Genomic DNA, 101,883 nt, shown 5'->3' with positions numbered 1-101,883 from the left:
CAAAGCCAACTTGTAAGCCACTTCTCCAATGCGCTGAAGTACTTGGTATGGTCCGTAGAATTTTGGAGATAGCTTCTGACAACCCTTGTCTTTGAGTGATGTTTGCTTATATGGTTGCAGCCTCAAAAAGACTTGATCCCCTTCTTGAAATTGGTGCTTTGAGCGATGCTGGTCTACCTGTTGCTTCATGCGGTTCTGAGCTTGATGAAGATTCTCTCTAAGATGGGCGAGCATGGTTGCGCGGTGTTGTAGGAGTTGATCCACTACTTGTACTTTGGAGCACCCCTTGAGATAAGAGGTAGGGGAAGGCGGAAGTTGACCATATACTGCTTCATAGGGAGTCATTTTGGTGGTGGCATGATAGTTGGTGTTATACCACCATTCAGCCAGAGGTAACCACTGTACCCAAAGGTGTTGCTTTTCTGAAGTGAAACACCTAAGGTAGGTTTCTAGACATTTGTTGAGGGCTTCAGTTTGACCATCCATTTGCGGATGATAGGAAGTATTGAGTTTTAGTTGAGTGCCTTGTATCCTGAAGAGTTCCTGCCAAAAATTACTGGTGAAGATCGGGTCGCGATCGGACACAATAGAAGTGGGCATGCCATGCAATTTGAAAATCTGATCCATGAAATATTGAGCGACCAAAGTTGGTGTAAATGGGTGGGGTAGGGCGCATTCGATAGTCGGTCCACAACCACCATGATGACTGACTTGTTCCCGGACTTTGGAAGACCTGTAATGAAATCCATAGAAACTTCCATCCAAATTGATGTCGGAATGGGCAATGGTTGTAATGTGTCTGGTGTGTTGACGGTTTCCCCTTTGTGGCGTTGACAGACATCGCATTCTGCTACAAAAGTAAGGATGTCCTTTTTCATGCCTGTCCAAAAAAATGATCTTCTGGTGCGAGCATACGTCTTCTGAAAGCCCGAATGTCCTGCAATGGGCGATGAGTGCAATTCTGCCAAAATGCGACCTTTGAGGGTGGATGTTGGGGATATTACGACTCTGTCCTTGTAGCGAAGAATATCATCTTGCTACGAGTAGCCCTTGGTGGAATTTGGATCTACCTGCAATTGAGAAATGAGTTGGGATAGCCCGGGGTGTGAAAACCATTCCTTGCGAGCCTCTTCAATCCATTCTGGAATGGGGAGGGAAATTGCTAGCAGAGTACTTTCTTCCTCAAATTGGCGAGATAATGCATCTGCTACACTATTGTCTTTCCCTTTCTTGTAAATGATCTCATAATCATATCCCAGCATTTTGGCGAGCCATTTATTTTGTTGTGGGGAGGATAAGCGTTGCTCCAAAAAATATTTAAGACTGTGATGATCTGTGCGGATTTGGAAACGTCGCCCCAATAAGTAAGGTCGCCAGGTCTCGACTGCATGTAAGATGGCCATCATTTCTTTTTCGTAGGTAGATTGGCCCAGATTCCTCCCACTTAGTTGTTGGCTTGTGAAGGCCAAAGGTCGCCCTTCTTGCATTAAGACCGCCCCAATACCGGTCCCCGAAGCATCACATTCAATGACAAAGGATTTGGTGAAGTTAGGTAGCGCTAAGACTGGAGTGGAACACATGGCGTTTTTGAGAGCGGTAAATGCCTGTTGTGTTTCCTCATTCCAGAAGAAGGAATTTTTCTTTAGGAGTTGAGTGAGGGGCTTCGCTATGCGGCCATAGTTGCGGACAAATTTACGATAATAGCTTGTGAGACCCAAAAATCCTTTCAAGCTCTTCAAGGTCTTAGGTTGAGGCCATTCTTGCATTGCATGGATCTTTTTGGGGTCCACCTTGACACCTTCACGCCCCACAATGTGGCCCAAATACTCAACTTCTTCCATGCCAAACGAACACTTGGACATCTTGACAAATAATTTATGCTTGCGGAGCAGGTGTAAAAGTAGATCTACAAGCTGAAGATGTGCAGCCCAAGTGCCACTATAGATGAGGATGTCATCGAAGAAGACAAGGACAAATTTCTTGAGATATGGTTTGAGAATGTGATTTATAAGACTCTAAAAAGTAGAGGGGGCATTACAAAGACCAAATGGCATGACCAGGAACTCATAATGGCCTTCATGAGTTCGGAAAGCAGTCTTGGGAATGTCGACTTCCTTCATGCGAATTTGGTGGTAGCCTGAGCGAAGATCCAGCTTAGTGAAGAATTGAGCCCCATTGAGTTCGTCCAGCAAATCGTCAACCACCGGAATGGGAAATTTATCTTTGACTGTCAACTTATTGAGGGCCCTGAAGTCGGGACACATCCGCCACTCCCCATCTTTCTTGAGCACCATGACCACTGGGGATGAATAAGGACTAATGTTGGGACGAATGACACCTGCTTCCAAAAGTTCCTTGATGATTTTTTCTATTTCATTCTTTTGGGTGAACGGATATCTGTATGGCCGCACATTTGGGGGTTGGGCCCTTGGAACCAAGGTGATGCTATGATCATGTTCCCCTCGCGAGGGTGGAAGCTCATGAGGCTTGTCAAAGATCGGCAGATGGTTATTTAAAATATGTTGCATCTCAGGATGAATTGGCAGAGACTTGGTTTCGACGACCTGGATGGCATTAAATTGAGCTACCACTCCATGATTGCCCTTTTTTAACAACTTTTCCATGCGATGCGAGCTGATGATAGAGGGGGCTCCCGCCTGGAGTCCACGGAGGGTATGTGTGTAGTTGTTCTGCTTAAAACTCATATATAACTCCTGAAAATCCATTGTGATTGGCCCAAGAGTGCGGAGCCATTCAGAGCCGAGGACAATGTCGCAACCCCCCATGTGTATGGCAAACATGTGGGTTTTCAACTGATAATCCCCCATTTGAAGTTTGACATTTTCACAGTGGCCTTCACATTTCATTATGCCCCCATTCGCAATTTGACTTGGAAGTTAGAAACTGCTCGTACAAAACAATGCACTGCTTCTGCGATTTTCTGATGGATGAAATTATGGGTACTTCCACTATTAATCAAGACTACTACTAGGCGATGTTTAAGAAAACCCCTGATTTTGAGAGTTTGAGGGGAAGAAATCCCTGCCAACGCATGCAGCGAAATAACTGGTTCGTCAGAGACATTCTCCTTTGGGTTGTCTTCTTCTAGCGCCTCATGTTCCTCAAGTGGTGGATCTTCCTCTGTTGAGCTGTAGTCAGTGGCATCTATTTGAAAAAATTTGGGCTCCTTGCATTTATGACTTGGGGAGTATTTTTCATCACAGTAGTAACATAGTCCTTGCTTCCTTCTTTCGGCGATTTCCGCAGGTGACACCTTTTGGACCTTAAGTGTTTTAGTCGTGTTGTGAGCCTGTGGGGGACGACCTTTAGCGGGGAAATTTGGGTGACTGTATTGGGCTGCTAATGCACGTTCCACGTTACGGGCTACCTTGCAAGCCTCTGTCCAAGTGGGAGGGTGGTGCAGTAAGACTTGAGCTTTGATGGCTTCTTTAAGACCACTGATAAAACATTCCGTGTAAAACACATTTGAGAGACCCCAAGTGCGGAAGGCTAAGGCTTCAAAAGCTGTAATATATTCATCCACTGTACCTGTCTGTCGGAGCTTAGTAAGACGACCCAAAAAAGAGTCCTCCTGTTCAAAGCGGTCTCGAAGAGCTTTGGTAAATTGGGTCCAAGTCTTAAAAGGTCCATTGCAACGTTGATGCCATTCCCACCATTGCCACCGTTCATTGTCCAAGTACATGCTCCCCAACATAAGCTTAGTCGCATCAGCTAAGATATGATTCAGTTTGAAATACTGCTCCATTTGTGCTATCCATGCGGACGGGTGAGAACTGCCAAATTTATGCATATCCAACTTGGGAGGTCGCTGACTGGGTGGTGGGTGGGTGTGCCAAACGTGAGGAGAGTGGCTAGACTCACCCTCATTGTATTCATTATCATTATACTCCTCCTCGTGGGCTTGCTCCTTGCCCTTCGGGATTAATTGCTGGACCTGGAGACATAGTCCGGTAAGCTGCTTATTGATGGATTGGACGGATTCTTCAAGTTTGTCCATTTTTTCATTGGCCATTGCTTGAGCTCTAGTTTCTATCATACACCAACCTGATGAAAAATTGGGACCGCCTAAAAATTTTCACTAATAATTGAATGGTACCACCGTGCTCAGCGCGTCGTCCTGATTCTGATGGGCTAGATCACCAATAAGCGCCAATCCTCAAAATGTCAATGCGGCCAAAAGTCCTGTGAAAATTATACCTCGGTATAGGAACCCTTCACAACAACTCCGATCTGGTGGATCTGAGAGATCTGAATGGCGGATCGGATAGCTCTGGGTGGCGGAACAGACTGCTGCTGCGGATCAGCTGGCTCTAATAGATCGGAATGACTGATTTGTGAACTCGAGACTGTGGGACTGATGTCGGCTTCTGCTGCACCTCGTTGCACCAACGGATCTGGAATAGATGATGTGCGATCCCCTGATAGAAAAGGGAACTATGGTCTTGAGGAGTGTCAGGTGCTAGAGATCGCAATATACATAAGGGTCTGGCAGTAGTACTCGGCCCAATGTTCCAGGGCTCTAACTAAGGAGGATCGACCGTACCCTTAGCCGTACAACCCGACTACCCTATCGTACGGGCGAGTAATCTCTCCGAGTGCTGTTCTCGGTGTACTGTAGCCACAAGACGGCCGACGATTTATCTATGGCGAGGTTTCAAGGGAGCCTAGGGGCTTCCGATATACCCAGAGGGTACGTGGAAGACAGTCCGTGCGCGGTTCTGTCTAATGTGCTACTACTCGAAGGGGTACCCACAGGGGTTACAAGGGAGTCCAACAGACGTGACCACCTCTTGTATTTCCTGCGTGCATGCCTCCCCAAATCCGCAGGTTTATGTGCTCAATGACAAATCCCGTGGTTTAAAGACGTCGGAACACGTCTCTAGCCAAAATTTTTTTTTGCTAAGAATTGGAGATCCCACCGGCCCTGGAGAGTGCTCTGATACCACTTGTTATGCTCTTAACCTGCAAAATGATACCCAATACAGAATATGCGAAGAAAAGATACCCAGAACACATAATAGCAATGATTTTATTATTTTGAGAGTAATGTTCACTTGCCTCTTCGAGGGGGCAACCTCCAATAGAGCAGAGCTCGATTACAAAATAAGACACGATACTCCTCGCAGGGAGTCTCTATCCTTTATATATGACTCATACATGCAATACCACGGGCCAATACCGTGGGTTTTATTAATACCATCTATCTAATACTACGACCCATTTGCAACTAACTGTGGTCCCGTCATTAATTGCGGGTTAACCACTTACAAATATTAATATGGGCTTTATTGACTCTTGACTATGACGTGATCCCATGACATAAATAAGGGGGTTAGGGTGGCACCCTAACATTTTCACAAAGAAGGATCATTCCTTATAATGATACATAGACTGCAAATCTTTGGGAAAAGCCATATTTAACAAGAGGTACCTAGTACCTCGAATCAATAGTCTCTTCAATTAGATGAAAAGGGGCAACAATTTTCTTAGAGTGTGATCTATAATCAAGTTACCAACAAATGATGATTAAAGAATGTGACCTTGCAAAAAATGCATTTCAAATATGATTTAGGAATTACAAATTCATAGAAATGTTGTTTGGGTTAACTAATGCATTAAGAATGTTCATGAGTCATGGACAACATGTTCCAAAAATATATAGACGGCTTTGTGTAGGTTTTCTTAAACAATATCCCCATCTATTCGAAAAATGAAAGAGAGCACGAGGAGCAATTGGAGTGTTTAAGGGAACACAAGTTGTATTGAAATTTGTCAAAATTATCTTTCTTTTAGAAGGACACCTACTCTTAGGACATATTATTTTAAGAGGGAATAACTACTGTCCTAGAGAAGATGGAGGCCATCATGGATTGGTAGGTGTCAAAAAATGTTCATGAGGTGTGTAGTTTCATGGGATTAGTTGGATACTATCGAAGGTTTGTGGAAGGATTCTCTAAGATTGTAAACTCAATAACTACCATACAATGAAGGGAATCAAATATGAGTGGATTAATGAATATGACACACCAGTCTTTGGGCTTAAGATATTACTCACCAATGTACAAATCTTATGGGTGTTTGATGTGGATAAGGATTTTGTGGTATACATAGATACCTCGAAATATTTAGGGTTGGATATCATCTTAATTCCAAATTATGGTGTGATATATAATTCATCACACAAGTTGAGACATCATTGGAGAATCACATTGCACATGATTTGGGGATGTAAATTTCTAAAAATTTGGAGGCATTATTTGGTTAAGCAAAGCCTCTTGCTTAAAATTAATCACAAAAGCTTGTAGTATATCTTTATGCAAAGGTATCCAAATTTCAAGTACAGGTAGTGGAGTGAGTTCTTATGTGAATATGATTTTGAGATTTCATGCATCATGGAAAAAATAATGTAGTGGTTGATGCCTTGTGTAAAAGAATGATAATATTCTCCTTAGTACTCCTGAAGATCTATTTAAAGGAGTGAGTGTCAGAACAACATGGAGAAAATTGGTATTTAAAGGTTAGATCGATACTTTAGAATGGAAAGAATCTAAAGCTTAAGCCTCAAGGGTACATCCCAGAGGTAGATGGATTGCTTCTAGTTCAAGGGTGAATGTACAACATTGGAGGAGATATTCAGAGTACTATATTTTTTGTTGTTGTTGTTAAGTTTTTCTTTCTATTAACAAAAAATCATAAAGATCCTAGAGTTATTTTTGTTAATCTAAGCAGAGAGAAAATAAAAATGACTGGGAAATCCAAAAAATTCCCATGAGCATTTCCCATAGGTAAACTAGATGGGCAATTTGCAATAGTTTGATAGAGTAAACGATACATAATAAGTAACAAGGTTGATTTTCCATTAAGGAAACCAATTCCACCACATATTGTAATACTAACTTGTTTAGAAAATAAAGTAGGATGGAAAGGATTTGCACTAAGAGACAAAACATGAAACTTGTAGCTAGTTACTGATGGGAGATGCCTTGGGTTATGCGTAATAAGTTATTTCAATCAAGTAATCCTTTGAGATAATTGTAAAGGCAGATATAATGATGATTCCATGCTTCTTTACAAGCCACAAACAAAGGGTTACAAGGATCCTACTCTGCTTTTCAAGTTGACCTGAGTGAGTGTTGAGCTTAGAGCATTCTACCTCTTGTGGAAAAAGGGAACGAGTGAAAAAATAAATATGCCTTGAGTCTATCTCCTCACCATCATGATAATCCCACTTAACCTTCACAACGACCTACATGGCCTAAAGCTTCTTCCTGGTTGTCAGTGAGATTGAGTTTTAGAAGGCTCAAACAACATCCATTGCTATAGATGTCATGCTGGTTTGGTGAGCTAGATATTTGCCTCATCGACAAGTCATTAGAGAAATTTTGAGGTCTAAAATGGAACTCCTAAGGAATATTATAAAATAATAGTGGAAATAATGAAATAAGATTAGATTACCTCATAATATTTTGGAGGGAAGAAGAAAAAAAACTATATTTTCAACTTATCTCCTTATGAATTTACTCAAATTTCAAGTGAGAGCACTTGTTGAATGCAGAAGTAACTTTGCAGCCCATGTTTCATATTTTCGATGGACCCTACTACGTGAAAAATGTGAAATACATGAAAAAACGTGATTGCAATCACGTTTTTTCATGTATGTCACATTTTTCATGTTGTAGGGCCCATTGAAAGTATGCAACATGGGTACTCCTTGGATGCAAAATTAAATTTGCATCCAACAAGTGCTCTTGCTCAAAATTTGAGTAAAATCGTTGGAAGAAGCTGAAAATACAAGTTGTATATATATGTATATGTATATGTATATGTATATATATGCCTTTTTACTCCAAAAATGGTGAATCATCCCCATGGTTGACATCATCACATTGAATCATATTGGTTCTTATAAAGTTGTTTTTTGTTGTACATTTTTGTTTTAAGGCCCATTTTTTACCTTGAAATTTCTCTAATGCAAAGAGTGTTATGAAACCATCTCAAGAAAAAGATAGAAAATATAGATCAATGCCTTAAAATTCAGCCTCTTCGAGGGGGCAACCTCCTTTACATTACATAAATGAACAATTCTTGGATGATTCAAATGACAAAACCTCCTTTCTATATATAGGAGTCTAAGGAGTCACAATATAACCCAGAAGACCTAACAATAATAATATAAAGCCACAAAAATAACAATAGAGGAATTCTATATATGGGGACAATAGGGGCACAACAATATTAATAAGGGGTACAACTACAATAGTAATGGGGTAATCCCTAGTATTATAGGGACCCAACATGCCACTGTCCTTCAAAAAAGTGTTGTCCTCAACGCTTGAGTAGTTCTGGATGCTTCTGTATAAAATTCTCATCCTCCCATGTGGAATCTTCAGCAGATAAGTTCTTCCACTTGATAAGATACTCCGAAATTGATCGATTTCATAGCTATCGAGTTCTTGTTTCTGTGACTGCTTCCGGTTCCAATATAATTTTTCCTTCCTCGTCAAGTTCTTGCAATATTGTTTGAACTGGGAGCTTGTCGCCTATAACCTTCTTTAAACATGAAACATGGAAAACTGGGTGCAATCGAGAAGCTGCAGGAAGCTCCAATTTGTATGCCATAGTACCAATCTTTTGCAACACCTTGTACGGACCATAATACTTTGGTGATAATTTATTATCCTTCTTAGCTTGCTTGAGGGACATTTGCTTATATGGTTGTAGCTGTAGGAATACCCAATCACCTACATCAAAACTTCTTTTGTGTGATGTTGATCTGCCTGTTGTTTCATTCTATTCTGTGCCAACACGAGGTTATCCTTTAAGAGTTGGAGGACTTGTTGTTGATGTTCGATGTGATGTTCCACTGCTTGAACCTTAGAATTTTCTCTTAAATATGATGTGATGGATGGTGGCTGATACCCATAAAGTGCCATAAATGGGGTCATTTTTGTTGTTGTATGGAAGGAAGTGTTATACCACCATTCAGCCAGAGGCAACCATTTGACCCATTGTGTCTGTTTATCAGATACAAAGCAACGAAGATATCCTTCCAAACATTTGTTTACTATCTCAGTTTTCCCATCAGATTGAGGATGATAAGATGAGCTATGAGCTAACTGAGTACCAAGACAAGAAAATAATTCTGTCCAAAAATTTCCAGTGAAAATGGGATCTCTGTCACTTACAATAATCTTTGGGTTTCCATGTAGCTTTTGAATTGTTTCCATAAATGCAGTAGAAACTGTACTGGCTTTAAATGGATGTGATAATGCACAAAAGTGTGCATACTTGGTAAGTCTGTCTACCACCATGATGACACTCTTTCCCTCAGACTTGGGTAAACCTGTGATAAAATCCATTGAAACCTCCTCCCAACGTTGGCTTGGAATGGATAAAGGTTGTAATAGACCCAGTGTCTTAATTGTTTCAACTTTATTTTGTTGGCAAACCAAACATTCCGCCACAAACTTTTGAATATCTGATTTAAGGCCATCCCAAAAAAATTCCTTCTTAACCCTGTGGTAAGTTTTTAAAAATCCTGAGTGCCCTCCTAAGGGAGAAGTGTGCAATTCCATAAGAATCTTTTGTTTTAGTTGGGAATTCTTACAGAGGTATAAGCGATCTTTGTACCATAACGAATCATTTTGCCAGCTAAATGTATCAGACGTACTGGAATCTTGTTGTAACTTTTGAATAAGTGCCCACACTTCTTCGTCATTCTTCCATTCCTCCCTTGCTTTGTTTATCCAATCTGGTTGGATAATAGAAATGGCGCACAACAATGCTTCCACATCCTCATCCTTTCTTGAGAGTGCATCTGCCACCACATTTTGCTTCCCTTTTTTGTAGATGATTTCAAAGTCATAACCCAACATCTTTGTGACCCACTTTTGTTGCTCTTCAGAGGATAATCTTTGTTCTAAAAAGTATTTAAGGCTATCATGATCCGTTTTTACCTTGAAGTGTCTTCCCATTAGGTAGGGTCGCCATTTCTTAAGTGCATGGAGTATTGCCAACATTTCCTTCTCATAAATAGCTTTTTGTAAAAACTTTCCCTTGATTGGACGACTTTCAAAAGCAATGGGTCTTTCATCTTGCATTAAAACAACACCAATTCCATTTCCTGAAGCATCACATTCCACAATAAAGGTTTTTGTGAAGTCTGGTGTAGCTAAGACCGGTGCTTGGCACATTGCCTCTTTAAGATGTTCAAAGGCCTTTGTTGCTTCTGGAGTCCATGAAAATGCATCTTTCTTCAATAATGTTGTTAGAGGTGCTGCTATTCTCCCATAATTCTTAACAAACTTGCGATAATACCCTGTCAACCCGAGAAATCCTCGCAGATGCTTTATGGATGTGGGGATTTTCCATTCCTTAATGGCTTTAATTTTGCTAGGGTCTACCTTAACTCCTTCATGAGATACAATATGACCCTGATATTCCACCTCTTGTACTCCAAAGAAACATTTGGATCTTTTTGCATATAATTGTTTCTCCTCCAATAGTTGTAGCACCCTGTCAACATGTTCAACATGATCCTTCCAAGACTTGCTGTAGATTAGTATATCATCAAAAAATACTAACACAAATTTTCTAAGGAATGGTTTGAAAATTGAATTCATCAAACCTTGAAATGTTGAAGGTGCATTGGTAAGGCCAAAAGGCATGACCAAAAATTCATAATGACCCTCATGAGTTCTAAATGCTATTTTCAGAATGTCTTCAGTCTTCATTCTGATTTGATGATATCCTGAACGAAGATCCAACTTGGTGAAGTAAATTGATCCATGCAATTCATCCAGTAATTCATCAATGACAGGAATGGGAAACTTATCTTTAATAGTGAGCTTGTTGAGCTCCCTATAATCTGGACACATGCACCATGATCCATCCTTCTTGTGCACCAATACTACTGGAGCAGAGAAAGAACTTTGACTTAGTTGAATTATACCAGCCTCTAGCATTTCTGCAACCATACGTTCAATTTCACTCTTTTGGGCATAGGGATATCTGTACGGCCTGATGTTTGGAGGAACACTTCCTGGAATCAGATGAATAGCATGATCATGATCACGAATAGGTGGGAGACCTTTGGGAGTCTCAAATACCTTGGAATGATTGTCCAAGACTTTTTGGAGATCTGGAGAAATAGATGATTCCAATGTGGAAACATCTAGCGAACATAATTGTGCAATTACACCTCTTTGTTCCTTTTTTAGAAGCTTTGTCATACCGTTAGAGCTGATTATCTTTCCTGGTTTCCCTGCAATACCCCTTAATTCAACTTCCTTTCCTTCCACAGAAAATTTCATGAAAGTTCTTGAAAATTAAAAGCTATTGTACCCAAGGATTGTAGCCATTGGACTCCTAGTACAACATCAACACCTCCCATTGGAATGGAAAGCATTGGGCTAGTCAATACATATTCTCCCATGGATAGCTTGACACTCTGGTGCTGGATATAAGAAGCAATTTAATTCTTTTTCTACCTTACAATGAATAAAATTGTGGGTACTTCTTGAATCAATCAACACTATTACCTTTTTCTTCTTGATTTGTCCTTCTATCTTGATGGTTTGAGGAGTGGTAATTCCTGCCAATGCATTACAAGATATGGTCGGATTCATTTCTTCTTTATCTAGGCTTTGTTCTTGGAGTATATCCTCTTCTTTTGACCTTTCTTGCTCCTTTTCTTCTTCCTCTTCACAATCTATGTAGAATAATTTCTTCTCAGCACACTTATGACCTTTAGTGTATTTGCTATCACAACTGTAACAAAGCCCTTTTGCTCTTTTTTCTTCCAATTGTTGTGGTGTCAAATTTATAGGTTGTGGAAGACTAAGGGCAACAACACTTCCATCTTTATAGTTGTGAGTGGTATGCTTCCTGGTTGCCATAATTTTGCTTTCCATTTTTCTTGCTAACCTGAATGCCTTCTCTAATGAATCAGGTTCCCAAAGGCGAACATCATGTTGGATATTATCCTTTAAAGTACCTATGAACACATCAATCCTATGCTCCTCTGGAATATTTTTTACCCTTATGTTCAATTTTTGGAACTCCTCAATGTGCTCCATTATTGAACCCTTTTGTTTGAGACTTATCAATTGGCTAAAAAAAGTGTTGCTTTTTGTATCGTCATAATGTGCTGTCAATTCTTCCGTAAAAATTGCCCAAGTGATAATTTGTTTACAAGAGCAAAGCCATTGATACCATACAAACTGATTTGGTTCCAAATATAAAGTTGCAATACGTACCTTTTGTGTGTTTTGCACATTATTGAGATCAAAAGATTGCTCCATCTGTAATATCCATGTTGCGGGATCCTTGCCATCAAACTTCCTCATATCGATTTTTGGAATATGGTGGGTCTTCGATCCCACATTAGAGTCTATGAAATCATGATTAACATTTCTTTTGTTCGCATCATGAGTTTCCTTTACTACTTTTTCACCATTAGTAAGTATTTCTTGTAGAAAATTTGTCAAATCTGTCTACAAATCTGCCATGTCTCTCTTCAAATCTGTCTTCAAATCTATCCTCAAATCATCCATCTTAGCTTCCATGCCCTTTACCTTAGCTTCTATTAGCTTTTGTGAGAGTGACATTTGTTGCACTTGGTCTTGTAATTTTGATATATCATGTAGCATTTCTTCCTCTTCTTCATGAGTTATGCTAGAGCTTTCAGGTTGCTTATTAGGTGTTTGCATTTTCTTTCCTCGTGGCATCAGTTATCGATAATAATTCTCTACTATGCCCTTTGAATTCCTTCAAAATAAATTTTCAAACCAAGCTTAAGCAAAAATTTAAAAAAATCTACACACCTTTTTTTCACTTGGTAGAAGCTCGATATTTCCTCTGATGTATCTCTGTACTTTCGAATCATCCAATTCTGAAATTGCGACATGCAGTAGCCCTCTGTGTCCTCTTTCCAATGCCACCAGTGTGATCCAAATTGGATTCTCCAAGGAAGAGTTATGCGAAATCTCCCACAGTGACCTGATTATAGACTAGTTCAGTAGAGCGAACTTGTACGACGTGCCACGAGTCATTGTTTCGACCTTTGGCTCTGAAAAATATATACAAGAAACTACAGTCCATCCTCTTTCTGTACCTTCTTATTAAATTTCAATCCAATGCTCAGAGAGAAAGTTATGACGATTTTTCTCAGGTCACCTGTTTGGAATGTAATTTAGGAGTCTACAAAAACACCAACTTCCTCAGATAATATCTCGGCAAATATAACGCAAAAAGCTCTGAAATTTAGACCCAAGATTCAACGCGATGTCTTCTCAAATGGGTTTTTTTTTTAGCTTCTGAAATGTCGCAGAAAAAAAGTTATATCGAAAATTCCACAGTGACCTGTTTGGAGAACGAAACCCTAGAATCCAAAGCTCTGATTCCAAATGTTGTGAAACCAGCTCAAGAAAAAGATAGAAAAGATAGATCAACGCCTTAAAATTCAGCCTCTTCGAGGGGGAAACCTCCTTTACATTACATAAATGAACAATTCTTGGATGATTCAAATGACAAAACCTCCTTTCTATATATAGGAGTCTAAGGAGTCACAATATAACCCAACCGACCTAACAATAATAATATAAAGCCACAAAATAACAATAGAGGGATTCTATGGGGCACAGTAATAACAATATGGGGACAATAGGGGCACAACAATATTAATAAGGGGTACAACTACAATAGTAATGGGATAATCCCTAGTATTATAGGGACCCAACAAAGAGCCATGAGGTGTTGAACCAACTAAAGATGATATATGAGAGCCCAGAAGAATAACACCATATCAAAACCAAAGAGAGTTAAAGAAACTAGAAGAAAAATGCGAGAGAGCAGTGTAAATAACCATAGCTATATAAGGGCCCCAAATTCGTTGGACTGGTCACATGTTGGATCAATTAAAGTTTCCCTCCATAAATATGAATGTCTTTGATACTAATGGCATCATCCCAAGATCACATCATTGGTGGAAGTGTAGAACCATCAAAGAGGAATGATGTGCCATGAAAACTTGTAGAGGATTCTACAGGAAACGGAGGTAGCAAGGAATGACACATGTCCCATGATAGATTGTTTCTAGCTTATGGGCATGTAGCCTAGATTGTCATTCCATTACATAGACTACACAGGGAATATTCAAAATACTATATTACATGAATCCCATTAAGCACTTGAAAGTGAAGATGCATGTAAATGTAAAAACACTCTTTATGTAAGCATGAAACACCATGGTGTAAAATCATCATTAAATACCTAGAATGTTAGTGGCTGAAGGCTACACACCACAACCCTATTATACTTTTACAAAATCATGACATCCAAAAGTCAAAATGAGAAATCATTTCCATGGATTCAGACATGCTATAGATATCACCATATTAATAGTTGTCTATTAAATCCAATAAACAATAAATTATAGTCCACAAAAAATCTAGAAACTATGGTCATTCATTTCTATGGAAAATTTTCCACAAGTGGAAGAGACCATTTAAACAATAAATACAACATCAATTCCCAAGGAGATCCAAGTTGATATTTAAATGAATATCTTCCTAGTGGGAATAGAGGGTCTCATATCCTTTAAACTTCCTAAGCCTTAGCAATCCTTATTGAGAGTTAATTTCTCTTTAGGACAAAGCATCTACTTCAAGATTGTTCTCCCTATGGATATACTTGGATGTGTCTAAGAAACCTTGGTGGAGTTCTCTTACCTTTATAACTATTTCATGCAAATAAATGTTGATGGAAGAGGCTTTCCTTTTAATCCAATTAATCACAAATTTCAAGTCCCCAAAAATCTGAATATCATTGATGTGATTTTTAGTTGCCAACAATAGAATAATGTGTTGGAAATACTGAAAGGGGGGTGAATCTGTATTTCTTTTTACAATTGTTATTTTACCAGTTAAGATCACTTAGATATAACACAAAATGAACAATAATAAAACAAGTTTATTAATAAGAACTAACTAGGACTCCAATCCTCTTTACAACAAATCAAGTACAATAAATAGTTCAGAGCTCCAACCCTAGATGAAGACTCCAATATTCAAATCAACCAAGCTCCAACCTGTACTTCACCAAGCACCAACTTGATTGACTCCAATCCTCTAGGGCTCCAACCCTCTCAACTGGTCCAGGCTCCGACCTGGTCTTCTTAAGGACTCCAATACTCTAGGGCACCAACCCTCTCCTTCAATTATTTGATACATGTACAAATGATTCTTCAAGGCTTCCAATATCTTCTACAACAATCCTCGATAATCTTTAACAATTTCCTCAATTAATCTCCAATAACCCTTCGTTCATCAATGACAACTTTAGCTTCCACAAAAGGTGTCTCCAAGACTATCTTCATGATACCCAAACAACTTCCTCAAGGTTACTCCATGAGGGCCTTAGTCATGCATCAAGGTTTCCACTAATGCCTCCAAGATCAGTTGCTACAAGTCTTCAAGAGGTCTTCAAGATGTCTTCAACAATGTCATAATGCCCGGATTCCTTTACTACTATGCCTGAGTATTCATCATAATGTCTCCATTCCTTTACTACTAGATTTATTTACTCTTTATATGATATCCATTACCATTGAATTTGGATGGGGTGGTGTGTTTTCTATATGTCTTCATTGTCTATTTGGAGAAATATATGCATGCGATCCAAGGGGCTTCCCATGCCAATATATAATTAAAATATTCCAACTAGTCTATAAAATGTCCCATAATTGAATTAGTACAATAGTCTCAAACATATCTTCACACACACACACACGTAATGGGTTCATTAATAGGTAGTGATGAGGTTGAAAGTTTTCATTTGGGCCTTGGAGGGTTAGATGTACTTGTTTATGCCAATAAGTTTACTATGAATGCTGTCCAAGAATGTGGGGAAGCATCCCAAGTTTTCTTGGGGGCTTGATATATATATTCCATGGAAAACGTCTGAAAGGAAACCCATATATGTGCTTTCTCAAAATGATGCTCATAGTAAATGCCACTAGAGTACATGCACTCTTAATCCAAAGTGACTCAATCATACTTGAACCCATGACCTTTTAGTGATCTTTACCTCAAAAATTGGTTGAGATAACCAATCTCTCTCTCCCTCTCTCTCATGGCATTAATTCTTCATACAATAATATAGCCATAAAAGTTTGGGTTTAAATGTATTTTTGTATTTTCTTGCTAGTCTATTATATTCGTAACAATGAAATTACTTCATACTTCACATTATTGGAGAAACAACTAATATTTGAACTTTTTTGAGTATATTTACAATTTTACGTTTGATGGCATACTATATTGGAATGATCACATTTATACCTAGTTCTATTTTGGATAATTTGACTACTACAATAATTATCATATTCCATTTGGTACAATTTAACTACTACAACCATTATCATATTCCATTTCAGATAATTTGACTAGGTAACCCTTTCCTCCTCCTCTATATACATAATATTTCTCCATATACATACTAGTGATACCTGGCCTTGTATAACAATTTTTTTTATAGACTTAGCTTGCATTTCTACATATAAACTTGGTTCTTAGATTGCAATCACCATGTTTTCTAATGACACAGTATTAGAATTTGCAATTTTTGTTGGCTTCACAAATACTAGCATTAGCACTTTTACAATTTTCTCATGATTTAAAAATCATCATATATCTTAGTGTAAATGTCTTAGGTTTATGATGTAATTCCATCATTGTTATTGTTTGTACTTGCATGCATTGGCATCCTTTATTGATTTTAATTTAATCACCAAATTACAAATGCTCATGTAAAACCTTCACTAATCTCATTATTTTCCATAACATTTATCTTAACAAAACTTTTCCAACATCGACTATTTTCAATTGTAAGCCCTTTCACTTCCATCTTTATCTCATCAAGATCAATGATAAGCCCTTTCACTTTCATCTTTATCTCATCAAGATATATACTGAGAAATTTTATCTCCAAGATATATAGGTAGGGGAATAAGGGGTGTCTTTCTCTTAGACCTAAATTTAGGAGGGAATTTATTGACCTTTCATTTTCTGTATCAATTTTGATATCAATAACAATTTATCTTTCTTTTTTTAGTTTGATACTATGCATTTCTTTCTAAAGAAACATTATATTATGAAAATTTTCTCTACTTAGGATGGATTTACTATGTTCTGAAATCAATTTGATATGTTTGTTTTTGACCTTTCTTGCAATAGTTTAGAGATAATTTTACAAGAGGATTTGCAAAGTGAAATAAGAATGGTATTGGAAGGATGAGTTTCTTTTTGGATACCTAGTCTAAGTAACTTTAGTTGATACCGTTAATTTTTTATCATGTATAAGTATAATTAGAAAAAAATTATGTCCCAAGTAAACAAATAAAACAATTAGAGATGACCATCTCATCATTTTTTCCATGCTTAGAAGTTGTCCCCATTTTTTTGTTGCTTAAAGCTGTAATTTGAGTGGGAAGGCACATTCGGAAGTAACTAAATTTGAACATTTCCTACTGAAAGTGGAGACCTCTAATTGGGGTGCTAAGCTCAGAAATAAAATCTTATGAATGAACAAGCTTGGACTGATGCTCTAATACTAAGTGATGTAATTCTAAACCTCTCAACAATGCTACTTGAGGTGAAGTGCACAAGCTTGAAGATAAATTAATCCAAAAATGTGAAAAAATCAAGAACCTTAAGAAAAATGAACCAAAAACATGAAGATAAAATAAGAGCCTCAAGGCAAAATGATTTGTTAATTATGTTGGCCAAATGACCTTTATAAAGGAATACAACGGGTCCACATAAAATACACATAGTCCAAGGGCTGAGAAAGAAATAATAAATAACCTTTATATGTGGCTCAAAGGTTGTAAACATGTCACTACATACTTACACAATAATACACAAAATAAACAAGAAACCAGAAATGAGAAAGATCCCCTTAATGGATAGATGCTAAGCCAAACACATCTAGAATTATGAGTACACCCTCCTTGAGGAAGCCCTCTTTGTGAATCTCATGAAATGTATCAGGAATTGTTAAAGCGAATAGTTCAATCTCTCTAGAGAGGTTAAATTGAAATATCAACATTATATAGACATCAAGAAATTGCAATATCTAACATTAAAAATATCCTATCAAATTTAATAGTTTAATTAAAAGATAGTTTATTATTAAATGAATTCATATAAATAAAAATAATATAAACATTATAACAAAATAATGCTTTCCATTATAAAAAATTTAATAAGTAAATTTTGTGTTACCAATTGAGAGAGAGAACTGGAAAATAATAAAAATCAGAGAAAATATTATCACTACATACTTACACAATAATACACAAAATAAACAAGAAACCAGAAATGAGAAAGATCCCCTTAATGGATAGATGCTAAGCCAAACACATCTAGAATTATGAGTACACCCTCCTTGAGGAAGCCCTCTTTGTGAATCTCATGAAATGTATCAGGAATTGTTAAAGTGAATAGTTCAATCTCTCTAGAGAGGTTAAACTGAAATATCAACATTATATAGACCTCAAGAAATTGCAATATCTAACATTAAAAATATCCTATCAAATTTAATAGTTTAATTAAAAGATAGTTTATTATTAAATGAATTCATATAAATAAAAATAATTTAAACATTATAACAAAATAATGCTTTCCATTATAAAAAATTTAATAAGTAAATTTTGTGTTACCAATTGAGAGAGAGAAATGGAAAATAATAAAAATCAGAGAAAATATTATCACAACAGTAAAATGCGTGCATACGTGTTTCCTAAACATGCAAGACTACATTAAGGGTGTGTTAGAAAATGTAAAAATAATTTCAAACAACATAGATATTGAAAGATTTTGATGATACTGTATAGTATTTGTTCGTCTCTCATGTAGTGAATTTAAATGTAAAAGCAATACATCTAAATTGTGTTTTAATGTGAATGCACATACATATTATAAACCACTTTTCAAATAAGCACTGTAATGTGAATGATGGCCCCAACCATGCAGACCCAGGACGGATCTATCTGATACGAGCAAGGTTCAAGATTCTCAAGAACCCAGGCAGAAGATCGGAGGATATACGCATCGATTCAACAGAGGGATCGTAGACCGCGACATGCAAATGGAAGATCGTCCCAATAAGAGCCCAGATCTGGAAGACGGCTTACAGCCAGATCCCAAGGCAATCAGCAACGACACCGGCTCAGGGTTAGGAACTCAGCTAAAATGCAGACATCAGGTAAAAAAAGCTCGATTTCAGATTTTCATTAAAACCCCAGATAAGCAATCCTCTTTAGTATGGGTACATGCAGAAAGTACTGTTCTGCAGCTGAAGCAGCAAATTTGGGCACTGACTGGATATCCTGGTCAGATCCAACATTTAGTAAATGGCAGAAGGTCTCTCCAGGACAACAGAACTCTGGCAAGCTATGAGATTAGCCCTGGAGAAACCATCTTTTTGAACCTCAGACTGAGAGGAGGGGCCCTTCCTCAGGGCTAGCCTAGCAGCTCAGGAGGAGACAAGGGGAAAAAGACAGCTCCTCAGCATCAACCCAAGGGAGGTCCCTCCTACAAAAACATCCTTCAAGGTAGCAGAGATTCAGGGCCCCCTCCAGATCAAGGCGGATATACACCTAGGCCATACATAGTAGACCAGCTAGGGCAAACTCCAGCCCTTAATTTTGATTCCACAGGGCTGGATGACTATGTTAAGTCATATGAATCGCAGGCCCTAATATGCCGATTCAACAGTTTTTGGCCAACACCAACGAATCTATTTCACTGGATCTTCACCAATTGGACCATGGAATGCGATATACACTTATGTTCCAAAGGGTTCTTCATAGTCAGATTTGCATCCAGGGAAGCCAGAGATACAATCATCAATGCTGGGCCTTGGTTCTGGGGAACGGCGGGGCTGTTCATGACCCCATGGTTTATAGACTTCGATCCAAACAAAATGACAGTCACCAAAGTGCCGGTCTGGGTTCGTCTGTATAACCTCCCCCTACACTTCTGGAGTGAACGAGTCTTGGAAGGAATCGGGAACAGCATAGGGAAATACATCAAAACAGATATGGAAAGGATTGATGAAAGGATTTTCACTTTCGCACGAATTTGTGTGGAAGTGGATCTAAGTAAAGGGTTGCCTGACAACATAAGGCTGATCTACAAACAACAAAACTGGTTGCAAGCGCTAGAGTATGAAAATACTGCTTTCAGGTGCAGGCTCTACAGACAAACAGGACACTTGCAAAGCACATGTCCAGAAGCCAAAAAAGTAAATAGCAAAAGAAAGCAGAAAGGAAAGCAGAAAAAAGGATGGTTCTTTTCCCCTCCGGTCTTAGACGATGAAGAATCAGAAGCTGAAGAGGAAGATACCACCACAGAGAAAGCTGAGGTTTCCCAAGAAACGGGGAATCAGAAGGAAACCACATCAAACACCAAGGTCTCACAGCTTCACCCAAATAAGGCAGAGAAGACAAATGATGACCAGAACATGGGAGGGATAAAGCGGTACCACCAATCAGACACATCAGATTCAGACAAGGAAGTAGGCTCGCAGAAAGCAGAAACACAGTTAGTCATAGCCTAGATCGAGCCCACTCAAGGCGAGTGGCGCAAGGTCGAAAAGAAAAAAGGAAGAAAAACTTGAAGCGTGAGTCTTACTCACATATGTAATTCAGTTTTTTCTTGCCTTCACTTCTCTTCTCTCTCTCTTTCTCTCTTCTTTTCTCATCATTTTTGCACGTTAGTCATGTAACATAGCGAAGAGTGCCAAGGCACTCGAGCCCAATGGGCAGCTTATGGAAATGCATCATGCATCTGCAATTGTAACTTTTCATTTTTTAAATAAAAGGTTACAGATTTTTCCTCTGGAAAAAAGCACTGTAATGTGAATGCACATATACATATTATAAACCACTTTTCAAATAAGAACTGAACTACACAATTTAATGTGAATGCACATATACATATTATAAACCACTTTTCAATAAGAACGGAACTACTATGGAATTTAATGTGAATGCACATATACATATTATAAACCACTTTTCAATAAGAACTGAACTACTATGGAGAAGATACGGTCAAAATTATCACATTTAATATAGTTAACTATATTAAGCGTGTGTTAGAAAATATAAAAATAATTTAAACAACGTAGATATTGAAGGATTGAAAATATAAAAATAATTTTAAACAACTAGAGATTGAAGGATTTTGATGACATTGTAGACTATTTACTTGAAGGATTTTGATTTTGAAGGATTTTGATGACACTGTAGGCTATTTACTCATCTCTCGTGTAGAGAATTTAAATGTAAAAGCAATATATCTAAATTGTGTTTTAATGTGAATGTGCATACATATTATAGAACACTTTTCAATAAGAACTAAATTGTTGTGGAATTATCACATATAATACTTACTTGAAGGATTGTAGACTATTTACTCATCTCTCCTGTAGAGAATTTAAATGTAAAAGCAATATATCTAAATTGTGTTTTAATGTGAATGCACATACATATTATAGACCACTTTTTAATAAGAACTAAATTGTTGTGGAATTATCACATATAATACAGGAAATCTACTGTTATTCATTGTGTATAGTGTAGTGAGGAGATGTATGCATTGAAGGTTGAAAATTATCTACCATTGTAGTTGATTTCCATTTAAGACGATCCATGTTAACATACAACGAAATCTTTCGATCCACGTTAACATACAACGAAATCTTAATTTGCATGACAGTGATAAAGTTATGTACCCATTTACATGCATGTAGATAGAATGGTCTCTTTGGCATCATACCCATTTTCATGCATGTAGATAGAATGGTCTCTTTGGCATCATAAAAGTACATAACAATTCTAAGATTGGATTGCTAGATGTGGAATTAAATAAGTTACACATGTGATTAATTATAAGGACTTGTATTGGTATATAGGAAATTAAATAACAACGAAATCTTAATTTGCATGACAGTGATAAAGTAATGTACCCATTTGCATGCATGTAGATAGAATGGTCTATTTGGCATCGTAAAAGTACCCATTTGCATGCATGTAGATAGAATGGTCTCTTTGGCATCATAAAAGTACATAACAGTTCTAATATTGGATTGGTAGATGTGGAATTAAATAAGTCACATGTGATTAATTATAAGGACTTGTATTGGTATATAGGAAATTAAATAAGTCACACACTCAATTAATTAAGGACAAGTTAGGACATTTTTGAACACAATAATCTCTTTCTGTGTTTGTCAATGGTAATTTCTTACAAAAGAGAACTCTTTCATATTAACGTACAAGGAGACACTCTGAGGTGTCAAACTACAAATGATCAAATCTACTACAGCCCGCATTCTCTAGGACGGTGTGTAGATAGAGAGAAAATATTCATTGACAGTGTCAACATTAATACAAAATATATTCATTGACTGTGTCAACGTTGGTACAAAAGTTAAATAATTCAAATCTTTAAAGAATCATTAATAATAGGAGAGTCCTTTATCAGGAAAACAGGATCTCAAATTCACTAAGCCTTAGGTTTTGTTTGTCAGACCTTATGCATCCTGCCACATCAATGAAACTGCTTCTTCCACTACCTTTGCCTCTGCACAAACCATGGGTTTTTTTGGGCTCACCAAAACACAAAAGATAAACAAGAAAAAGGATACTTGCAATCAACAAATGTCATGTTTAAACCTATGAAATTGATGATTAATAATCCAAACATTGATATTCAACGAGTTATCTTATTTTGTACATCTTACCTTGACTCTGAGTTTTCTTGACAACTAGAAGCATTCACATGAGACGAGTACCGAGTTTTTAGTAGCTTTAGTATGTTTTGCTCCACTGAATTCTGAATGTACAACCTGAGTAACAAAAATGAAATCCTTCTGAATTCTAAATGAACAAATACAACGTAATAAACATAAATTATTTTGTATTAAAAGCTAGAAAAGGAGATAAAGTTCAGTATTAGGTGTTGGCAGGCACAAACAAACAATTTACTTCCCAAAAAACAAACAATTTACTTCCCAAAAAACAAATCCTTCTGAATTCTAAATGAACAAATAGAATGTAATAAACATAAATTATTTTGCATGAAAAGCTAGAAAAGGAGATGAAGTTCAGTACTTAGGTATTGGCACACACAAACAAACAATTTACTTCCCAACCACTCAGATGGAGATTACATTTGCATTTATTTTCAAACCAAAAATATGGAAAAGTACATTTGTATTTCCTATTATATAGCATTGACAATATGTTAATAAATTCAAATCTATTTAATTTCTTTTCAAAATTAATATTTAAAAAAACATTTATAATCTTCATATAAATTAAATTCTTATTTAAAATTGAGATTAAAATCTATACTTTAAAAAAAATAATTTTAAGCCCTACACATTACAATGCACCATATTACTTTAAGCTACATATTACAATGCACAATATAGCTCTACCATACATGACGGTATGCCTCAAGATCTTCCTTCACATTACTTTACCTCAGCATACACATAAGACTTCACTTATTTCAACACGTTATATGTTTTTGTCTTCGTTTTTCCAAAATTTAATTTAATTAATTAAATAATTGTGTTAATAATTTTTATATCATAATTCAAGATAAAATGAAAATAAAATTTAAAATTAACCAAAAAACTGATAATAGTTATATTTCAACTCCTTATGAAGAATTAGTTGTCTCTGCAGCCACACCTTTTAATAACAACGGGTCTTTCTTGACCCATTCTCCAGCATCTTCCAACTGCTTGCTCCTCCAGCTGTCAAGTAAACACTACCTGTTTTAGTATTTTAGGTAGCGGTTGTTACAGTGAGTCATATAGAAGCAAACATTCAAAGAAATACATTCAGAAAAGAAAAGATGTTTGAGAGCTTACAGCAGGATTGAGGCAAGGTTCCAACTGAAGCATATATTTTACATTGCAAGGGCCATATGCATTCAAGCAGATTGTTAGTCAATCTGATCGAGCAATAATTGTATCATCATCAATTGAGTGCACACCATCTTTTGTTATGTGTTAGAATTGGAGAAAACAGAAGAATTCATTACCATATATACATGGGATGCAGCTGTCAGGGTCAATCCAACGGCCCCTGTCCTGATTGATAGAAGGAAAACAGTCGTTGGTGGATCCTACAGCAAACAGAACTCCAATTGGGACCTCTTTAACAATTCATCAGATAACCAGGACCTTATTTTCCGTTATGAATGACTAATGCTGAACGTCTTAAACATTTTAGTATTGAGTCTGTAAAATTTACACTGGGCTCTTTGTAGTGATAGATAAGTATCTTCCTTGGAGAATTTAATACATCTTTAGATTTCCAATTTAGTGTTTCTTAAAAATTATATTTGTTAGGAAAATTCGTTAACCTTCTGAAATGCTTCAATTGCTTGTGCACGCTTCTTCATAGGCATGTCTCCGCTAATAAATCTATAATTGATGCCTTTCTTTTTAAACTCATTCTTAAGCCAAGCTATAGTTTGGGTAAATTGGCTAAATATAAGAACCTGTAAAGTTGTACATCAGATACAAGTGTATAGTCAAACAGACATTGGTTCTCTGATAACTGATCTGAGAGTGCACAAATATGAGACTTCCTAGAAAATCAAATGCACCTTAGCTCCCTCGTCCTCTTCTCTGCACTTGGACAGATCTGCAAGTAAGGTTTTGAATTTGGAATGCATATGAACCCCTCGCGCCATATGTGTACCCTCTTCACTATTTCCAAAGAAAGGAATTGTGCTTGCAGATGGTGGGTCAAAATATGGAACACCAGGTCCTTTTTGATAAGTGATCAGTTGGTCAGCAGTTATAGACCTTTTACAGATAGGGCACGCTTGAGAAACAGTCCCAATTGACATTACGCACTCCAAACAGAACCTGCAAACAGAACCAAATCTGAAGAAAAATACGAAAGGAATACGAGCAAGATCACAAAAGGAGTTGCGTCCTGGTAGGTTTGAAACAATGAAATAATTTACTTTCTACTCAAATGATTTCCTTACACTTTAAATACATAAAATTATGAATTTATCAATTATAGATTAGTTCTGATTCCTGAGGACATTATTTTAAGGCTAATTCCTGAGACGTTCAGAGACATTGAATGGTTCACAGATTTTACTTCTGAAATATTAGTTAGATTTTAAAGGTCAGCCCATTGTCAACCAAAGGCTCATTTATTTTCCCTCATTTAGACAGGGTTAAGGTAAAGATTATCACAAGGGGTGACACAGACAAAACACTTATAGACGGGCTTATTTCCGTTGAAAGCATTGCTGCCGCACTTCAATGGACTTCCAAGGCATGGGTTGGTTGCAGATAAATGACTCTTGCTCTAATAAGATAAAATCTCTGATGTTTAGGACGCCTCTTATAGCTGGAGGAGGGCAAATTGACTTAATAGGGGAGGGGGAATGGGTATGTAGTACTACGGGAGCACATTCTTCTCTATGCTTCTATTTTTGGCAGATAGCCCTGCTGAAAGAAGGGCACAGCACATGAAACTTCACACCCCTCCCTCTTTAATATGCAGCCCTGCAGCTACTACAATTGCTCAGCTGTCTCAGAAACTGAGAGGCCTCTCTCTATGGTACATCTTTCAGTTCTGTTCCATGCATGCTTGATCTGAATGTTGGACGAACAATCAAAAGAGAGATAAGCGGCAAAAAATTACGATCCTAAAATTGGACCCTGACAAGCTGCTAGATCTCTCAGAAATTAAATACTACTGATCGTAAAATAAGAGTTACCAGTGTTCACACGGGGTCTTCGTCGGGCACTCCATTAGCTCCAAACAGATGCCACATTCTCCCTCAGCTTCTTCTGCGTTTTTCTGATTTGACACTAATGGTTTTCCATCATCTGTACTTGATATATCTGACAAATTACTCATGTTGCAAGGTTCTCTTTTCACATACGTCTCCACAGCATTAAGCTCATAATTGGAAACAAACCCACCACTGCAGAGTCTGGGCATGAAAATGAAATGTTCACTAAGGGAGAGATAACTGTATGTATGTTTGTCCAAAACTCTTAAAGCATCGTTTAAGGTTGAAGCAATCTACCTTCGTAGAGGAAGAAGAAGGGACATAATTTGAAGAATGTTCTTGCTTACTATGGTTGGACCCCAGCTACGGAATTGTTCAAATTTTGTTAGCACTTTCTTGTATACAGCATTATAAGCATTCTGTTCTTCTGGTGAAAAAATCACAGAAATTTCTTGCTCTGTTTTGGGTGGCAGCTGCAGAAGCTCTCTTCCATTGAATTTTTGCAGTTTTGTGTGCCTCATCATCATCTGAAACAGAAATGTAGTAATACTGCATGTGAGATGAGGGGGACAGACTATTTAAACTGTAAGTGAGATGTAGACAGCTTTATTTTATTATTTTAAAACGTAGCATGGATAGAATTACTAGTCGACCAAAGCGAAGAAATTTGCCACTAGAAAGGTTATCATTAATCTATCTTTGTTTAGGATGCTTTAACATCAAATTGTTGCCTGTCTATTGAGTTCTACCATATCAAATTTTAATAGAAGTTTCTAGAAATGGAATCCTTTATCAAGGTAATCCTTAGAGGGAAGATAAGCAATAATTTTCCACACCACACTCTTTTACTATGTTCAAGTTTTATTTGGAGCTTATGTTTCTAACCACAAAATAGTCAACTTATTTAGAACAAAGCAAAGTTGTAGACAAATTACCTTTTTAAGTGTCCAGAAGAGCACAATCTGGTCTTCATTGTTAGAATGCCTTTCATACGGTTTGCCTATCCTTCTGCGAAAAACATTCTTGCAATCCAAGGGCTCCAGCCTTAGAAACCAAAACTGCACATGTATGCGATCAATTATTTTTCCTGCTTTTACAGCGTACTATGATTTTGAATTACAATTCTCTATTCTCGGCAAAAGAAGCTTGAAAATCTCCCATTGATCCTATTAGATTACTTACGATTGTTATAATTGATTTCTACATTCACTATTATTCAAGAGGTTGATGTTTTGGATCAACTATTTGCAATTGATCAGAAAAAATAAATATCTCAGAATGACAAAGATGGCAATATTAAAACATATATATTGTAAATTAAGATATCTTTCAAATAAATTACATAAAATTTATAACAATAATTTATAAATTGGTCTGCAACATCAACAGAATAAATTAGAAATCAATTAAAACAATGTCTTAAGCTTAGACTAGTTAGGCAAGAACTGGACCTAATTTTATCATGTCTAGATTATAGTAGAGCGGACATAAATTTCAAGGGCTTCATACTCTGACACTAAATAAAGAGCAAACACTCACCCCCAGGGTTTTCCCCTCCATCCTTTTACTACCGTAGAAATTGTATCAACACGCTTGATAAATAATGGCACGAAAAATATCCCTAATGAATATATTCGTATCAAGATAACAATGATTCTCTGTTCAAATTTCACTCACTTGCCCATACAAATCATAAATACTGGTATTTATTGGAGTGCCAGTGCAGCACCAACGCCTGTCAGCTTTGAGCTTTGCACATGCCCTTGAATGCAATGGGGCCGGGTCCTTCACCTATTTCACAACACAATTGTGTATTGAGTTAACAAATTTATCAGACACTAAGAACCATCACAGAGAGCCTTCATCTCAGGGTTGCATATGCCTAAGAGATCTTACAGTATGTGATTCATCCAGCACGACACGCCACCAGTTTACACTTAAAAGTGGGCAAAACTGCTCGGCAAAACCGGATCCATGCCGCGTTGCTTGGGTTGCCTTGCTGAAGTCACTTCCTAGAGTGGCATATGTAGTAATAACCTGGTCATAAAGTCTGAATGATGAATCACAAGTAGGCTAAATTGGAGTTATCAAGTATTTTCCACGATTGATGAAAATTTGATTTGGACGGGACAATCAAATTCAGCACTGCAAGAACTTACTATGTCAAACTTCGCCAACCTTTTGGGGTCCCTGATTCTGTGCAGGGGTGTACAAAATGAAAACAATATTCAGATGCGGAGAAAGAGTGTTGAAACCAACATTTGGAACTAAAAACTATCCATGAAAGGAAGCAGAAACAAGAAGTTACCTTTTTGAGCCATGGTACATGTAAATACTCAAGTTTGCAGCCAACTTGCCCTTCACTTCATTTGCCCACTGACCCACTATTGATACTGGGCACACAACTGTAGAACAATTTCCTTGTTAGCCAAGATTGCATGCGGGAATTACTTTCCTACATATTTAGAAGAATAAAATAATATTATGGTAAGATCAATTGAATAGCTACATTTTTTGAATGGCCGTACCATTTGAATAGTTATATTTTTAAAATGGCAGACTTAATTGCAGTTAGAGTGCACAGATTACCAAAAACTATTAATTGGAGTGCTGAAATTTTATCCCTGATAGAATGTCATTGCTACAGATTTTAAGTTTTGAGTCGAAAGTTAAAAACATTCTTGTATTAGAAAACCTGTGTTGGTTTAAGATATAGTCAGTGCATCAAAAAACCGTGTTAAAGTTAACGACCTGAGAGATATGAAATATCTACTGAGAGTGGAAACTTTAAACAACTAATAACACAATACAAAACATAAATATTAAATATTATACCATTTTTACTCTGGAAAATCTCAATTTTGGAGAAAGATATAGCTATTATACCATTTTTATTCTGGAAAATCTCAATTTTGGAGAAAGATCTAGCTAACAGAATTTCATTAGATTTTTTTTTAGCGAAATCCCTCATTGGTCAAGTGAGCCTTCACTGGCAAAGGGAGCCTTCACTGCTCACATCCTCTCACTGCTCACATCCCCTCACCCATTTTAAAGACTCTATTACATAGATTCCATATTAAGTGTGAAGCCAAACATCCTAAGCCAATCAACTCCACCGCCTGCCAATCAACTTCAGTGGAAATTTCACTATGCTCTATTACATGAATTCCATGCTAGGTGTGAAGCCAAACATCCTAAGCCAACCAACTCCGCCTGCCAATCAACTTCAGTGGAAATTTCACTATGCTCTATTACATGAATTCCATGTTAGGTGTGAAGCCAAACATCCTAAGCCAACCAACTCCACCGCCTGCCAATCAACTTCAGTGGAAATTTCACGATGCGGCTCATGAAAAACACAGAAAAATCTAAAACTATGTTCATCAGCTATAGATTTGTAATTTGCACCCTAAACATGTAAGCAAGGCCAACTTCAGTGGAAATTTCGCTATGCTCTATTACATGAATTACATGTTAGGTGTGAAGCCAAACATCCTAAGCCAACCAACTCCGCCGCCTGCCAATCAACTTCAGTGGAAATTTCACTATACAGCTCATGAAAAACACACAAAAAATCTAAAACTCTGTTCATCAGCTATAAATTTGTAATTTGCCTCACCCTAAACATGCAAGCAAGGCCAAGGGGAGGGCTAGTGTGATGTAAAGCATGTAATTTTTGTTCTATGTATTTGTGTTTCTGAGATCGGTCTCTGAGTTTAAATTCTGCTGCCTCTTGGATCTTTAATTTTACTTCCGTCTAGTTTGGCTTCTACTTGTGCTGTCTATAAGCTAATTTTGCTCCTCTGAATCCTACCAACTGGTATCAGAGCCAGGCAAAGGCCATCTAGCTGCTCTCGGCCTAGTAAAGAACATGCTAGGGATTCTCTTTACCGCCAGGACTTCCCCATGCCTCTGTACATGCTCCCGTAACGATCTCTGCTCAAAAGCCTATTGTTGCTGACAATGCCAGTTGCATATCTGTGGAAGTCTGACGACGTTCTAGCTTCTGGGGGCCTCTACGATTATGTCGAGGCACGGACGACTCGATTGTGAAGAAGAAGCTCAGATAGTATTCGTGTCCATCAGTCACAAGAGAAGAGAAGAATTGGGCGGGCGTGTTCTGAGGGCACGCTTCAGCACTCCACAGTGGCGCTTAAAATTCAATGTGCATTTTTTAGAAGGGCCAAGCCGTAAGCCATTTTTAGTGTTTGGAAAGAATATTGAAGTGTTCATTTTTATTTTTTTTTATCATAATCGTTGTTTTTTTAATTATACTGAAACATATATAATTAATTATACGTTAAATTTGGTCTACTTTTAATTAATTTGGTCATAGTTTGTTATATAAATTTTTAATTAAAAGGAGAATTATTTTTGTCTTTTTATAAAAGTGGGTAAGGTGTAATAATTAAAGTTTTATTTTGTAGGTGGAATCTTGTTTTTGGAAGTGTTAATTTTATTGAATGAAGAAATCAATATTAATTGATATGGAGAAGAAGTTGAGCGGGGTTAATTTTGTTTTATTTATGGAAATTACAAATAGAGGATATATTGATTTTAGTAGATCAATATTTGCCAATTAAGGGTATAGCAAAGAAATCCTCATCGATGAAGGATGAGGAATGAAATAAGTTAGATAGAAATGCGATTGCAAAATCCGCCAATATCTAGCATAGAATGTGTATTTCAATGTGTCTGGAGAAAAGACAACAAAAAGATTATGGAAGTCATGATCTATATGAGAAGAACACGACATCAAACAAAGCGTTCTTAATGAAGAAGCATTATAATCTCAAGATAAAGGAGGGTGCTTCAGTTGCTAAGCACTTGAATGAATTCAATATTATTACTAGTCAGTGTACCTTTGTTAAGATAATTCTAGATGATGATATTAGAGCTATCTTGTTGATGTGTTCTATGCCAGACAGTTGAGAAAATTTAATTGTAGCTATGAGCACTTCAGCATTTGTAGGGACCCTAAATTTTGATGATGTCAACAACAATTTAATGAATGAGGAGTTGTGATGCAAGTCAATCATGGAAAACCATGGAGAAGAGCTCTAGTTCTAGTTGATTGATTGAGTTCGACAAGGGTGTTCAATATCAAGAGGCTAATTGAAATCAAGGAGAGGCAGGCTCATTTTCTTTCATTGTGGTAAACCAAGGCACATGAAGAAAGAGTGTCAAGTCTTGAAGAAAGGACAACAGGATCAAACGCTGACTAGTACAAATCACAAGTTGTTCGGCACAAATGAAGGTGAGACTATTGTTGTAGTCATAAATGGTGATGTGTTATTTACTGTTTCAGTAGAGGATGCATGTTTATATACATCTAGCAATAGCTTTGATTGGATCCTTGACTCTAGGGCATCTTACTATGTAATGCCATGCAAAGATAGTTTTGTTGCATATAATCCTGGTGATTATGGTAGAGTGCATTTGGGTAACAATCATTTTTGTAGCGTTGTTGGAGTGGGAGATGTCCAGATCAAGATGAAGGATGTACAATATATATTGTTGAAACATGTTAGGCATGTACCAGAAATGCGCATGAGCTTGATCTTTGTGAGATGACTAGATGATGAAGACTATTTCACGAGCTTTGGAAAAGGATGCTGGAAAATTAGCAAAGGAGCATTGGCCATGGTCAAAGGAACCAAGACATGAACATTATATACATTGAAGGCAATGATAGGAAAATCAGACTTGGTTGTTGTCACAAAAGAAAGAAATTCAGCGAATTTGTGGCATAAGCGCTTGGGTCACTTGATCAAGAAGGGCTTAAAAATCCTTGTTAGTAAAAATTTACTGCTAGGTTTGAAATCCTATAATCTTGATCTTTGTGAGCATTGTATATATGGTAGACAAATAAGGGTTTCATTCCTTAGAGGTGGCAATGACAGAAAGAAAAAATTGTTAGAATTGATACACTCAGATGTGTTTGGGTCTGTTAACATTAAGTCATTAGGAGGAGCATCATATTTTGTAACATTTATAGATGATGCATCCATGAAGGTTTGGGCCTACCCTACGAAAATTAAAAGTGAAGTGTTAGAAATATTTCAAAAATTTCATGTTGTTGTTGAAAGAGAGACTAACAAATCGCTCAAGTGCTTGAGAACAGATAATGGTGGAGAATATTGCTCAAAAGCATCCAAGGAATACTGTAATAAGTTTGACACAAAGCATGAGAACACTGTGCCTAGTACTCTTCAATAGAATGGTGTTGCAGAAAGGATGAATCACACCATTATGGAGAAAGTGAGGAGTATGTTGTTGAATTCTGGTTTGGAGAAGCATTTTTGGGTGGAAGCAGTAAGGACAACTTGCTATCTTACAATCGATCTCCTACTATAGCCTTGGATGACGACATTTCTGAAGAAGTTTGGACTGACAAGAAGTTCAATTATTCTCATTTGAAAATCTTTGGATGTGAAGCATTTGTACATACTCCCAAAGAAAATAGAACTAAGCTAGATGATAAATCTATGAAATGCATTTTTTTGGGATATGCGGATGGAGAATTTGGTTATCGTTTATGGGATCCAGTGAAACATAAAGTTATTAGAAGCAGAGATGTTATATTTAATGAGTCATAAATGTTTAAGAGGTTCGTAGGGAGTTGGAGGTCAAGAAAGTTATTGACAGGTTTGAAGAACAACAAGAAAAACATCCCACCAATGCAAAAAAATGGACAACAAATTCAAGAGTAGGAAGGCTATCAAGTGGAAAGTGATGAACATCAAGAAGAAGGAACCTTTACAAGAGATTCAACTTGATAACGCACCACCACAATTGGTTCGCAAATCTTCTAGGCCTCATAAGCCTTCGCAAAGGTATTCTCCTTCAAACTATATCTTATTAATTGATGAAGGTGGGCCTAATTGCTTTTAAGAGGCTTGTAAAATTGAGCATAATAAAGAATGGAAAAAAGCAATAGAGGAAGAAATGAACTCTTTGTTGGAAAATAAAACTCGGGAATTGGTAAAGCTCCCAAAAGGTAGAAAGGCCTTGAAAAACAAATGGGTATACATAAGTTACGAAAAGAAGGAGAGGTATAAAGCAAGGCTGGTGGTGAAGGAATTTTCCCAAAAGGAAGGTATTGACTTCACTGAGATTTTCTCACTTGTCGTCAAAATGTCATCCATCAAAGTCATTCTTGGTCTTGTTGCTGCTTTAGATTTAAAATGTAAACAATTAGATGTAAAAATTGATTTCCTTCATGGTGAATTAGAGGAAGAAATCTATATGGAGCATCCAGAAGGCTTCATAGAAAGACGTAAGGAAGACCTAGTTTGCAGGTTGAAGAAGAGCATCTATGGGTCGAAACAGGGACCTTGACAATGGTATAAGAAATTTGATTCATTCATGTTGGAACATGGTTTTCACAGGTTGGAAGCTGACCATTGTGTATATATCAAGAGGTATGATCAAGGAAAGTATATCATATTACTGTTGTATGTGGATGACACGCTGATTGTTGGACATTATAAGAATATGATCAATAGGTTGAAGAAAGATTTAGGCAACAAATTTGCAATGAAGGATTTGGGTCCAACACAACAAATATTGGGCATGTGGATTATGCGTGATAAGAAAAACCAGTGTTGCGGTGGAGCACCCCCCCCCCCCGATCCCGCTCCCGCTCCCAATCTGTGCTCTGGGCGGGAGCGCGCTCCCAGAGTTTTTTTTTGCTCCCTGCCATTTGCCGGATCGAATTCGAGAGCGTTGCCCCCATCACTCCCGGAGTGATTTTGATAGCCTGGGAGCAGTTGGGGAGCGATCGCTCCCGAGCTATAAAAAACACTCCCGGTGGCCAAAAAATTGAGCAGAAAAAATAGTCGCCTTTGGGAAAAAAAAGGGAGGGAAGGTAGGGAGAGAGGGAATATAAACCCTCCCTCCAATGAATTCATTGTTTTAGAAATTGTGCAAGTGAGAGTGAGAGTGAGAGCAAGAGAGAGTAAGAGAGAGTGAGGAGCAAGAGAAAGTGAGGGGAAAGAAAGAGCAAGGAGCAAGAGAGAGTGAGGGGCAAGAGAGAGCGAGAGTAAGAGCAAGGAGCAAGGAGCAAGGAGAGATTGGAGGCGAAAGAGGTAGGCTCTATTCTAGCAATTTTTTTTTAATGTTCATTACTAAATAAATAAATAATGTTTTTTCTCCCAAGGACCCATTCCCATTCCCATTCCATTTTTTGGAGATTCAAAACTTCAAATTTCAAACATCATGGTTATATTTCTTGGCATTTTCTTCTTCTTGGTTTCTTTTTTGGTTATTATGGTGTTGGAGATTAGAAAAAGGAGAGTTGAAAATGAAGAAGGGGATGAAGAAGTGGGTCATAGTGGATTTGATGAAAAGTCCAAAGAGGAGGAGCTAGAGGAGAGTGAACATGAGTCTCAAAAAAATAAACAAGACCAAACTCCATTGTGGAAATATGTTAATAGGCCTGAAGCAGGGAAAGGGGGTGGAACCACTAAATTTCATTTCCCCCATTGCAACAATAATTACACAGGTTCATACACTCGTGCCAGAAAGCACCTCTGTGGGAAAGGACCATGGGATGGAGATAAAAAAATAGGAATCAAAACTTGTATAGGTGTGTTAGCAGCAGATAGAGCCAATACATAAGGGAAGAGGAGGAAGCCCAATACAAATCTAAAAAATCAAAGGGTTTCTTTGAACCAAGCTCACAATCACATGCACAAAGAATTTCTTCAGCATCCTCCCAAGGCAGTGGATATGGAGGCACAGGGTCACCAAGTTTAAGGCGTAGAAACATATCAGATTTCCTTGATGAAGGTGTAGGAATGATGTGGATTCAAAAGTTTACAGGTTTCTCTATGCATGTGGGATACCATTCAATGTTTTTCGCTCATCTTATTGGCACGAAATGGTTTTTGCCATAAATTATGCCCCTAAAGGATACAAGAGCCCTGGGTATGACAAGGCTAGAACCGTTGGACTTGATCATGGAAAAGCAAAAATATCACATTCTTTGAGTAGAATGACAAGTTCTTGGACTGACCATGGGGTGTCCATTGTATTTGATGGATGGACAAATGTAAAAGGCAAGCCATTGATAAGTGTTCTTGTTGTGTCCGTTAGTGGTGCCATCTTTCTTTCAGCATATGATTACTCAGACAAGTTCAAGACCAGCATCAACATTGTAGAACCATTACTTGAAACAATTGACCATATTGGACCATACAATGTCATCCAAGTCATCACTGATAATGTTCCTAATTGTAAGGCAGCGGGAGAAATTATTGAGGATAAATACCCCAACATTTTTTGGTCTGGGTGTTTGGTTCACACAATGAACTTTTTGATGCATGATATTGTTAAGAACAAAAACGAACAATACAAATGGATTGGTGATTTGTACAAGAGAGGCAAAGAAATGATTAAATTTATTCCAAATCATAGCAATACCCATGGCCTTTTCCGCAGTCACTCAAGATTGGAGTTGTTGAAGATTGCGAGGACTAGATTTGGTAGCTATTACCTCACCTTCAGGCGCCTTTTGAAGGTAAAAGAGTCATTGGCTAGCATGGTATCAAATCCACACTGGTAGGTATTAAAGAAAAGGGCTACAAATGTAGCTGACAGGCAGGGTTTTGAACAGGTGGAGGAGACTGCTCTTGATGGTATGTTTTGGGCACGTGTGAGGCAAGTATTGGATTTCACCAAGCCCATTTATCACATGATTCGGTTTGTAGATACAGATAAACCAGTGATTGGCGAGGTGTATGAGTAGATGGATACCATGTTGGGGCAAATAAAATATATTGTTCATAAAAATGATCCCAACTTGTATAAACTGATTCATGGTTGTGTGTGTATACGGTGGGATAGATTTTTTGTTCCACTACATTGCTTGGCATATATCCTTACGCCAAAATACTACTCTGCATCTTGGTTGGGCCAACCTGCACCACGGGGTGGGGTTAGGGTCAAACCCCATATAGATGAAGAGGTATTTACAGGATATTTGCAAGGATTAGACAAGTCGATACCTGACAGGGAAGAATGTGCTAGTCTGTGTCTTGAATTAGACAAATATTTCAGTTGCATTGGTTTGTTCGGTACCTTTCATGCAATGAAAGATAAAGACATATTTGATGCTCTCACATGGTGGGAAGCATATGGTGGCCAAGGACTTTTGCCAAAATTGGAAAAAATGTTCTCTCACAGGTTGTAAATACTTCTTCTGCAGAGAGGTGTTGGAGCACCTACAACTTTATACATAATGTGAAAAGAAACAGACTCAATGAAAACTGGGCAGAAAGCTTGGTTTATGTGCACTACAACTTGAGGTTGTTGAGTCATTACTGTGATCGGGCTTATGAGGATCCAACATATAAAATTTGGGACAACCACCCAGAGGATGATAATTTGGAGGATGGCACTATACATCTTGAAGAACTGGAAGTGGAACTTATGAGAAAGGAAGATGAAGCAACAACCATGCCACCTCCACCATCCGATAGCAGTGCTCGAGTTCCGAGTCTTGTTCCTTCACTGTCGCCGCCTCCATCTACACCCTCACGTGGAGGGCATGTGCCTTCTGGTTCTGGTCGTCGGTTTATGTGGGATGAGACTCCTAGAAGACCACCACAACCTACTGGTACATCAAACACTTCTCGTGGCAAGGGCCACATGAAGTAGTAGATAATAGATTTACATTTTACTTGTCTTTTCTAGTTTCTATTGGTTTTCATCACTGTCGACTCTTTCATATTTATTATGATATTTTTTGTAAACAATATATGACAATTTAAGTTTGAAGTTTGAAGTTGGCAATTATAACTCATTGGTAATGATTATGAATTATGAATATGATGCTTCGTGAAAGTTGTTTCATTTCATTTCATTTTATAACATTTCATTTCATGTTAGATATTATTTCTTATAATGGTTAAACTTAGCTTACAAGTACAACTTTGGTGATCAATGGTGATAAATGTTATATATTGAATTTTCAATTTTGAAAGCTTGAAGTTGAAACTTTAAGATTGATGAATCATGATTCATGATACTCAATATGTTGTATGTTACTAACTTGTGGACGTGGTTGATGAAGATTATAATTTCTAGATGATTGTTGTTATATGGTTCAATGATCAATCTATGCTTTTTTTATGTTTTTTTTTTACATGTTTTTGTTGACATATATGTATCAATATATATATATATATATATATATATATATATATATATATATATATATATATAATATAAAAATTGCTCCGAGATTCACTCCCAAACCGAGAGCTTTTGAAAATGTCGCTCTCGCACCCGTTTTCGCTCCCGCTCCCAAGTAACACTGGGAAAAACAAAAGGTTGTGGTTGTCACAAGAAAAATGTATGAAGAAGGTGCTTGGCAGGTTTAATATGAAGGATGCTAAGCCAAGTGGTACACCCCTTGCAACCCACTTTAAACTAAATACTGAGTTATGTCCTAGTGATGACAAGGAGAAATAAGAAATGAACAAGATTCCTTACGCTTCAGCAATTGGTAGCTTGATGTATGCCATGGTATGCACACGACCATACATTGCATATTTAGTGGGAGTAGTGAGGAGGTTCTTTGCCACTCCAAGCGAACAACATTATTTTGAGGTATCTCAAAGGTACTAGTCATTATTGTTTATGTTTTGGTCATAATAATACCATGCTTGAAGAATTTACAAACGCAGATATGGCTGGAGATATGGACACCAGAAATTCCACTACAAGTTATTTGTATACATTTGCAGGTGCAACAATATCTTGGGTGTCAAGGCTACAAATAATAGTAGCTCTCTCTATAACAGAGGTAGAGTACATAGCTGCAATAGAGGCTTGTAAAGAGATGTTGTGGATGCAACGATTCCTAGGAGAGATAGGAATAAAGCATTACAAGTATGTGCTATATTGTGATAGTAAGAGTGACATTCACTTGGCGAAAAACCCAACATTTCACTCAAAAACCAAGCACATTGACTTAAGGTACCATTGGATCCGACATGTGTTGGAGGAAGGGCTTGAAAAAGATTCATACAGATAAGAACCCCATTGATATGCTCACTAAGATTATACTAAGAAATAAACATGAGTTAAGTAGAAGCGTAGTAGGATTTGGTGTGACTTGATTTGATTTTAAGAATGGAGAATGTTAGGTGTGAAGTCAAACATTGACGCCAATGCCAACCAAATCCATCGCTCGCCAACCAGCTCCAACGCTTACCAACTTTCTGGAAATTTCATTGTGCAGCTCATGAAAAACACATGCAGAGAAATCTAGAACTCTGTCCATTAGCTATAAATTTGTAATTTGCCTCAACCTGAGCATGCAAGGAAGGCCAAGGTCTATAATGTGATGTAAAGTCTGTAATTTTTGTTCTCCATTTTTAATGTATTTGAGTTTCTGAGATCTGTCCTGAGCATGCAAGCAAGGCCAAGGCCATGTAAACTCTGTAATTTTTGTTCTCCATTGTTAATGTATTTGTGTTTCTGAGATCTGTCTCTGAGTTTAAATTATGTTGCCTTTGAATCTCTTGTTTTGCTTTTGTCTGTGCTGTCTATAAGCTAATTTTGCCCCTTTGAATCCCATCATTCCATGGGCACAAAATCATAGGCAACAAAAAACCATGGGCCCAAAACCACTACTATTGACCCAATCAACTTTGACTCTTTCCTCGAGTCAAGTTTACCTAATAATTCCCCCTTAAACCTTGACTTGGGGTTCCCATTGACCAAATCCAACCAAATTAGCCGAGTCAGCGCCACTCACTATCCCTTACCCCCTCAAAGTTTATACCCATGGTATCTGTTAACTCAACATGCCCCCTATCACCTAGGTCTAATACCAAACTTTACCAACAATTTATGAAAATATGCATACTTACCAAGTCTTATAACAATATACCTATTTACATACAATGATACAATACACTTTCAATTCCATTATTATAATTTTTTTAGTACTATTTTTGCACTTGTATAATTATCCTCTTAAATTGACATGCTTGATACTCTCTTCAGCCATGTACAGTCACATTCTACGAATCCATAATAAATAATTTCATTGAAGCATTCCACCAAATGCTTTGAGCAATGGTCGGCTGTGATGGTGGAGGCAGAAAACCCCAAAGCCCTGAACGTATATTGCCTGTTCTTTTTGCTTTGGACTTAGGGAAAGTGATACACTACTGCTGCCAGAGTACGGAGGCACCTCTGTCATGCTTGGAGGGTGCGAAGGCGAGAGGATAAGTCAAGTGAACTATTACAGTGGCCCATGCGGAGGTCTATCAGATTGAAAGGTTTATTTTATGATTCCAACCATTGATGGATCGTTGATAATAAAGCAGTTAAGGTAATATGGAAACGTTTTAAGTTGTTAGGATTACGAATTATCGAGATAAGTGGTAATGTTTAAAGATGTTATTCTTTGGATTTTAAGATTTAATGTCATCCCGATAAATAAATTAATTTGGAGTTTTTTAGATAAATTTTATGAACAAAACCATGGATTCTCACAGACTTTGTCCCAAAACTATTAATAACTTTAATTAAATCAAATTTACCTAAACCACTCTGACAAATGGCAAACTTCTTTTATTTAAAAGAAAAATACCCCAAATTATAACCAGCCTTTTATGTCCCAATTTGGAGAGATTGCAGACACATTTATATAGCAAAAATCTTTATTTTCTCCTGCACAGAAAGTTCGATTTGTTTCCTATCCTCAATGCAAAATGATCTTCAGCGGATTCGACATAAAACTTAAATGGATCAAGTTAAGCAATGTTTAATCTTAAAAAGTCCCATGCAAATTCGAGTATTCATGTGGCTGTGCATCACCAAGTTAAACAAACTTTCGTCCTTAAAGGTCCCCTATAAACTCACATTATTGCAATAAGAAAATCTTTGTTGACCTCAGATATCTGTTAGAGAGGTGCAAGAAAATTGCTTTTGATTATACCATGCCTGTCATGTCTCAATATGGAGAAGACATAGAGCAGTGTCTTTAGGTATGATAACAAAAAAATCTTATTTTCTCCTGTGCAGGAAGTTAAATTTGTCTTCTATTTACAATGCTGGATGATCACCAAAAGTTAAACCAAGTTTAGTCTTCAAAGATCACCAAATTAAACAAAGTCTAGTTTTTTAAAAAGCTCATATAAACTATAGCGTTCATATCGTTTTATATCCCCAAGTGAAACACAATTCAGTCCTAAAACGTCTCATATAAGCTCACAGTGTTCATGTGGTTAATCGTCTATTAGGACTTTCTTTTAAAGCTTAATTGGCAAAAAAAAGGGTAACCTCTTAAAACATGATCGGAAAAAAAGTAATTTCAATGAAAAGAAATATATATAAATTCCAGGGTTTTATTCACTAGATGGCAGCCATTTGTAATGATCGTCGTCAGCTTTTTGCATTCTGAGTTGTTGCTGTGTTTGCAATATATAAAAAAATACAAAAATATGTAACTCTTTGGACCGGATTAAAGAAAAATGGTCTCCAACTCTCAGAAGAATATAATTCTATGTAATGGTAGCAACTAAGAATTTGTTAATTAGAAGAGGATTTAAAGAACGGATTCTTGGTGTCCATCTTCCGTTTGTTCAAGGGACCACGGATAGGATTGCGAGGATCCTTAAGAAGCATAATGTCCCCGCAACTTTTAGACCTCTTAACACCATTCGTAAGTCCTTCAAATCTGTGAAGGATCCTATTAACCCCAAGGACATGAAATGGGTTTATATTATTCCTTGTTCATGTGGGACCCCTTATATTGGTGAGACTGGTCGCTCCATTAACCAAAGGATTAGTGAGCACGCAGCTGACCTTAAGCATATGAGAACCAAGTCTTCCGCTTTAGCAGAGCATGTGGAGAAAACCAATCATCATCTCTGCATCGAGGAAGCTAGTGTGATTGCTAGAGTGTCGCAATTCTATCACCGCAAATTTAGGGAAGCCCTTGAGATTGAAAAAAGGCCGAACAATCTCAATAGAGAGGATCGCTGGAAGATCAGTGGTTGCTGGCTCCCAACCCTCTCCTCCTAGTCGTTTTCTTCCTTTCTTCCCCTCCCTTAAATAAACTATTATTTAGTTTTTTTAAAATATTGTAATATTTTTCTAACACTTGAATTCTCTAATATTTAGATATTTAAACTCTTTGACTATTAATTTAAAATTAATTATTTTTTTAATTAATTAATTTAAAATTAATTAATTTACTACTATTTTTTTACCCTTAATAAATTATCAATTAATATTGTAATATTTTTCTAACTCTTGAATTCTCGGGAAAACTTTTTGACTATAAATATGAAACTAATTTATTTATTTTAATATATATATTTATAAATATATGTCCCTTTAACTTATATTTTAAAATATAATTAACCATTTATAAATTACTCTATTTTTAACTTGTATAACTAACTAATATAATATCTTTATCTAACAATTTTAAATTAATTAATTTATTTACTTTAACAATTTTAAATTAATATATATTTATAAATACATGTCCCTTTAACTTATATTTTATTTAAAATATAATACTCTATTTTTAATATTTATATATAATAACTTGGATATCTAACAATTGGAAATCAATTTATTTTTTGATTTACTTATTATAATACATTAACTCACTTATTCTAATATATATTTATAATTATAAAATAGTCCATTTACATTTATTTTAATAAGAATATTAATAATCGAATTAACTTATTTAATTAAATAAAGTTTATACCTTTCATCATTGTCAAACTAGTCGTTTTCCGGTCAAATCTAGCTGTTGTCATTTTAATCGTTACCTTGTCTAGAAATTTGGTCATTGGATATTCTGCCCTATCTATTTAATATGCATAGCAAGATTTGCTCATTCAACTTGCCCTGACGATGAACCACACTGGTTGGTTCAAAACGCGTCAACAAAAATATCTCTATGTGATTTTCGCCAAAAAATCTTCTCAAAACTGTAGACATCTTTATTTCGATTGCTGAAATATTTTGGAATGGGATGGAAAATTGATTTTTGATGGTTTATTTTGGGAAGTTTGTGGAATTAAAACATTTCAAGAACATTTTGGAATTTAATAATTTAATATACATTTAATTATGGATGGTCAATTTTAGAAATATTTTGGAATAAATTGCCGATTAACCTTGATTGGTTAATTTTGGGATTTCTCTTTATTCTTTACCAGTCTATTTTTTGGCTTTCAATATATCTATATTACGCCTTACTTACGCGACTGGCTTTCAATACGTTACTAAAAGCCTGTCTAAGGGTGAAAAGTAGTACTCCTAGCTTTCAGTTTCCACTGGTGCCTAGATGAATGCGATCTATGAACCTGGTGCCGCCGATGGATGAATGTGATCTATGAACCTTGCCCCCGGCATGCATATAGGTCGGCTTCGAATCATTCTTGAGGTATTGAATGACGCTCATTATATATGTCATTACGGTTTAGCAAACAATGCATATGGACATATGTCATTACGGTTTCTTATCAATGCATATATGGACATATGTCATAATGACATATATAAAGAATGACCAACGGGAAAGGACATTCTAGACAATTTATTTCACTAATTCCAAAATAATTCCAAAATATTAGACGATATATTTCACTAATTACGAAATATTCCCAAATTAGACTGAAAATCCACTTCCCTAATTTCAAAATATTCTCTAAATCAAAAATCCTAGATTTCAAAATATTTTCGGAATAAAAAATCCCAAAATGAGCAATCTAAGATTCTAAATAAATTCAGACTAGTTTGCAGAATAAGCAATCTAGATAAGTTCAGCCTGCAACTGCCAGGCATGCAATTGGAAAAAAGAAAATATAATTCTATGCAACTACTTGAGATGAAAAAAAAAATTAACGAGTCAACCCAGAACCAAGCCAACTCCTTGGAAAGTAAATTAGGAAGCAAGCCAACCAGTCGTGAAGAAAAAGTTGTAGCCGTGGAGAAAAACTGTCTAATTGGGTAACAAGGGAAAGATAAATGAAGTGTATATGCATGAAAATCCATGATAGAGCTTACCAAGAGTTCCCTTAGAACAACCTGTCTGATCTAATCTTTCCGTAGGACAAGGATTGGCAAGAATCAACGCAAGGACCTGCAAATACGAGATCCACAAAATCCGTAGAAAATTTAAGAAAATGAAAACTAACTCAATAGTCAAATTTCTTTATGCATAAGAAAGTACCTCGATAGTTTTACCCAGCCCCATTTCTTCACATAGAAAACCTCCTCGAGAAATTCCTTGTCTAGCTTCTGTGAGATGACCAAAAGTGGCCGAGTACATGAGCTCTTCGCTGGTGGTCTGAAGAGGTGGCAGCCGCTGGTAATTTATGCTAAGAAGGCCGCCTTCTCTGTTTTCTGCATCCAGCATAAACTGTAAAGACTGTAACTGATATGGTCTTAACGGAACAGATAACCCAGGTGGTTGCTTTGCTTCGCAGTATCTACTGCACTCAAGTTCGCTCAACAGCCCACTAAAGGAAGTCCATTCATTATTGGTAGCAGCCCATTTCTGCATTTCCTCCACTTGGGACAGATACTTCTGCAATGATGCTTCTTCTGGAAACATCTCCTTAAACACCTCTTTTAAGACAAGATTCACCTCTTCGCTCCTCTTCCTTTTCACAAACACTCTCACCGCACCAATCATCACGTTAAAATTATCAATGCTAACCCCTGGGCTAATTAAGCTCACTGCAACTTGAATCTGACCCTGTTCTTCATTCAACCTGTATCATAAAAAATATCAATATATTACATATCCTTCATACCAAGGGATCAAATTTTAGGCTTAGGCTAAACATCAGACAAAATGCAGTGATGCCGGTCATGATTTTGATTTGAATTGGAATATGATCATTCAGTTCTATTCAGATTATGGGCCTTCTCGTGGCTACACTTGTTTGGCAGGTATATAAGGAAGTCCAAAACTTTATAAGGTCTGAAATGCATTGGGTACCATTTCCTCAAAGAAAAAACAAAGATATATTAAAATAAAATAGATTTATAGTATCTATAAGGGTAAATTAATTGGTTTGGGTTTAGTAAATTTTATGGAAGGGGTTGAGAGTGAGTTTTAAAGAATTAAAGTGAAAGATATATTAAAATAAAATAGATTCATAGTACCTATCAGGGGTAGATTAATTGGTTTATGCGGGGTTTAGTAAATTTTACTGGAGAGGTTGAGGATGAGAGCTATTTTTGGTGAATTAAAGCGTGTTCAAGCTCAATCAAGTTTCACACAAATTTGGTGGAAGGGTTGAGGATGAGAGCCACCTTTGCCGAATTAAAGAGTGTTCAAGCTCAACCAAGCTTCACACAAACTTGGTAATAGCATTGGTGGGCAAATCGTTCTTCCATCCAACATTGAAATAATTATAAAATTTTAATATATATCTATTTCAAAATAATTCTAAAATAAATAATTCTAAAATTTTAAAAACATTGGAATAATTATAAAATTTTAATGAGAAAATAAAACGAATATCTATATATATATATAAATATAAAACTAAAATTCTAAAATAAAAAAGAGAGTGTAAATTGAAAAGAATACTTATCACTATACTTATATTTTATAAATATTGGGAAGACATATACTTGAATTATTTTGGATTTTGGATTTAGTGTGGTTTAGTGTCAATATTGGATGGAAAACAATTTATTTTCTCTTTTTTGGGAGAATAAGGAGATGTTGCTTGTCACTTAGGGGATCTAGGATCAAGCTAGTAGGATTGTCACTATACTCTTGAGCTCAACACAATTACTCACAAGCCTTGCTAGATAGGTAAACTGAGTTTCGAACTTGGTCGGGGCCTCTATATTGGTTGGCAAATGCCTTTTGGTGCAGGCCGTCCACTGTTTGGCTTACCCTGATGGGTTGGAAAAACAATTTACTTTATAAGTATTGCATGATGCAAGACTTGGTCGAACAGACATCCTTGAGGCAATTTTTATCCCTCATGTGTGGCTCCCACTCTCAATCCCTTCTCATAAAATTTGAACTGGTGACCTCATAAAGATTAAGCCTCACACAAACCAAGTAACTAACACTTGATGACTTATCAATTTACAAACCTCAATACTGATATTTTTTAAATACAATTCAAATTAAAACATATTTAATTTTAAATTAAAAAATTGTATGCATCTGTGGAGTCTAATTATTTTATGTTTTGGATTATCAATTTACAAACCTTAATAAAAACACAATTGATTTAAATTTTAAAAATGTATGCATGTGTGAGGTCTAATTATGTTATATACTGGATTTTGTCATTGTGAATTTTGATCATCTAATTTTTGGTGAGATTTTTTTTTTTTTTTGTAAGTTTGGTAGGACTCTCTTACATTCATGTCCATTACACACCCCGCTACGGGGAAGGGTAGCCCAATATTTGAACCCAAGACTTCCGGTTCAGTGAGAATTCTATGGCCATTGCCACTTGAGCTACCCCATGCGGACGAGATTTTTATTTTATTATTATTATTATTTTTAATTTAAATATTTCTTTAATGTATAAATAGATGCAATGCCTTAATTAACCCCTAAAGCATTTGGATTATACAAATTTCACAACACAAAATTGTGATTCCAACAGATTCTTCTCATACTTCAAACAACATTGACTAGAAAATATGTCAAAAAAAGACCAAAATGTAGAAAAATTAAACTACAACTACACTCATACATATTGAAACACAAGTTGAAATCAACCTTAATTGGAAAAAAAGCATAAATATATATACATACGTACATAAGCTCCTCAAGCAATGCTCTATAATTGTGGAATCCACGTTCTTTGTGCTTACAATTGCAAGGGCACCACCCATCTTCCACAATATCAACAAAATGTGCTTCCACCAAATTTTCTGCCTTGACTAGATATGAAACCAGTCAGATTTTACATTAGTATTAACATGTTGTGTGTATCATAATTCATTTTGATACAATAAAATAGAATCATTTTACATACATACAACTAGCTTACTTACAACTTGTCTTCCATGAAAATAGTCGAAGGGAAACTTTGTCTAAGGAATGAGATATCTCTTCCCAATTTGTATATTTTTGTCCAAGTTTGATAGGGATGCAAACCGTGCCAAGTTCGAACAACCTTGAAAAAAACTAATATAAATATTTAATAAATGATTTTCTATCTCATATATAATAATAATAATTTAATTTTAAAATCATAGCTAAATCAAATTCCAAAGTGATATAAGACTCCTTATTTATAGAACAGGGAATCTACTTAAACTTTATTTAACAATTTAATTGTTATATTTCAGAGATACAATAACATAAAATTAAATTAAATAAAAAATAAATATAACATATTTTCTATATAAAAGCAAAATAAAAAATATATATATTTTAAATCTAACATCCATAAATATTATTCATATTATCCTAAAAAAAATTAAATCTATTTAAAATTAAAAATTTATGTCATTTAAAATAGAATAGATTTATCTAAATCCTATTGCTAATTGTTGTCTCTAGAGTTTCGGTTTTTGAAATCGATTTACCAATAATCCCACTAATATTTTTACAAACTTCAATAATTCTAAGAAAACATATCAATAATTTTATTTAATTCCTATGATCCATTCTATGGAATTTTGCTTTTTGGAATCCATTTACCAATAGTCCCACTAATATTCTTACGAACTTTAATAATTTTAATGGAAAACAGATCAATAAAAAAAATGATGAAGATTAATGCTCACTGCGGATCGTTTGAAGGATCGCGTAGGCGTGGCTGCATCGGCATGGCCAGACAAGACGAAAAGCAATCGCTAATGTCAGCGGAAGGTTGGTGGTGGTGATGAGGGTTAGGGCTTCCTTGAGCCACTTGGTTAAACGAATCTCCATACATGAACAAGTTCGTCATTCCAGCTGGTTGAATAGGAATAATACTGCTCGCATTGAAAAGAGATGCAGGTCGCTGTTGATTGATTTGATGTGCGCATTGGTATGACTCTGATCCCGCCGCCGCGCTTTGAGCTGAGAGGCTTTCATGTGTATGTGTTCCAGAGAAGAGTTGATTGCTGCAATTCTCCCACTGCGCCTCATGTGAACCAGCACTTAATGCAGCTTCGTCCCCAAAGTAGCACAAGCTCTGCAATACCATCAATCCAATACAACGCATGCTCATTCAATTTTAACCCCGCAAAACTATTTTTTATAATCGAAAGAAAAAAACATTGAAATGCGTTATAAGATTCAGTAAGGAAAAAAGGAAAAGAAAATGACTGCCACTTAGGTTATCACAGGCAGATTAATTCGCATAACCTAAAGGGCAAATTTTTAAGCACCGTGCAGACTTCTTGGTGGGAAAGCAGATGGACCTCAGCATTTTTCAAATTGAAGGGTTAAAAAAAGGTCTGGGACCATAATGCTCTAATGATAAGACTTCAATTTGATTTTTAGAACATTATGGAATAGCTTCCTTTGGTCCTTTTTCTGGGATAAGAAGCGTTCATTTGGTCATTTTTTTTTATCTCTCTTCTTTTTTTATCAGATTTTCATCTTTTTTTTAATAGAAATTGTTAAAATTGTAAATTATAGATATATATTTTTAATAGAAATAATCAAAATTATAAATTATAATTTTATTGAGAATTCACTTGTCGAGTGTGGTTTATCCTGATGATGAATCACATTATCACACTAGTTGGTTCGAAACGCGTTAACAAGTAAATTATGATGTGATTTTCACTAAAAACTCTTCTCAATAAACTTGATATGAATCACAGAAGCCTAAATTCAAAAATTATAATTTTTTAAAATAATAAAAATTATTTTAATTATAATTGGTATATTATAAATTTTAATTTTAAAATAAAATCATATTTATAAATGAATATAAATAATTAATTAAGATTTTTAAATAGTTAATTAAGATTTTTATTGATGTTAAGTGGTTAATTTCCAATGAAAAAAAAAACAAAAACAATTTAAATATTCATTAACTTCTTACATCATGTTTTTCGTAGATTCTAAACAAAAAAAGTTATTTAAAAATGCATTGTAAAATACTAGTTATTCTATTTTATTTCTAGTGAATATGATTTCTCAATCTTAAATATCATCATTCTTAGTGATTAAATGTTGAGCGGCAAACTTTAAATACTATCTCTAAATGACATACTTTAAATGCTATCTAAATTTTTATGTGAAAATTGACCCCAAAAAAACATAATCAAGAAGGTAGGGAAGTAATTTGTTCACAATTTAATTTTATGTTTATGAATCTACTTAATTCTAAAAAAATCACTTTCAATTTGTGAAATATCTTAGTTTTGGCTATCATTTTAGTATTATAGTATTAGATATATATGATGAATGATTAAAACTAATATGTAAGATTGTATCAAGTGGTAATAAAAGATGTATTACCATTTTTTTTCCTTTTTGACAAGAAAGGTCAATGACTAAACAAAGTCCTGTATTGACCACGGGTAGAGTGAAAACCCCCGGCCTAATCCTTAATCTTGATCATTACATGTTAGAGCAAGGTTGCAAAGACTTGAACTTGGGTGGATGGGATGGCAAAGTGCAATCCCAACCACTTGAGCTAAAAACCATTAACAATAAAAGATACCAATTACAAAAGAGAAATGCAAAAGAGTGAGGTGTAGTGATGTAGCCTGATGGAGAAATATCCCATTAAATATAGTTAAAACTTCTCTTACAATAAACTTATAGCAATAGGTTATGGAATCATCAAAACCATCAAATTTGGTGGGCTAATTCATCTTGAATTCCTACCTTAAGTAATATGAATATCCATTATACAACCGTTTATGAACATAATGTTTTTTTGGATTCTAAACAAAATATTTATTTAAAAAATCATTTTTAAATGCTAGTTATTCTATTCTATGCCCGGTGAATATGATTTCCCAACGTTAAACATCATCACTCTTAATGATTGAATGTTGGGTGGAAAACTTGAAATACTATCCAAATTTTTATGTGAAAATTGGGAAAAAAAAACATAAAGAGACATGACAATGATTTATTTACAATTTTAAGCTTTATGTTTATGAGTCTATTTAATTTTAAAAATTTTACTTCATTTTGTATAGCTTCTTTTTTATTATCATTTTAGTATTAGATATATATGATGAATGGTTAAAAATAATATGTAAGATTGTATATTAAGTGGTAATAAAAGATACATCACCAACTACAAAAGAGAAATGCAAAAGAAAGTGGTGTACATATGGAGCTAGATGGACAAATTTCCCATTAAAGATGTTTGAAACTTCCTTTGTAATGATCGTAAATTTTAATTATTAAAACTATGAAAAATGGTTATAGAATAGTCAAAACCATCAAATTTGATGGGCTAATTCATTTTAAAATTTGACAAATTGCCCATTAAATATGTTTGAAACTTCGTTTGTAATGATCGTAAATTTTAATTATTAAAACTATGAAAATTTGTTATAGAATCGTCAAAACCATCAAATTTGATGGGCTAATTCATTTTAAAATTCCTACCTAGATGGAAAAATTGCCCTTTAAATATGTTTGAAACTTCCTTTGTAATGATCGTAAATTTTAATTATTAAAACTATGAAAATTGGTTATAGAATCATCAAAACCATCAAATTTGATGGGCTAATTCATTTTAAAATTCCTACCGTGATAGGGGGCTATGAATCCCCATGAGGGAAATGACAATGGGGCTTAAGTAGACTAATGGGAATGAACCTTAATGAATGACTTAACTCAAAATAGAATTGTCAAAACCATCAAATTCAATGGGCCATTTCATTTTGAATTCCTACTGTGATGGGGGTATGACTCCACATGAGGGAAACAACAATGGGATTATGTAAGCTAGGGGAAAGAACCTTGTTGAAGAAAGAGTAACTAGGTTTGGTCTTCATGATGACATGATCTTTGTATTTGATGTAACAAAAGGAAATAAATAATTTTTGTAATCTTGCTACGTGGGTTTCATGAGCAAGAAGTGTCTCTAGTTGAAAGACTTCTTCTTGATGTCTTTAGGACATATTTATATGTAAAAGAGTCATGTCATGTATATAGAAACTCTTCATGAGTTTATATAAATATGTACAAGTCTTCAAAGGTGTCTAACATCCCTCCAAGACCAAGATCAATGCCTCAAAACAAGTCTTCCGAAGTTTGCAAGCAAAACAATAAGGAGATGATCATGTCAGCTCAATAAATGATTTAAATAATATATAATTATGTTGTGTCGGCTTGAAGCATTAGACACGCCGATTCATAAGGTGATGTCGACTTGCATATATGGGATGACTACTATAAATACCCTATTGAATTATCCGAAAACCTCAAGAGAAGATCTCAAATTTTCTGAGATGACAAGTATAGGGTGCAGGAAGGAGTGCTTCGTATATGAAGGAGGGCTTCGTATTGGGTGTAGGCAGCATGATCACATGCCACTACAGGCAGTCAAGGACTCGGGTAAGGGAGTTGCAGTCAAGAAGGCAGAGAGCACACATTCAAGATCTTGCATGGAAAGGCAGGGTCTAACTACACCTTGGCTAGGGTATTAGGTGCAATCATGACCATAACTCATAAGCATAATATAAACACATATCGGATAGATATATTGCCTATGAATCACTTCTCAAATGGACAAGGAAGTATAGATTTCGAATGGGGTTACTGCAGTAAGGTCTAAACTTCATGGAGACCTAACCCTTAGTATGACAGTCTTCGCATTACATGGATAAGGTATGACAAGTATGCAGTCATGGTATTCCTGTAGAGTACTAGGTACGAGGATGAGCAGTCATGGATCTGTTTTATAGATCACATCTCTGTTTATAAGGAAAAAGCAGTACCAAAGCTCCAACAATCTGATAATGAAGGAATGTAACTAGGTCTATTCAATAGTAATCATTGTCTTAGTAATGATAAGGATATAAGATACAATCATCATGATGAAGGCTTCAATGAAGACCTCGTTGACATAACGAAATGATTGTCATAATAGAGATCACAGTGCATTAATGAAAGCATAGAGATCACAATGAAGATCTCAGTGGATCATGTTGACTTGGTAAAGAAGCAACAGTGAAGATCTTAGGGATACTGTAGTAATGGCTTTAATGGTGCAACAATGAGGATGATAATGGATTGCAGATTTCTGTGGTTCGATTTTTTAGAATCTGAACTCGGATAATCCATAGTTTTCATTTTTCTTTGTCGACATTTCGAGTCTAGACCAAGACTCATCATTAGGACTTGATTTACAAAGGAGAGAGAGAAATGTGTTGATAAATAGGGTTGACGTTGAACAGTCAAGAATGTGAGCCGACCAGTTTCATGTTTGAATAAACTAGATTATTTTTAATCTTTCTAATATATATTCTATTAAGGTTTCTTTTTAATTTTATTTATTATTTATTATTTATGGATAATTATTATAGTTATATATTAATTTTCTTTTAAGTGAATTGTTTTTGTAATAAGTTTTTTATTAATAAATGATGATTTTGTTTTAATTATTTGTAACTTTATGGTAATTATGATTATATTTTTAATTTGTTACAAGGTTTCTAAGGAAAATGTATTAAAAAGATTAGGATGATTTCGATATTTTAATATTCTTATAATTTTTGATAAATTAAAGTTATTTTTAATTTTTATTTATTATACATGAATATACTTATTTTCCTTCTTTAATAAGAATTGTAATTAATAAACATGTATAATAAACATACATGTTTATTATACATGAATATTCTTTTTAACCAAGTAAATATGAAAATAGCTTGAGTTTTTTATTATTAATTTTTATTTTCTAAATAATTTATCATAAAGATTTGTTTTACTACTTGAAATATTTTATGATTTTTGTTTATATTTCATTTAATCTTTTAATATTCTTATAATTTTGAAATATTTTAAGATTTTTGTTTATATTTCATTTAATCTTTTAATATTCTTATAATTTTGATATTTTAAATTTATAATTTTATTTATTATACATGAATATACTTATTATACATGTTTATTAATTGCTTGAGTTTTTTATTAATTTCTTATTTACTCAATAATTTATCATAATGATTTGTTTTTAACTCATTGTAATATTTTAATTCATGTAAGATTTTAAGAGGATAATGTGTTATTAATGATTAGGCCTATAAGCTAAATAGTGTATCATACAAAGATTTAGGAGTAGGGTCTGATTCGATCTAAAGAAAGTGTTTATATTACATTTAATCTTTTAATATTCTTATAATTTTGATATATTAAAGTTTATTTATAATTTTATTTATTATACATGAATATACTTATTATACATGCTTATTAATTGCTTGAGTTTTTTATTAATTTCTTATTTACTCAATAATTTATCATAATGATTTGTTTTTAACACATTGTAATATTTTATAATTTTTGTCTATTTTTCATTTAATTTATTTAATTCATGTAAGATTTTAAGAGGATAATGTGCTATTAATGATGAGTTTATTAGGCCTATAAGCTAGATAGTGTATTATACAAAGTTTTAAGGGTAGGGGCTCCATCGATCTAAAGAAGGGAGGAAAAGAAGCAAAGAAGGCAAAAAGGAGGGTAAATTTACTCTATGGGGGTGAGGAGAGAGGTCCTTCTTTGAGCGTTTTGATTCCATCCTCCAGGCTACATATAATTTCTTTGTTAGGATTTGTTTGGGGGCTAAGGCAAAATTGAGCCCTTTGTTTAAGACTTCAATTTCTTCTTTTTTCAGCTCATAAGAAGAAATATTTATAACTTTATTGTTGTTCATTGAGTTATTGTTTGAATTCTTTGTATTATTATCTAACTTATTAATATGATTTGTTATGTTTTTATATGGATTATTATCTTTTTCGTTGTGTTTGTCTATGTTTTCCACGTTACCCTTGTTATCCTCATCTTCATTACTAGTTTTATTATCTTTATTAAAGTTTTGCTCTATGTTGACTACGGTTTTTCCATTCAAACTTACTTCATTATACTTTTCCGTGCTGTTTTTTGGCAGGTTAATGATGTTGCTAAGCGGATTTACGCATGGGTTGGAAGTTCTAACGCTGTTCACTGCACCCTTGCTGCGAGTTTTATTATTATTTCCCATCATGTCGTTGCTGATCAATGTTTTCAAGCTGCGCAGCTTTTTATGTACGTTCCAGAGTTCTGATTTGTTCAGGTCCACTACGATGTGTGTTTCGTTTGGTGCGCTTGACCTTGGTGTTTCTGCCAACGTACTGCGTTTTTGCAGCCTGGAGTTGCATCCTGTTGCAGCGCTGTCCCGGTCTGATGCATTAGTCCCTGCTTTGTCCAATGTTTCCTTACTGCGTGGTATTTCATTTTCCCCCGTTTTAGCATTGCTGTCCCAAGTTTCTCTGCTGCACGGTCCTCCATTTTCTCCAACCAGTTCCGATTCGCTCACGCTGGGTGTCCATGCCATTATTCTGCGTGTTTGTGGCCTGGAGCTGTCTTCTGCTTCAGCGTTGTCTATGTTCCTGCATTCTGTTTCAGACTCTGCGCATATCTGAGATTCATTAATACCAGCGTGTTTTATTTTCCTAGATTCTTTGCTGAGTGGTTCAGTTCTTTCGTGCGTTTGAAGCCACTCTAGTTTCTCCAGCTTGTTTTTGTGCTTAGTCTGGGTTGTTTGTCTTTCATTCTCTGCTTTGAGCGCTGCGCATGCATCTATGACCTTCCAAAGGTCTTCTCTGATCTTCGTTGCAAGTTTTAAGTGGGCCTCAAAGGCTGCTGTAGATAATTTCCATAACAGAATTCTACACCTGCGTATTTCAAGGCGGATTAAGGTTTTACTGAGTCTTTCAAATGTTTTATGGTTGTGCTGGTTGTGTAATCTGTGTTTGATGCAAGCAAAGGGTGGAGTAAGATTAGAATCTCTGCATTGCTTGAGAAAGTGAAGATCTGACTCTTTCCTTTGTAATTTAACCCTCATCTTTTCGAGATTACGTATCTCCTTCCATGTTTCCCCTCCGTACAGGTTCAAGATAATGGATTGCAGATTTCTGTGGTTCGTTTTTTTAGAATCTGAACTCGGATAATCCACAGTTTTCATTTTTCTTTGTCGATGTTTCGAGTCTAGACCAAGACTCATCATCAGGACTTGATTTAAAAAGGAGAGAGAGAAAGCTGTTGATAAATAGGGTTGAGGTTGAACAAGAATGTGAGTCGACCAGTTTCATGTTTGAATAAACTGGATTATTTTTAATCTTTCTAATATATATTCTTTTAAGGTTTCTTTTTAATTTTATATATTATTTATTATTTATGGATAATTATTATAGTTATATATTAATTTTATTTTAAGTGAATTGTTTTTGTAATAAGTTTTTTTATTAATAAATGATGATTTTGTTTTAATTATTTGTAACTTTATGGTAATTATGATTATATTTTTAATTTGTGACAAGGTTTCTAAGGAAAATGTATTTAAAAGATTAGGATGATTTCAATATTTTAATATTCTTATAATTTTGGATAAATTAAAGTTATTTTTAATTTTTATTTATTATACATGAATATACTTATTTTCCTTGTTTAATAAGAATTGTAATTAATAATCATGTATAATAAACATACATGTTTATTATACATGAATATTCTTATTAATTTTTATTTTCTAAATAATTTATCATAAAGATTTGTTTTACTACTTGAAATATTTTATGATTTTTGTTTATATTCCATTTAATCTTTTAATATTCTTATAATTTTGAAATATTTTAAGATTTTTGTTTATATTTCATTTAATCTTTTAATATTCTTACAATTTTGATATTTTAAAAGTTTATTTATAATTTTATTTATTATACATGAATATACTTATTATACATGTTTCTTAATTGCTTGAGTTTTTTATTAATTTCTTATTTACTCAATAATTTATCATAATGATTTGTTTTTAACTCATTGTAATATTTTATAACTTTTGTCTATTTTTTATTTAATTTATTTAATTCATGTAAGATTTTAAGAGGATAATGTGTTATTAATGATTAGGCCTATAAGCTAGATAGTGTATTATACAAAGATTTAGGGGTAGGGTCTGATTCGATCTAAAGAAGGTGTTTATATTACATTTAATCTTTTAATATTCTTATAAATTTGATATATTAAAGTTTATTCATAATTTTATTTATTATACATGAATATACTTATTATACATGTTTATTAATTGCTTGAGTTTTTTTATTAATTTCTTATTTACTCAATAATTTATCATAATGATTTGTTTTTAACACATTGTAATATTTTATAATTTTTGTCTATTTTTCATTTAATTTATTTAATTCATGTAAGATTTTAAGAGGATAATGTGCTATTAATGATGAGTTTATTAGGCCTATAAGCTAGATAGTGTATTATACAAAGTTTTAAGGGTAGGGGCTCAATCGATCTAAATAAGGGAGGAAAAGAAGCAAAGAAGGCAAAAAGGAGGGCAAATTTACTCTATGGGGGTGAGGAGAGAGGTCCTTCTTTGAGCGTTTTGATTCCATCCTCCAGGCTACATATAATTTCTTTGTTAGGGATTTGTTTGGGGGCTAAGGCGAAATTGAGCCCTTTGTTTAAGACTTAAATTTCTTCTTTTTTTTTCAGCTCATAAGAAGAAATATTTATAACTTTATTGTTGTTCATTGAGTTATTGTTTGAATTCTTTGTATTATTATCTAACTTCTTAATATGATTTGTTATGTTTTTATATGGATCATTATCTTTTTCGTTGTGTTTGTCTATGTTTTCCACGTTACCCTTGTTATCCTCATCTTCATTACTAGTTTTATTATCTTTATTACAGTTTTGCTCTATGTTGACTACGGTTTTGCCATTCAAACTTACATCATTATACTTTTCCGTGCTGTTTTTTGGCAGGTTAATGATGTTGCTAAGCAGATTTACGCATGGGTTGGAAGTTCTAACGCTGTTCACTGCACCCTTGCAACAGAAAGGAGGATTGATATCTTGGTCTTGGAGAGGCAGAGTGTGTCAAGGGTCATGGTCTTGGTATTCGTCAATGGAATCTCTATAAGAAGAATTCACGAATGGGTTTTCCTCTCCAAGAGGGAGAGGTATTGATATCTTTGTCTTAGAGAGGCATAGTGTGTCAAGGGTTATGGTCTTGGTATTCGTCAATGGAATCTCTATAAGAAGAATTTACGAATGGGTTTTCCTCTCCAAGAGGGAGAGGTTTTGGCCCTGGCAGAAAGCCAAAACATTTGTGTTCTTGTCCCTTTTTTTTTTATAGCAGTTTGATGAAGTTAACAAACACATGCTAATAATGAAGTAACCATCAAGATAATATAAATTGTTTAAATGCTTCACAAATTGTTATCATGTAATGAAGAATTATCTTAATTATGCATGCCCTAGATTCTTCAACATGGTATAAGAGGGATAGGTTCAAAGGAAGGGCATAAGAGAGACATGCAAGAATTAAGATTCAAGCATCAAAGCAAGTTCAAAGATGGCAGATCTTAGATCAAGGAAACAATTCACAACCACAAGTCTGCAGCAATAAGGGCTTTTGAATGACAACAGTTCTCAGGGTACATGACAGCAGATGCCTCCCACAGCTGCACCTACAACATCTCAGTGATAGTCACTATCTCAGATTAATACCCTTTTGATTCAAGAGCACATGGACATGACTCAAATCAGATGCTGCACTATCATATTACATCATAGCAAGCAACCTCTAGTCGATGCTGCAAGGACTAGATGTTCAAGACAATTATTCTTGAAGGACTTGAAGAGAAGCTTCAACAAGGATCCTATCCGAAGGAAGCATCAATACATCTACTTCAATAATAACCAACATGATCAAGGTGAAGATCTTGTCTTCACATATCAAGTAAGTAACTTTTATTTTATAATTAAGTTTTGGTTTATTGACTTCATCAATGCAAGAAGATTTATGGGTTAGACAAAGTTCTTGCAATAGGATTGAAAAAATCCTCATGAAGGAGTGAAGTCAATACCTCAAGATCTCCTTTGAAGTCATGAGAAATCTTAAGGTTCTATGAAGTAAGAAAGGAGACACAAAAGGATATACTATCTGAAATAAAGTACAGAGGGCGCCAAAGGATGAAGAAATATCTTCATCAGATCTCAATGAAGAGATTTGGTAAAATGATAATCATCATTGATATTGATAAGCAAGGTAACAGATGTCCATAAACAAAAAGGTTACCTCGATCAACAATCTGTGGTCTCTATGTCAGATAGAGAAAGGCAAGTTGATAGGATACAAATAAGTGCAGATAAGCAGAGGAAAGGTTGACAAGGTAAGTACTATGAAAAGATTACCTGACAGATGGAGAAAGCTGAGGAAAGGATCAAGGGAAAGAGGGAGTAATGGATCTTCACTATGGATGAGATGGTATCCCTCTCAAAAGGATCCTATCAGAAGTCCCTACAGATATGAACATAGTAAGATGCATTGTGGCATCAAGAGCTCATATGGAATCATGAAGAACATAGCTCTTGGGAATCTCATTATACATTGAAGAAGAGGAAGAAGTCAAAGGAAACATTTTCCAGATGGGGATATACTAGACCCTGAAGGATCTCTGATAGAGATCTCAGCGGAGGATCTCCTAGTCTGGGAAGGCAACAAATGTCTCGTCAGAAATTCCAACTCTTGGAACTCATGAGTTGGTGGTTCAATGACATGAAGAATGGAGCAGACCTAGGGATTGAAGATATTTTCAATCAAGGAAGTTGTAGGAAAATACCTGAAGGAAAATGAGGTATGTATGATTGTATTTGTATTTGCATTATATATTGTAATGTCATGATATGTGGTTTCATATAAAATAGATCAAGCATGATTAAAAGGGAATAGATCTCCTCCTCTGGAAGGATGTGGAAAGACATAAGTTTAACTAGATGAAATCAACATAATATGTCCTCATATGAAGTATGAGGTAGTTGACTACAATTGAAGAACTTTGAGAGCTCCTGGGAATGAAAGATGTGAGGATGAAAGAGATTGTGAATCATGCAACCATGAAGAAGGCAGTCAACATCTAAAGGACCAGGAAGACTTGACTAGGAAACCTCCCGGAATGATGTGAAGACTTTGATGGAAGTCTGAAAAGATGAGGACCATTGAAAACATATATCATTGGGAGATGTGTCAAAATTAATGTAGGATGATTGATACCTATAAGAAGATGTCACTGAAATAAGGCCATCACCAAAAGGTAATACGTGATTTGTTTTTGGTGTCTGACCTCTTGGAAAAATCTAGGTATGTGTGCAGGATCAAGGAAAGAAGAGTGGTGAAGGATGTCACAACTATGTACCTTGTGATCCAGAGAAATCATTGTTGAAGAAGAGTGAAGACATATGAGCTTATGAAGGAAGCCCCAGATATGAAGCCAAGGAGGATACTTTCCAAAAAAGAACGAATGACATGACGAAATAAAGTAATGGATGGCTGACAAGATTAGTGTGGTCCAAATTGTTATGGAACATCAAATTTGGACTTGTTTTATTGTCCCTTCTCCCCATGAAAAAAGGGGCTACATGTGAAGAAATTGATGACATCGAAGTCTTGAATCATCATGCAACTAGAAGACCCTATAAAGCACTGATGATAGAGTCCCTGGGTAAGAGGGAGCTCTCGGAAGTTCCTATGAGCGAAGGAATTTGAGAAATTTTCTGAGTAAAGAGAAACTTGGAACTCGTCCTTGGTAATGAGGGAGAGTTAGACACGACATTCTTGTCTTCAGTTTGGAAGAAAGAATGGAGGATTGTGTAATCATCTGGCATCTGACACTCTTTGAGGATGTGGTAGGGAATCCAAGACAAGAGTGGGCAAGAGGACTGATATTCTTGAGGGTTGGGAACCCGAGATGAGAATAGTCCTAGTAGGGAATACTCGGAGAACACCTGGGTGGGTATGACCCTAAGAGAGACAATGATGATGCGTCATTGGTCTCGTCAACAATGTGCTTTGATCTAAGTGAGAGATAGAGCTGTGAGTCAAGGCCTTGCCAAATGGAAACAATGTTGGTTGAAATGATGCTATAATAGATGGACTACAAATCTGATTCTTCTTATGAGAGATTATTTAGATTGAGAATGACCAAGTACCATTATGAATACCTCCCTAGTTAAGAGGGAGTGTTGAAGAAAGAGCAACTAGGTTCGGTCTTCATGATGAAATTATCTTTGTATTTGATGTAATAAAAGGAAATAAATTATTTTTGTAATCTTTCTACATGGGTTTCATGAGCAAGAAGTGTCTCTAGTTGAAAGACTTCTTCTTGACGTCTTTAGGATTTATTTATATGTCAAAGAGTCATGTCATGTATATAGAAACTCTTCATGAGTTTATGCAAATATGTACAAGTCTTCAAAGGTGTCTAACAACCCTCCAAGACCAAGATCAATGCCTCAAAACAAGCCTTTCGAAGTTTGCAAACAAAACAATAAGGAGATGATCATGTCAGCTCAATAAATGATTTAAATATATATAATTATGTCATGTTGGCTTGAAGCATTAGACACATTGGTTCATAAGGTGATGTCGACTGGCATATATGGGATGACTACCATAATACCTTGTTGAGTTATCCAAAAACCTCAAGAGAAGATCTCACATTTTCTGAGATGAACTATAAATAACCTGTTGAGGTATTCGAAAACCTCAAGAGAAGATCTCACATTTTCTGAGATGACAAGTATAGGGTGTAGTAAGGAGTGATTTGTATAGGAAGGTGGGATTTGTATTGGGTGCAGGCAGCATGATCACATGCCACCGCAGGCAATCAAGGACTTGGGTAAGGGAGCCAAAATCAAGAAGGTAGAGAGCACACATTCAAGATCACGCATGGAAAGGCAGGGTCTGATTGCACCTCGACTAGGGTATTAGGTGCAGTCATGACCAGAACTCATAAGCATAATATAGACGCAGATCAAATCGATATACTGCCTATGAATCAATGCTCAAATGGACAAGGAAGTATAGATTTCGGATGGGGTTATTGCAGTAAGGTCTAAACTTCATGGAGAGCTAACCCTTAGTATGACAGTCTTTGCATTACATGGATAAGGCATGAAATGTATGTAGTCATGATATTCCTATAGAGTACTAGGTACGAGGATGAGCAATCATGGATTTGTTTTATAGATCACATCTCTGTCTATAAGGAAAAAGCAGTACCAAAGCTCCAGCAATCTGATAATGAAGGAATGTAACTAGGTCTATTCAATAGTAATCACTGTCTCAGTAATGATAAGGATATAAGATACAGTCATCATGATGAAGACTTCAATGAAACCTCGTTGACATAACAAAATGATTGTCATAATAGAGATCTCAGTGCATCAATGAAAGCATAGAGATCACAGTGAAGATCTCAATGGATCACGTTGACATGGTAAAGAAGCAACAATGAAGATCTCAGTAATACTGTAGTAATGGCTTTAATGGTGCAACAATGAGGATGATCTCAGCAGCGAAAGAAAGGAGGATTGATATCTTGGTCTTGGAGAGGAAAAGTGTGTCAAGGGTCATCGTCTTGGTATTCTTCAATGGAATCTCTATAAGAAGAATTTACCCATGGGTTTTCCTCTCCAAGTGGGAGAGGTTTTGGCCCTCGCAGAAAGCCAAAACATTTGTGTTCTTGTCTCTTTTGTTTTTTATAGCAGTTTGATGAAGTTAACAAACACATGCTAATAATGAAGTAACCATCAAGCTAATATAAATTGTTTAAATGCTTCACAAATTGTTATCATGTAACGAAAAATAATTTTAATTATGCATGCCCTAGATTCTTCAACAAACCTTAGTGAGTGACTTGAGATCTTTTCAACTTTAATTATGTCCCACAATTATAATTAATTAATCAATGTTTTGTTAAGCTTTGAGAGTTAGTGCATGAAAGAGATACATGGGTCTTAAGGATAATGACCCTTTCATGGTATGCAAATTTAATTTATAGATTTTTACCATGCAAATGAACTACCACTCTATTGAAAAGTTTGAATGTTGTTTTGTGTATTGTTCAAATTAACAACATTTAAACTATCAAGATTAATTACCATATAAAATATAATTCAATTGTGGGAAATAAGGAGGCTTATCTTTTACTGAACTACCGTGAGCATACTATAAATAAATTATGGGAAGTTACAGTTGAGAAATCAATAGGCCTATAATAGGGATGATTTCTATTATACTTGATAATTGTTTGTGACATATTTTTATTTTTTCTTGATTATTAACTTCTTCACTTATTATTATATTGTTCTTATCATCAAAAACTACCAAAAACATGAATATTAATAGTACACAAGAACATAGTATGTAGGCTGCAAGCCAGGGCCAAAACCTCTCCTCTTGAGAGGAAAACCCACAAATCTCTTCTCTTCTTAGAGATTCTTCAAATGATGAATTCCAAGACCTCTAGAATAAGACCAATACCCTTCCAAGACCAAGTCAAACCTTCTTGATGATGTGTTTCTTCTATCCAAGTCAAACCTAGTCAAATCTCTTCCAGTTACACAATTTCGACCCCCAACTATAGAATTTCGGCCTCCACTACAAGTATGAAAGTTTTGGCCCCTACAATAATTGTTTCTTCCTCACATGTTATGGAAATTAGGGCTTCCAAGGATTCCTTGCTCCTTCGCTTGGTTTGCTTCTCCTTCTAGGGCTAGAAGGTGACTTAAAAGTCCTTTCTTCAACCTTCTTTCTGCAACTTGATAACTTCCACAAAATAAGAGCATAATGTCGATGAGACGATGAATGATAGACACCATCATCATTGTCTCTCAAGGAACATACCCCACCCGAGTGTTCATAAGGTATGTCCTCTTAGGACAAATCTTGTCTTGGAATAACACATCCTCAAGGATTTTTCTCTTCTTTCTTCACAAAGTGAAGACAAGAATGATGTGTTTATCTCTCCCTCTTAATTGGTAGGAGATACAACCAATCCAAGCTTGTCTCTCAAATACACAAGCTTCTTATTAGGAAGATATTTTGTCAAAATGTCAGCTACATGCTCATTGATGGAGATATACTATAGCTACAACACTCCATCTTGCACCAACTTTCGTATGTAATGATACTTGTTATTTATGTGCTTTGTCTTTCCATGGAATATTGGGTCTTCAAACAACCTGTCGCAGTTGGTGTTATCACAATGTATAACTGTAGGGTCCATCGATCCTTCAAATAGGTCAGACAACAACATCCTCAACCAAATAAATTCTCTGCTAACTTCACACATTGCAATGCATTCAACTTCAACACTATTCAAAGGAATTAACTCTTGCTTTCTACTCATCCATGATATCATAGAGGATCCCAAGCTAAAACATCCTCCAGTAGTGCTTCTTCCATCTGTCTCATTGCCTCCCCAATTAGAATATGTATATCTAATCAATTGGAGATCATTCTTTCTATCATACTTCAGGCAGTAATGGATTGTTCCTCACATATATCTCAATACATGCTTGGATTCTATCAAATGGTCATATTTAGGCTATATCTAAAATTGATTGAGAATATTCATTGCAATGGCTTTTCCGTGCAGGGATTCAATAGTAGAGTTTAGGCTTTTTTTTTTTTTCCCTAGATATAATTTTTTATTATTTATCTTTAACTAACTATTATTAAGAATTATTTTTAGGTACTAATCGAACATCACTGTTTAATTATTTTTAATATTTTAATTATTTATTAATATTTTTTATCATATTATTATTTTATTTAATGGACTAGGCCCCCCCAGGTTAACATTTTTAGTAAATAGAGTTTTTGATCCCTGGACCTAGTCAAAAGTAGCCGTTGCCTTTTTAGCCGTTGGAGGCTTTGCTCTGTCTATTTAACCTGCTAAGCTGGATCTATTTCTTCAACTTGTCCTGACGATGAACCACACTGGTTGGTTCGAAACACGTCGACAAATGATGTCTCATGTGATCTTCGCCGAAAAATCCTTTGTAATATTCATTGCAAAACAAATGTATGGTTGAGTGTTCACAAGATACATCAGAGAGCCAATCAATTGTCTATACCTTGTAGGATCCATGGGGCTTGAATCACAACTTCTTAGCCTTTTTAAATTTGTGATAATGGGGGTTGTCATAGGTTTGCATTCAATTATTACAAACCTATGCAACATCTTAATCACATATTTTCCTTGACCTAGATATATTTCACTAGGTCCTTGCCAAACTTCCAACCACAAGTAATAGTGCATCAATCCAAGATCCTTCATATTGAATTATGCTGCCAATTGATTCATGCACCCTTGAATACAACCTTCTACACCTGTTATGAGAATATCATCCACATATAGAAGAATGATTACGAGTTCAACCTTCACTACTTTAATATAGAGATTCAGATCAACATAACTCTTTGAGAAGCCCAATATTTGTAGATATGTGTCCATCCTTGCATACCAAGCCTTTGGAGCTTGCTTACGACCATAAAGGGCATTCTTCAACATGCATACATGAGTCTCTCTATCATTTACTTCAAATCCCAAGGGTTGTTCTATATATACTTCTTCATCAATAGTACTATTCAAGAATGTAGTCTTGACATCCATTTGATGGATGTTCCTGTTGAGAAATCTAGGGCATTAGCATTAGGTGATTTCTCTTCCATTAGTAACTGCTTGTGAATACTTTTTTCTTCTTTAAGTTATAATCTTCTTCTTGTTAGATTATTAGTGTTCTTCTTCATCAAACAGTAACCAATGCATGAACATAAAATAGACAAGAGACACTGAATGTAGGCTATCATCCAGGGCCAAAACCTCTCACTCTTCGAGAGGAAAACCTGCACAAATTATTCTTATAAAGATTCCAATTGATGAATACCAAGACCAAGACCAAGACCAAGACCCTTGACCTATCGGCCACTCCAAGACCAAGACACAAGTCCTCTTGACAGTCACTCTTCTTCTTGACTCCTCTTCCACTTCAACCTTCTTATCATCACAGAGATCTTATCACTGTCTTTACACTGAGATCTACTTCATTGTAATATCTCCTTGTTGTCATAATGCCGAGACTTTACTTTTGTGATGGTACCGAACCCTTTCTCTTGAGGTAGCACTGATATATTAAGGTAGCATCGAGACCTTTCCTGAGATTCCACCGAATCACTGTGATATGTTATTGATGTGCAACTCCTTCATAGTACTGAACAAACACCTTCATTATGGCACCAAATTATAGCTTCTTCACTTCTATACCTTTGTCTAAAATTGCGCTTCTTAACATGACACTGAATTGTAATTTTCTAGGATCATAACGCATCATTGTAGTCTCCTATAAGATTGTAGAAGTATCTGAACCTACCACTGTTCTTGGTTACCAAAATATCAGAGGGATCTGAATTCCCTTGGATGTGAAGATATCCAAATTCTTCATTGCAACTATCCACTGAATTTCAGAGGGTTATCCAAACTGTTCTCTGTCACTGGCATTCGGAAAACTCTGAGAGATGTGAAAATTTTTATGCTCTAATGCAAATACCCTACATGTCTATTTATAGTTGTTGATCCATAAAATAAGCCAACCTATATTTCGAATAGGTGTGTCTTTCATAAGGTGAGCTGACATGAGCTTATACTCTTTGTTTTGAGGCTGAATTCAAGAGGGATGACTTAGTGCTTGTCGTTGGAGGGTTTCTAGACATTTTTATAGACATTCTTCATACATGACATTGACTCTTTAACTCCAATGATAAATCCTAAGGCTCTCAATTGGAGCCATCTAAATAAAAAATGTTGCTCATGAAACCCATGAAGAAAGTCTTACAATAATAATTTTATTCTCTTATTTTCATCATTTACAAAGATCATAATTACATGTCATTATGAAGATCGAACCTAGTTACACTTTTCAACAGTCCCTCTTAACTAGGGAGGTATTCATAATGGTACTTGGTCATTCTTAATCTGAATAATTTCTCATAAGAAGAATCAGATTGGTAACCCATTTGTCTAGCTTCATGTTTAACTAGCATTGTCACATAGCAAGGCCTTGACTAACAACTCTATCCACGTGATCAGAGCATAATGTTGGTGAGACCAATGCTTTATAGACACCATAGTCATTGTCTCTCAAGGTACATACTCCACCCGGTGTTCACAAAGCATGACCTACTTTTGGACTATTCTTATCTTGGGTAGCCAGTCTACAAAGAATATTGGTCTGCTACGACTACTCTTATCTTGGATCCCCTATCTCATCCTCAAAGAGCATCAGATGCCAAATTTTTACCCAATCCTCCATTCTGTCTTCCCAGGTGAAGACCAAAATGATGTGTCTCTCTATCCCTCTCAAATAGGGAGAACATATCAATTCCTAAGCTCCCTCTTATCTTAGGAATTTCCAAGTTTCTTCCAAGTAAGAAACTTGTTTTTAGATTCCCTCTTAATTAGGGACCTACAACAACTCCTCAAGAGCTCCTTCCTTCGATGTCATGAATTTCTTTATCGAGGAGTCTTCATCTTTTGTGGCTTCTTCATAGGGCACAAACCATCTCTCACTTTCATCATGGGTCAGTCATGTGATCCATTAGTCTTCATCTAGCCTTGCTTCATGTCGTGTTGCTTCCCTTGGCATACCTGCATAAACCCATCCAAATATTTGTTCAAAAATAAAAAATGAACACTTAAATCAAAATTACCTTTGTGATGGTATTTCATAATGACATCTTCCAATGTGCATCAACATCCTTCATACATGTTGACATATCTCTAAATATATACATTGTCAAGGGTCTCCATATTTTTCAGACTTCCATCAGAGTCTTCATATCTCTCTAGGAGATTTCATAGTCAAATCTTCTTAGTCTTTCAGATGTTGATCGATTTTACCATGGTTTCATATCTCACGGTCTTTTCCTTTCTTTCTTCACACATTTCATTGCCAAGAGATTTCAATCAAATTTCCTTAATTGGAGTCACCCACCTCATACTTGAGGTCATATTATATTGATTCCTTCTAGTGTGACCCATGCCTTCCGACAACCTTTCATAGGAAGAGATTCCTTTCCTTTGATCATGCTTCTCAAGATCGAGCACTGATCCATCTTACTTGCAACCATACAACATGAATTTATAATATTGAATACAAGCATACATACCTCATTTACCTTTAGGTCATCTAGGCTTCTTTCAACAACTTCCTTGATTGAAAAGAGCTTCAACCCCTTGATCCACTTCATCCTTTATGTCATCATACCATCATCCCATGAATTCCACAAGTTTGAGTTCCTGATGAAACACTTACTTCCACTCTAGATTGGTGAACCTTCTGATGAAGATTCCAGCAATGAGTCTTGAGGATCTTGAATATCCTTATCAAGCAGATGTTACCTTTGTATGATGAGCCTTGTTCTCAATGACTTCTTCATTTCTTTAAGCTTCCAATGAGGTTCCCAAGAGCTATATCCTTCATGGTTGACTATTAGACATCCTTCATGTTTCCTATGGTGATTTCACGAGCTCTTACTTCTAATGCTTTTCCTCTTTGTTGGACTTCCTTCTTTCAACTTTCTCCACTTCTTTGGTGAAATGGCCTTCTTCTCTATCTTTCTTGTGATTTCCCTTCTTGAGTTTAAGAAAATATTCCCTGTAATTCTCATAACATTGAATCCTAGCTATGTTCTGCTTTCCTTTCGACAAAATGTTTAAATCCTTTCATTTGGTCCTTTAATACTTTTTCCCTCAACTTGTCATCTCCTATCTTGCATAGAAACCACAAGTTGTTGAATGGGATAGCCTTCTTATCCTCATAGAGATTTGTTACCTTGTTCATCAATTATTGCATTTAGAAAAATGATGATTATCTCCTTATCATCTCTCCCAGATTTTGCAATTGAGAACTTATGAAGATATTCCTTCATCCTTTGAAACCCTAAATTTTGTGTAGATCAGTTCTAAGTGATATGACCTTTCTTTATGATCTATTGGATTATCCCGGAGAGTTTGGAGCGAGACAGGTTTGCTAGGGTTTTGCAACTGCTGCACCATGGACACCCACAGGATAGATACCTCGTCAATGCAAACCGAACAGGCGGAGGGTGAAATTGCGACAGTCGCCCCACGCGTCTCCAGCATAGTGGATCGTCTGCCGAGTCAAAAATTGGAAGCAGCTTATGTGCCGCAGGTGGTTTCACTCGGTCCTCTGCATTTCGGAAAACCCCAACTTGGCAGATATGAAACATTCAAAGACGAGCTCCCTCACATACTCGTTGACAGAGCTGGTCGCCCTCCCTTCAAGAACCTAGTTGCAGACATGATAGTGCAGGGTAGTAAGATTCGGCAATGGTATGAGCACCTCCATATTTGGAATGACATGTGTGACGAGGAACTGGGTTGGATCTTGGCTCGCGACGGCTTATTCCTTTTGCGATTCTTAAGCTGCCCAGACTTTTCCCCCCGGACAGAGACCCTAGAAGCGCTCCAAGCGTTGGCCTCACTCGCTTTACTCCAAAAAGGTAGCGAGGCAGGGGTTTGTCTGATGCAAATGATCATTCGGCCTCTCTATAGATCTGCAGCCCTATCCTTTGCAGCGGATCTGGGCTGGAGCAAAGCTTCCATCGGTAGAAGCTTTTTCCTCCCCCTCCGCCTCCAGTTCGTCAGGAGATAGGAGACCAAAAAGATTATGGTAATGTGTTGCTCCAGAAAGCTTTTGAAAATTTCTTTGCCCCCTTTTAGGTTCAAATCACACAGATCTCAGGCAAGACCATTCTGCAATGGGTATACCCTTCAGATTTGGTGCAGAATCTCAAGGTAAATCTGGAACACCGATTCAGGATCCCCTCTGCCCTATAGAGACTTATATTTCAAGGTAAACAACTCGATGATCCTCTTCCCCTCTCTTCTTACAGCATAAAAAATAATAGCTCTTTAGTGTTTTCCCTTCGTTTGAGAGGTGGCGCTGCAGGTCAATCTTCTTCTGCTCCTCCCTTCTCCTACAAAGCTGCAGTACACTCTGAGATTCCCATTTCCCCTGAGACTCCCAAACCCAAGCCTTTTCTGGTTGATAAGTTAGAGGAGGTTCCCTCTGTTGAGATCTCCCACCCTGGCCTTGCAGATGACATTCAAAAATTTGCTGAAAGGGCCATCATTTGCAGATTCAATGGGATTTGGCCACGCTTTAAGGACCTCTATGACTGGATCTATGACAACTGGACTCACCATTGCAAGGTTTGCTTCTGCTCAAAAGGATATTTTATAGTTTTGTTCGACAATCCAAAGCACTATGAACAGGCCTTAGAAGAAGGTCCTTGGTTTATGGGTACAACAAGACTCTTCTTAACTCCATGGTTCCTAGATTTTGACCCAACATCTGCAGTCATCACCAAAGCGCCTGTCTAGATCAGACTTCCAAACTTTCCAGCTCACCTGTGGCATTTAGCAGTCTATAGGAGCATAGGCAACACCTTGGGCCGCTTTTTAATGGGAGATTCCTGGCGGGAACATCAAGGTCTCTACACATATGCCAGAATATGTGTGGAGCTAGATCTAAGCAAGGGACTGCCAGATCAAATCAATCTCAAGATCAATGACTTTGTTTGGACCCAGAACCTGCATTATGAAAACAATGCCTTCCGTTGCCGCCACTGTCACCTAACAGGGCACCTGCAGAATTCTTGCCCATCATTGACTGCAAAATCGAAAAAGGGCAATTTTGCAAAGACCAAACCCAAGCGTTGGATCCCTTGTTATCCATCGCTAGCAGTGAGCTCTGATTCCTCAAGCTCGGAAGATGAGGAGAGCGATGCAGAACCGGAACAGGCGCCTCAGACGATGGATCCATCCACTGATACTCCTGCGCACACCACTGTCACAGCAATCTCCCAGAAACGCGTCCATGAGACCTCCTCTTCTGAATCAGATAAGGAGATCCCCCTGTTGGAGAATTCCAGTCTTCAAGTTGTTTTTGCTCATACTCCCCAAGATGGCTGGATAAAAGTCAATAAAAAGAAAGGGAAAAAACATCGTGTTGAGAATTCTTCCCCTGAGGGGTAACAGTCAGTTTTTTTTCTCTCAAGTTATTTGCTGTAGCTCCGTGAATGGTTCACTCCTTCTCCGGGACTGAGGTTTATAGTTTCATCATTTCCAGTCGGCTGGTTTCTTGTCTCTCTTGATTGTACTATATTTTACTCAATAGAAATAGTTTAATTTTACTGAGAAAAAAAAGATATGACCTTTCTTTATCGCATCTTCAGAGAATAGTTTTACTAGTTTATCATATATATCTCTTTGATGTCTCCAATGCTACTCTATGAGGGGACCTTTCATAAGAACCCCTTTCCATGTATTTAGAGGAGACATTTGCATTGATATGTTCAATGACTTCACTTTCTTCGAGGACTATGTCTATCCTCCTTTTCCATGCAAGGAATTTCGATAACACAACCAACTTATAAATCTCCTTGCAAAACGAAGTCATTTTACCAAATTTGATTATAGAATGAAAGATACTTACTTGAAAAGTGAAGATTAAATCTTCAACTCGATCACCTTGATGGTGGTTGGCGAAGATGTATTAGTGCTCCTTTTGGATGATCTTCTTCTGAATGAAAATCCTTTTCTCAATAAAAGAGATTTCTCTTTTTATGATGTCAATGCCTTTATATCTAGGTTTCTTTGTTCATGGTGTTTGATGATGATTTTTTGATGCTTCCCCAGATGATCTTCTTCAAGGATAAGGAGGGGATCCTTTCCGCAATGATAGGGATCTTGCCTTATAGCTTTGTGGCATTTTTTCTAAGGACTATAGGATCCAACACTTTTACTGGTGTAGACTTCTAGTTGCCTTGATTTGTAGATCTATTCTCCTTGAGTAGAAATAAGGCTTTAGCCTTGATTATTTGATGATCCCAAGACTTCTTTTGAAGTAGACTTCCTTCTTTGATCTAGGGTTTGATTCTACAATGTAGATCCTTCAACTTGCTTTGATATCCTTCAATTTGCTTTGATGCCTTTCTCGAGATTCAATCCTTGAGTGTCCCTTGATAAGATGCCCTTCCTTGACTTTGACACCTTAGCTCTGATACCATGTTGAGAAATCTAGGGCATTAGCATTAGGTGATTTCTCTTCCATTAGTAATTGCTTGTGAATACTTTTTTTCTTCTTTAAGTTAGAATCTCCTTCTTGTTAGATTATTAGTGTTCTTCTTCAACAAACAGTAAGTAATGCATGAACATAAAATAAACAAGAGACAAAGAATGTAGGCTATCATCCAGGGCCAAAACCTCTCACTCTTTGAGAGTAAAACCCACACAAATTCTTCTTATAGAGATTCCAATTGATGAATACGAAGACCACAACCCTTAACCTATCTTCCACTCCAAGACCAAGACACAAGTCCTCTTGATAGTCACTCTTATTCTTGAATCCTCTGCCACTTCGACCTTCTTATCGTCATGGAGATCTTATCACTGTCTTTACACTAACATCTACTTCATTGTAATATCTCCTTGCTATCATAATGCCGAGACTTTACTTTTGTGGTGGTACCAAACCATTTCTCTTGAGGTAGCATTGATATATTAAGGTAGCATCGAGACCTATCCCGATATTCCACCGAATCATTGTGACATGTTGCTGATGTGAAACTCCTTCATAGTACTAAACAAAAACCTTCATTATGGCACCAAACTATAGCTTCTTCACTCCTATACCTTTGTTTGAAACTGTGCTTCTTAACATGACACTGAATTGTACTTCACTGGGATCAAAACGCACCACTGTAGTCTCCTATCCAATTGCAGAAGTATCCAAACTTACCATTGTGCTTGGTTACCAAAATATCAGAGGGATCTGAATTCCCTTAGCTGTGGCAATATCTGAATTCTTCACTGCAACTATCCACTAAATTTTAGAGGGTTATCTGAACTGTTCTCTATCACTGGCATCCAAAAAACTCAGAGATGTGCAATTTTTTTTTTCTTTAATGCGAATACTCTACATGCCTATTTATAGTTTTTGATCCATAAAATAAGCTGACCTATATTTTGAATAGGTGTGTCTTTCATAAGGTGAGTCGACATGAGCTTATACCCTCTGTTTTGAGGTCGACTTCAAGAGGATGACTTAGTGCTTGTTGTTGGAGGGCTTATTGATATTTTTATAGACATCCTTCGTACATGACATTGACTCTTTGAATCTAATGATAAATCCTAAGGCTCTCAATGGGAGCCATCTAAATAGAATATTTCTTGCTCATGAAACCCATGAAGCAAGTCTTACAATAATAATTTTATTCTCTTCTTTTCATCATTTACAAAGATTATTCGCTTCATAATTACATGTCATTATGAAGACCGAACCTAGTTGCACTTTGCCAATGAGACTAACAATCATATAGCTGTGTATCTATTTGTAGGTTCAAATGTCTCTTCATAATCAATGCCTTCTTGTTGGTATAAACCCCTAGCCACAAACCATGCTTTATATTTATCAATACTTCCATCTGTCATGAAATCCATGAAGAAAGTCTTATAATAATAATTTTATTCTCTTCTTTTCATCATTTACAAAGATCATAATTACATGTCATTATGAATACCGAACCTAGTTACACTTTGCCAAAGAGACCAACAATCATATAGTTGTGTATCTAGTTTTAGGTGCAAATGTCTCTTCATGATCAATGCCTTCTTGTTGGTATAAACCCCTAGCCACAAACCTTGCTTTATATTTATCAATACTTCCATCTGTTGCATGTTTAATCTTGTAGATCCACTTGGAAGTCACCACAAATTTGTCTTTCAGCCTTGGAACTTTCCTAAATTCCATTTTTCATATTTGATTGATATTCTTCATTCATAACATATTTCCATTCTTGATGATTGATGATTCAACTTCAATCAACTTTGTGATATATATTGCATACCTTGAATATCTTTTAGGCTTCTTGCTTTCCCTGAATGTACCCTTGGCTGTTGCATGTCCTTCTACATCTTTAAGAGTAGATTTCAACCAATTAGGTCTCTTTCTATTTTTAGGAATGATGAATTGTTGCACAAGTTCACTGGGACCTTCTTCTTCAAGATTGGAATTCTCTTCCTCCCTAGAACATTCTTCAAATATAGGTAGTTCTTCATCATCGGGATTGATCATGAGATATTTAGATTTATTGTATGCAATGCATTCATCAAATATCACATCTTGGATTTATTCAATTCAATGCCCTTCCTTTATGTAGATCATATGCCTTTGAAGTGTTACTATAGCCAACATACATGCCTTCATGCTTGTAGGGTCCAACTTCTTTCTTTTATCTTTTGGAATGTGAATGTAGATAGGACAACCAAATATCTGAAGATGGTCTACACTTAGTTTCTTCCCAGTGAATGTTTCTACAGGAGTCATGTTTTCAAGTGATCAACGAGGACTTCGATTTTAAATATAGACAGTTTTTGCTTCATCCCATAGAAATTGAGGAAACTCTTGATCATGTGACATTTCTCTAACATTTTCTTCAATTAAGCGATTCTTTCATTCTGCTATTCATCTTTCTCTAGATTATATGGAACTATCAAATCCCTCTAAATTCCATCCTCCTTACATAAAGTTATGATCTCCTTTGATGTGTAGTCTCCTCCATTGTCAGATCTCAATATTTTCATCCTTCTTTTTGTAATATTTTCTACTTCCGCTTTGAATTCCTGAAATTTTATGAATACTTCATCCTTGGACTTTAGCAAATAAATCCAAGTTTTCCTAGAGTGGTCATCAATGAAAGTTTCATAGTATGGATGACCTCCAAGAGACTTTGTAGACATAGGACCACAAACATCAAAGTGAATGAGATCCAATATTTCTTTCGATATTGAAGCACCATTTCCAAATGGTTTCATAAAATTTTAACCTAATGCACATCCCTTGCAAACTCCTTCATGACCTCCTTAAGTTTAGGGATTCCATTCACCATTGTGTTTAGAGTTGGTAAGATTTTGTAATGAAGGTGTCCAAACCTTCTATGCCAAAGATCACATGGGCTAACTTTGTAACAACCCCGATTTTAAACTATACAAATAATTACATCAATTATGCGATTTATAATCAACACACAATTAATAAACTATTTAGCATAAAATTTCAGAAATATGAGCAACGACAACTTACCTTACCTGTAGCGATGATATTCCTTACTTTTGATTTTGGAGTTGAATGCTATTTGAACCCTGCTAATCGCAGCAAAGTTTTGGGGATGACTCTCCACCCAACCGTAGGCTCAGTTGCGCATAATCTTTCTTCAATTGGCCACCCCTGAGCCCTCAATCAACGTACTACTGCTAGGGAATCCTTTGTCTCACAACACTTTTCTCCCAAGAGAATGGATGATGGAATGATCTCTCATCTTCCTCATCGTCTATTAAATAGACCAAACATTGGAAGGGGAACCGCATGCACACATTCCATGTGTCAACATGCAACTTTTATTTTTTTATTTTAAGTTTTACTTAAGTTAAATTTTCTCTTAATTTATTTATTTCTTATTTTATTCTTTTTTACTTTTTGATAACTTTACTTATTTTTACTATTTTTATAGTTCTCTTAGTTAACTCTTTCTTATTTTATTTTACTTTTTGTTAACTTTACTTATTGTTACTATTTTATAGTTTATTTTTATATATACTTAATTAGAACTCTAGTATTGTTATTTACTATTTTATTTATTTGTTATTATTATATTTCTTCATTATTTATTATCTATTTACTATTATTATCTTTTCTTTATTGTTTATTATTTATTTGCTTATATTTTAATATTATATTATATTATTTATTATTTTTATTATTCTTATTATTAGGGGACATTACAAGCTTCAATGTGAACCAAGGCTTGAGTGAGAGGTGTAAGTAACCTGTAGAATCTTCCTTCATAATTCCCAGGGATTTTTGCATTGTTGATGCTAGAGCCTTTATCTCATACCATAACTTTTCCATCTATAAAAGTGACTTTATCTCCCTTATCTTCTAGTCATGAAATAGAAAGTAAATTCTTTTGCAAACCTAGTATGAATAAAATGTTGTTGAAATGTATGTTTCCTTCATTTTCCAGCTACAACGAAGTTGATCCAATTCCTCTTACAGGATAGATCTTTTTGTCTCCAAGTTTAATAGAGTATGTAATTTTTTCTATTGATAGAGCCTTTAGTTGTTTGTACTGACCTGTCATATGTTTGGATGCTCCATTGTCAATTATCCATATATTTTCATCTTCAAACATAACTATAAGTGTTGAGAATGTCCCTTTGTCCTTTGTAGTAGAAGTCTTGGTCATATGATTCTTGATAGATAATAGGAGATTCCAAAATGCTTTGATGCCTTGCTTGAGATGACTTTCCATCATAGAAAACTGCTTCAATGACTTATTTAAAGATGTAGTGATCTTCATCATGACCTTTGTCAACCTTAACTCTGATACCATGTTGAGAAATCAATAGGGCTATAATTAGGAAGAATTCTCTTATACTTGATAATTGTTTGTGATTTATTTTTAATTTTTCTTGATTATTAGCTTCTTCACTTATTGTTATGTTGTTCTTATCATCAAAAAACTACCAAAGACATGAAGATCAATAGTAAACAAGAACAAAATATGTAGGTTGAAAGCAAGGGCCGAAACCTCTCCTCTTGAGAGGAAAACCCACAAATCTCTTCTCTTCTTATAGATTCTTCAAATGACGAATTCTAGGACGTCTAGACCGATATTAATACCCTTTGAAGATCAAGCCAAAGCTTCTTGATGATGTGATTCTTCTATCCAAGTCAAACTTAGTCAAATCTCTTCCAACCACACAATTTCAAACCTCAACTACAAAATTTCAGCCTCCACTACAAGTCTGAAATTTTCGGCTCCTGTTGCCGCTTCTACATGTGTGAGGGAAATTAGGGCTTCCAAGGCTTCCTTTCTCCTTCACTTGTGTTGCTTCTCCTTCTAAGACTAGTAGGTGACCTAAAGTTCCTTTTTTCGACCTTCTTTTTGCAACTTGAAAAGTTCGACCTTGTAGCTGCAAAATCCTAGCCTTATCTTCATGTGTGTGTGAGACAGAGAATTAACCCACAAACTTTGTCCTTCTTCCTTCTGTCCTTCTTCACTTGCCTTTCTTCTGCCTCTTCTTCACTTGGATGATGAGGAGTAAGTGAGTTTCCATAAGAGGTCAAGTTCTCTCCTATACATAAGCTTCCAAGGAGGGCGACATGCCCTAATGAGGCCGACTTCTTAGCTTCCAGGCCTACTTGGCCTTTGAGGGATATTTTGACACTTTAAATACATAAATAATTCTTTTGAAATGTTACAAGATGCCCAATGGGGCGTTATTCATATGAAAATGAATCTATTGACTTCTTGACTCTATGACAAACCCTAGAAGCTAGGGTTGCTTGACCTCTAAATAAAATGACCTTGAGCATGAAACCCATACTACAAAAAAAAAATAACAATAATAATTTTTATTTCTTTTTACAATATACAAGAATCAAGAGTACATTTTATATTTATGAAGATTGAACCTAGTTACATATTTCAACACTTACAACTACAATTTGTGTGAGGATTATGGTTGTATGGATTATAAAAAAGTTATTGAGTAAATTTAGCTACAACTAATAAGTCCCTGGAATCCTAGTAGTGAGATTTCAGGGTATCTAATGCACATGGAGCAAAATCAACTATTAAATTTGCTCCATGATTATTGGATGCCTGAATATAGATAGCTCTAGGGATAATTAAGAAGAAAGGGGATCCCATTACTTAGGTTTTGTAAATCAATGGGAAAGAGAATTGTGAATTTGAATCACTATAAATGTAAATATTGATTGTAAACCTAGAAATTGGCCAAGAAGAGAATTAGAACCAACCATAGGACGAGTTCACTCTTGTAAATTCAGATACTGAATATAGATAGCTCGAGGGATAGCTAAGAAGAAAGGGGATCCCATTGCTTAGGTTATGTTGATATGTAAATCAACGGGAAAGAGAATTGTGACTTTGAATCACTATAAATGTAAATATTGATTGTAAACCTAGAAATTGGGTAAGAAGATAATTAGAGCCAACCATAGGACGAGTTCACCCATGTGAATTCGTAGGTTGATCTTGGGGTTAGTCTCCGTGACAAAGAGAACTAGTGTTGTAGAAAGCCTATGGTTGGGTGGAATGTCCTTTTATAGTTGGGGTGTTAAAATTGGCAACTAGGGCCAAACTCCATGTGGGTCATCTTATTCATGGCTGATAATATTTTTATTATATTCCTCTCATCGGGAGGTGTAGGATTGATCTAAATATCATCCAATTCCGATAAGTATTTATGGAGATATGAATTTATTTTGATTATGGAATAATTATCAAGCCGGCTAGCAACTCATGTAGGCTCAGAAGCCCAACAGTCGCATCTATTCAATCATCAACAGTTGTGTATAAATACAGGAGATATTTTCCTCATTTGGACTCACTCATGTCATCACATCTCTCTCTCTCTCTCCAGCACAGAAAAGAGGCTCTTCTCCTACTGCGCAGAAAGAGACTTTTCTCTCACACATGTGGAAGGAAGGACGCAGATTTACAGCTGCAATTGCAGAACCAAAGTTTGACCAGCATTGACCATCAATATCCCTCTCTGAACTGTGCTGTAGGTGAATCTGGATCTCATCTAAAGGCCGCATTTTTTGGTGAAGGAATCAAGTCGATCCGACGGTCGGTTTGCAAGATATCGTCTGCCCTAGTTTGGCACTGATCTAGGGTTTGTTGCTGCTGATGTAAATCAGATTTATGTACTATTTCTCTATGCTGAATTATTGAAGATAAAGGAAGAATTGATCAAAGGGTTTCCCCACATTGGGGTTTGTCCTTGGCTAGCCGCCACATCTTGTGTCTCTTGTCTTGGCTTGTTTTCTGTCGATTGTTTAATGTTCTATCTGCACTTTACTTTATGTAAATGTGACTGATAATCTGTGGATAATAATAAGAAAGATAAGTAAACTGCTCTAAGCATAGAACATACCATAAATTAACATGGTATGAGAGTTGAGGTGAAGACAAAGCCCGAGCAAGAGAAAGAGAAATCACCGGAGAGAAGATTAGCAAGGCTATCTTAAAAGAACTATGGGGTCCTCAACACTCTTCCCTGCCGAAGACAAGCTCTGTGAGAAAGTTGACTATCACAGATGGAAGATGTCTCTCAATCTAACCTTAGAAGATCAAGGAGTGCTGGACCATGTGAGAGGCAATATTGTTGAGCCTCCATCAAATGCACACTCTGCTTCTAGGAACAAATGGAAAACTGGTGAAGTCAAAACAAAGATCATCTAGGACTCTATTGACAAGTGCTTGGTGGCCTACATCTCCGACCTGAACACCTCCAAGGAAATCTATGATAGACTAGTGAGTTTATTTAAAGTTAACGATGCAAATCAAGTCCTGTTTCTTAGAAATAAACTGAAGGAAATTAAGAAGGGAAAAGATGAGAGCATGCAAGCATACTTCTTAAGAATCACTAAGACCAGGAATGATCTCCTATCTATTGGGGAGATTATTACTGATAGGGAAATGACACTCACAACTCTTGGAGGATTACCATCTGAATGGTACGTGTTCAGGATTACTCTTCTGAACAATAATGTAATTCCTGGTTTCGAGGAATTAATGGCTAGATGCATTCAAGAAGAATCAAGGGTAGAAGAGCAAGAAATGCCCATGCCTAAAGGTCCTCCTGCTACTTTTTCTTCTCATGCTAAGAAAATAAATAATTCCGGGACTAAATCAAAAGGAAAAGCTGGACCTAATGGTGGAAGAAAAGGATGATGTTACATTTGCGATAAAGCAGGTCACTGTGCAAGGGAGTGCCCTGGTAGAAGGGACTCACACCGGGATGATGATCAAAATCCCTCCCATGGCAATCAAAGAAATGGCAAATCTAATAGCAGAGGTAAAAGGAGTGCTGGAAATCAAGGAAGAGGACAACCACTCAAGAAGGCTAGAAATTCCAGGTATGAATCTAACACTATTAACAATAAGCAGGATGAATATTATCTACAAGCTGCTCTAATTATCTCTGCTCCTTTGGACTCAATGGGAATTTGGCTCATTGATAGTGGTGCCTCAAGGCACTTCACTGGTTGCTGCTCTATTTTATCTCTGCTCCTTCGGACTCAATGGGAATTTGGCTCATTGATAGTGGTGCCTCAAGGCACTTCACTGGTTACAAAGAAGTTCTCCATAATCTAATAGAGAAAGAAACTAACCTGGAAATTGTCATTGGAGATAATATGAAATATCCCATGAAAGGTGTGGGCAATGTCTCTCTTAAATTGAATCAAGGTAATACGATCCACGTACAGGATGTATTATATGTACCTGACCTAAAAAAGAACTTGGAAAGCTAAGCCCTTATCGGAGAACCAGATCAAGAAGGTATCGGAGCTCTGCAGTTTGATCTAGGTTGACGTTAGGGTTGTATCATTGGGTACCATGGTGGGACGCGTAGGGGGGAGTGCCACTCCCTCCTATAGTCAAATAGTGGCGGACAGAATCAAGGACACTGGAACGCACCATTTCAAGAAACTTATGGAGATGGCAAGAGAGGCTATTAACACGGAAAAACTAGGAAAAAACAGACCTCATGAATAGGAAAGGGATCAGTAGGAAGTCAGTAGGGAGAAGAGGACAGGGGGTAGCAATAAGAAAAATGCTTCCATGAGCACAACTGGGGTTTGCAAACCCAAGTCGACCATATTCCTTGGGTCATTTTAAGTGACTCAGCACTACAAGCACACAAAGATCACATGACGGAATATGCGGTTATATGAAAATTCATGGGGATATGGCCGACAGAGAAGGCACTGCATGAATGGATAAGGAGCCACTGGAAACCCAAGGGAGAAATAAACATTCACCTGGGATCCAAGGGCTTCTTCACGGTGGTATTCACAAGCCTAGAGGACAAGGACAGAGTGTTCGAAGGAGGACCTTATTTCTACGCTGCGGCAGGCCTCTACATGCGGCCATGGATGATGAAATTTGTCCCAGAACGTGAAACATTCAAATCAGTACTGGTATGGATTAGACTACTCCCTTCCTCTGGATTATTGGTTGCCAGAGTCTCTGAAGACAATAGGCAACAAACTGGGGCATTTTATAAAGATCTCAGATGCGACTTTGAAAGGAAAATATACCTCCTTCGCTCGGATATGTGTGGAAATGGACTTATCTGGGGCACTTCCGGACGCGATCATTTTAGAAGTGTATGACGAAGAATGGTGCAGGCGATGGACTATGAACATGTCCCATTTAGGTGCTATAAATGCCATGAACATGGGCATCTATATAGAGTCTGTCCAACAAACAAAATGGAAAGAAACGTCAAAATCACCACAGATAAAAATCCTGAGGGTTTCACCAAGGTTGGGGGCAAAGGGAAAGGTGGGAAGCGACAAGAAAAGAAGATTGATGAGGACAGACTATAGAGCCAAAATGGTTTCAAGATCCCAGAAGAAGTTGGAAACAAAGGAACAAACCAGGAATCAAAGATCACTCCCACTGAGAAGGAAAGGGATGTAAGCATGGAAAATATGACATAGAACAACCAACAAAAGGAGGATCTACCAAACAGTATGGAGATAAGTAGGGACCATGAAATGACCCCAAGTGAAGCTGGAACGGAGGACCATGAACTGCAGGAGATTCTAGAAAGGGAGAATTTAGATCTAGAGAAGTTTCTAGAACAAGGTATCACCAAAGGAGTGGATTCCCTGCCAAAAGAGGAATTTGATAGGGTTCAATAGCTCTTCCTCTGGAGATCACAATCAAAGGGCTCTAGAGTCAAAAGAAATCATGAAATCCAGGAGCATAAGGGGGTCAAAATGATGGAGGACTCACAGATACAATCTCCCAAGAACCCGGGTAGGAAGAGAGGAAGGAAAAGACAGAATGAGCTACTGAACGAATGTGGGAAACTCATGATTAACTCAGGTAAGATGAGAGATCTCACTAGTTATTCCTTTACAAATATTTCTTAATGAAGCTTACAACCTGGAACATTAGAGGTATAGGAAGTAGAAGGAAACAAAGAAATCTTAGCAGTAGAATAAAAGAAGAAAAACCAGATATGGTTTTTATTCAGGAAACAAAATGTTCGATGGACAAGATCAGAGAAATACATAACAAATGGTTAATCAAGTATGAGTATCTAGAGGTCAAAGCAAACAACTCGGTGGGGGGGATTCTTACGCTCTGGGATCCCTAGAAATTTGGAATCCTGGATGCTGAAGCATCCAGGAACTATCTTTCATTGGTGTGTCAACCTTTAGGGGATCAGGAGAGTTACATGATCACAAATGTCTATGGGCCTCAAAAGCAAGAAGACAAGCTCAAGCTTCTCACCTCCCTTGAGGAGCTAAGAGTGAGACACTCTAATGTACCTTGGATTGTTGTAGGAGATTTCAATATGATTAGATCTCTTATAAAGAAAAAAGGGGGTATCAGACAACTAGGAAGAGACTCCATTGCCTTCCAAAACTTCATAATGAACATGGGGTTAGTGGAAACTGAAGCTTTAAATGACACCTTCACCTGGAACAATAAGAGGGGAGGGGGCTTCTCAAGTCACCCCTAAGCTAGATAGATTTCTCATCTTAGAGGACCTCTTTCTGTTAGGCCTTGCCATGTCAGCTTCTATCATTCCCTTTGGAAGCTCAGACCATTGGCCTGTACAACTTGAGGCCATTTTTATGGGAACACCTAGAAACAGACCTTTCAGGTTTGAAAACACATGGCTCTCTCACCCTGAATTCACCAACAATATTGACACACGGTGGAGGGAGGGTCTGAGCATTCAGGGCACTAAAATGTTCTTGCTCCAGCAGAAACTTAAACACATCAAATCTAGGCTTAAAGATTGGAACGAAAAGGAGTTTGGTAATATTTTCAAAGCCAAAAAAGAAGTTGAGCAAAACCTCTAGGAGAGCAATCTGATCATCATCACAGATGGTTTCACTGAGGAGCGGAAAAATCTAGCTGATTCTCTGCAGAAAGAATGGGATGATAGATGCATGCAAGAGGAGATATTCTGGAGACATAAATTGAGGGTGCAGTGGATTAGAGAGGGAGAAAGAAACACGAAGTTTTTTCATAAATCTAACATAGATCACAGGGCACACAATAGAATCACAAAACTCAAGGATTCTCAAGGAATAGAGCTGTCTCTCACAAAGAAATGGAATCTGTCCTTGTTCAACACTTCTTCAACATAGCAGAGGATCTCTGGTCGATAGATCTAGGTTCATCAGTAATTTCACAAAGTACATCGCTAAGTTGGTCACCAGAGAAGACAACCACAATCTTAACAAGGCAATGTCAGAAGAGAAGGTCAGTGATGTGATCAATGAAATGCAAAATGGCAAAGCTCCAGGCCTGGATGGGTTCAATGTGGATATCTTCAAAGCTTGCTGGAGAACAGTCAAACATGATATCCTTGAGGTGGTGGAAGACTCAAGAAGATCCAAATCGGTTATGAAGGCTCTTAATGCCTTCTTCATAGCTTTGATCCCAAAATAGGAAAAATCCATGACTCCTGATGGTTTTAGACCCATAGCTTTATGTAATGTGGTGTACAAAATTATTTCCAAAGTTATCACTAATAGACTCAAGCCCCTTCTTCTAGCTCTCATCCCAGAGGAGAAAACTGGCTATGTGGAGGGAAGACAGATTCTCAATAACATCATCCAAGCTCACGAGGTGGTACACTCTCTCAAAAGCAATAAACAAGCTGGTATGATCATTCAGCTGGACCTAGCAAAAGCTTACGATAAGCTAAGTTGGTCTTGTATAAGGGTAGTACTAAGAGCTTATGGCTTCAACAACAACTGGATAAGATGGATTATGGCACTAGTATCCACAGCCAGTTTTTCCATCTTGCTTAATGGTGCTCCCTCAAGAACCTTCATGCCCTCTAGAGGTCTCAGACAAGGGGATCCACTCTCTCCCTTCCTCTTTGTTCTTATGATGGAAGGGCTAGGCAGAGCGATCAAAACAGAAAACGCTGAAGGAAGAATCTAGGGTCTCAAACTTACCCTGGATGGAGCAGCAAATACTCACCAACAATTTGTGGATGACACGACGCTGCACGGTATACCCATAGTCAGGGAAGCCAGAGTGATCAAAAAAATCTTAAACGACTTTGCTATGGCGGCTGGCATAGAGGTAAGCCTCAACAAATCAAAAGTTTTCTTCATTAACACTGACATTGCTATTCAGAGGAACATCACCAAAATTCTTGGGTTTCAAAGGGACCAGTTACCTTCCAAGTACGTGGGAATGCCTCTTACAGACAAACCTCTAAGCAAGGGAGTGTGGGAGCCGATAATGAATAAGCTTCAGGACAAGATCAAGAAATGGACATGCAAGTCTTTAAATTTGGCGGGACACCTTGTGCTCACACAAGTTGTCTTGCAAGCTATTCCCTTTTTCATGTTCTTAGCTCTTCTAGCTCCTAAAGAGTTCTGCAACAGATTAGGAGCATTCAAAGGGATTTTCTATGGGGTAGAGAGGAAGAGAAAAATAAATGGGCTTTAGTAGCCTGGGACAAGATCTGCAAACCCAAGTCCCATGGTGGTTTGGGGCTTAATGACCCTGAAACCCTCAACAGAGTTTCGGGAGCTAAACTTTGGTGGAGGTGGCTCAAGGAATTGGCAACCCCTTGGGCCAAGCTATGGAAAAAAAATTATGCAAAAAATTGGCAAGAGAGGGATCACATCCAAATGTCAGGGTGCATTAAGGGCTCTCACATTTGGAATCTTGCTTGGGAGAATAGAGGTATTGTCCAGTAGCATAGTTTTTGGGAGATCCAAGATGGAAACCTGGCACGATTTTGGGAGGATAACTGGCAACAGGAACCCAATTTGTTTAAGGATGAATTAGCCGCTCTCAAAAATGATATGGACAAAAAAGGTTTACTTATGGTAAGTGACTTCTGGGATCAGGTAAGGAACAATGGTAAATGGAGAATTTGGAAGGATTTAGGCCACAGTGAAGATAGCCCTTTGAAGGCCCAAGCAGATTCTCTTGCTCGGGATTTGGAGCAAAGGAAGATTTTGGTGTCCTCCTTGTCTAACCAACTAAGATGGGGAAGGAACACCGAAGGAAACTTTAACCTCAAAGAAGCTAAAAGAATAGTCACAGGGTTTAACGACCAAAACCTTGATTAGGTATGGAAGAACCTTTGGCAGAACCCTCACTGGATGAAAATAAAGTTGTTCATTTGGCTTGTTCAACAAAAGAAAATTCTAACTTGGGAGAATCTACTGAAAAGGGGTTTTGTCGGCCCATCCAAATTCCCTCTATGTGGCTTACAAGAGGAGATGATGAATCACCTACTCAACCTCTGCCCTTTCACCTCCACCATGTGGGATTGGGTGGCCTCAGTCTTCAGGAATACTGATCGGGACAGACTCAACATCACCAACACTTTGAAGAATTAGAGGAAAAACTTCTTAGGCAATGAAATCGTCAATAAAGCTTGGACAATGGTTCCAGGCTTTGTCATCTGGGACATTTGGAAAGAACGGAATGACAGGATTTTCAAGAGCAAGACAAGCACGCCCCAACACATAATTGCACAAATTCTACGACAGCTCAAAGACATAGTAAGTGGTTTGTTGTGGAAACTTTCAGAGAATCCTCCTTTGCCCCAGGAAGCCTGTATACTACTGCAGTTGGGTCTCCATTCAATAGTCCCACAGGGCATAAACAAGGGTGTGAGCCAAACAAATGCAAGTATGGATATTTGGAAGCCTCCTCTACATGGCTTCTTAAAAGTCAATATAGACGGAGCGTCCAAGGGCAACCTAGGGTTAGCTGGTTTTGGGGGTGTTACAAGAGATGAGCAGGGACACATAAAGGAGATCTTTCATAGGGGGAAGGCCACTAATAACATGGCGGAACTCATGGCCTTAGAGAAATGCCTGGAAATCCTGGTGGAGTTTAATTCACACAATGTCATCATTGAAGCAGATTCGGAATTGATTATTAAAGCGGCCAAGAAAATGTGAAATGGAATGGTACCAGAAAAAAGTGTCGAAACATTGGAGGCTATCGCAGGTCTTTCACCGTATTCACACCTGCCTGCAAACCTTAAGAATCGTCAACTTTTTCCATGTGAAAATAAAAGCAAATATGTTGGTTGATCGTCTGGCGAATGAAGGAGTGATTAGTAAGGGAAGTGGTACTTGACATGTTTGGGAGTCGATACCCCCAGGAAAACTGTATGATGATTGTCTCTATCAGGCTGCCAAAGATATGGAACTCTTCTAGACCTTCAGCAAAGAGGAGGAGGAAGACTAGCGAAAGGCGAGGAGAGAGGAGGTCCTTCGGCTGCGGTCTCTCCCAACTGTTAAAACTCAAGGAAAAGAAGATCGAAGAAGTGAAGCGGTTATATAATTACTGGTGGAATAGAGGTCGTGGGTTGCTTTGGATGAGCTGCTTCAGGAGGGTTTCAAAAATGAACAACGGATTTTAGTCTAAACACGGGTGGATCAGGAACAAAGGAAATGATTTGGAATGATCTGGAACGATGGATCGACAGGATGGAACGATGGTGCTCAGGAGAACTGCGGGAGTAAAACACTACTTAACCTGTTCCTCAGTTGAATGGCCACAGTTTGCAGGTTCTTTTGGCCTCAGTCATCCAACAGATTTCAGGCTGGAAAGGGATCAACCGTTAACCACTTGGACGGACCCAAAATCCTATAGATTGAGGAGATCTAATCTTTTTCAGATCCAGAATTTTGTTATCCATCATGCTAGTGTTCAGGCCAAAATCATGGTTGACCGTTCAATTAAACAGGCTTTGATCGATGGCGCCAATTCTCCGAGCAACTCTTTGAGTCGGAGGATTTGTTGATCGTCGGATGGGAATTTTGTTTCGACGGTGGGGATTGTGTGTTCAGGATGGGCTTGGGGAAGCGGACTGAAGAATATTTTGGTGCAATTTGGTTATATTTGAAGTTCGGAGGTGCTTAACCTGTTCGCCAATTGAATGGATGCAGTCCGTAGGTTCCTTGGCCCCAGTCTTCCAACAGATTTCGGGCTAGAAAGAGCTCGACCTTTAACTACTTGGACGGACCTGAAATCCCATAGATTGAGATGCTCTAATATTTTTCGGGTCCAGATTTGTGTTATTCATCGTGCTTGTGTTCAGGCCGAAATCATGGTGGACCATTGGATTAAATAGACTTTGATCGACGGTGCCGATTCTTCGCGCAACTCTTTTGATCGTAGGATTTGTGGACCGTTGGATGGGAAGTTCGTTTCGACGGTGAGGATCGCGCGTTCAGGTTCAGACTTGGGGAGCGGAGCAGAGAAGAATGATTGGCATTTTTGGTATTTTTTGAAGTCTGATGGTCTTGCAGTTTGTATGAGAAACCGGTGAAAAGAAAGGATCTTGTTTCTCGACTGTTAGGGTTCCTTAGTCTTTTGCTGTAGAGTTGATGTAACCCCGTGAGATACTGTAACCTTGTGAGATATTGTTTGATCTTGGGTTTGTTAACCCTGTTAATGGTAAACCAGCAACGAGCTTGTCTTGTAATGGTAAACCAGCAATGGTCTTGTCTTTGCATTGGTAAAGACGTGTATCATATGTATTACACTTTTACGGTTAATAGAAGGTTCCACACTTACTTGACCAAAAAAAAAGAAATTATTTTATTATATCAAAGTATTAATATTATTCAATATAATAATATTAAACAAAGTAATATTTCTGAGATTGTATCCAAACTTTAATAATATATTATTATTATGACTTGATTTAGTAATTTCCAATTACTTGAATTATTTGTTTATTTAATTATTTTGAAATTATTATTATATCAACATAGTAATATAAGTCAAAGTGATAATATTAATTCAAACTTATATATGTATATGTATATATATGTATATGTATGTATGTATATATATATATATATATATAGAAATTATACCAATGGAAATGGTCATACGTGAATGACTTACTTAACGCAGTTGAATCCCAAAATGATATCTAATATAATGCACTGCGTAAACCCCCATACTTAAATATTTTTAATATTTTTATTAATTTATTAACTATATAACATTCACCTTAATTATTTTATTATTCTTTTAACGTTCATTTTTTTAGCCGTTTTGCATCCCTACAATATATAGTTGTTGGTTGGATCAATACTTTCTTCCATGTCCTCATGATGAACCCACTCAGTGGTTCAAAACGCGTCGGAAGCAAAAATTGAGATGTGATTTTTTGGAAGCATTCTATCTTAACATGCATGATTATTATGTGTAGATTATGGTTTCATGAAATATCAGTCCACCTTTGATTTATTTTGACCTCTTTGTGCAACTCCATTAAATTATTTGGTAGTTTTTTGCGAGGATGCTCTTAACCAAGAAGAATGAGAGATTTTAGAGATCTATTGTTCCCTCCTACAATAGAACTCAAACTTTAATGATTTTTGCTCATTTAAGGCAACTAAGCCTACTATAGGAACCTGCCCAGATAACTCAAATACATCACTATAAATTAGGCCTTGATTTCGAGATTTTTGAAGGAAATCAATGCTCTTGCCAAGGAGGCTTTTCCACACACCTTGTCTAAGTAGCACTAGAGGTTTGACCTTAGGTGTTAGTTGGATTTTTTTATCCTTTCTCTGATCTGACATATTTGAAGTTTGTAATAAAGAGCTCATGTATTTCATTTCATGAGTTTAATGAAGAAGCATTTTTGTTATTCATCAAACTAGTGTGATTCCTTAAAGGGATTTAAGTGTTGAAAAATGTAAAAAATTTGGTCTTCATAATTGTTGTTGTACTAATTTCAATATGTATCCTCTTAACATACAAGTCAAGAAAAGAAAAAAACTATTATTAAAGCGTGGGTTTCATGCTCTTTATTGATGTTCTTTTAGGTAAAAGCATGTTCTTCATGCTTCTAGGGTTTGTTATGTCTTAGAGTTTATTGCCATGAGTCAAAGGAGTCAACATTATGTTTATAAAACCCTTTTAGGAAACATGCAATTGTAAAAAGAATTATTTTTTAGGTTAGAAACTCCAAAAGTACAAGTTGGCCTAAAGAAGGGAATTCGACCCCTTGGAAAGGCTATATAAAGGAGAAATTTGACCTCATTTGGAACTCGCTTATCCACAAGTTTGAATATACAAGAAGAAGTTTGGCCTTAGAGAGGAAGTAAGAGAAAAGAGAGCAAAGATCTGGGAGACAAGAAGAATCCAAGAAGGAAGCAAAATTATTTGTTTTGGGCTCTATCTCTCTCACAAATATGAAGTTATAGGGTTTCTAGTGCTACAAAAGGACGCCGAAGTTGCAAGAGGATGAAGTGCAATATCTTGTAGTTGGAAAGAAGAATACCCTACCTTGACCCCGTTGACCTTAGGAAGAGCTATCTTGCTCTAGGAAAGGTCTCAAGAGGAAGCTAAATTAGGGTTTTTGTAGAAGCTGCAAGGTTGAAATTACAGGGTCAAAGTTGCATGATGAGTCGCAGTATTGAAGTTGGTAGGATGAAGTGTAGTTTGAAGTTGGTTGGAGCAAAACCATGAAAGGACTACTAGAAGGGATGACTTGGTACTTGGAGAAGGACTTGGTCTAGGGTTTGGGTATTTGTGTCACATCTGAAGCAAATATTATAAGAAGAGAAGAGTTTTTTGGGTTTTCCCCTTAGAGGGGTTTTGCCTTGGTTGAGAGCCTAATTTATGTGTCCTCTGTTGTTGTTTTTTCATTCTTGATATTTATTTGATGAAAATATCTAACTAAAGAACATATAGAATATTAAAAAAGTTCACAAGAAAATACTAAGGTTAAGGAAATTGGGTATTTGTGTCACATCTGAAGCAAATATTATAAGAAGAGAAGAGTTTTTTGGGTTTTCCCCTTAGAGGGGTTTTGCCTTGGTTGAGAGCCTAATTTATGTGTCCTCTGTTGTTGTTTTTTCATTCTTGATATTTATTTGATGAAAATATCTAACTAAAGAACATATAGAAGATTAAAAAAGTTCACAAGAAAATACTAAGGTTAAGGAAAATAAGAATTAATAGTTTCCACTTTGAAGTTTCCAAAATAGTATCAGAGCTAAGGTGAATAAGGAGCTGGAAGGACACTAGAATAAATTACTTGTCAAGGGGAAGGAAAAAGGAAACTCTCAAGGAAAGATTGAAAAAGAATACTTAAAGAAGGATGGTCTCTTGAAGGGATCTAGTTGAAGACTCATTGGAAGGCATCTTTGAAGGAAGCATTAAAAGGATCTTGGAAGATTTTGTAAGAGGAATCCTAGGAATCATCTTTCAAGGAAATTGTTGACCACTCCATATCAACTACCCTATAGCAGTACACATTTTTTGCAAAAGGATTCCTTCATGTTCGAGCAGTCAAATATCCTATATTCATGATCATCAACCATTAGTTTATTAGAGTTGTAAACCCAAATTATGCAAGTATATTGTAAATGATGCTAGTACGACCGTTTTATTGTGTAACAACCGAGGTAATCCTATGATTTTGGTAGCAAATTTAATCTTAGGAGGTTTTTTGTCTCACAGATTCATCTGTGTTTATAAACACAGATGACCAACAAAGTTTTTCCCTCCAGCATCACCCCAAAGTTGTTGAAGGAAATGTAACTAGGTTCAATCTTCATAAATGTAATTTTGATATTTGTACTTATTCAAGAGAAGAAAATTCATTTGATATTATTTGTCAATGAGTTTCTTGCTCATTGAAAATAGGACAAGCACATTTTGAAGTGCTTCTAGAGAGTCAAAGTCAAAATGTAATTATGATAAGACCCTTTGAGGGCATTCACATCATGTATGACATCATATAAGGTCAAGGGAACACCTCCAAGCATGGTCAAATCCTCTCCTAGAACCAAAAAAGTCTACAAGCAACAAAACAATGAATAAAAATGAATTATGAAGCAAACTGTCAAGTTAGCTTTAAGGATAGTCATGTCAGCTAGAAGAGGAGGGACAAACCTCTATTTATAGAGGTTTTCCACTCCCCATACAACGTATCATCAAGCTCTGAAATCAACGAAGAAGGGTAGATGAGTAACGGTGAATAAAAGACAGGTTTGAGGAGCCTCTAGTGCAGTGAAGGAGAATAGGTCAAAGGAGCAGTCAAAGGGATAGTTTCTAAGGTGAAAACCAGTCACACGTACGAGGAGCAGAGCCATATCTATAGTCACAACAGTAGTAATATAATAGTCTCACATATATCATTGTTTGGGTTTCAAACTAGGCTTACTAAGCCTCCTATCCAAGCGTAGAGAGAAGGACCTCAAGCGAAGTTAGAAGAAGCCCTATATCTACAACAAGTACCCTCGCATGTGCGAATATTAGGGCTGTAGTGCTATCACACTTAGCCTACTACCATACTTCAAAAGGAACTCGAATGATCTAGGGAAAGAATGAATATCCTTAGGTGAAGGATATCATTAAGTAAGGGGTATCTCTCCTAGAAGATCTACTTGCTATAGAAGGAAGAATGAAGTGCTGGAAGAAGGTCAAAGTGCCAGAAGACAGAGGTCCATGTGCCGAAAGTGACAGTGCAGAAAGAGGAAGGATTTGACCTATGCTTGGAGGATATCCTAGTCAAGGGTCTAGGGTTTGGCAGTTGTTCAAATAAGAGGCCTCAATAAGAGAAATCTTACAAAGTGTTTTCCTCTCAAGAGTGGAGAGGGTTTGTCCCTGGTAGAGAGCCAAATTTTTTGCTCTTGTTATTTTGTTTTGATAGCAGTTTGATGAAGCACACATATATGCACTAATAATAATAAGAAGAATAATCTAACAAGAAAAGTAAAAAGACTTCACAAATTCTTATCAAGTCTCGAAGAATCATCACAACACTACTTTTCCCTAGATTCTCTAACATGGTATTAGAGCGTTGGTGACACATCAAGGAAGGGAAACACAAGAACTCTCATCAAGGGGAAGCATATACAAATTTGAAGCATTAAGCATAGAAGTCTCAATTACTTCAAGGACAAGAAGGGTATACAATCCATCATCCATCAAGAAGGTCTACTAAGCTAGGAAAAGAACCTTGCATAAAGGCACCTAGAAAGAAGAGCAGATTGGAGCATGATCTACATCAAGCTACAAGTCATCAAGCAAGTCCACATGAAGAAGGCAACTTGAAGGGAATCAAGATCCAGGGAAGACAAGCCACCAAGCCTTCAAAGAGGAAGCAATTCCATTACATCTCAAAATCTATCTAGTAAGTACATGTCCCCTTCTGAATATACATCAATGTCTTTTTGCACGAAAAGAAACAAATTGGTATGTACCAATAACTTTCTTGCATGGAAGAAGAGGATTGATCTACTACTAAAGGAGAATGAACTCCTAGAGCATGTCAAAGGGAATATTACTATCCCTGCTAAGGAGCAGACTCAAGCCTTATCCAAGTACAATAAGGAAGAGACAAGAACTCAAAGGATTCCGATAGAATCAATCAAAGACTCTCTCATACCTTATATTTCCAAGTTTGAGACATCGAAAGAAATTTATGATAAGCTAGAAGAGCTATTCTCGGTATCCACCACCTGAGAAGCAATATCTTTGAGGAATGAATTATACAAGATGAAGATAATAGAGGAAGGAATAGCTCCCTACTTCATGAAAATCTCTGAAATGAGAGATCAACTTCAAGAGCTTGGGGAAGTCATGTCTGACAGAGAGATGACAACTGTAGTACTCAATGCTCTACCTGAGGAGCGGGGAAACTTCACAAGCATATATGCCAAGAAGGAAGTAACCACTCTTAGTGAAATATGGTCTCTATGCAGGACAAAGGGAACCAGACTTAAGGCAAAAGAAGATGTGGGATCAAAGGAGCAAGCATTTGATACCATGGCCAAAAGAAAGGGTAAATTTGGCAAGTTTCGTCCACGAAGAACAAACAACAAATACATGTCCAAGATCTAATGTTTTGTATTCCAAGAATATGGACACTACAAAAGGGATTGTCCTAAGCATAAGAAAGACAACAATCATAAAAGGAAGAGGGAAGAAGCTCACATAACTCAAGAGATGAAAGAAGAAGGAAAGAAGAAAAAAAAGGAAGATCATCCATATCTCTACTATGACTAGGTCAAACTCTTTACTTCTATACTTGTTTCAAAGATTTGAGTAGGATAGGAGCATGTAGGAATAAAATTGCATGGCTAGAATCATCCTCTATAATCTAGCAACATGATGTACATAGAGTTTTAGATACTCATGTAGATGTAGAATTTACGATAAGAACAAAAATGCATAAGTAGAAATATATTCTAGAATATAGGAGCATGGTAAAATAGCTCAAGATATTCATGTAGAAGAAGCATACCTAGTATAGGACCTCATACATGATGAAAGAAAACTTGATCATGATAAGAATCTTAGAATACCTACGTCATCAAAGGAAGGAAACATTTGCGGCTAAGATCCTTAAGATCCTATGATGGAATCTTCGAAAGAAGGTTAATGAACCAAGGCAGATGGCTCATTGGGAATCCCATTCACGGGATTCAAGAAAAACGATGATATGCATTCAAGCTAAGATGAAGCAAGAAGGGCCACACCAAAGGCTGATCAAAGGAGAATCAAGATGAGGTATGTATGCATCAGAGTTTAAGTCATGTTATCATTTGTATATTATTGAGTCATGAATATAGTTCTATAAAACGATCAAGCATGAAATAATCTCTTTCACCAAAACATGCTCGAAGGCATGTACCACGATGCAATGAAGGTCAACAAAAGAATATGCTCACATAAGGAACATAAGGTTGTTGACTAAGAAGCAAGAATAAATGTTGACAAGTCTAGAAAGCAAGCAATGAAGGAATTATCTCACTAGAAGCATTAGATGGTTGACCTATCTATCTAATAAGAAGCAAATGAAGAAATAAATCAAGCATGTGAAGAACACCATGATCACCGGGAATCACTATCTGACAAAATGCCTTGAAGATATCTCCCGAAAGAAGGTAGGACAACTTTGATAAAGGAAGAAAGGACCCTTGGCACCTATGAAGGAAAATATTTGAAGGTCTTGAAGATACAAAAGGTGCAGATAACTGATTCTACTCTACAGAGATGTCGCTATGAAGAAGCCATGCAATAAAAGAGGCAATTTTGAAGCAATATCAGGGTGAATTCATGCTAGGCTACTAGGTCAAAGCATGTAACCTAGCAAGTACTATGAAGCATCCATGAGGAGGGTATTCCAAAGCATCAACAATATGACAAAGGAGTAGCCAAGATGATAGGAAAAATCTGATAGTCAGTTTCCATGAAGTAATGACATGAAAAACCAAGAAGGAAAGTGATCGATGGATGGCTCCCTACCTAGAAGTTCGATTAAAGACTTCATGACATCAAGAAAGGAAGGAGATAAAGCAGCTAGACCCACGAAGAAGAATATGTTGAAGAAGGAAAGGTTTCCCAGTTAAGAGGGAGCTCTGACAAGTCCTTGATCAAGAGGGAGTTTTTGGATCACCCCTGATTACAAAGGAGTGAGAATTGTGTTTTCCATTTCATGGTTCATGCACTAGACTAGGACTAACATTAAGTCTATATGAAGGCCATGAATGGAAATGTAGACACAAGATAGATACAACATTCTTGTCTTCACTTGGGAAGAAAGAATGGGAGGATTAGGTAATCATTTGGCATCTGATACTCTTTGAGTATGTGTAGGGCATCCAAGACAAGAGTAGGCAAGAGGACTAATATACTTTGAGGGTTGGGAACCCAAGATAAGAATAGTCCTAGAAGGTCATACTCGGTGAACACCCGGGTGGGTATGTACCTTGAGAGACAATGATGGTGTCTATAAATCATCAGTCTCACCAACATTGTAGCTCATGGTATCGTAAAGAGATGGAGTTGTTAGTCAAGGCCTTACACTATGACAATGCTGATGAATATGATGCTATAACGGATGGATTTCTAATCCAATTTCTCTTATGTGAATTCTTCAAGATTGAAAATTTCCAAACACCTTGTAATGTTGTATGAATACCTCCCTAGTTAAGAGGGATTTTTGAAGAAATGTAACTAGGTTCGGTCTTCATAAATGTAATATTGATATTTTTACTTATTCAAGAAAAGAAAATTTATTTTGATATTATTTGTCAATGAGTTTATTGCTCATTGAAAATAGGACAAGCACACTTTGAAGTGCTTCTAGAGAGTCAAAGTCAAAATTTAATTATGATAAGACCCTTTGAGAGAATGTCACACCATGTATGACATCATACAAGGTCAAGGGAACACCTCCAAGCATGGTCAAATCCTCTCCTAGTACCAACGAAGTCTACAAGTAGAAAAACAGTGAATAAAAATGAATTATGAAGAAAACTATCAAGTTGGCTTTAACGACAATTATGTCAGCTGGAAGAGGATAGACAAATCTCTATTTATAGAGGTTTTCCATTCCCCATACAACGTATCATCAAGCTCTGAAATTAGTGAAAAATTGTAGTCGAGTAAGGGTGAAGAAAAGATAGGTTTGAGGAGCCTCTAGTGCAACGAAGGAGAAGAAGTCAAAGGCGCAGTCAAAGGGACAATTTCTAAGGTAAAAACTAATCACACATGCGAGGAACATAGCCATCTCTGTGGTCACAACAACAGTAATATAACAATCTCACAAATTGATGAAATTTCTCCTATTTGTTACTAGCAATTTTCTACAGAAAATATTGAAATACATACACTGCAACCTGCACAAAATAAATACTATGGAAACTAAATCCTGTACTGGAGAGAAATAAACACACACACATTTACACAATTGTTTTTGGACAATGTCCCTAGGAAAACCAAACTTCGAAAAACCGATGCAACAAATGAGGGTTTTATTATTATGCAGTAGTTTTTGAGCACAAATTGTTAGATTCCCAAATTGGAAATTTGATACAGAGAATAAAATGGAAAAGAGTTAGTGAGAAAAATCTCACACCATTTCTGGAGATCCGACACAAATCAGGATCTAGAAGGCTAGCCCCACGCAGCCTGTGCTTCAACTTACACAGATCTGCATCACAAACTCCAGGCTGTGTGCCACCTCCTCCTCTGATTTCCTGCTATCTGGAAATTTGACCCTTTGGCCTTCTAGTCTCACACCTTGACTTTTCGCACTAGATCTCGAATCTCCCAGATGAATTTCGAACTCCCTCTGAAGCTTTGCATTGCCTCTGCATAGCACTGTGCTATCTCTCTGAACCTCTCTATGCCTCCTCTGCCTTGTACTCTCCAGATCCAGAAAACTCTTCTCCGAACTACTATCTCTACCCGTCACTATAAGAAGATCACTCGATCTTACTCAGGCAACTCAATGCTGCTACTCTTGAGAAATTCGATCTCCTGATCTCTCTTACTCAATGTGTTCTCCAAGTGCTCATCAAGCTCCTTACAATCTCTCGTTGGAGCTCCAACGACCAAGATTAAATCATAATCAAAGGCTAAGATCAACTAGGAGTTTATCCTCGTCTTCTTTTAGAAGATTCACACCAGATTTAATTAATACCCTTTAATTAACTAGATTTCCTAAGTTTAGACTTAGGGAACCATTTAAAAGAGTTAATTATTTTAACTAATCATCTCTAGGTGGAATTTTCCCAAACGATTTCTGGGTATTGGAGAATGCATGTGTCTTATCCTCTCTACAAAATTCCGAGGCTAGAGTGCATCCGATGATACATAAATAAACATTATAGTCTTGATTTGTGTTTAAAAGGCTAATGAACACATGAATCTCCAAAATCTAGAAAGGTTTCACAAAATAAGCTTGTGAAACACCTTAATTAAATTAATTAGCCATCATTTAAATATTTCCTAAGTCTAACTTAGGTAAAATGGTTAATTAAAGGGAAATAGTTGAGGAGATCAACTTATGCTCTACAGATTTCCATAAAATGACATGGACAAAGTCTACGATGATCTTAGCTATTGATGAGATCTAATCGTGGTCATTGGTGCTCCAGTGAGAGATTATAAGAGCAAGTCAATTGGATGGAGAAAGACACAAGAGGGGAGAGAGTTACATTGGGAGATCAAGCTACCCATTTGCCATGATTTAGCAAGGGAGAGATTTAGAGCCAGAAGGAGAGTATCAATGATTGAGGGAGAAACAAAGGAGAATTTCATAGAGTTTCCTAGCACTTTTCTAGTGCTCGAGAGATAGAAAAAGGGAGGCCAAAATTATTCTATAGAGAGGCCGAGCAGCTAGTGCGAGCATCCATAACCCCCAATGCAAGTGTCGAGAAAGAGGTTGTTTTAGTTGCCAGAGGCCAGAAAGATTATTCGAGAGGTAGAGCAAATTTTTTCCAAAGGTAGAGGGAGGAAAGACATCTCATCTGGAGCTAGCGAGCAAGCAATGTGAATTTCCCAAGCCAAGGAGTATGAATTTTGATAGAGTGAGTTGTCAGTAAGAGGGTTCAAGCAGACCAGAGGGGCCAAATTGTTGCAGAAGGGAGATAATTTATCTAATATATTTTGGCCATATTACTTGCCGAAGGATTGCCAGTTGGGAATCCAAATTATTGTACTCTATATTTTGCTGATAATAATAAAATAAACCCTCATCTACTTGATTTTTTGGGGACTTTTAAGTCCAAAAATAATGGTGTCTATTTTATTGTGTGTGCATTATTTTCTCAACTTCCAGTTTATTTTCACAACATGTTTTATTTTTGGTGAAGATTGCAATTGTGAGTTTATCGATATTTGCTGTAATACTAATAACTAATAAACTACAATTCAGTTAGGAGATAAATTTCTAGTTAATTGCAATCAAGGAACTTTCATAGTCAAATTCAACCTGTAACTTCAATCAAAGTCAACTAGAAACTTGATCAAATGAAGCAAATCAAGATTTTTCCAATGAGAAAGTCATTGTTGTTCAAATGGTAGCTTCAAAATTCATTTTTGCTGCATAATAATAAAATAAACCCTCATCTGCTGCTTTTTTGGGGACTTTTAAGTCTAAAAATGATCGTGTCTATTTTATTGTGTGTGCATTATTTTCTCAACTTCCAGTTTATTTTCACAACGTATTTTATTTTTGGTGAATATTGCAATAGTGAGTTTATCGATATTTGTTGTAATAATAATAACTAATATTTGTGTGTGCATTATTTTCTCAACTTCCAGTTTATTTTCACAATGTATTTTATTTTTGGTGAAGATTTCAATTGTGAGTTTATTGATATTTGTTGTAATACTAATAACTAATAAACTGCAATTCAGTTAGGAAATAAATGTCCAGTTAATTGCAATCAAGGAATTTTCACAGTAAAATTCAACCTGTAACTTCAATCAAAGTCAACCAAAAACTCGATCAATGCTTGAATTGGTCAAAATGGAGGAGGTAAACTTATAGTTATACTAGACAAATGTGGTGGACTTTTACCAAGGGTCACACTCGTTCACTTGTGGCGGAGCTTACATGAAGCCCAAAATAATAATAATTTTTTTTTTTTTTTTTTTTGTACAATTTTTTTTGGCTGACTTGGGAGGCCTTTTAGCATGCAAGAATACCTCCTGATGCTACAAAAATCAACAATAATTGTGTACCTAGAAATTGTGATAGTATAGTTGAAGATGTAATGGCACTATTGCACATGAAAACCAAAAGAGAGAGAGAGAGAGAGAGAGAGAGAGAAGTGTTGTCATACTCAACCCAGGCTTGTGAGTCTAGCCAGTTAGCTTTACATTAAATAATTCCTTGATACTTTCCTAGCAGAATCACCACTAGATAGAGTTGGTTGTGATTCAATAGACTTGTCAAACTTACAAGTCTTGGTTTCAAACTTGTGAGTTTTATCTAGGCTCATCAAACCAAATTCAACAACAAAAAAATAATTTATGCATGTGACCCAATAAGACTTGTTTTGGTAAGATGGTAAGTATACATTCATGTTTTGGTTTAGTAACTTTATTTTTTAATTTTATACTAGTAGGCCTATAGGCCTGTAGGTTAATATGCCGTCCTACAAGTTTGAATGCTAGTATTGTCATCCTATATGCCTATAGGCTGATGTTGTCATCCTACGGGCCTAATAAATCATATGTCAACTTACTAGCTTATAAATTGATATGGCATCTTATAGGATCATAGGCTTTAATGTTAGCTTATAGACACATATGACTAATTTGTATATAGGATATAATGTTAGCCTATAGACCTATAAATTTACATCTTAGCCTACAAGCCTAGGCTATACAATTTTAATTTTAAATATTTCTCTTTGTGATGTCTTTGTAAGTAGTCAAGTCTTGTTCAATCCTAGGCCAATCAAATTCCAAGTCTAAGTTTGACAACTTTGATCAAGAGGTTGGTGAAAGGAGTCTATGACCCTTTATAAAACACCATTTGATTTAGTAATGTTAGAGATGTTTATGGAAATCAACCAATTGTGGATTTAATATGCTTATGCTGCATAGAAACTGAAGTGCTTTAGTTACGATTTGATACCATGAACTAATATTTTTATGTGATTTGAATGCATTTATGTGAATGATGTACCAAAAGTTTGGTAAAGCAGGAAGCCTTAGACACATAAGAGTTGTTTAATATTTTAAATTCATTCATAAAAAATAAAATTCTATGTCCACGATATGTCATGTGTGCTAAATATAAACTAATAATTGTTGAAAAGTGTAACTAGGTTCCGTCTTCATAATGACATGTATAATTGTGATTTTATGTAATTGATGAAAAGAATAAAAATAAAATTATTATTGTAATGCTTGTATCATGGGTTTCATGAACAAGGAATTTTATTTTTAGTAATGGCTCCCATTGTGAGCCTTTAGGTTTTGTCATCTAGTCATAAAAGTCAAATTGAGTCAATGTCATGTAGTCATAAAAGTCATTGAGTCAATGTCATGTATGGAGGACCCTTCTTGGGCATGTTACATTTTGTATGAGTTGTTAGATAAGTATAAATAGCCCTCCAAGACAAGCACACTCATATCCCTTCAAGTCGACTTCAAAAAGAATAATAATATCTCTCCAAATGACAGGTCGGCCTAGATGGATGATAAGTTGGTTTATTATCATCGGAAACAACTATAAATAGGCCACTCAACCTCATTTCAGAGCAAGGATTTTCAGGAAAGTTCTGAAGTTTGTAAGTGATGTGAAGATCAACGAAAGGGTTAAGGAAGGCAGCCTATCACCAAAGAGGGAAAGGAGAAGAAGATCAAACCAATTTCAGATATGTTTTGGGATCTATCTTGTCACACGTGTGAAGTAAAGGGGCAACTTCTGTTTCAGAAGTAACCAAGGGTATTACTGGAGGATTCAAGGTTTGCAAGGTCACTTGAGAAGGTAAAGTTATCAAGCTGAAGTATGTGAGGATGTCTCCCCTCCAAGAGAAGTGGCGACAAGGTGTAGAATTTGGTTATGATACCTCTCACATGCTGCAATTAGGGCTGAAATAAAGTGCATGTCTGAAGTAGAAGGGAGACGAAGTTGAAGGGTAGCCGAGAAGGAGGAAGGAGTAGAATTTTGACTAGTGTTAAGTTGGGCATGAAAGAAAAGTAGTGGAAGGGAACTTGTGTCTTGGTATTGGAGAGGAAAATAGGTCAAGGGTCTTGGTCTTATTATTCATCAATTAGAGTCTCTATAAGAAGAAGATTTTGTTCAGGTTTTCCTCTCAAGTGGGAGAGGTTTTGGCCCTAGATGATAGCCTATATTATGTGTCTCTTATCTCTTTATGGTTATGCATTGGTAGTTGTTTGATGAAGAATAACGCTATAATAATATAATTAAAAGAAGATGATAATCTAATAAAGTAAAATGCATTCACAAGCAGGTACTAATAAAAGAGAAATCACCTAATATCGATTCCTTATATTTCTCAACAATAACTAAGGTAATTTGATACTCATGATATTTTTGTGTGATTAAAGTACCATGTGATATAGTCATGTGTGAGTGCATAGTGATGTTGGATATGAAAAGGCTATAATGCTGCACAAATTTCCAATGATATCCCTACTTGGGTTGGTGCCCTAGAATCTAACCTTTTTTGTAACACCTACAATACCTTTAAAGGGGAAGGTTTTCCTAAGGTACTATTTAATAGAGAAAAGTTACATTCTTGGTGTTATGTTGGGTTGAAGGGGAAGGTGTCTAGATAGTTGAGAATCTATTGGAGAGATGGTTAGATGATGAGTCAAAGCATTGGATAGGCCTTCCAAATCATCATGGTAGAATATGTTGTCGCTTTTCTTGGCACTTGTAGCACAAGTGCTTTAGGTGACATAGAAAGCTTCCTAGAGACAACCTCTAGGTTGATTATAGACCAGTGCCTAGAACATCTTAAATAGAGGAGTGCATTTGAGATTATCTATGAGGGGTTTATGCAACACTACAATTGTCACGCAGTTAAGAAGGGGGCTTGGTTCAATAGACCTTCATGAAGGTAAACTCAAGCCAATACATGGGTTCGAATGTTCAGGGTGTAAATCAAGCCAACCTCAAAGAGAAATGCCTTGTTCTGGTGGCCGACACACAACAACGCACAACTTAATATTGGTGTTGTAGTAAAGTGAAGAGGAGGAAAGAAAGGAGGGAATTTGATGCATAGGGTTGTAAACAAACATAATCCTAAGAAACAATGTTCCAGCAGAAATATGGAAGAGGGAGGAGGTGGAATGGTAGAAACAATGGAGCGCTAATGAAGGTTTCATGCCAGATAGATCATGGGTACCTTTATCGCCAAACAACATGAGTAAATCTGGGCTCACACAGGTACTGCAGGTTAATCGAATAACATAAGTAAATCTGTCTTGTACACAGGTATTGCAGGTTACAGACTAACAGAAGTAACTCTGTCTTAAACACAGGGACTGTTTGCTTATTTAGCAACCTAGATAAATCCATGAATCAGAGAGAAATTGACTGCTTCATTAGACTATTTCAGATAAAGAAAAACACATATGAAATGAGATTTACAAAGAGGAAACATATTGCGCATTGATCTGCTTGGAATAACTAGAATTGTTTCATTAATACTTGAAGGATCCAAATAACCAGTCCATTACATTCAACCATGTATTGCTCTAGTCCCTCACGAACAAGCATTTAGAACCAAAATGGAACCAAGGAATTTGGACCACCTTGGTGCAGAATTTCGGACCCCTTCTTAAGTGTTTTCCCCCCTATTTATCTAGAGAGGGGAGCATTGAACAATAATTATAACAAAATATCTTTAGCCGAGCCTCAGCGATCAGATTGACTAACTGTCTCAGCTTGGGATGGCTATGTGGCCAAAAATTGACTACAAAATATTAATTGCTTCATTAAATGGTGACACATTATAGGATAACAAAACAAGTCAACAATCAGATGAAAACACCAACAAAATATCTCCATGCCCATCCATTGGATCACCTTTGCTTTAGGTTGTTGCTTGCCCACGGTCTGGCCACCTGTGTCACTCAGCTGATTCCCGTCGCTTCTCCCTTTACTACTTGGATCATTCATTCTTCAAAACTGGGAGCAGTCAACTATTAGTTTAATGCCATAGTACAGAAGCAGAGGTCGCATGGGCGGTACTTCATCTTCCCTCTACATGGAGCACCATGTTGGATCATCAAGTCCTCTCGAGCTTCCATGTCTTCATTTACTCTATATTCTATTTGATGAACGTGCTGCTGGATATACCCTAAAAATATCCTCACCATCCCACTGAGAAGAAGCGAAATAGACGTTTTAATGTTCGTTGATCTGGGCCGTTGATCCGAGTCGATTCAATCTGGGTCGTTGATCTAGGCTTTTTGGTATCGCAATCGCAATACATGAGAGGGTCTTTTTACCATATTTCATAGTGCTTGTCGATTGTTCGGACGTGAAACTTCAATAAAGCATGGTACATAAAATATCGCATCTGGAACCAGGACTCACATATTGTCATCAGAAAGAGAAAAGGGGCTTTAACACTGATTTATGGTGATTTCCGATGTTCCGAGCGTGCCGATTTATAGAATGTATCACATAAAATATAGTATCTGGGAGGGTTCTAACACATCTCAATCGCAAGTTGGAAGGGACTTCGACGGAGGAGGGACATTAACTTTGCGATCCCTAATCGCGATATTGCAATCGGTGAGGCTGAGGAGGGTCTTACGATATGATAATCATCAAGGAACTTTGCGATATGCGATATTGGTGGAGGATGGATTTTATTGCAATTGGTGAGAAGGAGTGGTGATGGGACTTGGATATGGAAATCAGCGGGGAAGGGGCAGTTAACGATTATGGTTTGTGGGTCCCAATCCTTAAAAAGGGTTTCAACATGATTTCTGAATGTTTTAAAACATTTCAAAGGGGAATGGGAAACACAGCTAGAGTTGAATATAAAAGGGGATTTTGGCTAGAGTTAAAAGGTCACTGCGGTTAGAGTTTACAAAAAAAAAAAGGAAAAAATGGGGTTTGTGAAAGAAATGGTTTTAAGAGAATATGGAAATTTCTCCACAACAATTTAAACTGGACATGTTCTTCCTCCTTTAATCTCCAATTTTCAAAGCACAACAACCTCTTTCAGAAAAGTAGCAGATAGATGCAAATGATTATTTCGAGGGATTATCATGGATAACATATGGCTTGGAGGCTAGCTCCAAAAATATTTGTTCCTTTTCCCTCTTTGTACAACTGGAACATATTTTTGCAGTGAGTGACAACAAAATACATGACACAAGAATGTGCAATCCTTGGATCAATGCAAGGAAGCATTGAGTAAAAGTGCAAGAATAAATTATGTAAGTTTGCAAGTTGTAACTATACACACATATACATCGATATATCTGCTTGAATGCATTTTGTTAATAAATGTTTATCTTGTGTTTCATTTTAATTAATAAGATTACAACTAAAATATAAGGAATTATTGAGAAACTCACAAGTTTGA

General features: G+C 36.4%; 2 pseudogenes; one reads left to right on the top strand and one right to left on the bottom strand.

Moving 5' to 3' along the window:
* The first annotated feature begins 19,164 nt into the window (after positions 1 to 19,164).
* Positions 19,165 to 19,548, top strand: LOC149146656 (ubiquitin pseudogene; annotated as a pseudogene).
* Positions 19,549 to 22,829: 3,281 nt separating this feature from the next.
* Positions 22,830 to 72,042, bottom strand: LOC149146655 (helicase-like transcription factor CHR27; annotated as a pseudogene).
* Positions 72,043 to 101,883: the final 29,841 nt, after the last annotated feature.

Source organism: Pinus tabuliformis, chromosome X, assembly GCF_031772625.1.
Source record: "Pinus tabuliformis cultivar Carrire ecotype Pingquan chromosome X, CPIR1, whole genome shotgun sequence".
NCBI classification, from domain to species: domain Eukaryota; kingdom Viridiplantae; phylum Streptophyta; class Pinopsida; order Pinales; family Pinaceae; genus Pinus; species Pinus tabuliformis.
Note: the sequence above shows the minus strand (reverse complement) of the source record. Positions and strands in the feature narration are given on the sequence as shown.